Source organism: Serinus canaria, chromosome 21 (assembly GCF_022539315.1).
Source record: "Serinus canaria isolate serCan28SL12 chromosome 21, serCan2020, whole genome shotgun sequence".
NCBI classification, from domain to species: Eukaryota; Metazoa; Chordata; class Aves; order Passeriformes; family Fringillidae; genus Serinus; species Serinus canaria.
Genome location: NC_066334.1, coordinates 2,488,029 through 2,609,924, shown reverse-complemented (window position 1 = coordinate 2,609,924; position 121,896 = coordinate 2,488,029). Strand labels below are relative to the sequence as shown.

The window sequence follows — 121,896 nt, the reverse complement described above, 5'->3', positions numbered from 1 at the left end:
CCTTTTCTCTGAGGCTTCCCAGGAGAAAAACCCTGGGTGAAGGGATTATTTCAGAGAATGTGAATGCCACAGGGGTCAATGAGCAGCCACGTCAGAGTGGCTGATCAGGGTCAGGATCCCACTGCCCAGTGAGCTCTTTACAGAGCACTGGCCACTCTTGTCCCCTGAGCCCTGTTTTTGTCCTTTGTTCCTCTCCAAATTCCATCAATCCCTGCATTTCCCCACCTTTGGTTCTCCCCCTGAGCTTCCTACAGTAAATCAAATGGGATCCTGGACTTCCCTTCCCCTGCACTCCTAGTGTTTCCTAAATACCTGTGCAGGGAGAAGAGAGAGGTTGGCTGGAGGGACCTCAAACCTCATCCATTCCCTGGATCCATCACCTCCCACTGTCCCAGGCTGCTCCCAGCCCTCTCCAACCTGGCCTTGGGCACTGCCAGGGATCCAGGGGCAGCCCCAGCTGCTCTGGGCACCCTGTGCCAGGGCCTGCCCACCCTCCCAGGGAGGAATTCCCAATCTCCCACCCAGCCCTGCCCTCTGGCAGTGGAGCCATTCCCTGTTTCCTGGCACTCCATCTGTTGTCCCCTCCAGCTCTCCTGGAGCCCTTTTAGGCCCTGCCAGGGGCTCTGAGGTCTCCCTGGAACCTTCTCCTCTCCAGGTGAGCCTCCCCAGCTCTCCCAGCCTGGCTCCAGAGCAGAGGGAGCATCTCCATGTTCCTCAGGGACTTCTGACTGGCAGTGACAAGGTTTTGGTCACATCTCCAATGTGCATGAGGTGCCCAGAGTTACCACAGCACAGTGCCTTGGCACAATCTGTGTTGCTCCTGCAATGCAGCAGGAAGAGAACTCTCTGTGTGATGTTCTGTGCACTCACCTCTCTCTGGTGAGCAGTTATCTCTGCTGTTGGCTTAGCAGGGTTCAGAGCTTCCACTGTGCCCAGACACCATCTGCTCAGCAGCTGCAGTGCTGGAGTGGCACCTCTGTTATCCCTGCAGGTTCCGTGTTGCTCCCTGTGCCTTTGTGTGCTCCCTCAGCCACGTCTGCTCCTGCCAGCCTCACTCACAGCTCTGTGAGGGCCCTGGAGCTCTGAGTGTACAAGAGACCAAAGGTGCAGCCTTGGAGCACAAAAAGCCCAATGATATCATGTGATATTCACATTCTCTGATAAAATTCCTTCACCCAGGATCTTTCCCCTGGGAAGCTGAGAAGCCTCAGAGAAAAGGAAAACAATTCTGATCTCATTTGCTTCTCCTGTGCTGTGCTCATGTGGAATGTGTTTGGAGATTGTTCACCCACAGGTGATTGTTCCATTGCATTCTGCTGGGAGTTGTTTTCATTCTTTGGCCAACCAGGGCCAAGCTCTGTCAGGGCTCTGGAGAGAGTCAGGAGTTTTCATTATCATATTTTTAGCTTTCTGTAAGTATCCTTTGTATATTCTTTAATATAATATAGTATCATAAAATAATAAATCAGCCTTCAGAGAGCATGGAGTCAGATCCATCATTCCTGCCTCTGTCTGGGGGAACCCAAATACAATAATATCAGACAAGGGGAACTTAACAAAACGATCAGGCAGTGGGTTCAGAACAATCATAAATATTTCTTTTTCACCAACAAATATGCACCACACTTTGTGCAAGCTTCCAAAATAATAACAAAAGAGGCCTTCCAGAGGTGTTAACAGTCAAAGTGGCCCATGAGCAAACTGAGACATTAATCCTTGGAAGTGGCACAGCAGTGTCCCTGGATGTGCCTTTCTGAAGGCTCTGGAAATTAGAGCCCCTTCCATGATTTACCTGTCCCTCACAATTTCCCCCTGCCCCCTTTCCCTCTCCTTGTTCCCAGATTAAATTCATCTCCCCCACCTGATGTGCCACAGGCCCCTCACCACCTTGGTCACCTTGCACAGGATTTTCCAGGTTTTTTCCACAGCTATGTCCCAGGAGAGAGGTTGGACACCTACCAGGAGACCTCAAAAAGCCAAAGATGTCTGGGACAACTGACAATTCCCAGCTGGGAGACACCAAACTGTGGGGGATGTGCTGTTTAGAGCAGATGAATGTGACAGGGATACTGGGATTCACTGTGCCACCTCATCCTCCTGAGCAGCAAAGCAGAATATTTACTGATCTGCTCAAAAGGTGTCTCACCATGACAGGAGTGAAAACAACAATCAAATACTTTTATAAAATGAAAATTAAATAAATAAATGAAATTAAATTAAATGAGTAAAATTAAAATAAATAAATATAAATAATAAATAAATAAATAAATAAAGTAAATAAATCAGGCACTGGAATCAGAATTGCTTATTGTTCTCAGTTTATTTAATTTTTTTATTATTTTAATAATGAAATAAAAAATAACAATTAGGAATAAATAATCAAATAATAAATAAAAATTAGAAATAAATAATAAAATAACAAATTAAAATTAGAGGTAAATAATAAAATAATAAATAAAATTAAATAAACTGAGAACAATAAGCAATTCTGATTCCAGTGCCTGATGGTGCAAATATCCCAGACAGAGGAGAACATGGAATTTGTCTTTCAGATTCTTGGGAAAAAAAAAAAAAAAAAAAGAAAAGAACAAGTTAAGCTCCTGGAAAGACTTAGGAGTGTTTCTATCTCCACCTTGATATTTTTTATCAGAACATGCAAAATGTTTGATGCAAATTCTCCTTGGGTGTGCCATTGCTTTTATGGCCTTTTTATGGCTTATAAAGCAAATCACGTCATCTGTGGCGCTTTCTGTGACCCTTTAGTTAAAATGTTACCCCAAGGACAATCTCCTCTTTGTGTGCTCAGTGTTTGCTGAGCCCTCCAGGATCCCTGGGTTTGAGAGGGGTGGGAGCAGGGCCCCACCCAGGGGTGACACCACCCCCATCAGCACCTCCTGCCACCATTCTGCGTTTCTGCCAGGAAAAGGATTGACATTTTCCCAAAAGAAGCTTCGTTTGAAATTAGCAAAAGCTTCTGTTCTTCTGTTTGCTAGGTGGGGGCAGGTAAGAATTTCACTGAGTGAGAACTGGAACGGGCTGCTCAGAGAGGTGGTGGAGTCTCCATCCCTGGAGACATCCAAAATTCATCTGGAAACAGCCCTGGGCACCCTGGTCCCAGGGAGGTGGGACTGGATCACCCCAGGGTCCCTTCCACCCTCAACCACTCAGGATTCTGTGGAGAAATGGGTTTGAGCCTCCATATTTTTGTACATTTGAAAGGTTTGGGTTTTTTTGCTGTTAAAACAACTTCTTGCCTCAAATGCTGTCTGGATTTATCTCTTTATGGAAAATTAAAATAAATAAATAGATAAAGGAGGGGGGAGGAAAGGAGAGAGGGTTAACAAACATTCTGACACACAGGAGGAATATGGCAAACTAGGACATGAGAATTCCAGGGGTTGGGAAGCCAGTGGGTAATGGGAATGGCAGCAGATAAAAACAACATTTCTGCCTAGAAGGGAGACAGGGTAGGAATTGAAAGAGGAGATGGGATTAGGATTTTAATGGGATCTAAAGCTGGTTGTCTGAGAACACTGGTGGCTAGAACTAGAGAAGAGAGAAAAACTATGAGAATTACATAGAAATTATATATTTTAAGCTAAGAAAAAAATGATCAGTCCAGGGAATTTTGAGCTTCAGCAGAATAGAGGGAGAAATGGGCAAGGAAATCCCATAAGGACCAAGAGAGTGATGGGGGAGGAGTGGAAGGGGAGGAATAATGAAAGCTGGATAAAGAGCCACATTGTAGAATCAAGGAGAAAAAAATCCCAAAATTAGAGATGGGAGACTAGGGATGGTGACAGTGGGAAGGACCAGAACAGGCAGCCAATAAATAGAATAAATGGATGTACCAGCCAGGACCTGGATAATGTGGAAATGTGGAAGAGCCAAGCAAAGGGAGGAGAAAGGAAAGAGAAACTTGGGGGGAAATGTGAGGCAAATTTAAGGGAGAGCAGGCACAAAAGTCTGTGCATGCAATAATGGTGAGAAAGGGGAAAATCCCACGTTGCTGATGACTGTGGACATCAAACACAGAATTACAGAAAGGGATGAGGGGAATCAGGGGCTGGGAGTGGCAGGGGCTGGACACAGGGAAAGCTGCCAGGCTCTGGACTGACCAGTGCTTCAAGGAGCTCTGGGAATGATGGAATTACTGATGGAATTTGCCATCTCAGTGCAAAGAAGCTCCACTGTTGGGAGCTGGCAGTAAAGGAGTGTTGAGGTGAGTGAAATCTCCTGTGAGGAGAGGAGGAAGATATCAGCACCAGGCTGACGTCTGTGCCCTCATCAGTGATTAAACATTAATAGCAACTCAGAGAATCAGTCATAGCAGAGAATCCCAGGCTGCTCTGGCTTGGGAGGGATCTTGAAGCCCATCCCTGTGTGGGCAGGGACATTTCCACTCCAGCAGGGTGCTCCAAGCCCTGTCCAAGCTGATCTTGGCTCCCACCCCCATGGGGATGCAGGCCTCACTTACAGAACACAAGTGGAGAAAAGGAATGAACTTTTTAAGAAGTGGAATGGGGAAAAGAGTGGATTGGGAAAGGAGAAGGGTGTGTGAGGTGACACAAGGCTGATGGTTTGGTGAGAAGTGAGGGAATCAAGGTGACCTTTTCTTATACCACAAGTTACCCAATGGAATTGTCAGTGAGACAATCAATCCCCTGCAGCTCATTTTCCAGGAACTGAGGGGTTGAAGAACCACAGAACCACAGAATTTGGGTTGGAAGGGACCCCAAAGATCATTTAGTCCCAGCCCCTGGCAGGGACAGGACATGCAGTTCTGTGTCCCTGATTGCCACCAGCACTTTGTCCTGCTCCTGGAGCCCGCAGGGGAGGCTGCTGCTGGCCTGGCAGTGCCTCGTTGATGGTTGCACTCCATGATCCCAGAGGGCTTTTCCAGCCTCAGCCATTCCCTGATTCTGGGATTGCCACGGGCTGTGCAGGTGGCTGAGCTGGAAACCAGCCCTGCTGAAATCCCTGCTGTGCTCTGAGCCCCAGCTCCCAGGGAGAGCTGCAAGCACAGCCCTCAGTGTTGGCTTCTGGGCAGCAAAATCACATCTCCACTCCTGGCTCCTGGCTGCCTTTGTTTGCCATCCTGCCCACATTACCCTGATCCAGCCCAGGCCAGTCTGCTGGTTCATTTTCAGGTGTGCCCCCCACCCCTTCTTCCCCAGGGACACAACCTCCTGCTGCCAAACCATCCCCCAGAAACCACAAATCTCAGCCAGCAGGGACTAAAGGAATGTCTTGTGCCCTCATTTGTCCCCCTTTTTCCCTCTGCAGTGCTCTACACACCAGGCTAAACAAGTCTGGGGTGTCCCTGGGGGCAGAAGGTTTTTGGGAAGGTCTCCAGAGCATCCTCCTGCCCCACCTGAGCCCTGGCAGTCTCAGCAAGATCTTGGCTCTTATCCTGTTTCCAAACAAAATCCAAAGAAAATAACCTCCCTCTCTACAGGAGCTGCTCCAAGCTGCTCTGCTGGGACCTGAGGATTTGTCACATCAGTTTTAAAGGAAAATAGGAAGTCCTTTCTCTGTCTGGAGAAATAACTGCAGGTTTAAAAGAAGCCCCTGCAGGGTTTGAGGCAGGAAATCCCAATTTCCTGACTTCAAGGCAGCAGGAAGAGCCTTAGTGAGGGACTCTCTCTTTGGAATTTGCTCTGGATGCATTTTGTCCTGAGGTATAAAATAGTGGGTGTAAGGAATCCTCTCCTACACCCTCACAGTTTTCCTGTCAAGTGAAGTAGGAATTTATGCACCTCATGATGATTTTCTAAAATCAATTCTGGATTTAGGCTCCAGATTCCAGGGCTGAGGATACAGATTTGGTGCACTGAGAGTCTTGGTGGAACTTGCTGAGTTGAGGGCTCCATGTATAAAAATGGAGAAAAGAGTTACAAATAGGAGGGGAAATGTGAAATCTCTGATATGGACTTGCATTACCCTGACAGACCTGGGGGTGCTCAGCCTGGAGAAAAGGAGGCTCAGGGGGCCCTTGTGGCTCTGCACAGCTCCTGACAGGAGGGGACAGCCGGGGGGTCGGGCTGTGCTCCAGGGAACAGGGACAGGAGGAGAGGGAACGGCCTCAGGCTGGGCCAGGGCAGGCTCAGGGTGGATGTGGGGGTCCCAGCTGTGGGGGTCCCAGCTGTGGGTGTCTCTGGCTCTGGACTGAAGGCACTCAGACAGCAGTTCATGCTCACACTCAGGTGTTTATTATTCCTTATCAGTCAAACAGTCTCACTGCTGGGAGTTCAGCAGCTTTTCATTACAAGGCACAAAATGCCCAACAATCTCTTGGTCCAAGGGCTTGTGAGACTGAACTGTCCAATAAAGAGCTGACACCTGGATTATTTTCCCTTTTAACCCCAGAACTGATCCCACAGAGCTGCAGTGCAGACTTTTCTGCCCAATTCCAAAATGCCACCCAAACCCATGGAGAAGGAGGAAGAAGCAGCATGAAGAAGAAACCCAGGACAGCACCCTGTGCCCTCCACCTTGCTGCCATCCACAACATCCTAAAAATCCCAAACCCTCAATTTCTCACCCAGTGACACACCTGCACTGCTCTCTAGAATCTATTTCACACTTTTGTGGGTTCCAGTCTCTCCTGAAGTCTGGGAAACTTTCTCCATGGATGAGGGTCAGAGTCAGTGCTGCCCTGGGGGTCAGGGCACCCCAGAGCAGACACAGAAATATTCCTGGGCCCTGGGCTTGCACAGCTGGACATCAAGAGAAATCTCTTCATGGAAAGTGTGGTCAGGAAGAGGAAGGGGCTGCCCAGGGCAGTGGTGGAGTCCCCATCCCTGGAGGTGTCCAAGGAAGGGCTGGGAATGGCCTCAGTGCTCTGGGCTGGGTGACCAGAGAGGGATCAGGCACAGGTTGGACTCAGTGATCCTGGAGGGATTTTGAAACCCAAAGAGTTCTGTGGTTCTGTGACTACAAATTGGTTTCCTGTGGTATTTTCTGGGTCCCCAGGACGAAGGAGGAATTGAGACTCTGACTCCATGTTCTTAGAAGGTGAATTTATTATTTTATGATCTTATATTCTATTAAAGAATGCTATACTAAAGAATAGAGAAAGGAGACTTACAGAAGGTGTAACAAGGTACTAATTAAAAACTCATGACTGCTTCCAGAGTCCTGACACAGCTGGACTGGGGTTGGTCATTAAGTAAAAACAATTCACATGGTGGATAAACAATCTCCAACCACATTCCAAAGCAGCCAAACACAGGAGCAGCAATCAGATAATTATTGTTTTCATTCTTCCCTTCTCAGCTTCCCAGGAGAAGAAATCCTGGCCAAGGGATTTTTCAGAAATCATGACAGTGACAGTTTTAAATTCAGGACATTGTTAAAAGATATATTTTATTGTTAAAATAAAATTGTTAAAAGATATATTTTATTCAGGAAAGCCACAGACATGAAATGCCTTATGGGGAAAAAGCAAGGAGGCAGAAAGAGTCTTGTAAAACAAAATCCACCCCAAAACCCAGCAATAACAAACAAAACAAACAAATAAACAAAAAAAAATTCCAAATTATTACTAGTTTTTTATTGCCTGTACAGCATATAAACATGGACAGATGATTTCCTCACAATCTTGCCGCCAATAAATAAACAACAATGCTTTCATTTCCGTGTGATTCAGGCACTGCACTTTGGAATTCCTTTCTCTCCAAGAGAGTTTAAAGAACCTTGATACCCAGCCAGAGAAGAAGTGTTCCTGTGCTCCTCGACACCCATTCCCCAAATCAACAGCAATCAGGACAAGCAGCAGCTGATTTCTGGCAGCCAGAACACACCTGGCACTCCTGGAGCCAGGAGCTCAGCTCCAGTTACCTCTTGCAGTTCTGCTGCAAACCCAGAGGTGTCACCTGCAGACAGGTGGGAGGGAAAGGGATCCCACCCACTGGGAAGGAGGGCTGAGAAAGGGGGTAACCCAGTGATGCTGTGTGTAGGGGAGGCCAAATCACAGCCATTGTGACATTAATGACATTAATGATTAGATACTACTTATTGGACACTAAATATTAGCCATTAGAAAGGCTGCAGGGGATGCTGAGTTCCACCCAGTGTGTTCAAACCCAGGCAAAACAGTGGGAAATGACACCCAGGGCATTTCCATTCCAGGGTCACCCAACTCCTGCAGCACTGGGACCTCTCAGAGGAGTCCCAGCCTCCTTGCTGGCAGATCTGCAATCCAGATTCTGCTGAATCCAGGTGCTGCAGGACTGCAGGAATGTCCCCAAGAGCTGGCAGCTGCAGTGGGAGATGAAGCCCAGGAATCTGATTGGTGAAAGCACATGATCTTGCCACAGGAATGCACAAACTTCCCAGCTGGACATGTCTTTTGTGGGTTTTCCCACCTCCTCAGAAGCAGCCAGCACAGGCAGCATTGGCACAGATCTCACACAGGTCGTCCTCAGCAGCCAGGCCTGCCCAGGAGAAAGGGGGTTCAGTGGGGTGCCAGGAGGGCAGAGCCACCTGCCAAAGCACCTGGGGACTCCTTTGCCTGCCTGCTTTATCATTGGAAAGGTCCTTGCAGGTAGAACTGCTCTAAGTAAAATTAGCTGTGCTAAAATCTGACTGAAGGGATGAAATCAAACCTGAATTCCTTGGGAAGCCAGGGGAACATGTGGAAGCAAGGGGACAAGAGGACATGGCAGCATTTTATCCCAAAGTGTCCCCCTGTACTGGACATAGATAACTGCAATGGAATAACTGAACAAAGCAAGGACTGCAGCAGCAGCCCAGGGCAGAGGGACCTTGGGCAAGGAGGAATGGCTTAAGCTGGAGAAGGGTAGATTTAGATGGGATATTGGGAGGAAAATCCTCCCTGGGAGGGTGGGCAGGCCCTGGCACAGGGTGCCCAGAGCAGCTGGGGCTGCCCCTGGATCCCTGGCAGTGCCCAAGGCCAGGCTGGATGGGGCTGGGGGCAGCCTGGGATGGTGGAAGGTGTCCCTGCCATGGCAGGGGTGGAATGGGATGGGATTTAAGGTCCTCCCAAACAAACTATTCAGTGATTGCATTGTTCTGCTTGGGATGAACTTTTCCCTGGCCACAGCAGTGGGATGTGCCCAGGGAACAGCTCAGCTCAGGAATTTCCCTTAGGTGGTTCATGGAGCCCAACCTTGGCAGGAGAAAGGGCAGCACAAGGCAGCACAAACCCTCCCAGCTGCCCTAGCAGTGACACAGAAGCAATTCCGTGGCTTTGCCTCCTGCTGCTGGAATGTTTAAGGTTGAAAATCGTGGTAAAAATGAACACTGTGAAATATGAATGACATACTCAGCCTCCTGAAAATCATGGGTGCATCTTCCCTCTTGCACACAGGCCTGAACTCCTCGGGGAGGTGTTTTTCCTGGCAGGGGGAATAGCTGGCCATGGGCACCATCATGCGAGGGTTGAGGTGTCTGTTGCCATCCATGAGCTCCTTCAGCTTCTTCACGGACTCCAGGGGGAATTTCAAGTCTCCATCCTGTGAAGAGCCAGGACAAAGAAGTGTCAGGAAGCCAGGCCTTTTGCAAATCCATTCCATTTCAACCAAGAGCTCTCCCAAAAAGAATAGCAGAGGGAAAAGATGGTGTTGAAAGAAAGCCAAGATAAAACCTGTGCTGAATGGAGGCAGTGGACAGAGGGAGAATTCAGTCCTGGCTCATCCCCATGAGACAGACCCATAGAATCTGGGATAGGAAGATCCAGGCTGGGAACCTTCAGCCTAAAAAGAGAGAACTGGGAAATGTCACATCATCCTGGAATGGGTTGGGTTGGAAGGGACCTTAAAGCTCTTCTCATTCCCCCCTGCCCCAGGCAGGGACACCTCCCACTAGAGCTGGCTGCTGCCAGCTCCATCCAGCACCTCCAGGGATGTGTGGTAGAGATCCATAAACCATGGCTGGAATGGGGATAAATGGGGCTTTATTTGGTTCACTGGGTTTATTTGGGTTTATTTTGCTTCTCCCAACACAGCGGTGGGAATGTCAGGTGTTGGCTGTGACCTGCCGGGGTGTGAGCACACAAAAGCAGCTCTTCTTTCACCCCACACATTGCTGGGGGATAAACCCTTCACCCCAAGGCATTGTGGAAAGTTTCCATTAATTTAGAGTCACAGAACCTCTTGTGTTGGAAGGGACCCACAGGGATCACTGACTCCAGCTCCTGGCCCTGCACAGGTGCCCAACAATCCCACCCCATGCCCATTTAAAACTTGCTCACACAATCTGTGAAAAACAAGAGTTTGGAAGCATAAATATAACACTTCTGACTCAAAGTTCACACCAGAAACTTGAGGAAGCTGGGGCAAGACTCTGAGAAATATTACTCTGTGTTTTAGTTGCTTCTCCCTGTTCATCAGTTAAGGGTCATGCCCTCAGTTTCGAGAGATTTCCCCTTTTTGAGGTCATAGATTTAAGTTGCAGCTGTTTCACCAAGTGCACAAAGTCTGTACTCATCTGCAGATATTCAGAGTTTGGCCTAGAAAGCAAATAAGCATTTTCAAACTGATTTATATCTGCTGTTTTAACATGGTTTCATGGCCAATGTGCAGTCAGTAAGGGGATGTGGGAGGTCCCAACCCCAGGGCAGGGTTTGGATGAGATGAACTTGAATGTCCCCTCCAACCCAAACCATCCTGGGATTCTGGAGTCAGGTAAAAGCTTCTTATCCAAAGAAATAAAGTGCAGTGACTCTGATACAGCACAAGACCAAATATTAGCATTTGTTTCACCATGAGTCCATGGGGAGTGGTGTGAGAGCAGTGGGGAGGGGATTTGGTTCTGGCTGGGATTTTGGAGGGTTTTTGGTTCTGGCTGGGGTTTTGGAGGGGATTTGGTTGGTTGGGCGTTTGTTGGTTTTTGGAGGGTTTTGGTTTCTGGCTGGGGTTTTTGGAGGGTGTTTGGTATGATGCGGGTGTTTAGGAGGGTTTTGGGTTCTGGCTGGGGTTTTGGATGGTTTTTGGTTCTGGCTGGGGTTTAGGAGGGGATTTGGTTCTGGCTGGGGTTTAGGAGGGGATTTGGTTCTGGCTGGGGTTTTGGAGGGTTTTTGGTTCTGGCTGGGGCATAGGAGGGTTTTTACAGTATCTCATTGTTTTGGTGTTCAAGGTTTAAAACCCCAATCAGACCTTGGATACGTATTTACTACGTCAAAATCTCTCCTCTTGCAATCAGTTTATGATCTTGCTCAGGTTCATTTATCAGTTGACCTCAAGGATCTTAGAGATCTTTTCTGACCTTGATGGTCTATAAAAGTTAATCAGGTGCTGGCATCAGCAGCCCAAGGGAGTGGTGGAGTCACCATCCCTGGAAGTGTTCCAGGGATGTGACACCAGGGACAAGGTGGGTCTCTCTGTGCTGGAGGAACAGTTGGATTCAATAAATCTTAAAGGGATTTTCCAACCTAAACAACTTTCTGATTCTGTGATCAGCCCTGGCTGCCTGTGAAAAATTCACTTCTCCTGTAAAGGCAGCTGTGCTCACACAGCTGAGAAGAAAAACCTACAGAACTAAAAAAAAGTGTGGATTTCTACAGGCACAATTTCAGAGAAACCAGGAACTGGGAAGAAACCCTGACATCTGCAGGTCCTGGGGACAAAAACAACAAAGGAACAGCAAAACAGAGACAAAACCACCTCGAGTAAGAAAGATGTATTAGAGAGAGGTAAATTTGACAAACTCTGGGACAAGGAAGGGAAGTCTCAGGACCAATTTCAGGGGGGAAGAGTGCAAGCCAACTTTGTGAAGAATCAAAGAATCAGTCAGAGCTCAAAGACTTCAGTGAAAGGAGTGCAGTGCACGCAGAGTTCACTGCAAGTACAGTGGGTAAAACACAGATTTAATGATTAATGAGAGGAGAATTCCAGCTCAGACTCCAGAGATGCACTTCCTACTCTTTTACATAACCTAGCAGCAGCCATTCTCATTTATTAATATTTTTTTATGGCTACAAGTGGAAAAGGGGGGTGTTTTCCACTGGGCAGGCAGCTGTCTGCTCCTCTGGAGACTGTAAATGTCGAAGAATGGTTTGAGAGAAAGGAATAGCTTAAACCTGCTACCCCTGGCTGTCTCTGTCATCCAAAGGAGAAAAAAGAGGACACAAAGATCCCTGGACACCTGCTGCACACACAGAGAGAGTCAATAATTGTTTAACAAGTTGTCCTGGTCCCCAGAGGAAGGTGTTTACATTGCAATCAGACTGAACTCTCCCACAGCCTCTCAGGAGGAGCGCACAGAGATCCAAAGCTTTCCCAATAACAGAGCTGGGCCCTGAAGGACCTTCCCACCCCTTCCACATCCTATGGTGTGTCATGGTTTGGCACTCCAAAATCTCCCAAAAAACTCACTTCCTTTTCAAACCAGGACCTGGAGTATCAGCCATGGGTGCTGTGTACTTGGAAAATTTCACAGAGGCTCCCTTAATCACTTCTCTGCCTATTAATATTTAATTGGATCCAGCTAAGCTCTTTGCCCTTCCATTGCAGGCTCCATCCCATAAATCACAGATCATTTCCACAAAGAGCTTCCTGCCTAGAACCAAGGAACACAAGACAATTTCTCCTTTGTTCACACCTTGTTTGCATCACTCTCCAAAGTCAGCACCTTCACTGCACGTGGCTTTAGGTCTGGGAGAAAATTCTGGGCATGAAACACCTCAGGGATTTCAGGGCAGAGATGTGGCTGGAGAAGGTAAATAAACAGCAGCAGCACTGAGTGATACCTGAAGGGTTTTACAGAAGGAAAACCCAGAGCATGGGGAGATACAGGTGGAAATCAAGGCAGAGCAAAGCAAAAATTCAGATCTGTTAATTCAGTTCAAGATTCCTGTTGCAAGCAGAGGTTTTAAAAACATCATCACTTTGTTGAATTTGTAATAACGACAAATGAAAGAGAAAAAAACTCACCTGAACATAGACTGCCTGGGAGAGGTGCACCAGGACAAGGACTGCCAGGACTGCCCAGGAAAGAAAGCTTTTCATGGTGCCTGCAAAGCCAAGCCTCCCCTGAACTGGACAGATTTTATTTCCTCTGCCTTTCTTTGGCCTTTTTTGTGTCTCTCAGACTTTCCCTCTTCCCCTGAGCTCTCAGAGTGCCCAGCAGTCAGAGCTTTATAAAGACTTCCTCCAGCACGATGCTGGTAATCCATTAATCCAGACTTTCTATTGGCATGTCATAAACCCTGAGGGGACTCTCAGTTATCTGCTCAGGGGTGCAGCTGGCCAGGCACACCCTGGCACATCCTGGCGTTTACGAGTCGCTCCCTCTTTGAGGCACTGCCCGTGACACAGGCAGGCAAAACATTGCAAACCACAGCAAACACACCAGAGGTGGGGACTGAGCTCAGGCAACAGCTGGAAGTCCCCAGAATTCTGGCCACTTCCTGCAGAAATGGGAGTGAAAAAAGAAGATTGGAAGAAGATAGAATAAAACCTGTTCCAGTCAGTTGTCTGTTCTGGGGGTCCCAGGAACCAGGAGTGTAATCACATAGTCAGGGAATGGTTAAAGGTGGAGAAGGCCTCTGAAAGATTGTTGATGTGGATGTGACACCAGGGACAAGGTGGATCTCTCTGTGCTGGAGGAACAGTTGGATTTAATAAAGGGATTTTCCAACCTAAACAACTTTCTGGTTCTGTGAAGCCCTCTAAGACTGAGGAGTCCAACCATCAACCCAGGATCTGGTGGTTGGTTGTTCACCATTAACCTTGTCCCCAAATGCCACGTCAAAAAATGCCTTTTTTGAACATTTCCAGTGCTTTTTTGAACATTACAATGTTCAAAAATGCCTTTTTGGACCATTGACTTCACCACTGGCCTGGGCAGCCCCTGTCAGTGCCTGCCCACCCTTTCCACAGAGAGATTTCCCCAACATCCAACCCAAAGCTCCCCTGGCACAATATGTGGCATTCACATTTTCTGGAAAAATCCCTTTGCTCAGGATTTTTCTCCTGGGAAGCTGAGAAGCCTCAGAGAAAAAGGAAATCAATAATTGTCTGATTGCTTCTCCTGAGTTTTGCTCCCTTGGAATGTGTTTGGAGATTGTTCACCCACAGGTGATTGTTCCATTGCATTCTGCTGGGAGCTGTTTTCACTCTTTGGCCAATTAGAGCCAAGCTCTGTCAGGGCTCTGAAAAGAGTCACACGTTTTCATTATTATCTTTTCAGCCTTCTGTCTGTATCCTTTCTGTATCCTTTAGTAAAGTTCAGTATTCTTTTATGTAACATAGTATCATGAAATAATAAATTAGATTTCTGAGAACACGAAGTCAAATTCATCACTCCTGCCTTATCTGGGGGAACCCAAACACAATGAGGCCATTTCCCCTGGTCCTGTCCTTGGTGATCCCTCTCCTGTCAGGGCTTTGGAGAGCGCTGAGGACCAAGGCAGAGAAGCCCAGGCTGTGCCTGCAGATGCCCAGCTGTAAAATGTCCTCTCTGCTCTTTGCAGCCCCCAATTAAAGGGCATGAAAGAGTTAAAAGGTGCAGGGGGTGTCATGGGGCAAAGGCTGCCAGGAATGAATGCATTTCTCTGTGACTCCCCTGCTGATGTGGAACACACACAGATGTCACACGGATGGAGGAGGGCCAGCGTGCCCCAGCTCCCTTCTGACAGCAAGCTCAGGTCCTCAGTTCTGGAAAAGATTTCTGGGACTGTGTGGATTTGGATTAACAGGGACACCAGGAGAACAGTGTTCCTGATCCCAGCAGAACAGGAGAGGGCAACAGTCACCCCCTGAGCACCTTCCTCAGCCTCAGCAGTGTTTCATGCCCCAAAGGCTCCAGGGCTTGCTGCAACCCAAATTATTGCTCCCATTGCAGTGGAAATCATCTTTCTGCTTTGTGTAAAATTCCAGAATCCAAAGCAGCCAGGTCCCCAGCCAGGGGCTTGGAGGCAGGGAGGGAGTGGGACTTTTCTGATTCAGTACAACCCAAATTGCTGTGGAGTTGAAGCTGAGCTGACAATGCAGAATGTCAGCTGGAAGACTTTGCTGCTCTCCTTTCCACCTGCCTGCACACACAAAATTTGTACTGGAATGATCTTTATTCCAACAAAACAGTGATCTTTATTCCAACAAAACAATGATCTTTATTCCAACAAAACAAGCCTGTTTCCTTTCCTTTAATGATTTCTCTGCTTTCTGCTGCCCTGGCCAGCAGCCAACAGCATTTGCAAGCCCACAGCAGCTCAGGCCTCTGCCCTTAATCGCTTTAACGTGGGTCAAGGGTGGAACAGCAAAAATCTCCTCTGAGAACATTTCATTTCCCACATGCTTGGGAATTTTTACAACCATTTTCTTCTCCAAAACCTGGTTTATCCTCAACCTGTCAAGTCCTGAGTGCAGCTTGGTGGAAACTTAATTAAGTTTAAGACCAAGGAGGCACGGAGGGAAGCAGAAGATTGTTAAGATTGAAAACAAACAAGGTTACCAAACCCAGCCTTGGGGAGAGCCCAAGGAGGCAGTTTTGGAGAGGTGTCCCTGGGCCAGCAGAGGCAGAGAGAGCTGAGGTCAGTGGTTCTGTGTCCAGTGGGGCCCCAGGGCCCTGCCCTGGACAGCAGGGACACCTCAGGGCAGGTGGGCACACCCTTGTCCTGCTGGCAGGTGGCACAGCCAAAGGATGGGGCCATCCTGGAGGACCTGGCCATGCTGGGAATGGCTCCTTGGGAATGTCACGAGGTCCCACACGTGAGCTGGGGCGGGAGCAGGACGGTCAGGACAGACGGACACCAGAGATCTCTGGAGCCAGGGCTTGGAACTGGGGGTTTATTGCAAAGGGCCTGGGGGCAGGGCCCTGCTGGGAGCTGCCAGGCACAGCTGGAGCAGGGCTGAGAGAAGGGAGTGGGAAAGAGGGAAAGGCAAGAGCGTGGTAAAGAGGATGAGAGGGCGAGGAAGAGTCAGGAGGGTAAGAGAGTGAAAGAGAGTGAGGTTCCCGTTCCAGTACCAGTGAACCTTTATGTTATTTGTACATTTTAGCACACAAAGGCCCCAAAATTCATTGGCTGCATGTTACATTGATCTCTAATTAATATTCTATCTTCTACTGACTAAATGACTGTCTCCCATCTCACACTAATTATTCCACCAGTCTTGTCCATCTTTGGAGTCAGTGGGTCTGGACTCAGTGGCCATGAGTTGGTTCTCATGATCCCCTCCTGCCAAAATCACTTTTCACAGAGTGAACACCTGGGACTGATGACCTGGCCCAGCCCCAACAGCCCTGAGGGCTGTGCAGCCCCAGAGGGACCTGAACAGAGGAGATGGGCAGGAAGAACCTTCTGGAGCTCAGCAAGGGAAATGCAGGCTCTGCACCCGTGGAGGCACCAGCACAGGGTGAGGGTGAGCTGCTGGAGGAGCTCTGCAGAGAAGCACCTGAGGGTCCAGGAGGCAGTGAGGTGTCCCTGAGCCAGCAGAGTGCCAGAGGAGCCCAGGAGACTAATGGGATCCAGGGGGCATCAGGAAGAGCATTGCCAGCAGGTCAGGAGTGCTCCTGCCACTCTGGCCAGCCTGGGAGGCACATCTGGAGTGCTGTGTCCAGTTCTGGACTCCTCGGGACAGGAGGGAGTGGAGCTCCTGGGCCAGTGGAGGTGATGGAGGGCCTGGAGCATCTCCCTGCCGAGGAAAGGCTGGGGGGCCTGGGGCTGTGCAGCCTCCAGAGCAGACCCAGCTGAGAGGGGCCCCCATCCCTGTTTGTCCCTGTGAGAGCTCCAGGAGGCCCAGGGATGGCACGAAGGGAAGGGGCAGGAACTGCTGCCCAGGAAGTTCCAGCAGAGGCAGAATTTTCACTGGAGGCAGAGGAGTTTCTTTGCTGTGCAGGGATGGAGCCCAGAACAGGGGGTGGAGTTCCCCTCACTGGGGATATTCCAGACCCATCCAGGCACAGTCCTGTGCCATGTGCTCTGGGATGGCCCTGCTAGAGCAGCAAGGCAGGACCAGTGGGTCCCTTCCAACCTCACCTGTCCTGGGATTCTGTGACTGGAGTTGTCCACCAGTCCCAGCTGGATCACCAAACACTCTTGTCCCAGCCAGGGGCTGTCTCTGGTGTGGAGCAGCAATTCACACACCAAGGTGATGGCTTCCTAGGTCTTTATTCCTTTTTCCATGGTGCCATGTGGCTGCCCCATGTCACAGTTCTGGTCTTGTCCCTTCATGGACGTTCAGCTTCTTCACCAAGCTCAGGTCAGATCCAGAAGCTGCTCAGGATTCAGGAGGTGCAGGGAGGAGGACAGAGACCAGGTCTGCTCCTGGAGGTTCTGTGGTCTCCCAGACACCCCTGCCCTGCAAACCCAGCCCCACCAGCCCAAGACCTGGGAGAGGCCAGGCCAGAGAGCAGAGGAAACCCCCTGTGTCCCCTGTGCTGCCTGGGGCTGTCCCCTGGGGCTGTCACCTGAGGATGTGCCCTGGGGCTGTCCCTGGGGCTGTCCCCTGGGGCTGTCACCTGGGGCTGTGCCCTGGGGCTGTCCCTGAGGCCTATCCCTGGGGCTGTCCCTGGGCTGTCCCTGGGGCTGTCCCTGGGGCTGTCCCCTGGGGCTATCCCTGGGGCTGTCCCCGGGGCCTATCCCCTGGGGCTGTCCCTGGGGCTGGCCTGGTTCAGGGACAGCTCCAGGACCCCCACACCCAGCTGGTAGCACAGACAGCGCTGCCCAGGGGCTGCTGCAGGCAGGGGAGGGCTGTGCTGCCCAGGAGGTGCCCCCAGTGCCTGCAGAGGGGAGGCACCCCCTGCTCACCGAGCGAGTCGTCCTTGGACCATTTCCGGAGCTGGTTCATCTGCAAGGCCTTCATGCACTGCTCCCTGGACACTTTGTAGGGCTGCAGATTGAGCAGCACCTGCTTTGCCCGTGGGGTCCTGCAAGACAGGCACAGATTCCCCTCTCAGTCCCTGGCTGGAGCCCTGCCTGGCCCAGCCCCTGCTGCTCCTGTGTCCCTTGGGCCCCACCACCCCTCAGCGTGGGACACCAGGGGCTAGCCCAGGGCATGCCCACGCCAGGGGGTGTCCAGGGACCAGATCCAGCCCAGAGCTCAGGGCTCCACTCCCCAGATCCTACAGGGGTCCCTCCTGCCTGCTCAACACCCCCAGCCCTGACTGCCACACTCAGACCTTGGCTGTGGTGTCCTCCTGCGAGGGGACGGTGCCTTCTCCTCCCGTGCCCCTTCTGGGGACAAAGCAGCAGCCACCCCTGCCACAGCAGCCACTCTCTCCTTCCTCAGCCTTTCAAACCTTCCAGGAGAGAATGCAGCAGCCTTCCTCAGGCTCCTCCGCTCCGCCAGGGCTGGGAGCTGTTTCATGAAGCAAAGGGAAGGCAGCTCAGACGTTTTGGCAACAATCAGAGTCCCATCCTGCAGCCCACGACCCAAGGGACACTTTGGATCCCTCCTCTCTCCCCCAGAGTTCCTGGCAGTGACCCTCTGCTTCCTGAAGGAGTCTGGACACCAGAGAGGTTCTGCTCAGAGGAAGATTCCTGGCAGCACAGCACAGAAGGGTGAAGTAATTCCCAGGACTGAATGGAGGGCCCAAAAGACATCCCAGAATGGACAGATCCAAAGGGATCCTCTCAACAGCCTCCCTGCAGTGAGGCAGGACATGATCCTCCATCCACATAACATACCTGGGCACCTTTTCCCTGCCTGGTGGGAGCTGCCAGCCCAGATTTGGGCTCTTCCATCTCCTTGGTGGCTCTGCCCTTCCTCACAGAGCTCTCAGCTGGAAGCAGCAAACTGCAAACACCCACACAAGTATTCTGTCTGAGAACAGAGACAGCCTCTTCTCCAAAACCTCTCCAAAACACTGCTGCCCACTTCCCATGCCCTGGGAAGGGCCAAGCCTTGGGCATGTGCCCAGGTCTGCTCTCCATAAGTACAGGCAGCATGGCCAAAGGTGACAGCTCCTCACACCTGTCCAGGAGTGTGGGAACCCAGGACACAGGAATATTTCTGTGTCTGCTCTGGGGTGCCCTGACCCCCAGGGCAGCACTGACTCTGACCCTCATCCATGGAGAAAGTTTCCCAGACTTCAGGAGAGACTGGAACCCACAGAAGTGTGCAATAGATTCTAGAGAGCAGTGCAGGTGTGTCACTGGGTGAGAAATTGAGGGTTTGGGGTTTTTAGGATGTTGTGGATGGCAGCAAGGTGGAGGGCACAGGGTGCTGTCCTGGGTTTCTTCTTCATGCTTCTTCTTCCTCCTTCTCCATGGGTTTGGGTGGCATTTTGGAATTGGGCAGAAAAGTCTGCACTGCAGCTCTGTGGGATCAGTTCTTGGGTTAAAAGGAAAAATAATCCAGGTGTCAGCTCTTCATTGGACAGTTCAGTCTCACAAGCCCTTGGACCAAGAGATTGTTGGGCATTTTTGAGGTGCTTTTCCAGCATGCTGAGCCTGATGTGGACAGCGTGCAAAACTTTAGATAAGATAACAATAAACCAGAACCTGAAGACCCAAAGAATCCAGTGGGTCTCTCTTTCCTGACACAAGACCCCTCCAGGAGGGTCTCTCCCAACAGGGGAGCCCCCTGGGAGGGCCCAGCCTGGGTCCCAGAAGTCAGGGAATCACCAACAGGAGCATGGAATTACCCAAAGCCTCTCCCAGGCTCTCACCTCCCTCTCTGCACTCCTCCATCAGCCTTCTTCTTTTCTCTTCCCATCTCCTTCAAATCATATATCCGCCTTGGAGGAAGGTGAGGACGAAGGAGGTGGCTGGGAAGGTTCCCTGAAGAAGAAAAAGAGGAAGCTCCTCTCAGCAGCCTCTCCAGAAAGCTTTGGGCACGAGGGATCTCCCAGCCCCCCTGTCCCAGCCCAGCCCCCTCCCTGAGGGCTGTCCTGCTCCATGCTCCTGTCCCACTGCTTCCTTGGGTCCCCAGTCAGAGAAGGAGGGACCTGCTGGACAATTTTCTGGCGGGAGGCAGGATTCCCTTTGGCATGGAGGATGCCAGTTCCCAGGAGGGAAGGTACCTGGCGTTGTTTGGGGCTTGGTCCTGGCTCTGCTTGCTGGGGCAGTGTCCAGGAGGAAAGCACTCACAGGGTGTGGCTGGGCTGTCCCATCTGCCTGCACAAAGCTGCAAAGAAAGGGGTGGCACCAGTTTGAGGAAGGCAGCAGAGTCCTTGGCAGCCTCTGGGAAGAAGCTGCTCCCAGGTCACCAGTTTTCCAAAGGAAATATGACATTGGAGCAGGGGCAGGAGAGTCTCCCTCCCTCCACAGGGCTCCTCTCAGCCAGGCCTGGGATCCCTCTTGTCAGAGAGGCTTTCCAGAGAAACAAACCCTCAGTGACAGAGAGCATCCCAGCACCTGGGGCCTGCTGGCTCTCAGAGGAAGGAGCTGGTGGAGCTCTCTGCTCCAGAGCCCCCAGCTGTGCCTCCAGGGCCTTTCCCACTGAGCTGGGAAGGTAAAGCAGTTCCTCTTCCCAAGGGAATCCACCTGAAGACGCTCCCCAGAGAAGCCAGAATGGCCCATGGACAATTTCAATTCCACCTCCAAAATTAAATACATCCAAGGGTTCCTCCCACATGGGAGAAGCCAGGACCCAAAGGTGTTGCTGTACAGAAACCCTTGCACTCACTGTGGCAGCACAAAGACACCTCCAGGAGGAATCTGGGAAATGTCCTTTTCCAGGTGGGCTATGGTTAACAGCTTCAGATTTGGTGACTGCAACAGGGACAGAGACAGGGCAGGATCCACAGGGGGTTCACCTGCTGTTCACAGGGCACAAACCCCTCTTCCACTCCCAGCCCCCAGCCCCAGCTCTCTCTCCACCCCCCTGTGCCTCTATGTCAGCGTTCAGGAACACATAATCACAAGAAATGGTTCCATGCAGGTGCTTTTATTGAAGAGCTCTGGGTGTCAGGGGTACAGACCCAAATCTGACTCTGACATAGGTTCAGGATGGATATGCTTTTATATTCTATCGTTATATAACTTTATATAATGTTAATTATTAAACTTACATTGTTCTATAGTATACATAGATTTCAGCCAAGCATGGCCACCTTAGACTAGGAACGTACAGTTTCTCATTGTTCTTCTTATGATTATACAACAATTATTTTAATTGCTAAACAATCATTTCAGCTAGCAATTATACTACTTATGCAGGCAGAACACAAGGCTTGACATTTCAGAGTTTATCTTAGCATTTTCCAGGGTGCCACTATCACCTACACTGTCCCAAATCCATGAGCATCTCCACCACCTCAGCACTTTGGGACAGCAAGGCCACGCCAGCAGCACCTCCACAGCAGCCAAACCCAGGGCTGATCCCCTGGCAGCAGGACAGCAGGCTCAGCTCCCAGGAGCATGGAGAGCTGCCCACGGCCGTGTCCCCAGGAGTTTGAGGCACATGAAGCTCACACCAGACTCACCTGGAGCAGACCTTCTGCCAGGCACTGGGAGCGAGCCACCTCTCGGACCAAGCCCTCAAAGAACCTCATGGCCACGTGCTTGCCACGGCACGCCAGCACGCCGAGGTCCTTGAACACAAAGTCCAGGTTCTGCCCACTTGCCAGTGCCCACTCACAGATCTTCAGGGTGGCCTGGATGCACGTGACAATGGTGGCTTTGGGCTTGTGCAGGCGCAAGGCCACCTCAGCACAGACCAGCTCGTCGGCCTTGGAGAGCCCTGTGGGGAAACCAGCCAGCACAAAGTCACTCACTCAGCCCTTCTGAGGCCCCCTGAGAGCCCACCAGCCCCCTCCCACCACCGTGGCTCTTCAGCCAGCAGCAAATGTCCTGATGTTGTGCCATGAGCCCCAGCCCAGCCACCGTGCCCCAGCCCCACAGAACCTGCAGGAGCCAGCAGCAGTGCTGCTTCCTGCCTTCCCAAGGGGGAAGTTCATCAAGGTGGTGGGGACCATCAGTCCCTTGGGTGCCAGGAGATCCTCAGAAACACCTCCAGGAGCTCTCCAGCAGCAGCCAGCACGCCGTGGGCACCCAGAGAGCCCTGCAGGGACCCATCCATGTCCCAAGGGAGCACAGGGCTGGAGGGCTCATCTCACCAGTCACAGGGCTTTGCCCATGGAGGAGATTCTTCCCCATCAGAAGAGGCTTGTTCAGCTCAAACTCCGGGGTGTCTGCCATGAAACCTTCCCCTTCTCCATGCCAGATGGGCTTTTTCATAATGTGGATGGTACCCAGGCCCATCAGCCCAACTCTCTGGAAGCAAAAGCAGGCAATCAGAGGGCAAACAGGAGGGAAGGCCAAGGGTGATCTGTGGCCTTTCCACCCCTGCAGCTCCAAGGGCTGAGATGGAGCCCCAGGAGAGCTTTGGAGGAGAGCCTTTCACTCCAAATGCTCCTCACTCCCTCCTCTCCAGGATCTGCAGGGTGCAAGAGACACCCCCAGAGCCTGGGACGGCCCAAGGAGTGCAGGAAGGCCCAGGATGGCTGGAAAAGAGGGTGTCCCTCCTTCCCAGCCATCCTGGGGAAGGCTCCAAAGAGGAAATCCACTGTTCTTCTACTCAAGCACCGCCTGACCTCTTGCTCACAATGGGTCTCTGACTAAAATGCAGGGTCTGTCTGGGACACCTTCTGTCCCCCGGGCTGGTGAGGGCCAGACAGGACGGGGAAGGATCAGGAAACCCCCACGGTCGGAGGGAGCACCATGAGGAAGCCAGCCCCACCTTCTTCAGCAGCAGGTCCTGGCGGTAGATCTCAGACACACAATCCCAAACTTTGATGATTTCTGTCACAAGAGGAGAAAGAGCCGTGCTGAAGTTGTGAAGTTCAGTTCATCATCCTCCCTTCACTTTCCCAATGTCAGATCCCCCTCTCCAAAGGGACCCTCGCCCTGGGCAAAGCCACCAACACATTCCCAGCCCCGGGCAGGAGGACGCCAGGCTTTACCATCCTTGTGGAAGTACACCAGATCTGGAGACAGCGCGAGGAAGAAGCCAGAGAAAAGCTGTGTGGTGGCTGCAGCTCCTCCTGCCCGGCCTTTTTCTTTCTTCTTGTCCATCCCACCATGGCCTCAGGAGGGGAGGCCTGGTGGGACAGCAGGGCACCACAGCTGGGCTGCTCTCTGAGTCTCGGGGCAGAGGGTGCTGTGGTTCCATGGAGGCAGAATGTCCCACTGTGACCTCACGTGTGTCATCAAGGGGCTGCAGAGCCCCACACAGACACCCCCCTACCCAGGCCTCACCCTGCAGGGGAAGGAGCTGCACCCCTCATTTTGAGGGGCTGCCCCCACCCAGGCACTGCCCTTTCCGAGGAGTCTCCCACAGCCACTGCTGAGGGCTGGGAAATCGGATGGAAATTGATTTAGAATGATTTACACAGATCCTGTTACACTGATAACTGCTGTGAGTTAGGAATTTGGCAGAAAACAAACAGAATCCCAGAATCCCAGAATCCCAGAATCCCAGAATGATGAGGTTGGAAGAGACCTCCCAGACCATCGAGTCCAACCTGTGCCCTAACACCTCACCTAGACTGTAGCACCAAGGGCCATGGCCAGGCTTTTTGTAAACACATCCAGAGGTGGTGATTCTACCACCTCCCTGGGAAGAGCATTCCAGTACTTTATTATTCTTTAATAATAAAAAATTTCTTCCCAATATCCAACCTATCCCTTCCCTGCCACAGCTTGAGTCTGTGTCCTCTGGTTCTGTCAGTGCTGCCTGGTGGAACAGACCTACCCCACCTGTGCACAACCTCCTTCAGGGAGCTGTACAGAGCAATAAGGTCATCCTGAGGGATCAGAGGGGCTGGGAGCAGCAGGGCTGAATTCCTGGTAGGAGCCAGTTCCACTTGGCAGGTCTGGTCACATCCAGTGGGAATGTCACAAGCAGAAATTCAGCAGCAGTGCAGTTTATTGGAGCAGCAGGTTGCAGGCTCTCCTTAGACTGAGGGTGATAAATGCACTGGACCCACAAAAGCTGCACAGGATGAATGTTCCCAGGAATTCTCTGATGCATCTGGAGGCACCTCTCAAGTACCTCAGAAATGGGGAAAGAGAGAAGGGAAATGTGGCTGGAAATTGGGATAAAAAGGAGGCTGTGTCCTCCAAAACTGGAGAGACCCCAGGGGATGCCCCATGGCCTCTGCCTTGATTGGAATGAAGCCAAAGGACTCCTCTGTCTCCTGTTTGGACACAAACCTCTGGTGCTTGTGGGTTAATTTTCCTAACAGCCACGACTGTGCAAAGTGCTGTGGGCAGGATCACGGTGAATCCTCCTGCTCCCTGTGCTCCCAGTGTGCAGAACATTCCTCGCTGGGAGTGGTTGGGCATCAGGCAGAAGAACGAGGCCCTGCCCTGTGCTCCTCTCAGTGCCCACCAACACAAACCCCAGCACTTCCCTCACTTCTGGATCTGCACCATGGCCCCTGTCACCACTGGAGCTCTGCATTTTCTGCCCTGGCTGATGCTTCCAGCACTGGGGAGGTCCCACCTCAAGTGCTGTGGTGGTTTTGGGCCCTGGAGGGTTGTGGAAAATTGCCCATTTTGCTGTGAGGTGAGGGAGAACTGAGGGAGCTGTGCCAAGGCACCTCTGAGGTGGGATAACCCAATTTTCCCTAAAATTGGACTTCTCCATCCCATCAGGCTGACTGGCTTCAATGGGTTAGGGATGGAGGACAGGACACTGAATGATTGCTGTTTGCACACACACACACATCCATATATATTTTTTTATATGTCACATTTATTATGTCACACTTTGGTTGCAATGGAAGTCACCTATGTAGCCATTTTAGTTATTTCCTTTAGAAATAGACCAATATAAAAGTATAAAAATAACACTTTAGAAAATACAGGAGGAAAAGAAAGAAAAAAAAAAAGAAAGGGTCAGAGTAGAGAGAGGAGAGGAAAGGTCTCACCACCCATGGATGACAAGACTTGGTTACTGCAATTTCAGTGTCCAAGTGATGGTCACAGTCTGGATCCATCAGGGGTGGAAGCCCCAAAAATACAAAGTTCAGTGGGAACAGCCAGGCACCTTCCCTGGGCTCAGCAGTTTTACACTGTCCCCTGTAACATGGGGTCGTGCCCAGCCCTCAGAAATGACTCTGTGCTCCCTCCTGGGGCTCTGATGGTTTGTGCCCTTCTGAGACCTGAGTGTGGCTGAGCCAGTTCTGCCCCCTCAGCCCCTCCAAGGGAGTGCTCCTGGTGCCTCCCCTGGGGGCTCCACAGCCAGAGGGAGGAGGATGCACAACTGCCCCAGGCTCTGCTCACACACTGCAGAGTGCACAGCCCAGGGCTCTGGGACACACCAAATCCCAGGGAAAGGTTCTGTGCACCCCAAAAGGCTCCTGGAGGGATCTGGGGGGCCCAGACAGGCACAGCCAGGGGTTGGGGGCACCCAAAGGCAGCACTGGGGCCTGGGCATGGCACAGAACAAACCCAGGGGTGGGGATACCCCCAGAATGGACACCAGGGCTTGGGCTGCCCTCTGAGGGACAGCCAGGGTGCAGAGGGGGCACCCTGAGGGTCCAGAGCTCCCCAAACCCACAGGGAGAGCCCAGAAGGGCCCATGGAGATGCCCAGCCAGGCTCTGTTCCCACCTGGGCTGCAGCTCTGAGCCTGCTGCTTCCCTCTTGGCAGCCTCAGCCTCCCTCCACCCCCTGTTTTGCATGGCCTGGTCCCTCCCACTCTCACCCAACATCCTCAGAGACCATTCCAAATGTATCTCCTTTCCTTCCCTGCATGCTCCCCTCCCTCCTCTCTTCTGCCCCCACTCCATTTCCCTTTGCCCTCCCACCTCCCTCTCTGTCACTTCTGACCCCTCTGCCCATCCCATCCTGCCCCCAGAGCTCCTCTCTGCTCCCATCTCCCTTCCCTACCCATTCCCACCCTCTCCCCAGTGCTCAGAGATCCTGTTCACCTCTGCACAGAGCAAAGGGGTGCTGAGAGTGTGGGAAAAGGGGAATTACAGGGTAAAAGGGAACTTCTGACAGTTTTATTTACAAAATTTATAGATTTGGACTGGACAGGGGATTAGGGTTGAGGGAAGACTCCCTTCACCCCACCCCCCCTCTACCACTGTACAGTTTATTTACAAATTCCAGCCTGCAGTGGATCTGGGATCACACACACATTTACAGGTGGGCAAGTTAAATAAAAAACAAAACCAAAAAGCAGTGGAATCCTTTAGTGGGAACATACCCCAGCAATCACAGGCTCAGTCCATTTGGCATTTCTCTGTGCAGGCTCTGCTGGAGCCCAAAGCCTGCAGTTCAGCTCAGGCTGCAGCAGCATTCCCAGCTCAGGAGCTCTGGGAGCCAAGGCTGTGGCTCTGCTCGGGCAGAGGGGAGGCCGTGGGGGCCCTGCTGTCCCCAGGAGAGGCCACGTTCAGGTACCCAATCTCTGAAGGCTGCGAGGGGGACAGGCAGAAGGAGGAATCCTGGCTCTCAGCCTCTCCCTCAGGCTTGGTGCTCTGCAGGCCCTTCAGGACACCCAGGGGCTCTGGGAGATCTCGGGGTGGGAAGCTGGGAACAAATTTCCATTTTCTGTCATTCTGTGCAGTCTGAGTGACCCTCACCCAACAGCCCTGAGCAGCACAGAACGATGCTGGTGCTCTTCTCCTGGAGCAAGGCTCCTGCTCCCTCAGCCAGCCCAGAACCTGCCTGGACCATCCTCCACCCCAGCACTGCCTGGGCTGTGACCAAACCCCCAGAGCTGCAGGGTCCCTCTGCCTTTGGCACGGATTGGAATGGAGGAACACATCCCAGAGTGATGTGGGACACAGCTCTGGCCACACTAGGACTCCAGGTCTCATCACCTCTTGTATAAAGGCTCCTCCAAAGCCCCTGAGCACCAAGATTCCTAAATCCCACAGTGTTCCCCAAAATATTCTGAAAACTAGGCTTCTCCATCCCACCAGCTGACTGGCTTCTATACCATTTTAATGCCATTTTAATACTGTTTTCCCCAAAATTGGACTTCTCCACCCCATCAGGCTGACTGGCTTCAATGCCATTTTAAGGCCATTTTAATACTGTTTTCCCCAAAATTTGACCCAAAACCAACAAAAAAGGCCTCTGGGAGGTGACAGCCCAGGGTGGAGCAGCCCAAATTCAGCAGTGGCTCCTCCCTCCCTCCCCCCACGGTACCTGGCACGAGCAGGGGGCAGCACCTTGCTCTGGGGGTGGCGTTCAGAGCCAGCAGCAAGCTTCAGGTCCTGCAAGGAGGAACAGAGACTTTGAAAGGAGAGGGTACAGGTCAGACCCTGAATTCCAGCAATTCCTGCTCTTCCAGGCTCTCCCCCAGCTTCACTGAGAGTCCTCTCCACCAAGTGCAGCCCCACAGAGGTGCTAATTGGGGTTTGGTTGTCCTTTGGGGGTAAATTTATTCCAAATAATACAAACCAAGCCCCACCAAGGCCAGTGAGCCCCAAACAGCCCTTTCCCCCTCAACAGCTTGTTTCCAACCTACCTGGGCTCTCTCCAAGTTAAAAGTCCCAAGAAACTCCTAAATCCACCTGGTTGGTTGGAAAACTCTTTCATTCCCTGGATTTTCTCCATTTCTCCTGCCAAATTTCTTCATTAACAACTTTCACTCAGCTCAGGAATTATTGCTCAGCTTGGCCCGAGGAGGGAGCACTCCTCCTGGCAGGAGGAACATTCCCAGTCTTCTCCTTTCCTAGAGCCAGCTTACAGCTGAGGCCTTTGAACAGCTCTAAATGTGCCAGGTGACACTCCTGTCCCTGGGGAGGGGCACCCCAGGGGCAGCAGCTCAGGGGTGGGCAGGGGCTGAGTGCATGGAGCCCTCAGCTCCTCACAGAGCCTCTCCTCACATCTGGATGGAGCCTTCAGCTCCTCTCCACATCTGGATGGAGCCCTCAGATCCTCACAGAGCCTTTCCTCACATCTGGATGGAGCCTTCAGCTCCTCACCACATCTGGATGGGAGCCTTCAGCTCCTCATAGAGCCTCTCCTCACCACATCTGTATGGAGCTTCAGCTCCTCACCACATCTGGACGGAGCCTTCAGCTCCTCACCACATCTGGATGGAGTCCTCAGCTCCTCACCACATCTGGATGGGAGCCCTCAGCTCCTCACCACATCTGGATGGAGCCTTCAGCTCCTCACCACATCTGGATGGAGCCCTCAGCTCCTCACCACATCTGGATGGAGCCCTCAGCTCTTCACCACATCTGGATGGAGCCTTCAGCTCCTCAGAGAGCCTCTCCTCACCACATCTGTATGGAGCCTTCAGCTCCTCACCACATCTGTATGGAGCCTTCAGCTCCTCACCACATCTGGATGGAGCCCTCAGCTCCTCACAGAGCCTCTCCTCACCACATCTGGATGGAGCCTTCAGCTCCTCACCACATCTGGACGGAGCCCTCAGCTCCTCACAGAGCCTCTCCTCACCACATCTGGATGGAGCCTTCAGCTCCTCACCACATCTGGACGGAGCCCTCAGCTCCTCACCACATCTGGATGGAGCCCTCAGCTCCTCACCACATCTGGATGGAGCCCTCAGCTCCTCACAGAGCCTCTCCTCACATCTGTCACCACCTACCACACGGGAGCCCTTTCCATCTCAAGGGATGGATCCAGCTCTTCCCCAGCCCCTGAGGTTCAGTGATTCCTGCTGATCCCAGCCCTCCTGGGCTCTCACCTCTGTGCTGGGAGCAGGGCTGCCCCTGGCCAGGCGCTGGGAGAAGCCCCCATGGCTGGAGAGCTGGAGCTTGTCCTGCAGCCGGGCGTTCTCCTCCTCCAGGCTCTTCCCTCTGGGCATGGCACAAAGCACAGGTTATTTTCCTTCCAGCCATGCTCCACTTTCACAGGGGACTCTTCTTTTCCAACCTCAGAGCTGTTGCTCTCCACAGCCTCCAGCTCAATGGCCAGGTCTTGGATGGGAAAAGGGGCTAATTACCCCCCTAATTAGAGCCATGATTACAGCCACTGCGCCCATGGCTGGGGCACAGTCCAGGCTTTCCTCTGGAATTCTTAAGAGAAAGAGGCACAAAACCAGGAAAAGGGAGAACGGGGGGATGGACATCAGCAGGGGCCTACCTGCTCTGCAGGGAGGGAATCCCAGACCGGAGGCTCCAAGGGGACTCCTCCTGGTCTGATATTTTTTGCAGGAGCCGTCGCCTCTCCTGGAGTAATTTTTCATTCTCAGCAGTGATCTGGGCAATCAGCACCTTCCCCTTTGGGTGGTGGAGAAGGAAAGAACAACCACCAGTTACTCTTGGCTCTTCTCTGTCCTCTGCACACCTCAGGGCTCTCCAAGAGACCACCATCAAGGGTGCCAGCCCCTAAAAGCTTGGAGTCACCAGCCCTGCAAGTGCTCAAGAACCACATGGATGTGGCACCTGGGGACATGGTTTAGTGGATGGTTGCACTTGATGAAGATCCTCACCTTAAAGGTCTTCCCCAGCCTCAATGACTCTGCAATACCCTGTTTGATGTAAAATACCCCAAAAAGAGCTCTGGGGTCACTTCCCAGCAGGAATTGCTGAGGGCAAAGGAACACGGAGCCCAGCCAGTGTCAGACTGGGATTTGAGGATGTGGCTTCCCCCAAGGGCAATCCTGAGCCAGGAATTTCCTTTTGGCTTTTTGGTACTATGGGCTGGTGCCCCTGGTCCCCTCCTGCAAGGAGGGACTTTGGACAAGGGCCTGGAGTGCCAGGACAAGGGGAATGGCCTCCCACTGCCAGGGGGCAGGGTTAGATGGGATATTGGAAGGAAATCCTTCCCTGTGCAGGGTGGGCAGGGCCTGGCACAGGGTGCCCAGAGCAGCTGTGGCTGCCCCTGGATCCCTGGCAGTGCCCAAGGCCAGGCTGGACACTGGGGCTGGGAGCAGCCTGGGACAGGGGAGGTGTCCCTGGCCATGGCAGGGGTGGGACAAGATGAGCTTTAATGTCCCTTCCAACTCACACCATTCCCTGAATCCATGATCACTTTCACAGAATCACCAAATCACAGAATCACTGGGTTGGAAGAGACCTTAAAACCATCGAGTCCAACCCAGCCCCAACACCTCAACTCAACCCTGGCAGCCAGTGCCACATCCAGGCTTTTTTAAAGCACACCCAGGGCTGGTGACTCCACCACCTCCCCAGGCAGACCATTCCAGTACTTTGTCACTCTTTCTGTAAAAAAACTTTTCCTAATATCCAACCTATATTTCCCTTGATGCAGCTTGAAACTGTGTCCTCTGGTTCTGTCAGTGCTGCCTGGAGAAAGAGACCAACCCCAGCTGGCTACAAACACCTTTCAGGGAGTTGCAGAGAGTGATAAGGTCACCCTTGATTCTCCTTTTCTCCAGGTTAAACAGCCCCAGCTCCCTCAGTGGTTCCTCACAGGGTTTGTGTTCCCAGCCCCTCTCCAGCCTCATTGCCTCATCTGGATGTGCTCAAGTATCTCACTGTCCTTCCCAACCTGAGGGGCCACAACTGGACACAGCTCTCAGGCCAGTGCCAGGTACAGGGGCAGAATGACCCCCCTGCTCCTGCTGGCCACACCATTCCTGACCCAGGCCAGGAGCCACTGGCCTTGCTGGCCACCAGGGAATAGTTCTGGAAGCAGCGATGCCCCTGCAGCCTCCCCTTGCAGGAGAAGCCCTGGATGTGTCCTCTCACCTTTTCCACCTGGAGTTTCGACTCGCTGAGCTCATTTTCCAGCTGTTTGATCCTGCTGTCCCTCTGTTTCACCTCGTGGATGAAAGTCTCCTTGGCCCTGCGGATCTTGTCCTTGTGCCTGAGCTGCATCTCGTTGTATTTCCTGGGCAAACAGGGACAACCATCGGGCTGGGAAAGGCACCTGGGCTCAGGTCACTGCTGTAGTACAGTATATATTCCTCAGGCCAGGTCTAGTAAGTTCTCAGAGGCCTAGGACATACCCAAGGAGAGCAGGAAAGCTGGGAGAGTTCACCTGGAGAGGAGAAGGCTCCAGGGAGAGCTCAGAGCCCTTTCCAGGGCCTAAAGGGACTCCAAGAGAGCTGGAGAGGGACTGGGGACAAGGGGCTGGAGGGACAGGGCACAGGGAATGGCTCCCACTGCCAGAGGGCAGGGATGGATGGGAGATTGGGAAGGAATTGTTCCCTGGCAGGGTGGTGAGACCCTGGCACAGGGTGCCCAGAGCAGCTGTGGCTGCCCCTGGATCCCTGTCAGTGCCCAAGGCCAGGCTGGATGGGGCTTGGAGCAGCCTGGGACAGTGGGAGGTGTCCCTGCCATGGCAGGGGTGGAATGGGATGAGCTTTAAGGTCCCTTCCCAGTCAAACCTGTCTGGAACCCCTGACAGCAGACATGGGGGTGAGCTCACTGCACACAGGGCCCATGGATTTGGTGCTAAAAGCCTGAATATTGGACAGGAAAGTCCACAGCACAGCCAAACCCAGCAGCAGGCCCAGGCAGCTCTTTGGGCATTACCTGACATAGAGATCCTTCTGGTTCAGGAGTCTGACACCTTCCTCATACAGGGCTTTGTTCTCCTCCTTCAGCAGCACCAGCTGCTCCGAGAGCTTCTGATTCTCCCTCTGGCACTGCACATGCTGGGAAAGGGCTGGCTTTAACCTGTGTGTGTGTGTGTGGCCCCAGCTGGAGGGGCCCCTCTGCCTCCCCTCTGCCTCCTGGCCAAAGCTTCTCCCCCATCAATCCCAGGGGCTCCCACTACAGCCCATACCCAGCCAGCCCCCCAGAGTCTGAGTGCTTGTCCAGTTAAGTCTTATAAGCTCTTAGAGGTCTATTATTCACTCAAGATAGCTTAGTTACTTTTGGAGGCATAAAATCAGCAGGATGGCTTCTGTTGCAGTGCTGGAAACAAAAAGGTTTAATAAAAGGCAAAATAACAAACAGAGAAAAACTGGGCCAGGTGTAAGGAGTTCTTGCTCTTGGTAAAACACCTCACAAAAGTGATTAGCTTCTTTGTTCACTTCTTTTTCTAGTCAATTGCCCAGGCAAGACTTTTTAGCTCTTGTCCAATTAACTATCTTAAAGTTTGAGGTGAAGTCCTCAAGGTCTTAGGAGGTGTCTTTAATGGCCAATCACAGCCAGCTGTGTTGGACCCTCTGAGTCTGTCACAGGTTTTTATCATTCATTCTTGTCTAGGCTTCTGATGTCTCCTTTCTCTTTCTTTTGTATAGTTTTATCATATCATATCAATCATACCATATACAGTATAATGTAATATAATGGAATATATTGAAATATAATATAATATAATGTAATGTAATATAATATATAATATATATAATATATTATATATTAATAATATAAATTGTATATAATATATTAATATATTATAATATATAATTATATTATACATTATATATATATTACATATTAAAATATAATTATATTATATATTATGTATTCTATATTATTATATTATATTATAATTTATATTATATTATATTTTATTCTATATTGAAATGTAATGCAATGCAATATAATGCAATATAATATGATAATATAATATGATAATATAATGATATGATATGAATGATATGATATGATATAATGATATGATATAATGATAGATATAATATAATATAATGATATAATATATATATAAGATAATAGATATAATATAATATAATATAATATAATATAATATAATATCATATAATATAATATAATATAATATAATATAATATAATATATATATAATATAATATAATATAATATAATATAATATATAAATATATCAGCCTTCTGAGACCTTGAAGTCAAGTTCTCATCTCTCACCTCATCCTGGGGACCCAACATCACCACAACGCCCTGGAGCAGATTCCAGCTCCTGGTGGTCCTGCTGTCCCTTGTAGGATGAAGAACCCCTCCCTGTCACTCACCTCCCCAGCATCCAGCTTCTTCTCATCCTCCAGGACATGCAGGGTCTTGGCCTGCAGCTCCACGTGCATCTTGGCCAGCGACGCCTCGGTCTCCCGGGAGTGCCGGAGCTGCTGCCTCAGCTCCTCCACCTGCTGCTCCAGGAGCCTCCTGGGAACACCACGGGGCACAGTGAGAGCTGCAAGGCTGCTCCAGATTGCAAGGCAAGGTGTGTTCTATCACCATCTGTGTGGCTTTTGTCAGGTGGGCAGTTCACCTTATCTGAGTGATCACAATCACTCCTCCCTGGGGAGGGGACACCTGCTGATAAGAGGCCATGGACTGTCCCTGCATGGCTGATAAGAACTGCAGCATCCCAGTGGGAGATGGGAGCCCAGAGGGAGGAGCCAGGCATTCCTACCCAGATAGAATCTGAGATTCTGGAACACCAGCACAGCTTCTCCACTGGATTTCCCAGAGGAGCAGCAGCTGCCTCTTCCCCTGGCCCTTCAGAGGCAGAGTGCTCCCTTCTCCAGGATCCCTGCTCCAGCAGAACCAGCCCTGGCACTGCAGGAGGGCTGAGCCACAATTCCAGTGGCACTGCTGCCAGCCCCCTGACCCACAGGGTGTCAGGCTGTGCTCTGCCTCTGCCAGGGTTGGTTTGGTTCACTGCACTGTCTATTTTATCCTTTTGTTTTCTTCCCTAGTAAAGAACTGTTATTCCTGCTCACATAACTTTTGTTGCCTGAGAGCCCCTTAATGTAAAATTTACAGCAATTCAGAGGGTGGGGAGGGTTTGCATTCTCCACTTCAGGGAAGGCTCCTGCCTTCCTTAGCAGGCACCTTTCTTTTCAGACCAAGACAGGGGGATGTGCCTCCTGCCCCCAAGGCGTCTGTCACCCACAACACCCCCTTGCTCCTCTTGCCCCGGCTGGCATGGAGGGGACAAAGGAACCAGCACATCCCAGGTGTGCCATGTCCCTGTGGCACAGAAAGGGGGATGATACACTGGGATCATTCCCAGCTGCATAGGGAAGGGGGCTGTTGGCATCACTGCACTGACAGGAGTGGCCATGGCCCTTCCAAGGCAGATGAAACCTCCAAAAATCTTTTAAACCTCAGGAAGGGGGAATCCTTGGAGAACTCCAGGGATAAGGCAGGTCCAAAGGGAAGACAGGAGGTCAAAGCAGTGGTTTGGGTCTCCCTGAGCCCTCCCAGGGCAGACAGGAGCTGCTGGAGGGCTGGCACAGCCCCTGCACAGCACAGAGACCTTTTCAGCTGCTCCTCATGAAGTTCCTGCTGCACTCGAGCTTCACTCTCCCGAGCTTCCTTCAGCTGCTCTTCCAGAAGCTTCTTGTCAGAAGCACGGGCCTCTGCCAGCAGCAGCTGGTGCTGGGAGTCCTTCAGCTTTTGCTGCAGTTTTGAGACCTTGGATTAAAAGGGACATAGATGAAACTTTCTGAATCTACAGGCCAGTGTCTGAATCAGATCCCTCTGATTCCCCAGTGGCTGAGGCATGGCAAGGAAAGATTTCCTTGTTTTGGCTCTAAGTCAAAACAAAAGCTTTGCACTGGCTACCAGATTTTGGGCCAAACACTATGTCACGAATTCCCCACAATCTTTTCCCAACCCAGTCTGATCCTGCTCACATCAAAAGAGAATCCAATGATTTCTGCAGGAGCATGGCAGAATTGGTGCCGTGGAAAACACAAGGTTTGGAATTTTCCAGCCAGCAAACAGTAGGAAATCTCCTCAGCAAGAACAAGATCAGGGTTCCCTGTGCCTGTCAGCCCCACTATCAGTATTTCAGAAATATTGTGTTATCAGACATGGCTTCTATTGCCTTGATTATGCTCCCACTAATTACAGGCTTTTTTCCTACAATATTAAGCCAAGGGATCACAAAAAGGAATTTGGGGAAGCAAACCTGCCTGCTTTCTGCACTAGAGCTGCACAAACTGTCAAACTTGCACTCACCTTCTTTTGTGCTTCTCCTGCTCTGGATTTCTCCTGGGCCAGCCTCTCCTGGAGGCTGCTCCTAAGCTTATCAGCCTGGGAGCACTTGGAGAGCTCCAGCTCCAGCTCCTTGACCTTCTGCTGGCTCCTGTCCCACTGTGCTGAGAGGGAGGAACATGTTTCTGTGGTCTCTGAGAGTTTGGCCCGGGCCTGCTTCAGCTCAGCTTTGACCTGAGATCCCAGAGAAGAAATCAGATTTATACTTCAGCCCAAATCAGCTGGAATGGCTTGGCTAGGGAAGGGGAACAGGATTCCAGAAAGAGGAATCAAAGAGGAAGTAAAGCATGTTTTATTTGGATGCAATGAAATTTGTCACAGAATCCCAGAGCACTTTTGGTGGGAAGGGCCCTTCAGTATCACCTGGTTCCTGTGGGAATCTATAAAATTAGAGGGTTTGGGGAAAGTTGCAAAAGGCTTTAGAGACAGCAGAACTTTAGAGACAGTTCCAACCCCCCATCATGGGCAGGGACACCTTCCACTATCCCACATTGCTCCAAGCCCCATCCAACCTGGCCAGGAACATTTCTGAGGAGGAGGCAGCCACAGCTTCTCTGGGCACCCTGTGCCAGGGCCTCACCACCCTCAAAGGAAGAATTTCCTCCTAACAGCCTGTGTAACACTGCCCTCTGGCAGTGGGAAGCCATTTCCCCTGGTCCTGTCTCTCCAGCCCTTGTCCCAGCCCCTCTCCAGCTCTCCTGGAGCCCCTTCAGGCCCTGCAAGGGGCTCTGAGCTCTCCCTGGAGCCTTCTCCTCCCCAGGTGAGCACCCCCAGCTCTCCCAGCCTGGGGGAAATGGGCTCCAGCCCTGATGGCCATAATTCCCATGGAGCTGAGGCAGAGCACCCTGGGGAGCCTGGCTCTGTCCCTACCTTGGTGCATTCCTGCTGGAGCAGCAGATTTTGCCTCTGGAGGTCAGCATTCTTCTCCCTCTCATACCTGAGCTCCCTCTCGGCGGAGCTGCACAGGTTCTGCACCCGCCGCAGGTCCTGGCGCAGCTGCTGCAGCTTCTCCTCCTGCTGCTGGAACCTCTCCTCAGACAGACCCTGCAGGACAGCAGCAGGGACACACATTGACTCTGAGGCAGGATCAAGGTGATTAAGGCAGGAGAAGCCAGCAGGGTTTCAGGGCATTGGGCAGGAGATGTGCAAAGCCTGGCATTTCTCTGTCCCCACACCGTGTCCTGCTCCCCTCCCTGTCCCTGCAGGGCTCTTAGAGCCTCGTGGATGTGGCACTTGGGGACATGGCTTGTGGTGAGCATGCTCTGCTGGGTTAATAGTTGGACTTGATGATCTCAGAGGCCTTTTCCAAGCTCAATGATTCTCTCCATCACCTCAGAGAAGCCAATACAGCTCCTGAGGCTGAAGGGGGGAGGTGATAACCTGGATGAGGGAACAAATCCATTCAATCAAAGCAAAGCCACCAGGTCACTTTGGATTCTTGTACCAGAGTCTCACTCAGGCATCCAAGCAGGAGTGACACAGCCAGCTCAGCCCCCAGAGGGATCAGGAGCAGCAGAGAGTGAGTCCTGGCAGCAGGACAGGGACACAACAGGACAAAGCCTGGGCACTGGGAGGTGTCACTGATGGTCTGGGATGGCTCTTGGGAGGTAACTGATCTCTTCAGCTCACTCACCCTCCTGGCACACACACCAAAACCTGGGCTGGACCAAAGCCTTTCTTTCTAGCATCACTTCCAGCCATCCCTTGATCTGCATTCCTGCTCTGCATCTTCACCTTTCGCTCTTGGAATTCACTGAAGACCAAATCTGCCTTCTCAGATAATCCCCAGGTAACTTTCCCAAGCTGGGAAGTTTGGGATTGTCTTGATGCAGCACTGTGGGATCTGGCAGTGTCATTCATCCTGGAGGTCCATTGTCCCCATTGGTTTTGGGGGGTTTTCCCCAGCTGCTTCTATCAGGATCCCTTCCCACATCCACTGCACTCCTTGTGTCCTGCTCTGCTCCTCCCAGATAATTTGCTGCTTCTTGGATACAACTGGACTCCAGTTCTCTACTTCTCATTCCCACCCTGGCCACACAGACCACCCTGTCCTCTTTTTTCTCCCAAATCTTTGCAGAGAAGCTGAGCTCCTCCTCAGTCTCCCCATCCTGAGTTCTTCCAGCATTTCCTCCGTGTTTGGCAGGGACACCTGCATCTCCCTTTCTCTTTCAGCTCACAAGGTGAGAAAGGTGAACAAAATTCCATTTAAATAACTTATTTCTGCCACGTGTAATCAGTTCAGTTTATCCAAGTCCCCACCCCATCCCAAAACACAGCACAAGGAAATTAACACATCCCTAATTTCCAGCCATCACTCACACCACAGGGCTGACTTCCAGCCCACTTTAATTACATTTTGCCACTCAATTAATGACAAAAAGCAGGATGCAGATGGCAAAGCTGCCCATACCTGTTTAAGGCTCCCCTCTAAACTGCCTGCAGAGCTCTGCCATGGGAGAAACCTGCTCTCCCTCTGCTCCAAGCCTGGGGTCATCCTCCTGATGTCTCCACTGGGGCCCTGCTCCCAGGCACTCTGCATGTCACGTCTGAGCTGGGCAATTTCTTCAAGCAACAGCCTCTTCTCTTCACTGCTCTCCTTGAGCTGCTTCTCCAGCTCCTCCTTCTTCTTGTTGCTCTCTAGTAATTCAGAGCTTGAAGGAGAAATAGTAAAGGAGAGAGGTAACTACACAAATCCAGGGAAAACACCCTTAGAGGGGAAAAACTTGGGAGATGAAAGTCCAGTGAAACACTCGAGCACTTTGGGAGGCTCCAGAGGGGGTTCAGTCCTGTGTGCAGCAGTTCTGGGCAAGGGTCAGTCTCCCTGGGACACTTCCCACAAAACCACATGGGTCCAAAGGCTCAGCTCACCCCTGGAGGAGGTTACAGGCTGGCCAAGGAATCCTCTCCCCTGGAAGAGGTTACAGGCTGGCCAGGGAATCCTCACTCCCCTGGAAGAGGTTACAGGCTGGCCAAGGAATCCTCACTCCTGGAGGAGGTTACAGGCTGGCTAAGGAACCCTCACCCCTGGAGGAGGTTACAGGCTGGCCAAGGAATCCTCTCCCCTGGAGAGGTTACAGGCTGGCCAAGGAATCCTCACTCCTGGAGGAGGTTACAGGCTGGCCAAGGAATCCTCACTCCTGGAGGAGGTTACAGGCTGGCCAAGGAATCCTCACTCCTGGAGGAGGTTACAGGCTGGCCAAGGAATCCTCTCACCAGGAAGGAGGTTACAGGCTGGCCAAGGAATCCTCACTCCTGGATACGTTACAGGCTGGCCAAGGAATCCTCACAAAGGCACAGGAGCTGCTTTGGTCTCAAAGTCACAGGGAAGCACTGGAATAGGGGCTCAGGTGTCCCAGCCCAGCTGCCTGACTGATCTTCACCCAAACTCCATTTTCTCCATCCAAGATCAAAGTTGGGGCTCTCCCACCCCTGGCAGTGTCCAAGGCCAGGTTGGATGGGGCTTGGAACAACCTGGGATAGTGGAAGCTGTCCCTGCCCATGGCAGGGGGTAGAATGGGATGAGCTTGAAGATCTCTTCCTCCCCAGAACAGTCTGGAATCCTGTGATTCTTTGTCATGGATGTCCAGGCATTGGCACAGGTTGTCCAGGCTGGAACCACCATCCCTGGAAGTGTTCAAAACACCTGTGGATGTGGCACTTGGGGACACATTTAAAGAGTGAACATGGCAGTGCTGGGAAACAGTTGGACTCAATGATCTTGGAGGGCTTTTCCAGCCTGAATGATTCCCTGGTTCCTTACTGCCTTCTCTGGTTGTGCTTTATCCCAGTACCAGAAATGCAGGACACTCACTGCAACCATACTGGATTTAATCCCAGCTTTTATTGACTAAGGACAGATGAGCACTTGAGCCCAGATTCTCCAGCTCCAAATTTGTCCTGCTCTACTCAAAAGGGGGAGTGGGACCAACACCTGCTGAGCCCTCCCCTCCAGAGACACCCAAATTCCAAGGACTACTCCTATCTCCAGTAGGACTAGGACTACCAGCTGCTGCCAGCAGTGAGCCCTGAGGAGCCCAAACCCACCACAGGAGATTCTTGAGACTCCTTTAGTCCAACTTCAAGGGAAGAATCCTCCTCCCTAAGGACAGCTCTCATTTAGGCTGCTCAGAATCTGGAAGAGCTGCAGAAAAAAATCTTTAATCCTGGCTGATCCTGACTAAGGAAAATCACCAAAATCAGAGATGCTGACCCAAGGACAACATGAAGATGCCAAGCACATTTTTGCCAGGAGCAGCCCCATGGGGAGTTGGAAAAGGCTCAAAACTTAATTCAGCAAAGACAAGGAGCAGAAAATACCATGGGCTTTGTTAAGGTTTACCAGAGCACTTCTTGTTCTTCCCTCAGGTTTTTGATCTGCTCTTCCAAAAACACTACTTTAGCCATCTGTTCCTCGTAGGACTTTGCATCTGCACAGGGATCTTCCTGTTTCTGCTCCACTTTGGGACTCTGCTCTCTGTCCTGCAGGACTTCAGAGGCCTGTAAGGTCAGAAAACACCAGGACTTGCATTTCCTTTGCTCTGATGGAAATCATTGGGGCCATACAGGGCAATCTGGAGACTCCAGCACGACATGGCTTGTGATTCTATGGCTAAATAATTGCACTTCTTCCTCCTCAAACACATGGCTGAGTCCTTTTTCCTGCATGGAAAGTAGCTGTGTCTCAACTACCACCAAGCCATCGTTCTTTATTTGATTTCACCCCACTGTGGCACAGCTGCAGCCCCAGAGATTTACAGCATATGGCAAAGCTCTGTACAAAAGCAGCAGCTCTTGGCCAACCAGGAGGGGCACAAAGTGTTGGTTCAGGTGGCCCTCACAGAGGTGCTCCCACTCTGCCCCAAACACCTCCCTGGGGGTGGCTTCTCCACTGCCAGGGTCACCTAACCCTGTAACACCAGGTAACAGCACACCCTCAATACCAGACTTGGGGAGAAGATGCCAAGAAAGTCAAAGGGGCAGGAAAGGAGGAATGCATCAGGACAGAACTCACAGCTGAATCACAACTGGAGTCTGCCCAGAGTCAGATCTGCTGCTCACCTGGGAGGGACCCAAATCCTTCAGACCCCAGCACCATTATCCTCACTAAACACCAACTTTGATTGCTGAAGCTTTTTAATCAACAGCTCCTCCTGAGCTTTCAATCCCAGGTATTTCAATTCCAAGGCATCTTATCTACCCCAGGACAAATTTGCTCATATTTGAGCAACACACCCCAGCAGCTCCTGCCTGCGTCAGGTACCACAAGAGCTGGGAATTCTTTCCATGTCTCACCTCTGGATCTAGCAAAGCACTGTCTTTGTGGGGCTTCTCGTGGGATACATCCACAAGATCCCTGCTGGCTGATGCTCTCTGGAGACCTGGGAAGGTGTTTATGTGGCCTGTGAGCTCTGAGTGGGAGTCAGGCAAACCCTGCAGAGGTAACAACAGAGTCAGTGATGGAACACACCCCAAAGGACAAGCTCAGGAAAACATTTCTCCTCTTAATTGTCCAAAAATCTCTTAAAAACAAGGAGAGATTTCCAGGTAACAGAACCCAATGATTTCATGCAAATCTTGTTTCCAGCATCATTGGGAAATGGTTCATTGCAGAGCAGCTGTTCCATCCAAAGGCAATGAGCCCATGTGGGAGGCCAGGAATTCACCAAATCCATGCAAAGGTCTCTATGCTAAAGGCTGTTCAGTCTAACACAGGGCTCTGGATTCCACCTCCTCCTGATCCCTTTGAGCAGAAAACAGCCCCTCCTTCAGGGAGACCCCTGGCCAGTGGCTGGCTGAATTCCAGCCAGACCTTCAGGGATGGATGATTTGGATTCAAAGATCCCTGGATCACGAGCAGGCTGAACTACTGGGAGGCAAAGGTTCCAAAAGGAGCCTTCCCATTTTGCCCACCATTCCCCAGGTCAGACAATTCCTTCCCATGCCTGTACTGATGCACTGACCAGCCTCTTCCTCCCAGCCAGGCTGTTTTCATCCCAAGCTTTGATCCCGAGTTTCTGTGTGGATTTGTTGCAGCAGGACTAAGCCCTGGCCTCTAGATGCCACTGTTCCTCCAGCAGTGCCTGAGTCTGGGCAGTTCTGCCAACAGCTCAGGACTTCCAGGGATTTGCACTTGGATTCTAGGAAGTGTCAGGACTCACAAACTGGATCTAAGGCCTCTCAGAGTGATAAAAAAAGGGATTTGTCATGGCTGTGCCACCCCATTGCCAGTCTCCATTGCCAGGTCCCTTTGTCAGGCCACAGATCTGTCAAGCTCCTGAATTTTTACCCTAATTTTCAGTGCTTGTCCTGGCAGCCCTTGGACAATTTTGCTGGCACCACTCACTGTCTCTCCTCTGGCCCAGCTGGAATACAAGAGTTCCAGCGACATTCCCAGCAGGGACACCTGCAGGAGTTGATTTAGCACCTAAATTGGTTCAAGCCAAGTGTGCCAAGGCCCTTGGGGAAATCCCAGCAGGATGTTCATTTTTCAATTCGTGAAATAATTGCCTGAGTCTAAAAACTCCCACTCTGGCCTGCAGAGAATCAGGGTTTGGCTACAAAGCTGGAATTACTGATTTGGTATTAGATTCACTGAAAGGAAAGCAAGTTCTGGAGTTAGAGATGATGCCATGAGAGCAGCTGGATTGAAAACCCTCCACCAAAGGTTTGAAAGTGGCTGGGCTGGAGAAATCCATCAAGAGATGCCAGGCAATGAGTCTGGGGAGCCCCTGGGGATGTTCCATGGGGCATCCAAAGGCAGCTGGCTCCTGCAGGGAGCCCCACCACAGGGGCTGGACATACCTGGCTGCCCAGAACCTTCTCAGCTTTCAAATCCTCCCTCAGCAGCTCCAGCTCAGATGCCAGCTGCTTTCTCCGTTCTCTCCTCTCTCCCAGCTGACTTCCCAACTTGTCTATTGTTTCCTGACAGCTTTCCAACATCTGGAACGAGAAAAGTTCAGAGTCACTCCCAAAATATCAGAGAGAAGCAGATTGCAGGATTTGTGTCTTCTAGAAAACCAGGAGAGGAGAAGAACAGTCCTCAAATGTTTCCAGTGGAATTCCTACACCTCTTATCCAGGGCTCACAGGGCCTCCACTGACCCCAAACACCCTGGGAAGCTCCTCTCCCATCTCTGTCTGGCTGACACACCAGGCAGATCCAACTGTTGGGCTGGCAAGGAACAAATGGACAGGAAAGTCAACCCAGAAGGTGATGGGAATCACCTTTAAATGTACCTACACATCCCCTGGTTTCACTAAACAGGAATTGAGCACCTTCACACAGGTGAAAACTTCACACTCGTGGGGAGACAACAAACTCCTCAGCTGGCAGAGCTGAAGGCAAGACAACTTCCTAAGGGGAGAAATCTCATGGAGATCACGTTGGGGGCTTTCCTCCAGTGATCCATGGGGAGCTACAAATCCTCAGGAGAGGGTGACAAAGAGCATCCCCAGGAAAGAGACACTTCAGATGCTCATTTAAAACATTTCTAAACAGAACAGTGAATGTCCCAAGGAAAAGCTCTCACCTCCTGCATCTCCTGAGCTCCAGATGGCACCTGCTCGCTCCCATTCGTCTCACTTTTGTTCTTCTGCACCTCAAACAACTCTGTTTCCAAAGTGGTGATCTGAACATGGACAAATCCCAAGTTAAAACCAAACCAGGACTCACAACTAAATGCACAGCTACTCCTGTAGTGCTCCTTGTGCTGCTGTTCTGGGATAAGGCCCATGCTGGAAGCAAGGATCAGGAGGGGATGTGCATGGCCTGCTCCAGCTCATCCTGCTGCTTCCAAGGAGGAAGGAGCCACCTGGTTTCAAGCCAGAAAAAGATGGAATTCTGCTCCACAAAAGGAGTGGAACAAGCCAGGCACATGGTGAAAACTCAAAGCTTCCCCAGCATGGAGGAGCCCAAGACACCCCAGTTTAGGTGCTGGGTCATCCTTAGTCCCTGAGTGCTGATCTTACCCAAGCAGATGTTCAGCCTGGTCCATCAGGACCCACCCTGGTCCCTTCACTGCTCACAGGAAGTTTTCAGTCACTTCTGAAGGGCTCCAGTTGGGATTTGGGAGAGCAAAGCACTGATCTCTGTAACCACTGGCCTTTGCTCCTCCTGGCACCTCTGGGGGTGGGAGTTTGGGCAAGGTCTCACTCTGCACTTGGATCACCCCACAAGGGCTCCTGGGGGAAAATTATTGGTCCTGGAGTTATCAAGGGCTCAAAGGAGCTCTGAGCAGCCCAGAGAAGGATCATCCCAGAGGAGCAGCTCAGCTTCCCTTCCCCATTAGGGCTCCACAGGCCCCTTTCCAAATCCAAGTCTTGGCACTGGCAGCCCCCCTGCTCTGCTGCCAGCTTCCCTTTCCTTAGGCTTGAGAGCCAGTCTGGGCTTATTTCTAAAACCCCTGGCTGGACTGCCTAACTGCCTGAGCCTGGCTCTCCTGAAATGAGCTGGGACACTAGAGGGAGGTGAAATCCAGCTCCACAGAACCCCAGACTGGATCTGGAGATCCCAGAATCCCAGGATGGGTTGGGTTGGAAGGGACCTTAAAGCCCATCCCATCCCACCCCTGCCATGGCAGGGACACCTTCCTCTATCCCAGGCTGCTCCAAGTTCAACCTGGCCCAGGACACTTCCAGGGGTGGGGCAGCCACAGATTCTCTGGACAGCCTGTCCAGGGCCTCCCCACCCTCACAGACAAGAAATTCTTCCTCACATGTAATCCCAAAGCCAAAGAAGCACCAAGTCCCTGCCAGCCCCAGTCCATTCCCACAGCAGCTCCTCAAAGCTTTGCTCTCCCTGATGAGCTCCTGGCACCAGCTGGCTCTGCTGGATCATTCCAGAAGGGAATGGTCTCCAACACACAGGAAAGCTGCTGCAACACTGCTTTTCAAACCAAAGATATGAGCTCACCAATGTGTGAAGAGATATTAAAAGTGGGGTGAAACACCCAGACCTCTCCCAGAAGAGCTAAAGGACAACAAACCCCTCTCCTTCTGCATGGCTGGATGATAATCTGGGGTTCAGCAAGACTTTGGAGCTCCAAAAGGGATCTCAAATGCAAAACACACCTTCCCTCCTCACCCCCAGTCAGCCTTTGGTCAGAAGCTGATATCCACCAATGCATTTCTTTAGTCTCCATCCAAGCCATTAACTTTTAAGCAGTTAATTTGTGCTCCCAAATCCCATGCCAGCAGCAGAACAATCCTCACTCTGTATCCCACTGTCCTGATCCTGAGTCACAGTCTGACCAGCCAAGGCTTCTGCAGCTGTGCCAGGACCAAAAACCCTCCCAAGTCCTTCCCAGCCAGGGCAGGGCTGGAACACACCCAGCAGCCCTGCCTTGCCCAGGCTCCAGCCCCTCCCTCCCCATCTCCAGGGCTCTTTAAGCCCCCTGGCAATGCAGGACACAGCAACCTCCAGCTAAGCAGGTGGATCTATCTAAAACCCCCTCCTCACCCACCCCTGCTCTGCTCCCTGGCCCTGCATCCCTCAGAATGGCTCTTTGCTGTGGTGGCCCCAGCTGTGGGGGTCCCAGCTGTGGGTGTCTCTGGCTCTGGACTGAAGGCACTCAGACAGCAGTTCATGCTCACACTCAGGTGTTTATTATTCCTTATCAGTCAAACAGTCTCACTGCTGGGAGTTCAGCAGCTTTTCATTACAAGGCACAAAATGCCCAACAATCCCTTGGTCCAAGGGCTTGTGAGACTGAACTGTCCCATTAAGAGCTGACACCTGGATTATTTTCCCTTTTAACCCCAGAACTGATCCCACAGAGCTGCAGTGCAGACTTTTCTGCCCAATTACAAAATGCCACCCAAACCCATGGAGAAGGAGGAAGAAGAGGCATGAAGAAGAAACCCAGGACAGCACCCTGTGCCCTCCACCTTGCTGCCATCCACAACATCCTAAAAACCCCAAACCCTCAATTTCTCACCCAGTGACACACCTGCACTGCTCTCTAGAATCTATTGCACACTTTTGTGGGTTCCAGTCTCTCCTGAAGTCTGGGAAACTTTCTCCATGGATGAGGGTCAGAGTCAGTGCTGCCCTGGGGGTCAGGGCACCCCAGAGCAGACACAGAAATATTCCTGTGCCCTGGGTTCCCACACTTTTCCAGCTGCTGCAGCTGCCAAGCCTCTGCAGACAAAATGCCTCACATTTCCTTGGCTCTCTGGCATGGCAGTCCCAGGGAGCTGTGTGAGAACCCACAGAGCAGAGCAGGGGTTTGTCCAAACTGAAAACACATCGAGTTTGATTTGTGGAGGGCTGTTTGATTTGTGCTCACTCTGGTCCAAGGGGGAAGAGCTGAACAAGGCCAGGTTAACCCAAAGCTCTGCCATGGGGACAGACAGACCCTTTTCCATCCCACCCCAGAGCTGGCCTGTGGCTCCTCCAAGACAGGAGACAAACATGGGGCCACTGGCACCCTCATTAAGGTATTTAAACTTGCCTTTGGCCAGTTTTTAGAGGCTTTTCCAGAGAATACTGACTACATCTGTTCCTCTAACAATCCAGCTTGGAGCTGTGTATACATGTGGGATACCTGGCACCATCTCCAACACCATGTTTTAACCCAACACCAGGGTTAGGACACATCATTCCTCACTGAAAACTCAGGGGGGCTAAAACCTCCCCTCAGAAATCCCCTAGGGACACTCTGGACTGGGGCAGCTGCCAGTCAGGAAAGATGGATCAACCCAGGTCTACTGCAGAGAGAATTTCCAGCACAGACAGAGGGCAAGACCCCCAGCCAGGGAGAGCTGCTGGCCAGGCAGTAGAGCCTCAGTCCATGGGAAGGACCTGCTCAGCCAGCCTTTGTGGGCAGAATCCCACCAACCCACCTGGCCAGACCAAACTCTGTTCTCCTCTGCTCTCTCTGGCTGTGAATTCTCCAGCTGCTCCCTCTGTGAGGGATCAGGTGTCCTGGCAGTGATGCTCCACACAGGATTTCCCCTGGGGAAGCTGTGCCAACCCAGCCTGTAGTGCCAGGGCTCCTCACATCTGAGCAGGAGCAGATCCAGGTAACCCTGGGGTGAGGGTACCCAAAATCAAGTAGGAGCCAGGTTAGGAAGATGCTGCTGAGGTCACATCTTGATCAAGATTGAGCAGAGCTTCTCCAGGTGGATCTCAGAGCTCTCCCAAGAGAGGTGACCAGCAGCACCACGAGAATGGAAAAATTCCCTGTGCCTCAGTTGTGTGTCCAGAGGGATGTTCCCAGGCACTGTGGATCCTGGGCCTTCACACCCAGCACCATCTGACACAACTCCAAGATCCTGTCCCTGGGGAAAAGCCAAAGTGCAATCTTCTGCCACCAGGACACTTAACTGGTGATATTTCCTGGGATCAAGGAGCATCAGTGTCCCAGACAGCAGGGTCAGATGGGATTTGGGCAGGAATTGTTCCCTGGGAGGGTGGGCAGGCCCTGGCACAGGTGCCCACAGCAGCTGGGGCTGCCCCTGGATCCCTGAGGTGTCCAAGGCCAGGCTGGATGGGGCTTGGAGCAGTCTGGGATAGAGCAAAGTGTCCCTGCCCATGGCAGGGGCTTTAAGGTCCCTTCCCAATCAAACCAGGATTCTGTGAGGGGGAACAGGAGATGGAAAACACAACACTGCCATAATGGGAATCTGCACTTCCAACCAAGGGTACTTTTTCCTCCCCCCTCTCTCCCAAACTAGCAGATTCTTCTGGCTGTTTTCCTTGTCAAACCAAACACAGCAGAGTTCAGGCCAGCTCAAACATCATTCTGTTTTTCCAATCAAGACAGAAAATTAGATGGAATGAAAGAAACCCAAACCTTGTCTCTCCTCTTCCTTACTCACTTTCTGGTGCAGTCCCTCCACCTTGCTCTCCAGCTGCTGCTTCTCTTGCTTGCTTTGGATCTGTGTCTCTCCCAGGATTGATTCCAGCTTCTCACTGGAACCCTCTTGTTCCTGCTCCAGTTTTTGCAGCTTGTGGAGGAGCTGGGAATTCCTGCCCTCCACACTCTCCATGGCTTCCCGGCACCTGCACAGCAAAACCCAGCATCACCAAGGCTGCAACTGCATCCCAGCTGCTCCACTGAGGAAAAGCCAAGGTTCTTCTCACACTCTCCTGCTGATTTGCAGCCTCCCACCCAGCATGGCCTTATTTGGATGGGAATTAGGGGTGATAAAGGGATGATGAAGGTGTGGGATGAAACAGGTCAGGCACGAGGCTGCCAACAGCAGAGAGACCACAGCAAATTCAGCTGCTTGAGGTGGAACCTGAAGGGAAAAGGGTCAGAGGGCTTTTTGAAGAGGATCAGCTCCCCTTTCCTCCCTGAACCTGCCAGATGAGGTGCAGCACCTCCTGAGCAGGTACTGGGAGAACAAAGCTTTGAATTTCCTTAGAAATCCCTGGTTCCATATTTCTGGTTGAAAGGCAGGTGTTCTGGTGCACTCCTGGAGAGCAACCAAATCCAAAGAAAACTTCCCAGCACTAAAACAGGTTTAAAAACAAGGTTTTTAAACAACAAGATTTTTAAACAACAGGGGGTTTTTTGTCTGTGGAGAGCCCCAGAAGCCCAACTTTTCTTTTTTTTTTAGGAAAGCAACAAACTGGACTGGAAGAAGTGACTCCTCAGAACTGCATTTCCTCCAAATTTTCCCATTTGGGAGCAGAAGAACAAAGTCCTAAAAGTATTTAAAACAATTCAATAATCAAATAATCCTGCAAGAGACAGCACCAGAGACAGCACCAGGAACCAGTGGAAGTCCAAGGGGTGAAGGATTTCTTCACTTCTCACCTTTTGTGCAGGGTTTCCACACCCTGATCTCCATGTTCCTGATGTGGGGCAGCTCTGCTGGCACCAGGGTCTCCATCAGCTCCTGCTTCTTCCTGTGTGCCCTGTGCCTGAGAGAAAATCAACATTAGCACAGAACTAGGACTGAGATCCTGGAATCCCAGGATGGATTGGGTTGGAGGGACCTTAAAGCTCATCCAGTTCCATGGGCAGGGACACCTTCCTCTATCCCAGGCTGCTCCAAGCCCCATCCAGCCTGGCCTTGGACACTTCCAGGGATCCAGGGGCAGCCACAGCTTCTCTGGGCACCCTGTGCCAGGGCCTCCCCACCCCCAGAGCCAGGAATTCCTTCCCCATTCCCCATCTGACCCTGCCCTCTGGCAGTGGAAGCCATTCCCTGTGTCCTGTCCCTCCATCCCTTGTCCCCAGTCCCTCTCCAGCTCTCCTGGAGCCCCTTCAGGCCCTTCAAGGGGCTCTGAGCTCTCCCTGCAGCCTTCTCCAGGTGAAACCCCCAGCTTTCCCAGTTTGGCTCCAGAGCAGAGGGGCTCCATCCCTCAGAGCACCTCCCTGGCCTCCCCACCCAGCTCCAAGAGCTCCACATCGTTCCCGTGCGAGCACAGAGTGACCCCAAAGCCCAGAAATAAAACACACCAGCCACACCAGCTCCACCTCCTGGCCCTAGGAGCCCCCAGGACACCCAGGTTCCTACAGACAGCTAGGTCTGGGAGGCAGAGGGGACACCATGTTTTTCTGGAATGACAAAGAGGGGACACCTGCAGTGAGGCCACTCCAAGTCCCTCTGCCGCTGGCGGCTCCGGCCTCTCGCTCCGCTGGTACTCACAGATCTCCTCCTTGAGCTGCTCCACCTGCAACACACAGCACTGCTCTCAGCTCTGCTGGACACTCCACTCTCATTTGTGACATTCATGTGTTACTGTTCCCTGTCCTGAGGGACTGGCTGGGATCCTGTGCATGCTCCAGCTGCTGAGGGGCCTCAGACAAGGAGCAGTGAAAGTGGGAATGCTGCTGCTCCAATCCATTCAAGGATGAATCTCCTGAATTTATTTCACTTCCTGACCTGCCAGATTCCAACTGCTATTTCTGAGGACACTTTCCAGTGTCTTCCACCCATGGGATCAATGGAATTCCATTACCAGCAGCAGCTCTTCACCCCACAGCCACAGCTCATCCCAGGTCCCCTGCCCAGCCTGTTCCCCCTCACCCTTTGTAACCCACAGGCAAGGAAACACCTTGCAGGACACCAAGCTGCTGTAGCTGGCAATAAAGCACATTTTCTACTTCTGTAAATTAAAAACTGGGGGGTTCCCAACTCCTGTGCCAACAGTTAAACCCCAATCCTAAGGAATAAAGGGAATTTCCTTTCAGCTTAACACGTGGTTGGAACTGATCTCAATCTGGCTACACTTGGCCTCTTCAGTGATCAAAATATATTACATGGACCTGTATGGTTTTTGTCTATATAGACATATATATATATATATATATATATATATATATATATATATATATATATACATATATATACATATATATATATATATATATATATATAAATGTTTTATTTCTACTTTTTTATAAGCATGCACTCATAAAACATACACTACATACACTTGTGTATCCAGAATGACTGAAAGGAGCAATGTCCTACAACAAGGAAAACATTATTTGGAATAAAAAAATAAGTAAACAGAGGGATTTGAATCAAGTTATAGTTTTTTGCAGCTCCAGAAAGAGACTGTGCTGTAAATACAAGGGTTCAGGTGACAGACATGGAAAAACCAGCAACTTCTTTAAATGCAAGGAACAAAACTATAAAAAAATCTGTGCTATAAAAAATTCTGAACACCTCAAATGGGAACAAACTCCATTCAAGATATTATCTGATAAATGTTATTTGAAAAGTATCTTCTCAGAGATACTTGTATTAATTTAGCAATACTCATGGACACGAGAGAAATGCAGGACAGCCAAGAGCTCTCAGTGCTGGGATGGCAGAGGCAGGCTCTCAAAGGCTGATATCAGGAAATCAGGAGATAAGAACAGCAGCAGATTTTGTGCCCAATTATACATTTTATTAGGAAGCAGACTCTTCTATCCCTTCCCTGTTGGCAACCTCATTAAGGAATTATCTGGTTGATAGTTCCTTAATTGCTCCTTAATTCTAGGTGGCATTTAGAGAATCCTGGCTGTGTAACACCGAGCATTTAGCTAATAGAAATGTAATAGTAGTGTAAGTCATTCCATTAAGAGAACCCACAGAAAACAAACAAACCAATCAATGTGGCTGAGTTAAAAACCAAAGGGGCTGAGAGGAATCAAAAATGAGCATAAATTTCACATGGATTTCTGACTGGTGGGGGTTTTAGGCTGAACTTAGGTAAACTGAACTCTTTAATCCAGTCCAGGCACATGTGTTCCTTACTGCATTTACCCACCTGAGTGGGGTAAACACTGATCAGCAGGGAGCTGATCCCTCTCCATGGGCACAGGAAAATATGGCCCAAAGTCTTAAAGTTGGAGTCCCTCAGACTCCTCCTGCACTGAAGGAAGTTCCCAGAGCTGCATTCTGCCTAATTCCCAAATTTTACTGCTCCACGAGCCCTGCCACAGCCAAACTGCAGCTCTGGAAAGACTGGGCACAGAACAGCGAGGGGAAAGGGGAAGGCAGGGCAAGTCTGGGAGCAGGGATGACTTTCAGGAGCCAGCCCAGGACTGTTGGCTTGGCTTGGTGGATCCTCACCAGCTCCAGGAAGGCTTTCCTCTCCAGGTCGAGCGTCTGGACGCGCGCCCGCAGTGCCAGGATCTCCTTGTCCAGCCGGCTGTTGTGCTCCATGGCCCTCTGGAGCTCAGCCCTGTCTGGAGACAGCAGCACCAGGAAATGAGCTGGGCACTGGCTTGGCCCTGCCAGGCCCTGCCTGGCCCACACTCCAAGCATGGATTCCAGGCTGATCCCACACGTGGCAAAGGTGGGAGGCAGCATGGACATGTCCCACATCCACTGGGAACACATCTTATATCCCCTGAAAACACATCCTGCATCCACTGGGAATACATGGGAACACATCTTACATCCACATGGGAACACATGCCACATCCACTGGGAATACATCCCATATCCACTGGGAGCACATCCTATATCCACATGGGAACACATCCCACATCCATGTGGGAACACACCCCCCATCCATGTGAGAACACATCCATCCCACACCCATGTGGGAACACATCCATCCCACATCCATGTGGGAACACATCCCCCATCCATGTGGGAACACATCCATCCCACACCCATGTGGGAACACATCCATCCCACATCCATGTGGGAACACATCCCACATCCATGTGGGAACACACCCCACACCCATGTGGGAACACATCCATCCCACATCCATGTGGGAACACATCCATCCCACATCCATGTGGGAACACATCCATCCCACATCCATGTGGGAACACACTCCCCATCCATGTGGGAACACATCCCACACCCATGTGGGAACACATCCCCATCCCACATCCATGTGGGAACACATCCATCCCACACCCATGTGGGAACACATCCATCCCACATCCATGTGGGAACACATCCATCCCACATCCATGTGGGAACACATCCATCCCACATCCATGCCCTCTCCCTCCCACAGCAAAGGTTGATGTCCCTGCAGATCCAGGTTCAACAGCAGTCTCTCCATCATCATTCCAGGGATTCAGTTTAACTCTGGATCACAGAGGTAAACCTCATTTAAATCACTCATCAATGTGGGTTTCACTTTCTCTTTAGAGAACCTCAACATTTTCACCATAAAATCCATCCCTGCCACAAGCAGGAACACAATCCCAGCCAATGTATCCCTGCTGTCTGCACATTAAAATTTAATGGAATGGCTACAAGTTTTTCTATGGATCAATGGATCAATGAACAAATTAATCCCAACATCAATTAATGCATATTCCCAATACTTCCAGGGCAGAAATAGAAAGAGGAGTTTGCATTAGGAACACATGTTGAGGACACACTGGTGTTCCCCTGCCTTGGGGAGACAATTTTCCTTAGGGAAAAGGGAAGAAATATCATTCCCTTTTCAGCTGAACACTGAGCACAGGAAATTTAAGTTTAAATTTGACTTCAATTCAGGCAAAAAAAAAAAATCTACTTTTTTGGTTCCACCTTGGAAAAAGGAACAAATTCCTTATTCAAACAAGGATTTTCAGTTGTGTCACTTCAAATAAAAAGCAAAGAACATCTCCACAGAATGACAGAATGGGTTGGGTTGGAAGGGGACCTTGAAGATTATCTCATTCCAACCCCCATATTCCACCAGAACGGAAATTTTACTCAAAAGCCTGTTGACCTCTACACAAATTTATTATAAAATTATAATAAAATGATGATTAAAAGGTTGATAAAAAAATTCCAGCTCTTTTCCTCTTGCAAAAATCCTGACTACCCCCCATTTTCCCATTCCTTCTCCTGTTTTTCCCCCTCAGGATCAGCCTTCAGGGCTGATTCCACAAGGACAACACTGTTTGGATGTGGCAGCCAAGTTCTGCTTTGGAAAAACCCCTCAACATTCCTTATGCACTTTGTTAAACACCATTTAAAGCCTTTCCTCACCAAAATCCCACTAACTGGGCTCAAACTGGTCAGGAATTCTTCCCTCCAATGCACACACAAGGTAACACTGAACCAAAAAAATGCTGTTTAAGGGGGGTTTTACTAAAGATGAGTGACCCCAGTCAGGTTTTTAGTATCAAATTAATTAATTCCCAGAGCAGTTGGCTCAGAGCTCAGGAGGAGAAGCTGTGCAGGGATACAGAACCAGGGAAGCCACTGGGAGGCTGTCACCCTCGTTCTGCACACACACAGACAAACCCCAGAGACAAAATAAGCATTAAACCCCTACTCACATTTTGTGAAGCCTTGTGCTCCTCTAGCACCTCATCAAGCACAGATTTCCCTGCAGAGCAGGCTGCAATCCGTGGCTGGAGCCTGCCCCTGCTCCAGAGTCAGCACTGGAGCTGCCACATCACTGATCCCATCCCTGGGGAATGTCATCGATCCCAGCCAGCACAGGCATGGGAGGGCTGGGAATGGTGGGACTGGAGCTGGAGAGAGGCTGCTGGGGCTGGAAATGAGCTCCTGGGGCTGGAGAGGAGCTGATGGGGCTGGAGTAGAGTTGGCAGGGCTGGAAATGAGGTGCTGGGGCTGGAGAGGAGCCCATGGGGGTGGAGAGGGGCTGATGGGGCTGGAAATGAACTGCTAGGGCTGGAGAAGAGCTGATGGGGCTGGAGAGGAACTGATGGTGCTTAAGAGGAGCTGATGGGGCTGGAGAAGAGTTGGCAGGGCTGGAAATGAACTGCTAGGGCTGGAGAGGAGCTGATGGGGCTGGAGAGGAGCTGATGGGGCTGGAGAGGAGCTGATGGGGCTGGAGAGGAGCTGATGGGGCTGGAGAGGAGCTGATGGGGCTGGAGAGGAACTCTGAGGTCCTTGTGCTGTGTGTGAGCACCAAGGGGAGCCCCAGGACCTGCAGTTCTGCTCTAAACCTGCCCCAGATAGTGCCAGTCTCCTCGAGGCAGTTGGTCCCTGCAAAGGCACATGGGGCTGGGAGGAGTCACCTCATCCAATGAAATTCTGCAGCTCAGATTTGGGGACAATGCAAGGAATCCCCAAAAAAAGCATCCAGACACCTGTGTGTCATTAAGGACATTTTCCATGGACATTTCACTCCAAGAGCAGCTTTACCACATCTCCCTCCAGAAAACTGTTTATTTCTACAGTCAGAATTTATTTTAAAAATCCTACTAATAAATAGCTCTTCAGGGCTGGTCAACAGTTATTTCAAAAAGGAGGTAAAGGGAATATTCAGCAAGGACAATGGACCCAGTCCCTTCCCCACTGCTGCACTTGCTAAGGATGCTTTGGAGGAAACATCCCAAACTGTTCCTGGAGAACCCTGGGATAAGAGGTCAGCTCTGCTCACTGACCCTGTGCCCATGGTAATTCAGCTACTCCGCTTCCAGGCCAAGGCATCATTCCCTCTCCATCCCCTCCCAGGGCAGAAAGCTCTCCCAGGAGAGGAGATGGGAAATTCCCAGGGATAGGAAATTCCTCCAGACTGTGTGGCTGCATCACAGATCAGAGAAGCCCAGTCTCAGAATTAACGGATTTGTGGCTGTTAACTATGGTGGTGTTGGGTCCCCAGGACAAGGTGAGAGATAAGAATCTGACTCCATGTTCTTAGAAGGCTGATTGATATGATATGATATTATATGATATTTACATTACTTATATTATAATTACATTATATTATATTATATTATATTATATTATATTATATTATAGTATATTATATTATATTATATTATATTATATTATATTATATTATATTATATTATATTATATTATATTATATTATATTATATTATATTATATTATGTTACGTTATGTTACGTTATGTTATATCTATACTAAAGAAAGAGAAAGGATACATCAGAAGGCTCAACAAGAATGAATAATAAAAACCCATGACTGACTCAGAGAGCCCAACACAGCTGGACAGGGATTTGCCATTAATTAAAAACAATTCACATGCTGGATAAGCAATGTCCAAATCACATTCCAAAGCAGCCAAACAGGGAGAAGCTGAAGCTTCTCATCTTCCCAGGAGAAGAAATCCTGGCGAAGGGATTTTTCAGAAAATATGATGGTGACTGTTAAGGACTGCATTCCCACCTCCTCAGGAGCAGGCTGACTCCTGGCACTGATTTTCCCACATTCCAAGCAGACAGGACAGAGGACAGAGGACAGACTGCCCCCACCCCCCCAGGGCCAAGAGCAGGCCAGGAGTGGCCACCAGAGCAGCACTTACCTGCTCCACTCTGCTCTTTGCTTTGTGCCTCCAGCCCTTCTGCCACCCCCTGGATCTCCTCCTGGGACACCACCAGCCTCTGTGGGGCCTCATCCAGATCTCCCACATCTCCTGCAGGCAATGCTTGCTCCCCCTCCAGCTCCTCCCTGCAGAACTGAAGCACAAGGGTTAATGTGCCAATGGAAATGAGGAACCCTGGGCTGATGTGACAAGGCAGAGCTGTTTGTCACCCCCTCCACTCTGGTCCCTTTGGAAAATGTGTATTTCCTCATCTGCAGTGCCAGTCCTGGGACAAACCAAAGGCTGGAGGTGCCCACCGGGCAGCCCTGCCATGAAATGTGAGGTGTTGCCCTCATGAAGGGATTATTTCCCACCCAGGCTGGGCACAGGGTGAGGATGGGGCTGTGACACTGTTTGGGCTCTGGGTTTTTTACTCTAAACCCAGTAAAAACCCTCCCAATCTGCTCAAGGACAAACCTGAAATGAGGGAGAGCAGAAGTGTGATGAGGAACAGCTGAGGGGGCTGGGGGGCTCAGCCTGGAGAAAAGGAGGCTCAGGGGGGACCTTGTGGCTCTGCACAACTCCTGACAGGAGGGGACAGCCAGCTGGAGGTCAGGTTCTGCTCCCAGGGAACAAGGACAGGACAAGAGGGAATGGGGTCAAGCCATGCCAGGGGAAGTTTAGATTGGATATTAGGGAGAATTTCTTCATGGAAAGGGTGGTCAGACATTGGAATGGGCTGCCCAGGGCAGTGGTGGAGACACCATCCCTTGGAAGTGTTCTAAAACCCTGTGGATGTGGCACTTGGGGACATGGGTTAGTGGTGGCCCTAGCAGGGCTGGGAGAGTGGCTGAACTCAGTGATCTTGGAGGGCAGTGACAATCACCTTGGTGATTCCATGACATCTCAACTGTGAGCCAGCAGAAAAATGTGTATTTCCTTCTTTCTGTCTCCCCAGGAAGCTGTGTGCATTCCTGCTGCTGTGGGAATCCAGCTCCCAATGCCTGACAGGTGTGAGCAGAGCCAGCCCTGCACACAGAGGGGTTCCTGAACAACAGCACCACCAGCACAGGGCCATCTGTCCCTGGGCACTGCCATGTGTCCCTTGGCACTTCCATGGGTCCCTCAGTACTGCCATGTGTCCCTTGGCACTTCCACAAGTCCCTTGGCACTGCCATGGGTCCCTGGGCACTGCCATGTGTCCCTCAGGATCATGATGGGGATTTTCAGCCCCAACATATCTTGACTTAGAATGGCCAGGGTTCCCATGCCTTATACTTGACAGGAATGTTTCCACCAGAGTTATTCCAAACCCTTGTGAAAATCCCTGTTTTCCCAGCTCCTCCTGGCAGCTCTGTGGGTTCAGTATGTTTTAAAGACCTCTGATTTCCTGGGCCTGCCCACGAGAGCTGGAGGGCCCAGTTTTGCCCCCAGTGCTGTCACTGAGTGGGACTGGCTCACTCTGTCAGAGTAACACTGGGAAACCACAACCATGGGGTTATAGAAAGGCTTGGAATGGAAGGGACCTTAAATCCCATCCTGTCCCACCATGGGCAGGGACACCTCCCCTGTCCCAGGGTGCTCCAATCCCTGTCCCACCTGGCCTTGGGCACTGCCAGGGATCCAGGGGCAGCCCCAGCTGCTCTGGGCACCCTGTGCCAGGGCCTGCCCACCCTCCAGCCAAGAATTCCTCCCCCATGCCCCCTTGTCCTGGCACTCCATATCCTTGTCCAAAGTCCCTCTCCAGCTCTCCTGGAGCCCCTTCAAGCACTGGAAGGGGCTTTAAGGTCTCTCCAGAGCCTTCTCCAGGTGGACACCTCCAGCTCTCCTAGCCTGGCTCCCAAGGGGCTCAGAGCATCTCCATGGCTTTGCTCCAACAGCTCCTTCCTGTGCTGGGGATGCTGGAGCAGCAGTGCTGGGAGAGCCTTTCCAGAGAGGAGCAGTCATGGTGCTGTTTGGCCTTCTGGGTGCAAACACACACTCCTGGCCTGCCTCCACCTTCCAATCCACAAGAACTCCCAAATCCATCCTGCAGGGCTGCTCTCCATGAATGCCCCCCCAGCCTGTGCTCATTCCCAGACTGCCCCAAGCCAGGCACAGGGACTTGAACTCCAGGAGCTTCCCTGGACCACTGCTCCATGTCCCTCTTTTTATGGAGTTACACATCCCTGCTCCACTGCATCTGCACTGAGGGGGTCCCAAGGCTCAGCACCTTGGGTGCCATTGAGATTTGGCACTTCAGAGGGTGGGTGAGCCAGCACATGCCATGAACCCAGAAGGCACTTCCATATAGGTATCAGAAGGTATTTCCATATGGATTTCAGAAGGCATTTCCATATGGATTTCAGAAGGCATTTCCATATGGATTTCAGAAGGCATTTCCATATGGATTTCAGAAGGCATTTCCATATGGATTTCAGAAGGCATTTCCATATGGATTTCAGAAGGCATTTCCATATGGATTTCTCAGAGCTGACCACACAGAGAGGCAGGTTTGTGTCCTGCCTTTCTGCTTTCCTGGGGATGCAATAAAACAATCAATTCTGCTTGAGCAGTCTGGTTAAAAGCTGAATTCATCCCTGCACCAGACAGGAACGTGTCCAGCCCTTGATTCCCAGAGTGGAACAGGCCAGCTGGGAACAAGCAAGGCCACACATTCCAGTAAACAGAGCAAGAGGAGCAATTAACACCTTAACCTGTAACACTAATGGTTCTGCAAAACAAGTGGGATGCTCCCGGGAACAATGGAGTGTTTGTTTATTCAACAGTTTCTGCTCCGGAGGCACAGACAGGAATGACATCACTGGGGACAGAAATCAGCCCTGTCAGGGAGACTGTCACTTTTCCGGGAAAACTCCAATGTGTCCTTCACCTGATTAAACAGAAAGGAACAAGAGAAGGGGCCCTGACCCCTATCTGAGGTCTTGCTCCCTCCTTACAGCTTGGGACCTCAGGGACAAACAGCAGCTCCTGGAATCCCAGAGCATTCCTGGACTCCAGATCCACAGAGACATGGCATAAGTCAGGAGTAGGTGGAAAGTGATGGCCTTGGAACCATAGAGTCAGAATATCCTGAGCTGGAAGGGACCCACAAGGATCATCCAGTCCAACCCCTGGCCCTGCACAGCCACCCCAACAATCCCAGCCTGTCCAAACCCTCTGGAGCTCTGGCAGCCTCGGGGCTGGGACCATTCCCTGGGGAGCCTGGGCAGTGCCCAGCACCCTCTGGGGGAAGAACCTGATATCCAACCTAAACCCCCTGGCACAGGTCCAGCTGCTGCCTCAGATCCTCACAAAGAGCAGAGATCCCCAGTGAGATCTGCCCTCAGCCTCCCCTGCTCCAGCTGAACCCAGAGAAAGGCATTCTTACCCAGTGAAGATCCTTACACCAAACACATCACAAACTCCTCCACACAGGATCACAAATAACCCATTTCACTGTCCCTGTGCAGATGTGGGAATAAATCAAGTGCAAAGGGTGAGAATTAAGGAAGGCACTGACTTAGAATCCTGGAATCCCAGACTGGTTTGGGGCTGGAAGTGATCTTAAAGCTCATCCCATTCCACACCCTACCACGGGCAGGGACACCTTCCTCTATCCCAAGCTGCTCCAAGCCCAACCTGGCCTCAGGCTTGAGAAGGGGCAGCCACAGCTTCTCTGGGCACCCTGTGCCAGGGCCTCACCACCCTCACAGCCAGGAATTCCTTCCCAATATCCCATCTAGACATATTCTGCCAGTTTGAAACCATTCCCCCTCATCCTGGCATTCCAGACTCTCACAAATACTCTCACTCCATCTTTCTTGTAATCCTTTCAAGTATTTCAGACCCAAGACCCCAAAGGAGAAACCATTTCCATTACAGAAATATCCCAAAACTATTCCTTTCCCACACCTGGCAGGCAGCCAGAGCCAGGGAGTAGGAGGTACCTGGAGCCCATCAATCCTGCTGTGGGATCCCAGCTGCTGGGCTGCCACTTCCAGCCTTCCCAGCAGCGCCGCCCGCTCCACCAGGAGATACGCGACCTGTTCACTGGCAGCACTGCAGGAGATCTGGGACAACCCTTCCTGCTCCAGCATCTCCTCCACCTCCTTCAGCTGGCTTTCTGCAAGGCAAGGCAAGACAAGGCTTGTGTAAGGCTGTGTCCCAAGTTTCCCTCATCCACCTCACGATTGTCATGAAAAGGACAGAGATTGGGGACCACTGGAGAAAAAGGACCCTGTCTGAAATTCTGGTCTTGTTGGAATCAGCTGCTTGCCAAGGCCCTGAGGCCTGAGCACATTGCTAAGCTATTGTTCAGGTGTGTTTGCTGTATGCTACACTGAGGCCAGTGAAAGGAAAAGAGGGGCACTCTGCCCTTTTTGCAACAATAGCCCTGGAATTTCCCCACCTCTTGGCTTGGCTGAACTTCTCCTGAGGTTTTTGGTGGTCCCCACAGAAGACCCCCTCACCTGTTTTACAACCACTGTGACAGACAGACTGAGATGGAAGAAGCCTCTCCATCAAGGACTGAGACATGAAACCCCTTTTAAAAGGCCCCCCCTCCTCCTCTCAAGGACTGGGACTGAAACCCCCAACCCAGGGGAGGTGTGTGGGGCAGGCAAAGCAAGATGGATGTTGCAGGTGCAAGCAGTGGACCAAGAAGACAATGTTATCTGCTGAGAACATGGACTGTGTGCACCCTTCTTCTAATACCAATTTTCCCCAGAAAATACAATAGACTGCTTTTGATTCGGTTCCAAGATTTACCCCTTCCCCCATCAAAAAAGAGTTTAATAAGAGTTCAGATGAACTGCATCCCTGAGATCTCCCTGGACGTGACCTGCTGAACTCCATCAGCTGGACACGGAAGGACTTCGCCATTCCATGTCTGGTAGCTATTTCCCTTCCTTGCTCTTCCTCCCTCTTCTTCCCTACTCTTCCCTTTTCCCCCAATTCCTCCCCAACACATTCTGCTGTGGCCATTCAGTAAAGGTGCATTGGTTTTGATTATCACAACCCCCTGTGCTGTGCTGGTTTTTGCACTCTGAGATCAATTCAAGAACCATCACAAACCCATTCCTAAGGACAGCTCGTGACAGCTTGGTGTCAGCAGAGGAGAAACAAAGGGCAGGGTTTCCTGGAGATCTGTCCCAGTCCCTCTAAACATTTCTCACTGCAACAGCTCCATTTCTCCTGGAGCCCAACAGCTCCTCAAGTCTCTCCTGCTTCCCACTTCCCTCACTGCCTCCCATTCCCTGCTACCCATTATCCCAGCCCTATTCCCTCTCTCCAAGGTTTCTCTTCACTTACCCTTCCCTGCCTGCCAAGGCTGTGACAGGACCTGCTCCCCCCAGGCAGAGCTCTCCCAGGCTGGTTTATCCTCAGCCCCTTCAACCCCAAACACAGCTTGGTAAAACCAAACACCAGATTAAACAGATACTGAGAGAACCAGAGAATCATTAAGATTGAAAAGACTTCCAAGATCATCTGTTCCAACCCTCAGATCATCAAGTCCAACCTTGGAGAGAAACAAACAGATGGACATGGGGTCACAGATGTTTTCTTTGGCAGGAGACACACAAAATACCAGATGACTCCTAGAGAGCATCACTATTTTCCCAATGAATGTCTAGGAAGAAGGCAGATCTGAACCCCTTTAAGAATTAAACTGCCAGTGCTTCAATGTTTATCCAAAAATTATAGCCAGGAAGACTTTGTACTGGGAAAAACTTCCAGACTCAAGAGTCCCTAAGGCAGAAAGGTGTCAACAAGACTTGCAGGAGTCAGTTCATAGCTGGGCACTGTTGTGTTTGTGCAACCAGCAGTTGTTTAAAAGACCCCCTGGTTGGAGTGGTTGGGATTTACCTGCCAGGAGAAAATGAGGAACCTTTGGTGTCTGGCATGATGAGGGCAGCAACTCCAGCATTGGATCCAGCAGCTTGTGGAGCTGGGGGAGGGCTTTTCAAACACTCTCTGTGTAATTCATATTAAAACCAACACCAACAGACCAAACCTCTAGCCCAAAGCAGATTATAAAGGCTTCCAAGTGCTGTAAGATGGGAAGTGCAGGGAGCTGTAGAGAGGTAGGAGGGATATTCAGACAGATAACATTTTTGATAGCTGTCATTCTATGAGATGGGTTCCACAGCAAGGGTTTCCAAGCTGAAGAGAAGGCTGGAACAGTGAAAATAGTGGGGAAAAATACCAAGCCAAAATTTAAAAAAAACCCTGCCATAGAGGTAAGCCCTCAGAAAAATTACAAGATTAATTACAAGAAAAAAAAATCCTATTCAGTTAAGTTCTCCTAGAAGGGATTTTTAAAGTTGGAAAAGACCTCTGAGATCAAGTCCAAGGTTAAAATGTTTTCTGAGCCGTCCAACAGAAATTAACACAAACAGTAACATTCTCAAATCCTTTCAAATCACCCTTTCCCTGCTCAGGGAGCTAGAGTTGGAGAGCAGAGGTTCAGCAGAGCAAATATTCCTCAGACACAGGACATGGAGAGCCTTGGCCAAGCCTGTCCCTCACTCTCCTGGGTGGATGCCATGGGACAGAGAGAGAGAAATGACCACGTTTCTCACAGCAGCTTGTGAGAATTTTCAGGGAGTTGTAAGGATGTGATAACTTGTTAAGTATAAACAATCTGCAGGTGGTGATTTCCTGCTTCATCTTTCTGTTCTTCTCAAGAACAGGGTGTGAGGAAAGTGCTTTTGTTAATGAGCCAATCAAACAGAATGTATGGTATCACTCTATAAAAACTGTGTGGCTCTCTTGAATAAAACCTTCTTTGCTCTTCCTACAGTCCTGCCTCTCACCTGTTCCTGTGTCACTATAAAAACTGTGTGGTTCTCTTGAATAAAACCTTCTTTGCTCTTCCTACAGTCCTGCCCCTCACCTGTTCCTGTGTCATTATAAAAACTGTGTGGTTCTCTTGAATAAAACCTTCTTTGCTCTTTCTACAATCCTGTCTCTCACCTGTTCCTGTGTCATTATAAAAACTGTGTGGTTCTCTTGAATAAAACCTTCTTTACTCTTTCTACAATCCTGCCTCCTGCCTTTTTCCTGGCCATTCTCAGCACCCAGTGACACCAGGCAGTGATTTGGCACAGGCCCAGCACCAGCACATCCCGAGGCTCCGATCGATCCCATGTTTCCACTCCGTGCTTGCAGCCAGCTCCATCCAGCCCTGGATGGAAAACACCCTGAGGTTCCCCAGGCTCTTCCCCAGGGAGACAGAGCACAGGCTGCTCAATGCAGGGTCAAACAGGGCTCCCCAGCAGCTTCCTGCTGCAGCAGAGCAAACCAGGCAGTTTGCAGGATCAGAACTGCTCCCTGTGCCTCGGGAAGAGCCCATGGATGACACTAAACTGAAGCCCTGTAGGAGCAGTGGGGGCAGGACGGTGGGGATGGATGGAGAGCAGAGATCTCTCAAGCCAGGGCTTGGAACCTGCAGTTTATTACAAAGGGCCTGGGTGCAGAGCCCTGCTGGGAGCTGCCAGCTGCAGCTCAGAGCAGGCCCAAAAAGAGAGAGAGAGGTAAGGAGAGTGGGAAAGAGAGAGAAGGCAAGAGCCGGGTAAAAAGGATGAGAGAGAGTGAGAGAGAGAAGAATAAAAGCAAGAGGGTAAGAGAGTGAGGTTCCCGTTACAATACCATAAATCTTCTTCTGTCTAATTCTCACTAGCCAATCTAGTACAAGATACAAACCTTACAGCATTTACATACAGCCTATAGGAATCATTACATTACCACCCTGTGTTACATTTTTAACCCTAAAAACTCCTCTTTGGGCCCTTCTGCCAAGCCAGCAGGGTCTGCTCTGACCCTTGGAGCTGTCTGCAAGCAGAGGGTGTTTTTCCATCCAAAGGGGATTACCTTCAGCTGGCCATGCCATTGTTTTCCAGTTGTTCAGTAACTGAGGGATCTCAAAGCTGCTTTCATTTCAATATCACTTATAGTTCCCATATTCCCAAAATCTTTTGCCAGGCAATCATATTTATAAGGCTTTCCTGATTCATCTTCCCCAACTAACCCCAAGCTGCCTGGCAGCCTCCTCCCATGGTTTTGCCACATGCCAGCTAAAATGAACAGAAAGTGCTCTGGTTTATGCCCAGATTGGGACTCCCTGTACCCTGAACCACCTTCACCTGCCAGTGGCTGCTATAGTAACTTTTGAGCCAGGCCTAATGAGCAATCAGGGGCCTCTAACACACCCAAGATAGCTCAGCTACCTTTGGAGGTATAAAAATTAACAAGATGGCTTCTGTTGCAGTATTGGAAACAAAAAGGTTTAATGAAAAGCAAAATAACAAACAGAGAAAACTGAGCTAAGTGCCAGACATGCTCCTAGTAAAACACCTTACAAAAGCAGTTGGGTTTTTTGTTCATTCCTTTTTCTAGTTAATTGCTTAAACAAAACTTTTTAACTTCTGTCCAATTAGCTATCCTTAAGTTTAAAGTGAAGTCCCCTAAGCCTATGAAGTAGTTTTTTTCACCTAATTGAAAAAAAAAAAAATTCTAAGCTTCTTTCCTTTTTAAGGAGACAAAAAATAGTTTTGTCACTCCGTCAACAAGACACACTCCTCTAAGTGCCCCCCTTGTCCTCAGCCTGCAATGCCGGATGGAGTAGCATCATTTTAGATCCCAGACATATTCCAGAGGCTGGAAAGGAAAAAGGATTTGTGAGGATGAGGGGGTCTGCCCACACAGCACAGGTAACATATGAGTAAACCCCACTGATCCTTGCAAACCCCTTCCCTCCCCCATCCAGTGTTTGGGAAAAGCCAACCCCTGCCCCAGCACTGTCACACAACAGCTCCCCTGGCATTTCCCACCTCTGTCCACGCTTTTTTGGAAGCAAATTTTATATTAATATTTGTATTTTCCTACCCCAGGAATACTCAGAGAAACAGCAGCCACCTCACCCCACACAGCCCTACATCCTCCAGCCCTGCTGGGTGTGTTTAACCAGCCCAGCTGTTACAACAAACAAGCTCAGACCATGACTGTGTCTTCTTTTTATTCCACTTTTTAAATGCACCCAGGCAGCTCCCCCAGCACTGTGTTTCAGTGCACTGCAGTTGTTTTTCAGGAAGGCTTTTGGGAGCACCATCGACCTGCCCTCCAACAACACCCGGCGCGTTCAGCGAGAGCATCAGAAACAGATCAGGAGCTGCCTGCAGGGAAGGAAAAATGTCACTCTGGGCAGAGGTATCAGATGAGGTGACAGCTCAGCTCAGCTCAGTTCGATGGCCCAGCACCAACCAGCCTTGGCTGCTCCCTGTAGGAACCTGTGAGCCCGGGATGGGCAGGAGGCAAATGTGGGAGTGAATATTTCCTTTTTATCTTCAGAAACTGCTCAGTGTCAGTCAGCAGCACCAGCTGTCCTCAGGGGCTAAAGCAGGGCTGGAGAGAGACTTTGGCCAATGGCCTGGAGCACCAGGAAAAGGGGGAATGGCTTCCCATGACATAGAGTAGGGTTAGATGGGATATGGGAAGAATTTTTTGGCTGTGAGGGTGGTGAGGCCCTGGCACAGTGTGTCCAGAGCAGCTGGGGCTGCCCCTGGATCTCTGGCAGTGCCCAAGGCCAGGTTGGATGGGGCTTGGAGCAGCCTGGGACAGTGGGAGGTGTCCCTGCCCATGGTAGGGTGTGGAATGAGATGAGCTAAAGATCCCTTCCAACCCAACCCATTCCATAATTCCATGATTTTATGAAACAGCTTTTAGCAGATCAAGTTGCTCTAAGTGATCCCAGACCATGCAGAGTTCCTGATTTGTTTGCCTGCTCTTGGAAGAGGGAGTGTGCTCAGACCTGAGAGCCCACTCAGGGGCCCTGGGCTCCCTTCCCCAGCTCTCAGCTCAGGTGTGTCAGCACAGATCCTGTCCTTCCCCCTGCATCACTCACAGCTCAGGCTCCTCCTTTGTATCACCAGCCTGAACCAGCCACTGGCCCCAGCTGCCCCTTCCCATTCTCCTTTCAGTGCTTCCCAAAGCTACCAAAAACCATCCTGTCCTCTTGCCTTGCCCACATTTTTAACAATCCCTGCAGACTGTCTGTCTGTCCACAAGCCCCTTCTCCAGCCCAAGCCACTGGATCACCCTGTGCCTGCTGAGACATTTGGGTGTCCTGCAAAAATAACAGGGGCAGCAAGACCTAGAGCACAAACCCCATGGGGAGCAGCTGAGGGAGCTGGGAAGGGGCTCAGCCTGGAGAAAAGGGGGATCAGGGGGACCTTGTGGCTCTGCACAGCTCCTGACAGGAGGGGACAGCTCGGGGGTTGGGCTGTGCTCCAGGGAACAGGGACAGGAGCAGAGGGAACGGCCTCAGGCTGGGCCAGGGGAAATTGAGGCTGGACACTCACTGCAAGGCTGGTCAGGCACTGGCACAGCTGCCCAGAGAAGCAGCAGAGTTACCATTCCTGGCATTGTTCAAGAAATGTGTGTGTTGGGAAGGATGAAAGTTTGACAAGGAAGTCTCACAGATAGATATGTGTGCTTGGCAGAAAGATTTTTAAATGTAGAATTGGAAAAAGGAATAGAGATGGAAGCAAGTTTTGAGATAGAAGAAAAGAATTGCTGAGCCAGTCTCACTGGATAACTAAGGAAGCAAAAGACATGCTAATTAGAAGAAGTTTTTATGACTTAGAACAAAAAATAAACTTACCTCAAACAAGATGTTTTTACCAAGCAGAAAAATAGCACAGGCAAACAAGTCAGCAAATGTTGCAAAAAGAAAAAAAGACTCAGAATTTTCTACTGCAAGAGAACTGAAAAACATCTTCTAGCTTAAACTGTAATGTACTGACTTTTAGTGATTAGAAAATAGTATCATGAATATATAATTATAATGTTATGATAAGCTATAGATAAAAGTTAAAGTATAAATTAGTTCTACTCTATTAAGATGCTCAGCAAAAAAAATATATATAATGCACTGTAACCAAAACCAAAAAGTCTCCAGGCCTGCCTGCAGCTGGAGCTGAGAGCTGTAGGCACAGCTCTGTCACCCACCACCCTGGGCTGCTGTAACATCTCAGATAAAACAAACTGCATTTGAAAAAACCACCTAGAATCCCACATCTCTCATTGAAGCCCTTACAGGTGTGGATGTGGCACTTGGGCTGGACCTGACAGTGCTGGGGAATGGCTGGAGCTGATGACCCTAAAGGGCTTTTCCAACCTAAACATCCCCATGGTTCCAAGATCTCTGATGAAAAGCAGAGGCCTGGGGGTCAGACACAGGGATGCAGCACAGAACTCTGCAGCAGGGACACATGAGAGAGCTGGAGCAGCCCAACAGAGACCTTTGGGATTGTGCAGCATCTCCAGCACAAGAACATCCAGCCACCCCACACTAGAGATGGCCAGGGGGATTTTGTTTATGAAGAGGCTGACCTAGAACCATGGAACCACAGAATATCCAGAGCTGGAAGAGACCCACAAGGATCATCCAATCCAATCCTGGCCCTGCACAGACAACAAAACAATCCCAGCCTGTCCAAACCCCTCTGGAGCTCTGGCAGTGCTAGGGCCAGGACCATTCCCTGGGGAGGCTGGGCAGTGCCCAGCACCCTCTGGGGAAGAGCCTTTCCTGACACCCAACCTAACCCTCCCCTGGCCCAGCTCCAGCCCTTCCCTCATGTCCTTTCCCGGGTCCCAGAGAGCAGAAATAAAATCCTGCTCCAGAGGAGCTGCAGCCTGGGATGAGCTCTGCCCTCTGCCCTCAGCCTCCTCTGCTCCAGCTGAACAAACCTGGATAAAAGCACCAGTCACTCAACCAAGTGCTCTACAAGGACCCCAAAACATCTCCCTGCAGGTGACAGCCCAGAGTGAGCAGGGCTTCCAGATTCTTAAATGATCCACACACATCCCAGGATAGCAGCCAATGCCAGCAGTGAGTCAACAGCAAGTCCTGAACCTCAAAATCTGAGTGACATCCCAAAAAAATCCCTCCAGAAACACTCTACAGCACCAAAGCCACACACACTGGACAGCAACCAGCAATCCCTCCTGGACACATGACAAGGACAGAGCCATGGACAGGGATCTCAGCCCCACCCCAGGGGTACTCACTGCTCAACAGCCTCAGGAGCTCCTGAGGAAGGGAGGAAGCCCAGAGGAGCAGAGCCAGCAGCAGGAAATGACCAGGTGCAGCTCTGGGGACATTCTGTCTCTCTCCTGACACCTCGTGGAAAGGGAGAACCAGGAACAGAGTTTTCTGCCACAGCCAGGCTCCCAAGGGCTCGCTATCCACTTCAGCCTTTGTAAGCAGCCTTTTCACCACAAGTGCCCACAGACATCACATTTTTAGGTAGATCCATCTTTGGAAAGTCACAACACCAGATGTGCTCCCTGAAAACCCAACTGATGCTCAGAATTTCCCCCAAACTCCTGTATTTGCTGCTCCAAAGCCTGAATCATGAAGAAACTCTTAAAGTTGTGCCATCACCCCAAATTTTATCTTAGGACCAGGACAATACAGAGAGTTAATGGTGCCATGGGCTATGAGCACCACTGAAAGTGCAACAGAAGACTGAAGAAAATCAAGAATTAAACCTAGCAGAAGTGACCCTAGAGTTTGAAAATAAATTATTTGAAGTTAAATAAGTGAAATAATTTGTTTAAACAAAATAACTGAAGCTCTGAGGGGCCCTGAGCAACTTGGTCTAATGAAAGGTCTCCCTGCCCATGGCTGGGGGTGAAACTGGATGAGCTTCAAGGTCTCTTCCAACCAAAGCCATCCTGGAATTCTGTGACAATGAACACCCAAGTTTTGAATCATCAGAACAAACAATTCCTGTCCCCCCCATTGTTTTAAAAAATGTGGGGTTTGTGTAAACCAAAGCCAAGAGCAAATTCACTGACCTGAGGGGAGCAACAGATAATTTAGAGCAGCATCAATTCTGGTCTTCAAACAGCCTCAGGACAAGAGAGCTACATGGAGAACCTGCCAAACTCCCTGAATAAAGGCAGTAAAAGCAGGCTCTAAATTAATTACCAATCTGTCTGAACAGCTCATTAACACTTTAGGAAACTTCTCAAGCAACCACTGAGACCTCCCTGAGAACTCCCCAAAAAATGCTGCTGGGCTCTCCAAGAAGCTTTCCAGAGCCAAACACCTGCCAGTGCATTCCCAGGGAAGGGATTACCCTGCTGCAGCTGTAGCTGGGCCAGCTCCAACCTGAGCTGCTCGTTCTCCTTCTCATACTCAGAGGCAATGGCATCCCTCTCTTCTGTCAGGGCACGGACGTGGCCCACGTAGCTTTCCACCTGGAACAAAGAAAACCCTGCTGTTCCCATGTCTGCTGGTGCTCCCAGTGAGCCAGCAGCACAAAATGCTCTCCACTGTGGCATTCACATCCTCTGGAAAAATCTCTTCGCCCAGGATTTTTCTCCTGGTGTGAAAAATGGGTATTTAATTATTGGATTTCCACAAATATTAAAATGAATATTATATGTGTTGTGTTAGAAAGTTGTGCTGTGTTAATTTTCTTAAGGAGTGTGTTAAATATAGTTTTAGGTTATAACATAATGTTAAAACAGAAACTGTGCTATGTAGGATACTTTTTAAAGAAAGGACTCACACCAGACAGCAGCCACAGGACACTGAAATCTCAGAGAAAGAGAATTTATTGCCCCATTCTCAGAAGAAATGAACTTCTTCCTGCCTCACTCAGCCCTGGAGACGCCGTCAGGATTCAGAGGCAGAAGCTGGCACTGCCCAGACAGAATCCTGTGTGTGAATGGAATTGATGCACCATGGATGAGGTGTGTGAATATGCAACAGGCTGTTGCTTTGAAGGGTTAATCCTCTGTTAACGTGGGGCCTTTTTTGGGCTTATTTTGCCCAGAAAGAGGTACCTGGATTGTCCATAAATTTTTGCTTCTATTGTCTCGTATCATCTTAATCCCATCTTATCCATCTTAATAATTGTCCAAATTATTATTACTCTAATTATATTATTATTTTCATAACAATTTCATTACTATTAAACTTTTAAAATTTTAAAAACAAGTGACTGGGGATTTTCACAACTGAGAAGCTGAAAAGGCACAGAGAAAAGGAAAACAATTCTTATCTCATTTGCTTCTCCTGTGCTGTGCTCATGTGGAATGTGTTTGGAGATTGTTCACCCACAGGTGATTGTTCCATTGCATTCTGCTGGGAGTTGTTTTCCTCACTGGCCAATCAGTGCCAAGCTCTGTTAGGACTCTGAAAAGAGTCACAAGTTTTCATTATTATCTTTTTAGCCTTCTGTAAGTATCCTTTCTGTATCCTTTAGTTAGTTAGTTTAGTATTCTTTAATATAATATAGTATCATAAAGTAATAAATGAGCATTCCGAGAACATGGAGTCAGATTTATCATTCCTCCCTGCCACGGGGGTCCCTGCAAATACAATACCCAATGCCATCATGTTTACAAGATAACCTCAAATATTTGCAGGACAGTATGTGCCCTGAAAATGCCTTTGGAACACCTGGGAATGGTAAAACCTTGACTGGGAGCTCAGGAGGTCATGCAGCTGTGGGGGTGCTGGGATGTGGGGAGCTCTGAGGGAGATGCTGGGCTCACCAGGTGCTTTTTGATGCCCAGGATGAGGAATGGGAATAGAAACCCCGAGTTCCTAAGGGCAGCAGTGTGATAATGACACACCTGAATGTGCTGCTGCACAGAGGGGGGATCGGGGGATACAGGTCTGGGTGGGTTAACCTGCGGGTACTCCAGAACCACTGAGGTTGGAAAAGGCTCCCAAGTGTCCAAGCTGGGACAAAACTCTATCTTAGTCACCAGACCAGAGAACTGAGTGCCACATTCAGTGGGTCTTTGGACACCTCCAGGGATGGGGACACCCTAGTCAGCCCCTACCAATGTCTGACAACTTTTTCAGTGAAGAAATTTCTCCTCACATCCAACCTGAATCTCCCTGGGCACAGCCTGAGGCTGTTCCCTCTGCTCCTGTCCCTGTTCCCTGGAGCACAGCCCGACCCTCCTGGCTGTCCCCTCCTGTCAGGAATTGTGCAAAGCCACAAGGCCCCCCTGAGCCTCCTTTTCTCCAGGCTGAGCCCCTTCCCAGCTCCCTCACCCCATCCTGGGGCTCCAGCCCGATGCCTCCCCTGCACAGGCCGCAGCCGGGCCCGCTCTCCGGCCCTTACGTCTCTCATGTCCTGGGCCCGCCGCCGCTCCAGCTCGCCCAGCCGGGTCTCCGCTCGCCGCAGAAGCCTCCAGGCCAGATCCAGCTGCTCCTCGGCCGGGGCGGCGGGGTCGGCGCCCTCGGCGCGCAGCCAGCGCCGGATGGTGTCCGCCGGTACCGGGGGCTCCGCCTGCGGGGCGGCCAGAGGAGCCGTGAGACACGGGGGGCCGCGGGTACCCCGATCCCCGCGGCCACCCTGAGGGTACCACCGACCCGACCCCCCGAAACCCAACACGCCGAGCCCCCCTGGGCGGTCCCGGGGGTGCAGCCGGCCCCGCCGCCCCCCGGCCGCTCCCGGACACCCACCGGGGCCGCGGCGGCCGCGTCCATGCGGCGGGACGGGCCCGCGGCGCCATGGCAACAGGCCACGCCCCCAGCAGCACTGTCCTGAATGGGCCGTGCGAGGTCACGCCTCCATTACATCACGTGTGATATGAGGCCACGCCCACATCACGCCCCCTCCCCGCTCAGTGGCGCTCCCTGGCGGCCGGCAGCGGGCACAGCAAGGGCAGCTTCAACTTGAACAAGTTTTTACATTCCAACCCCTGCTGGGCCATCCATGCTTTCCACAGAGGCTCCAAACCAACACCAGAAATCCCAGACTCGACATCCCCACCAATTACCTACAGGGAGACGAAGACAGGCAATTCTTGGAGCTTATTCACCTTCTTTATCAGTCTGAGCCACAGGTAAGTTGTGCCTTCCTTTTCCTGACTCAGTTTCCAGCTGGATCTCTCCCCTCCTGACCAACCTGGACTTCTCCAGTCACTGATGGCATCCACTGATCCCATCCTCGTGCTCTTTCCTTGCTCTTCTGGCTAAATTTTCCTTGTTTCCTGAGCACCTCTCACTTTCAGAGCACTGGTGCTATTACAAAATCACTGCTGCCTCCTGAACACTCCATGGTTTTACCCAGAGCACAGCCTCACCTCAGGAAATATTTCCAGCATTCCCATGTGCTGATGTCCTTTCCAGGATCCCAGTGAATTTATTTGGAGGACAGAGGACAAATTTTATTTGTCTCTGCCTGTGAGCAGACACACAGTGGACACAGTAGCTGCTATTAAGTTTCTTGCAGGAATGAGGAACACACACTTTGATATTGGTAACTTGAGCCTTGGTCGGTTCAAAGAAGGTTCAGATAAAACCAGGAACATTCCAGTTCTAAAGCCACACAGCCAAGAGGAAACTTCCTCTTCCAGGGGCAACCCCTGCCAGCCCTTCTGCTGTCAGAGAATCACAGAATCACTGAGCCTGGAAAGGCCCTCCAAGACCAGAGTCCAACCATTCCCCCAGCAGTGCCATGTTTGCCCTACAGGTGCCACTCCCACAGGTGTTTTTGAACACTTCCAGGGATGGGGACTCCACCACCATCCTGCACAGCCTGTGCCAACACCTGAACACCTTTCCATGAACAATGTTCCCAATATCCAACCCTGAGCCTCCCCTGGCCCAGCCTGAGGCCGTTCCCTCTCCTCCTGTCCCTGTTCCCTGGGAGCAGAGCCTGACTCCCCCGGCTGTCCCCTCCTGTCAGGAGCTGTGCAGAGCCACAAGGACTCCCCTGAGCCCCTTTTCTCCAGGCTGAGCCCCTTCCCAGCTCCCTCAGCTGCTCCTGGTGCTCCAGCCCCTTCCTTCCCCAGCTCCATTCCCTTCCCAGGACACCAGGCCCCTCCATGCCCACTCCCCCTCTCCAACCTTGGCCATCCCCTGTGGTCTGTGCCAAATGAGGCCTTGCCTTTGTTTACAGAGCTCTGCAGTGACACCTGAGACTTGTTTGGTGAGAGCTGCCCAAACACTGCCTTGGAAAACTTCCTGGTGTCAATGGAATATGAAGCAAAGCAACCTTCAAATACCTGGGATGGAGGGAAAACCTTTGAAGCAGATGCTTTAGGGACACTGCTGTAGCACCTGAAATGCAGGAATGTGGGATCTCTCCCAGGATCTCTCCTGGCACAAGAGCTGCTGTCCCCTCATTTTCCTTTTTGCTACCCTGGTTTCACCATCCCCTCTCAACACCAGAGATTCCCCACTCCAGTCACAAAACCAGCACATCTTTCCTGAGAAGCCCCATTCCTTCCTCCTGCCATTCTGAAAGAAAATTCAAAGAGGGACATTCAAGAAATTCTTTATATACAGAGACTTCGCCATTTCTCATCCTCCCAGCTCTCCCAGCCCACGGGACAGAAACAAGCTTCTTTCCTCCTTGGAATGGTTCCACTTCCATGTATTTCTCTTTTACAGAGCCATAACAGCTGTGGCCAAGCTGTATGAAAGTGACAGAGTGTTGGACGTCCCTCCTTGTGCTCCGTGGGGATTGCTTTATTCACCTGCACAGGCTCCAGCCCCACTCCCTCTGCAGCACCACTCCCTCCTTTCCTCCCAGATTTTCCTCCTCAGCCTTTCCTCTCTATAAAGGCCGTGTGCTGGCCCTGCAGGTAACTCACAATCTTCTCCTCTATTTCCATGCCTTGGGCTATCTCCTCGTCAGACAGGGATAAGGGAGTCTGTGAGTCCCTGGTGACAATGATGACAGAGGTTCTCCGGGACTCCAGGACGTTGGCCACCACCACCTGGTGCCGGTATTTCTCCAGAGCCTGCCGAGATTTATCCAGCAGGATCTGGGCATCTGTCTCCAGTTTGAAGGAAATCACAAAGGCCTCCGGGGCCCAGTCTCTGACCAGGGGTGACAGCATTTTTGGCACCATCTTCATTGTGATCTGCAGTGGGGAAAGATAAAAAGAAAAAAAAAATCAGTAAAAACATTACAAGGAGTTTAATAATGGACAGGATGGGAAAGGAGGAAATTCCAGCTTTGTTTCCTATTCCATTTGTACCAGGAAGTTTTTCAAGGCAGCTCTCGCCAAACAAGGTTCAAATGACACTAAATTGAAATTAAATGATCCATGTGGTGCTCACAGTCAGGGGGTTCTGAGGCCAGGCCACAGGAACCCTGCATTCCCAGAGCTACCCACACTGGGGGAATGTAAACATGAGGAGAGAAGATTTAAAAAAGCATTGCAACTGCACAAATCTGAGTTTTCACCTCTCCAGAATTCAGGTAGTTTATCCTATCTTCACCTCATAAAAGTGCTAAAGCATGGAGAAAAACAGTAGGAGACTGTTCTCCAGCTTTCCAACCTCTGGATCCATCACTGGGAATCAGGCCAGGTCTCATCTTTCCAATGCTAACGTTAAAGAATGAAGCCCAGCAACTTCTTAGAAAGTAATTCATGAAATCAATTTGATATTTGTTATATTAAGAATTCCAGAGACACCTGCTCTGAGAGGGACCTGAGCACTGCAGTGTTGTTCTGTCATTCATACAAGCAAGATGGATCCCAGTCATGGAATGGGTTGGGGTTGGGAGGGACCTTAAATCCCATCCCATTCCACCCCTGCCATGGCAGGAACAACTTCCACTGTCCCAGGCTGCTCCAAGCCCTCTCCAGCCTGGCCTTGGGCACTGCCAGGGATCCAGGGGCAGCCACAGCTGCTCTGGGCACTCTGTGCCAGGGCCTGCCCACCCTCACAGGGAACAATTCCTTCCCAATATCCCATCTAAATTCATTCTGTCAGTTTGAAACCTTTCCCCCCTAGTCCTAGCACTCCAGGCCCTTCTCCAAAGCCTCTCTCCAGACAAAAGGCAGCAACTCAAATACTCCAGGAGCTATTCCTGGAGCACTTCAGCTCTCTGAGACCCACCCTCTCCTCATCTCCATGGAAGCAGGGGCAGCTTTAAAGGACAAAGCCAGAAAGGCAGGAGGCACCTCAGGGGGCCCTCTTCATGTGCCACACCACCACTGCAGACGTGCTGAAGCACTGACCTCCCTGCAGATAACCCATGGGACCCCACGCCCCTTCATCCCAGCCTAAAAATAAACCTGGATCAAAGGAGAGCAGGGCTGATCCTGCCCTGCCCTCTTATCTGGGCCCCTCAGTGCAAGATAAAACAATGCAACTTCAGGATTTCCAGAGGGTTCTGTCCCTGTGGGATCTCACCCTCTCACAACACAGCTTCCCCAGGTTTTATCCACAGCCAGCTCTCAGGAGAAGGACTCTGGAAGCAAGGAGGGGATGGCTGAGGGGGGTGGCCCAGGGGGCCATGCCCAGGGGGGCCTCACCTGCAGGGCCCCCTCTGAGGACTGGATCTTGTGCTCCGGCATCTCGGAGACGGGGATGTAGAAATCCGACACGGCGGCTGCCAGGTAGAACATGGCACTGGAGCCTGTGGGAACACGGCTGCTGTCCCCTGCTGCACGGCCTGGCCCTGCCACCCCAGAGCCAGCTGAGCTGCCACCACTCACACCAGGTGGGGGGATCCCCCAGCACAATCCCGAGCAGGGCAGCACTGACAGGCCCTGTCCTGTCCCCTCCTGCCAAGCCCCAACAGCCTCCAGGGACAGCCCAGCCCCTCATGGCGGGGTGCAGGAGCCCTCCAAGCAAGGGGATCTCCTCATCCCCTCACATCAGAGCCCCACAGGTGCCGGGATCACCTCATAGCTGGGCCCACCATGAGGGAGTTCTGTCATCTACCCCATGCTGGGGACCCCTCCACCCTCCTCCCATCACATCCCATTGTTCCTGCTCCGTCTGTCCCCTCATGCTGGAGACCCCCCTTCATCCTTCCTCACCCCAAACCTTAGCACAGGACCACCCTGTTCCATCACACTGAGACCCCCATGAGAGCCTCATCCCTTCTCATCCCAAACCCTGGCACAGGATCACCCCGTCCCCTCACACCCCCGGGGGACTCCATCCTCTCTCACCCCAAACCCTGGCACAGGACCACCCTGTCCCCTCACACTGAGACCCCCACGAGAGCCTCATCCTTCCTCACCCCGACCCATGACCCAGAACCACGCTGTCCCCTCACACCCCGGGGTCTCCATCCTCTCCTGCCGTGTGCCCCACGAGCCGGTGGCCGCCCCGTCCCTCACTCCCTGTCCCTCCGCTCCCCCCGTGCCCTCACGGCCGTACCGAGCGGCGCCAGAGCTCGGGCGGCGGCGCGCAGCAGCGCCAGGTACTCCGAGAGCCCGGTGAACTCGATGGCGAGCAGCGCTCCCGTCTCGGTGGCGTGCTGGTACTCGCGGAGCGCGGGGAGCAGCGCGGGCAGCGCGGCGGGGGCGGCGGCCACGCCGGGCGGCGGCCCCGGGGTGAGGCGGAGCGCGTCGAGCAGCGCGGGCCCGTGCGGCGGCAGGGCGCGGGCCCAGGGGAAGGCGGAGCGGGCGCGGTGCAGGAAGCACACGCCGTAGCCCGCCCGCACCAGCCGCTCGGCCGAGGCCGCCCCGCGCCGGCCGCTGCTGAAGTTCTCCAGGAAGCGCACGGCGCGCGCCTCCAGCGGCACCTGCGTCCCGCCCGACGTCACCAGCGCCACGCGCCGCCCGCGCGCCGCCTGCGCCGCCGCCCAAGCCCGCACCCGGCCCTCGGCCGCCGCCGCGTTCGCGTCGTTGTCGTCGTCATCGTCCTTGTCCTTGTCCTTCTCCTCCTCCTTCGCCGCCGCCGACGCCATGACCGGGACCGGCCCGCACGGCCCGCCGGAAATCACGTGTGTCGCCTTCCTCGCACCGGAAGTGTTGTCTCGGCAACAGAACGCCCGTTAGCGTCAGCCGGAAGTGATGTCTCCCGTCTCACGGGAAGTGTCGCCCCGGCAACCGAGGACGCGTCGAGGGTTCAGGGCCGGGCATGGCGGGGCCGCCGCGCTGCGAGCTGTGCGGGGCCCGAGCGGCGCCGCTGCGCTGCCCCGGCTGCCGCCTCACCTACTACTGGTGAGAGAGCCCGGGGGGAGGCCCGGGGACAGGGACAGGGCAGCAGGAGGCAGGGATTGGCTCCAGGGTGGGGCTGAGGCACAGGCAGAAAGCTTGGGATGAGGATTCAGGATGAACCCAGGAAGGAGGAGGCAGGAACAGACTCGGGGCGGGACGAGAGCCACAAAAGGCTCAGGACATAAGGCCTAGGGTGAGGCCCAGGAAGCAGAAACCAGCCTCAGGATGAGGCTTGGGACACGTGGAGAAGGCCCAGGATGAAACGTAGGAGGCAGGAACAGGCCCAGAACAAGGACAGAGAGAAGGGGACAAAGCCTGGGGTGTGGTCTGGGACACAAGCAGGAAGCAGGGATCATCCCTGGGATGAGGCTCAGTGCACACAGACACAGGGATGAGATGTGGGACAAAGCCCAGCAGGCAGGAATGGGCTCAGAAGCAGGGAGCAGAGCCAGGAGGGAGCCCAGGCTGGAATTCGGGCAGCAGGAGCTGGAGCAGGCACACTCACCTGGAGTGCTCCTGCTGCCTCCCAGCAGCTCCTGCACCAGGCAGGGAGCAGAGCTCAGGGAGCTCTGGAGAGTCACACAAACATCTCTCACACACCCTCAGAGCAGTGACCGAGTTCTAGAACATTCCCGTTTCCCAGAGTGACCTGGGCTGGGTTGGTTTGTGGTTTTTGTTTTTCCAGTGTTGGATTTGCTCAAACTCAGCTGTATCAGGAGTTCAGGCAGTGATGGAAATAAGGATTTTAGCACAGAGAGCTGTGGGGATGGGGCAGGAGAGTGCTGTGAAATGCAGACATTTGGGAATATCATTGTTGGGTACCCTGTAGGCAGCCCAGGGGCTCTGGGTAATTGTTGTGGAGAAATCCTGAAAGACAGCAGGGAATAATCTTCCCTTACACAAAATCCCAGCAAATGCCAGTATCCTTCTCCCCTCTTTTGCCAGTGATGTCTCCCACCAGAAAACTGACTGGAACAGCATCCACAGCCGTATCTGCCACCTGCTCCTCCCAGTCCTTCGGCCCCAGTCCTGCTTCCATTCTGAAAAGGACAGAAAACAGGGCAAGGAGCAGCTGCTGAGGAAGCAGGTGGGTGCAGGAGGAACAAGCACAACTCCAAAGTGCTTCCAGGGAAGGAACCCCAGCTCCTCTCCCTACCCTGGCTGTACTTGGTGGGACACACCAGGGGCAGACTGGGCTCACCTGGAATTTTCAGCTACCCTGGAGTCTCCAAAGCAGCCTTGGCTGTCACTGCCCAATCCCTATAAAACAGAAAGGAGTTTCTTGCCTAAAACCAAGCAAGGCTTTTGCCTTCACAGGATCCACCCCTTTAGAATTCCTCCCTCTGGATGAGGATGGCACCTCCTTGGTTGATTTGGGACTTGGTTGCAGAGGTTTGAGGGTTGTTTTCTTGAACAAAACCTCAAAAATAAGAGTGGGAGCATCCTCTCTGTCATTTCCTGTGGCATTCACATGCTCTGGAAAAATCCCTTCACCCAGGATTTTTCTCCTGGGAAGCTGAGAAACCTCAGAGAAAAGGAAAACAATTCTTATCTCATTTGCTTCTCCTGTGCTGTGCTCATGTGGAATGTGTTTGGAGATTGTTCACCCACAGGTTCCATTGCATTTTGCTGTGAATTGTTTTCACTCTTTGGCCAATTGGTGCCAAACTGTGTCAGGACTCTGGAAAGAGTCACAAGTTTTCATTATTATCTTTTTTAACATTCTGTAAGTATCCTCTCTGTATTCTTTAATATAGTTTACTATTCTTTAATATAAAATAGTATCATCAAATAATAAATCAGCCTTCTGAGAACATGGAGCCAGATTCATTATTCCTCCCTGACATGAGGGTCTCTGCAAATACAACAATTCCTGAGCCTCCAGCCTTTTCCACAGTGTTTACTTCATGTCCTGAGCTTCCTGGGGCAGCAGCAATCCTGGATTTCCCACCTTGCCAGGGGGTTGGTCCATCACCCAGGATAGTCTGGGATCCAGCTGAGATTTGCTTTTTCCAGGCTGTTTGATGGGAGCAGAGGGGCAAAGAAGCCAAGTCCCCTCCCTTTGTTTTCCTAGCCAGCTTGGAACACCTTTCCCACTAAGTGCAGCCTTTTTTCTCTACCAGGCCTCAGGGACATGCAGATGTGCAGCTCCTCTCCAGCCCCAGTGGTTTGCAGCTCCTTCTGTTTCTGTTTATGGAGTGCAGGAGCCGCTGTTCTCCACTGTTGCCTAAATAACCCACCCAGGTGCTTCTGCTCCTGAAAACTCCTCCCTGTGGAAATAAATTTTCTCTCTAAAAGAACTCCCAGACACAGAACAGGGCAGCGCACAGTGGGTTTGGAACAATTCAGTGGTGCCACTGAGGAGAACATCCCTAATCTTTTGAATTTTACATGAATTATTATTTTTAAGGTGTTTCTGGCCCAGCTCATTGCTGTCACCTTTCCTGGGAGCTTCCAGAAAGATGAAGTCCGAAGGCACAAGTCCTGCTTGGTGAGAGCTTGTGACAGGCTTCAGGCAGCAGATTCCTTTTGGTTTTACAGGAACTGGGCAATGACATCACAGGCTGGTTTGGAAACTCCTGTCTGGCTGAAAATTCCAGGGGAGACTGTTGAGCAAAGTCCACAGAAGGTGTGTCAGGCCAGTGTGTCCCAGAGGGAAAATGCAAAGCTTCCTTAACTCCAGGTCCTGTTTAAGTTGATCTTTATAAAACCTGCAAGGAAGGTTAAAATGGGTGCCATGGAGGTGTGGCAGGATTCTGCATCAGAAGTGCTTGAAGCTGTTCCAAGCAACTCCCCTGCTATTGAACACTGATGTTGACACTGATTACATCACTGACTTTATTGCAACTAAAATTATCCCCATACATTCCAGCAGGCCACGTGGCTGCCAGCTGAGGGAAGTGCTCCTTCATTAGCTGGAAGTTAATCTGCTGGTTTAATTAGGTGAAGGGAAAGACAGCAGGAAGGTTGGTGGAGAGAAAGTCACTCTTGATTGGGGTTCACACTGGGTTAGCAAACAGCAGTGTGGAGTTGGGAATGGCTCCATGGGCAAGGCAGGGAGAGAAGACTCTGGGGTTTTCTTGAAGTGGAGATTTTTATAAGCTCCTAAACAACCCTCAGCATCATCTGTTCTTTGACCTTTGTCTCCAGCCTATTTAAATAAAATAGATTTTGGGAATGGGCTGTGCTGGGACACTTGGCTTTCCTTCTCTCCAAAGAAAGGAGGGAGACAATGGAAATCCCTCAGTTACCTGCTGGCTTTCCCAGCAAGAGGAAAAAGTCCTTTGTGTCCAGCAGGATTTGGAGCAGCCAAGTTGGGCCTGGGCTGGCTCAGAGGTGTTGGGAGAAGGAGGGAGGTTATTTAGTGTATCACATTCCTATTCCAGATCCAACAAAAGTGCTTAAAAAGTTCTTCCCTGGGAGGGTGGGCAGGCCCTGGCACAGGGTACCCAGAGCAGCTGTGGCTGCCCCTGGATGCCTGGAAGTACTCGAGGCCAGGCTGGACAGGGCTTGGAGCAGGCTAGGACAGTGGAAGGTGTCCCTGCCATGGCAGGAGGCAGAATGAGCTGAGTCTTAGGCTTCCTTCAACCAAACCAGTCTGGGATTCTGTGCAAAAAAGGCCTTTGGAGTCAAAGGAAAAGCTCTGCAGACTCATGATAACTAGAGAAAAAAACCTTCTGCCCAAAGCCTGCCTTGGGTTTGCTGCTTTTTGAACATTTCTGCTGTACTTCACCCACTCCTGCCCCGTGTTTGTTTAGCAAACACAGAGCTCCAGCCTCAGTCAGGACACAGGGAAACCTGGGCACATCCAAATGCCCTGTGGTTCAAGGAGCAGGGAGCTGGGAGCCAGGAGGTTTTATGAGTTTCATTCCTTGTCTGTGCTCCAAAGCTTTGTTGATAGAAATCTGCTTCTGTCAACATAGCCAGGGGGGTGCCTGCAGACAGCACCTCCAAACCAACAGAACTCCAAGTTTCTGTTTGGAGAAGAGCCTCACCTGCCTGCGTGATGTCAGCTCCCCACAGCTCCTGGGCATGGGAAAAGATCCAGCACTGCTCTGCTGCAGGTTCAGCTCCAGCTCACTGGAGCCTTCCCTCTTCCTGAAATTCTCATTTCTTCAGCCACACCATAGATTTTGGTGCCTGAGAGTGAATAAAGGACGTGGCACTGAGCCCTGAGTGTGTTCCCAACCCCCTGCTCCCACCTGGAGCAGAGCTGGGGTCCTCAGCCCCCTCAAACCCCAAAAACCGTGTGGGGGCATCTTCAGAGAAACCTCTAATTGCAACACACATGGAGAGAGCCCAAAGTGGCAGGGCCAGGGGCGAGGGGGAAACCAGGGCAGGGCCAAAGGGAACCATCCCCCCAGGGCTCTTCAGGGCCAAAGGGAGCCTTGCTCCGAGGCTTGGAACTGTGGGTGGAAATATTCACTGCTCCAGGGCTCCTCTTGCCTCCTGCTCTTCCTTCTCCTCCTGGAAGCTGTGCCAGAGTCCAACCCCCAGCTTTGTCCTCGCTGCAGATGTTTCAGGCCATGGGAAGCAAGCAGCGATGATAGCATTGACAAGGAGTAAAAAAAGAAAGATCCCAATCTCCAGCACCTCCCAGATGCCAATCTGGGCCATGCCCACGCACTGGGGCCTGCACTGGTTGCACCAGACTGGCACAGACAGAAAAAGCAGCCTGAGAAATACCAGCTTTTCCTGCTGCTGCCCCAAGCATGTGCTGGTTTTCTCCTGGGCACCACCTGCTCCCTGGACACAGTTTGTGTTTCACAGAATCCCAAACTGGTTTGGCATGGAAGAGACCCTAAAGTCCATTTCATTCCAGCCCTTGCCAAGGGCAGGGACACCTTCCACTATCCCAGGATGCTCCAAACCCTGTCCTACCTGACCTTGGACACTTCCAGGGATGCCACAGCTTTTCTGGAGAACCAGCCTTTCCCCTGTCCATGTTCTGGTAGCTCAGGAATGGGCGCTGTGTTTTCTAGCTCTTGGCTCTCCTCACTGGAGCTGGGGCTGTTGCTCTGGGCTGTGTTCTTTGGTGATCTCATTTATCCCCAAAGGTGCCTCTTTACCTCAGCCAGGATCTCCAGGAAACACTCCCAGGCTGTCCTGGAGCTCTCTTTCCTGGAGCTGCTCCTTCACCCACGGCACAACTCTGCCTCACTCCAAGCAGCTCAAGCTCAGCAGAATGCCCAAGCCTGGCCTCCAGGAGCTCTGAGATTGGTGCCTCTGCCCAGCTCAGCCCCAGCTGGAGGCAGAGGGTGATAAAGGGGTGAACTGGTGTTTCCTCAGTGTCTCACTGAGAAAACCAGGGTAGAACCAGCAGTTCTGTGCTCTCCAGCAGCACCACTGATTCCCAGGCAGCTTTCCTGCTGCACCACTGCGAGGAAAAGCTGATGGAGAAGTGTTAGTAGTGGCTGAATGGGGCTCTGAGCAACCTGGTCCAGTGGAATGTGTCCTTTCCCATGACAGGGGGTGGGAAAGATGAGCTTTAAGGCCCCTCCCAACCCAAACCTTTCTGGAATTCTGTCACCCTACAAGGACCCTGGTGCTTTTTCCTTGGCATCCCTGTAAGGGCACAGTATGCACAGCTCCTGGCAGGGAGCAGGAATTGCGATAGAGATCTGTTCATGGAGCTGGGGATTGCATCAGCTGCTGCTAAGGTTGGAGAGGCCAAATGGTGTGGACTGGTAGGAGCAGCATAAGGCAGGGAGCAGCTATATATGGATAAGTACAGGATAAGTTTTGGATTCTGACAAACCCAAACACTGCAGGAGCTGCTGCACCACCAACCCCAGCTGGGGATAGATTTGCTGAGTGTAATACCTTCTGATTCTGATCAGTTTTCAGACTCTATACACCAAATCCCAGTCCAGGAGAGCCAGGAAGAACAATACATTCTGATTCTGACCAGTTTTCAGACCCTGCACACCAAATCCCAGTCCAGGAGCAGCCAGGAGAGGGTGGGATGAAGCTGCAGTTCCCTGAGAGGAGCTCTCCCTCGCTCCCTGGCCGTGTCTCCAGCAGCTGGAGCTGTGCCATGCTGGCACCACTGGGCTTGGCTGGCTCTGAGTCACACCAGAGCCCCTGGCTCTAATCTCCTTTCTGGTCTTGTGATGATCATTTTCTGTGCTTCACAGCTTTTATTGCTGCAGCCTTATGAGACATTGTCAGGAGGTGTAAAGGATTCTTCATCCAGGGAGACACCACATGACCAAAGCTGTTCCTGCTCAGAGCAGGAATGGAGCCAGACTCTAATACGTTCTAATATGACAGCTTTAATGTCTGCCTATTAATTACAGCCACAAACTACATTACGATTGCTGCTTTATAGTTTGAAAACCTAATTTTAAAAAGAGCCTGTGTATCTGTAACCACCTGTGTGGTGGTGCTTGCAGGGGTCCCAGGATGAGGGAAGAGATGAGAATCTTGACTCCATGTTTCAGAAGGCTGATTTATTATTTTATGATATATATTATATTAAAATGCTACATTAAAACTTTATTAAAAGAATAGAAGAAAGGATTTCATCAGAAGGCTTGAAAGGAAAAGAAAGGAATGATAAAATCTTGTGCCTGCTCACAGCCTCGACACAGGTGGCTGTCATTGGTCATCAAGTAAAAACAATTCACAAGCTGGGTGAACAATTATCCAAATCACATTCCAAAGCAGCAAAATATGGAGAAGCTGAAGATTCTTCTCAGGAGAGAAGATCCTAGCAAAAGGATTTTTCATAAAATACGTCAGTGACACACTGGCCTAGTGAAAAGCGTCCCACGGCAGGGGATGCAGTGAGATGGGCTTTAGGTCTCTCCCACCCGAACCGTGGTGGGGTTCTGAGATTCCTCTCTCCCCGTTGTCCCTCACGGTGCCCTGCTGTGTGTCCCCGCAGGAGTCGCTGATCGCCGTGGCGCTGAGCACGGCCCAGGGGTTCCTGTGGGCAGGGAAGCCCATGGAGGCCATTCCCGCCGCCCTGCAGGCGCTGCGCTTCAGCTCCCGCCTCTCCGGCCCGGCCTCCCTGCAGCTCCTGCCCATCTATCTGCTCCTGGCCGAGGCCTCCACGGGTGAGCATTGTCGGCACGGGAATGCTGGCAAGGGCAAGGCCTCCCGGCTCAGGTTTCTGGTTTCCTTTGCCGTGTATCTGGAGAGGAGCAGTGAGGGCCCGGCCGTGCCTCAAGGGCACTGCGGAGCTGCGAGCCGCCCCACACACACGCCCCCCTCACGCCCCTCTCCTGCGGCGCGGGGAAAAGAATCTCTCAGCACTCAGGAGATCAATGAAATCAAATGAAATGTTTTCTCCGCCAATTCCCACAGGAGAAGCTGTATGAAAGTCTATTCTTTACCTCCATGGCCTCGGATGACTCTAGAAAGCATTAAATTCCAGAGGGTGCTTAGCTGTGCTCTTATCTCAGCAAACATTGCAGAGGCCATTGCACCCAAAGAACTCCTGGTTCATTCACAAATCTTGCTGTGCCCGAGCAGAGTTTTTTCTCATTGTTTGCTTTGGAAAACACGGCAAATAAGGGCATGGGAGCTGCTCTGCCTGTAAATCACTGCCATTCCAGGAGCTCACACAATGCTCTGCTGGCACAGCGGGGCTGCCTGGGGTTGTGGTGAGAGCAGGGAAAAAAAGGCCTGTGAGTAATTCCAGCGTGATAAGGTGAGAGAGACATCAGTGCCTGCCTGCAGTGAACCTGCTTAGGCCACTTGTTCCAGGGAGGCTGTGTGCAGGGTACCCTCTGCCATGGAGCCAGGCTGGGAGAGCTGGGGCTGCAGCAGAGGAGGCTCCAGGGAGAGCTCAGAGCCCCTTCCAGGGCCTAAAGGAGCTCCAGGAGAGCTGGAGAGGGAATTGGGACTAGGGGCTGGAGTGCCAGGACAAGAATGGCTTCCCACTCACTGCCAGAGGGCAGATATTGGGATGGGATTTTGGGAAGAAATCCTTCCCTGGGAGGGTGGACAGGCTCTGGCTCAGGTTCCCCAGAGAAGCTGTGGCTGCCCCTGGATCCCTGGAAGTGTCCAAGGCCAGGTTGGATGGGGCTTGGAGCAACCTGGGATTGAGGGTGTCCCTGTCCATGGCAGGGACTGGAACTAGATGAGCTTGAAGGTCCCCTTCAGTCCAAATCAGACTGGAATTCTGTGGTTTCTGGCTCCTTTTGGAGCTCTCTACACATTCACCTGTCTGTAAATGAGCCTTTAGACACCTGGGTAACTCAGAAGCACTTGGGAAAGAAGTGGGGAATCCCCAAAATGCATCTCCATATCAAGCTACCCTAGGATAGCCAGTAGTATTCTCTGACTTTCCAGATTAAAAAAATGCTCCTTTTCTTCCTTATTTCCCTGATTATCCCTCCATGCCATCCCAGGTGCTGGCCGTCCCCGACAGGCAGCCAAATATCTCTCCCAAGCCCAGTGGATTGTCCTCCAAAGCCCAGACTGCAGTGCTGCTCTTCAGTCCAAGTTACACCGTGGGCTGGGGCTTTTCTCTATTGCTGAAGGAAACCTGGACCAGGCTTTGTATCACCTGGCCAATGATGTAAGTCCCTTGGAACAGGAACAAGGAACGCTTCCATTTTAATTCCTTCTCTCCTCCCAGGTCAATATGGAAATGCCAACAGGCAGATTTGGGATCTTGAGAGGGTTCACATCACAGACACCCAAACTGGATAGATCTGAGACACCTGTGGATCCATGTGTGAGCTAAAGATGTGCTTTGCCAGCTATCCCTATTGCTGTGAAGTGACAGAGAATCATGGAGTCACCAAGGCTGGAAAATCCCTCCATGATCATCAAGTCCAACTGTTCCCCCAGCCCTGCCAGCTCCATCACTAACCCATGCCCCCAGGTGCCACATCCACATGTTTTTTGAACACCTCCAGGGATGGTGATTCCACCACTGCCCTGTGCAGTCTGCTCCAATACTTGAGCACCCTTCTCATGAAGGATTTTTCCCAGTATCCAACCTAAACCTTCCCTGGCCCAGCCTGAGGCCGTTCCCTCTCCTCCTGTCCCTGTTCCATGGGAACAGAGCCCGACCCCCCCAGCTGTCCCCTCCTGTCAGGAGTTGTGCAGAGCCACAAGGGCCCCCCTGAGCCTCCTTTGCTCCAGGCTGAGCCTCCCTCAGACACTTCTCCTATGTTCCTCACATTCCTTGTCTTTATGGCTTCTCCCTATAAATTTCTCCATCAGCTTCATTTCAGTGCAGAGATGCCCAGACATTCCTGCCCCAAGCTGATGGAGTTGCCTTTATTCCACAGATAATTTAAATTTTGGCTGCTATTTCCCTCAATACTTTCCCAGCTCTGTCACCCATTATTTAATTAATGCCTTATTTCCCTATTTCAGTATCTGGTTCAATGAAGTTTTCTCCAATTCCACCTCTTCAGCCTTGAAAACTCTTTGGAATTGGTCATTGCCACCTGTGTTCCTGTGGATGCTTTGCCTGTCATTTGATCCTCCAAAGCCAGATGAACTTCTCCACCTCCTATTTCTGTCCCATGTAGACTAAATTTATCCAGTGATCCAGTGCTGAGTGATGTATTCCCACTCCTGTGGAATTTGATAGTGGCTTTGTGTGGGTGTAAATGATGACATAAAGGGAGAAGAGTTAGACCCTTTCTATTATAACACACAACAGTGTCTCTGCTTGGTCTAGAAGCCCTTGGGGCATTTGAGAATCCCACAAAGGAATCTCCCAAAACTCTTTGGAGACTTCCAAAATCCTCCCCCCCTCCTTTTTTTTTTTTTTTAATTGCCTAAATGTGGTGCCTGCAAGGGCACCAGGTAAGAAGTTTTTAGCTCTTAGCAAGTTCAGGACCTGCCTGGACCTTGGCTGCGTGTCTGGGATCTGCTGAGAGTCACACAGCAGCTCAGAATAGCTGGAATGCTGCACTGCCTTCCCACTGCTCCTCTGGGGGCTGGGAAAGCAGCAGGATGGGCTCTGGGAGAGGTGGGACAGAGGGACAGGGGGCACAGGGACAGGGGGACAGGTGGGAAACCTGCCCTGCACTTTAGAGAATGAACCAAGAGGTGCCTCTGCCCCAGCCAGGGGGATTTGGGGTGTTGCATTCCCGTGGATCAAGCCCAAAATACAGCTCTTTGGTAGGTTCCTATGGATAGACTCAGTGAACTGGGTATATTCCTATGGATCCTATGGATAATCCCCAAAATACAATTCTTTAGTACCTCATTCCCATGGATAACCACAAAATATAGAGGTTTTATACTTTATTCCTATGGATAACCCCCAAAATACAGCTTGTTAGTGCCTCATTCCTATGGATAACCCCCAAATGGAGATTTTTAGCACATCATTCCTTTACATAACCCCCCCAAAAACAGCTTTTAAGTACCACATTTTCCAGTCACTGTCAGGCATAATTTACACATTAAAAACCCCCCAGCATTTGCAATATTAATCCACAATGAAAAACTTCCCAGGTTTGACAGGAACATGAAACTTCTGGGGCTTATTTTTTATTTAATATTGATTTCAGGTTTACCTGGCAACTGCTGAGTTTGGACTAAATTCTGTTGAGGTCTCTGGAGGGTATTTCCACATGGCAAATATTTTCTTCCACCAGAATAAAATGGATGCAGCAAACTCACTCTATACTGAGGTTTGTAGAACCAAAACTCTTCCTCTGAGTTTTCCTCAGCTTTTTTGATGCTCTTTCCAATGTTTTTTCCATTTCCTTTCAATGGGATGATGACCATATCAAGTGTCAGTGTTGCCTTTTAGGATCAGTCCCAGAAACCCTTTTTGTACATAAATAATTATCTCAGTTAAAACCATGAGATATTATTCCTGTAATCAGTTCAAAATTCTTAATTATTCCTGTAATAAGTTCAAAATTCTTCAATTTGGGCAGCTGTTAAAAAACATCTACCAAATCTCCTGTGCCAGGGGTTAGAGTCCCACCAGTACAGAGGGTCTCTGAGGAGCTCCTGAATCCAGGGAAGAGTGGGACACAAACAAGTCACCTAAAATTTACACTGGGAATCAGTAAAAAGTCACACTGATAAAAGATTTTCATTGGATTGATCAAGCAAGGAAAGTAATAATTATCTAATTGATTTCATGACTGAAAAAAATGAACTTTTATTTGTTTAAGTCAATTTTTGTGGAAATAAGGTGCTAGGAGCTGCAAATTCCTATCCCAAACTTCAACTCAGCTAGCTTTTGGTGAAGATTTTGGTTAGATTTGTTGGAGTTGGGTGAAAATCAGCTGGAGAAGGGAGGGATCCCAGCTGGGGCTGTGTGGGAGAGGAGCGCTGCGATCCCTCTGGGAACATCCAGCCCAGCTCAATGACCCGCAGGGGACGGGCCGTGCAGGGACATTGTTTGGAGAACAAGTGAATAGCAGGGATTCACAGGAGTGAAATAATTCCCATGCTTCCTGCCAGGTGAGCAGCCTGTGGCACGCCTGGCTGCTGAGCTGCCTCCGCGAGCACGAGCGAGCGCTCCAGGCGCGGGCAGAGGCGTCGCCGTTCTCCGAGGAGGAGGAAAGCTTCGAGGAGGGGATGAGTAAGAGCTGCTATTGCTCCAAAACCTTTGGGAACTGGGGGTTAGAGAGTCCCTGCACCCTAAAGATAACGTTGGCATGGTGTTTCCAGAGACTGGATTTAATGGCAATGCCAGTTCCTCAGGAATGAGGGTGTTCCATGGAATCCCAGCTCTGCCTTCTCCTTTTCACAGCTCCCTTGGCACTGACTGGAGCAAAGCAAAATTTGATTCATGGCCTCGTGGAATCGTTTGAGTTAGAAAGGACCTTTAAAATCAAGTCCAGCCATTCCTCCAGCACTGTCCTGTTCACCACTAACCCACATCCCAATGCCACATCCACATGCTTCCTGAACACTTCCAGGCATGGGGATTCCACCATCTCCCCAGGCAGCCTGCTCCAATGCTTTACCTGCCTTTCATGGAAAAATGTCTTCCTAATATTGCAAGTAAACCTCCCCTGGTGCAATTTGATAGTTGAACATTCTCATTTCTCTGCAGCTCCTTGGTCTCTCTTTAATAATGGATGTGACATCTCAGCTCACTTAGGTGGGGGTACAGCTCCCTCCTGGAGCAGCAGGACATGATGGAATAGCCTGTAATAATTGGATGTATTAATCAGGAGAGCACTCTTGGGAGAAAGGCTGGGGAGTCTCTCACTGGCACATAAAGGTGCAGAAAGCATCAGTGTGCCCCTGAAACCAGACCAGACTCTGGAGCTTGGCTCCTTTCTACCATCTGTGCTAATAAGGACATTGTCAGGAAAGGGAATAAAAATTTCTCTCCCTGAAATGTTCAAGGTCAGGTTGGACAGGGTTTGGAGCAACCTGGTCTAGTGGAAGGTGTCCCTGCTCATGGCCAGGGATTGGAATGAGATGGTCTTTAAGATCCCTTCCAAACCAAAGCAGTCTGGGATTCTGTGGTTTTAAGAGAAACATTTCTCAAAATCCCATTTCCTGGCACTACCTCCATCAGGAGTTCCCAGAGTAGGACGAATGCTAAAGCAGAGCTACGGGACACCATCTTTGGTGTGACAGGAGTAGAAAAACAGTTCTTTTCCTGCAGCTGTTGTGACTACACATCCTGCCTGAAGGCTGATCAACACAAGCACTGACTGGATGAAAGGAGTCTTGTTCATGGGCATGGAATTTGCATGAAGCTGGGATCGTAGACACCCAGACTGGTTTGGATGGGAAGAACCTTGAAGTTCACCTAATCCCACCCCCTGCCATGGGCAGGGACACCTTCCACCATCCCAAGTTTCTCCAAGCCCTGTCCAGCCTGGCCTTGGACACTTCCAGAGATCCAGGGGCAGACACAGCTGCTCTGGGCACCCTGTGCCAGGGCCTGCCCACCCTCAGACCACGCTGATGTTTGTACTAGAAACACTTTTCTGTCTAGAAGAGCCACTTGGGCAGTTTTGAATCTGTTCCCTTTCCACAAAAGCCCCCATCAGGACCATTTGTGTCTCCGTGCAGCCGAAGCGCAGCGCGAGAGGGGAGCGCGGATGCTGAGCGCGGTGCTGGAGCTGCGGGAGCAGGGACCCCTGCAGCACCCTGGGGAAACAGCCCGAGTCCTGCACTCCCTGGCCATGATCCACTACCTGGGCCTGGATCTAGCCAAGGTAGGTTGTGTCTGAAAGGGTTCAGGAGTACTGGCCAGCTGCTCTGGGGATCATGCTGTCTCCTGGTCCTCTTGCTCCCCAACACCTGTCCTGAGCGCACAGCGCTGGTGACCAAGAGCAAAGTGCCTCACAGTGCTCAAACCAAGGGCTTAGGTGGGATATTGGGAGGAAATCCTTCCCTGGGAAGGTGGGCAGACCCTGGCATAGGGTGCCCAGAGAAGCTGTGGCTGCCCCTGGATCCCTGGAAGTGTCCAAGGCCAGGTTGGACAGGGCTTGGAGCAGCCTGGTCTTGTAGAATATGTCCCTGTCCATGGGATCTGAGATCAGCTTTAAAGTCCCCTGCTAGCCAAACTATTCTGTGATTCTGTGACCTGCACTCTGTAAAGGCTGACAGTCCTGGGGGATGTGTTTTGGTCTCTGCCAGGCCAGTGGATCCTACAGTTATTCATATTTTCTGGGTTCTTCCTTTATCTGGACTATCTTGGCAGTGTAGCTGCCTTTAGACCTGAGCTCAAGGGTTACACAGAGCAAGACCTGGGGGTCACAGACCTATCCTTGAGCCAGACCCCCCTGAGTTCAAGGTTCAGTCTATTGGGGTCTGTAATTCCAGTTTGGGATCTGCTTTCCTGTGTCTTTATGGATTAAAAATTCAGGTGACTAGTAATTTCTGTGCTTTACCAAGGATTGATTTTGAGGAAGTACTGAGCAGATACCATCTGGAAATCATGCCCTTGTGTTTGGGATCAGAGCTCAAAACCCTGAGTTTCTTCAGCCTGGACTTTGAGGAGTGAAAATACAGGTGTTGAAAAATACTGTATTGAAATATTAATGGTCTCTTCATTGTATTATAGAAAGCCACAACTTGGGAATGTTTGGGAGACACAAGCAAATTTGAATTTGTTTGAAAAAGAAAAAAGACAAAGCTTTATAATTGTGAGAGTGTCTAATCCCTTGGAGAGCTACCAAGGAAAATTATTTTGTTCCTTATCAAGAGAAATGAAGGATTTAGTTCAGAGTCAGTACAGCTGTTTTTTTTTCATGGCTTTGGGATTGTTCAGAGGAGCTGTGTTAGACAGGAGATGATGTCCAGCACAGGGGGCTGGGGTCAGTAATCTTCTCTCTGCACCACTGGATCCTAAATATGGGATCTGCTGGCAGCTTTAGGCTCTCCTGTAAAGCAGCTTGTACAGGTCACCTCGGAAAGAGAGCCTGGATCTGCTCCAGGCTGAGCCTCAGCAGGTATTTAACTATCCCATGAGAAAATCCAGATTCCTGACCATTCCTGGGCGTTTCTTCTGTCCCATTCCAGGCCCGGGAGGTGGGGATGAAAGCCTTCGACCTGGCCAAGCAGCTGCCCCAGCAAGACTCTCTAGAAACCATTGGTCACCTGCTGGAGCTGATTAATGCCCAGTTTTCCCACACCACATGAGAACTGGCTCTGCCAGACCCAGTTTGTTTGGCCAGGTTCTCTCTTATCCAGGTTCCTGGACACCACCAGCGTCACAAGCCCTTGCTCCTTCCTCTTGCTGCCTCTCTCCAGCTGCGTCCGTGGCTGTCCCAAACTGTTTGGAAAATAAACATTTTGGTCTGAGTTAGTCTTCATGTGCTGCTCCACTTCTGTAACTTCTCAGAGAGTAACAGCACCAGGGTGAGAAACAAAAGCACCACGAACACTGTGAATAAATCATTTATTGGCCAGGTTGGGAATGAGCAAACAGCCTCTCAGCCTCATAGTGGTTGTCCAGGAGCCAAGAGGAGCTCAGGTGTGTTTCTTACTGCCTTCCTGGCTTTGCTTGCCAGTTTGGTGAGGGAGATCCCAGGGAGGGATAGGAGAGGGACACAGGGAAGGGCTAGGGTGGTGGGCCCCTGCTCCTGGGAGCCTGGTTGGGCTTGACCAGGTGTTGCAGCTCCCGGCAGAGCCTCTCCCATCTCCAAACCAATTTCCAGAAAATCCCAGCCTGGTTTGGAAAACCAGCCTGGTTTAGAGCTCATCCCACTTCACCCCCTGCCCTGTGAGCAAGGACACCTTCCACTATGGCAGGTGCTCAGAGTTTTCTCTTTCTGCAGAGCTTCTCATAGCTCTGGGCACTGAGACACTCTTTTGTTCCCCTTCCAGGGGTAGAAGTTCCACAGGAAGAACTTCCATCCAGGAGGGACCACGGGAGGCATGAGGGACTCTAAGCAGTCTTGAGGGGAGGAATAAAAAGGATCCAAGTGGGGACTCTGAGCTAAAGGAGATGCAGTTCCCTCCTGGCAGAGAGCTGGCATCCCCTTGGATCTGCCACCAGCTTGGGGAGGAGCTGCCACCCCAAGGCCCATTCCCAGCTGGCTCCTGCCCCAGGGGACAGAGTGACCCTGCTGGGGGGAGGGACAGGGACACCAGAGCAGGGCCAGAAGGTTCCAGAGGCCGTGGGGAGTGCAGGAAGCACGGGGCAGCCACCATGGTCGTGATCCCTCTCGGCTGGGAAAGGGGAGAAGGGAATCTTGGGCTGAGCCCTGAGCTCCCATTAAGGCTCATTTACTGCAGGAGGATTTATGAGGGTGTTTAATTGCCTTGCCGAGTTGGGCTGGAGTCAAGTGAGCTTTGTAAATGCTTCATCAAGCTGGGGCCTGAGCAATTAGCAGGGATTGCTGCTGCTGGGGAAGGGAAAACCGCAGGTTCAGCCACGTTCCATTCCAGGGGGTGGGATAGGGCTGCTCAGGGTGCACAGCACAGGCCTGGGGAAGGGCCAGGAGACCTCCCAACACTCCTGTGGGAGATGCTGGAGGTCTCTCCACCCCATCAGGTGGGGAATAAGCACCTCCATGGGGTGGGAGGTGCTGGAAGGATCATCTCCGAGGGGCTGGAATGATCACTGCCATGGGGTGGGGGATGCTGGGGAGCTGTGCCTGCTGGCACAGTGCCCCAGGGCACAAGGATTTGGGTCACCAGGGATTTGGAGCTTGGTGATGGCTGTAATCCTTCCAGTGCTCCCAGGCTGAGCCTGCAGGGCCGTGTGGCTGCTCTGAATGTTCAACAGAACAAACCCAGCCTGGAAATTAAGGTTGTGCAGGGCTGAGCATCTCCTGGAGCCAGGAACAAACAGCAGAGTGAGGAGAGGAGCCCTGGGCACAGAAAGAACATTCTGGGGAGCTCTTAAAGACACTACAAGAGCAATTCCTACAACAGCCATGCCCTGCAGGGCAAAGAGCAGCTTCAATAAATAGAAAAAAGCCTGAAGTGACCAAGATCAGCATTTCTTTGCCTGAAAGTGTTCAGGCTTGCAGCTCTTGGCACCTTCTCAGCTGGAGAGGAAAAAACCAAATCCACGGAGCAGCAGCAACCTCCTCCCTCCCTTCCTGTGCTCAGGTGCTCATGGCATGACCAAAAGTCTGTCCTGGGCAAGGGGAGCAGCTTTGGGATCCATGGGGCAGGACAGCTCCAGCCAGGTCCCCCCGTGATCCCAGCCCAGGCTGCTCCAGGCAATTAAAATCTGGTTGTGTACCCAGAGCAGGTATTTTGCAACCAGGTGAGTCGCTCCCGTGGTGGAAAAGCTTTGCAGGGACACGCACTCCCAGACACCCCCCCCAGCCCTGCCAGGGCAGGGAAAGTTTGGCTGCAAGAAATAAAGGCACAGGACACCAGGGCTGGGTGGCTGCTCACATTCTCCTTTATTGTTCACACCACACACCTTCCCCTTGGCACTTCACTGCAGGGATTTGCTTAAAAAACCACACACACACCCCCACAGCCTGGTGAGGCTGTGCCACAACCAGCTGAGAACAGGCATTTTAAAGAGATTTATTTTATTCCCCCCCCACCCTTTATTTTCTTTCACGTGTGGTCAAGTGTCTTCACTTCCAAACCAAACAAATGCATTTTAAAAAAAGATACTATTAAAAAAAAAACAAAATAAAAAAAAAAAAAAAACCAAAAAAAAACAACACAAACAAAAAAAAAACCCAACCCTCCCTGTGGCTTTGGGAATGTGCCAGGAGCTCCCACACCAGCTGCACTCAGGGAAATGCTTTTTTTTTTGTGTGTGTTTTCAGTTTTGTTTGAAAAGGACAGTATTTCTCATGTGTATTTTTTTTTAATATACTACAGCCTGAAATTCAGTGCAATAGATACAACTACAGTGCAGAACTATACAAAAGTCATCCTAACCATGTACAAGCTTTTTTTTTCCTTAGTTGCTATAGAAACTATAACCTTTTTCTGTACCTTTTGTATGCATTATACAGTGTGAATATACTCCAAGAATATTTACAGTACTTGGCTTGTCAAATCAGAAACGCTATAACTTAAATGTCTACTATTAACAACCATTGAACAAAAATATATATAATATAAATATCTTCCAGTCTATACACAGAGCAGGAAACAGCTGTGTCCATGCGTTGCTGGATTTTGGTGAGTCCTGGGATGGGGGTGGTGATGGAGGGGGATGCTGTCGTGTGCGGCTGCCGCTGGTGCTTCACTGTCGGGCAAATATTGCCAAGATTAATCCCAAAATTCAACAAGAACACATCCCCCCTCTCCCATTTTCCCCTCCCAGCTGGAATTCAGGTGAAAGGAGAGGAGCCTGTGACAATGGATTGACCTTTCCAACCGATCCATCCGGACGGCTCCGTCCTCCGCGCTGCCCCGGGCGGGAGGTCCCCGTCCACGAACCCATCGCAGGGCTTGAAATCAAGGAGACTTTAAAAAAATGACTCATTTCCTTGGTAGGTTTTTTTTTTTAAAAAAATATTAGATTTAGTCAATTTATGTGATTTTTTTTTCCTCTATGATTAGAATGTTAAAAAATAAGTTTCCAGCTTTTTAAAAACTTCCTCTATGTGATTTTCCGTTAAATAACTATCGCGTCGTCAATAAAAAACAGGGAGTTGCCCTCCTGTGGTGGGGGCTGCGTGGCTGGGTTTTAAAACACCTATTGGCTTTGAAATCTTGGACGCGAAACCAACTAAAAAAATTAAATAAAATAAAATTCATTCCTAGCAGGAAAAAAAAAATAAAATAAAATAGCTCAGTCTGTCCCCAGTAATCCACTGGGGGAGGCTGGAGAGGGGGCATCAGAGCCAGATCCCCCCCCCACTCCACTCCCTCCTGCCTGGGGTCTGTACAAAGTGTTTTAAAAAGTCCCCCCGGGTTGGGGGGCGGTGGCGCCGGGGGTCCAGGTTACACCTGCGAGTCAGCGCCCAGGCTGTGGAACTCGTCCGGGGTCTTGTCGCTCTGGCCGCCCCCGCTCTGCCGGAAGCCCGAGGCGATCTCGTCAAAGGTCCGGCCTTTGGTCTCCGGCACCTTGAAGTAGGTGAAGATGAAGAAGAGCACGAGCAGCACCGTGAAGATGATGAAGACGTAGGAGCCACAGAGTTGCTGGGATTGAAGGGAAAGGGGGAAGTGAGCGCATGGATGGAGGTCACGGAATCGTGGAGTTGTTGAGGTTGGAAAAGCCCACTGAGATTGAGTCTGACCACAACCCAGCACTGCCAGGTCCACCCCTAACCCATGCCCCCAAGTGCCACATCCACGTGTTTTTGAGCACTTCCAGGGATGGTGATTTCACCACCTCCCTGACCACCCTTTCCATGAAGAAATGTTCTCAATATCCAATCTAAACTTTTCCTGGCACAGCTTGGGGCTGGGTCCTCTCCTCCTGTCCCTGTTCCCTGGGAGCAGAGCCTGACTCCCCTGCCTCATCTGCCTCCTCCTGTCAGAGTTGTGCAGAGCCAGAAGGTCCCCCCTGAGCCTCCTCTTCTCCAGGCTGAGCCCCCCCCAGCAGCTCCTGGTGGCTCCAGATCTTCCCCAACTCCATTCCCATCTCTGGACACAGAGTGATGGGCCGTGGTTGAAGGACCAGCTGGTACCACCCTGCCCAAACTTTGCCATGGGCCATCCAAAACCCAGGTCCTCCTTTCAAGGAACACCTCGAGTTCCATAAGAAACACTGAGTCAAGTTCCTGCTCCAGCCCCAATTCCTTCTTCCCAAGGGATCTTAACCCAACCAAACCACCTCAGCCTAGGTTTTAGGGCTCAAGCATGTGGCCCTGGAATTCAACACTGGATCCAGCAGCAGGATTTGGCACCAAGATCTGATATCAGGACTCCACACCAAAATCTGGCAATGAGATCCAGCACCAGGAACCAGCAACCAGACCCGGGATTTGGATTTGGCAGGAGGATCCAGCAGTGGGATCCTGCCCTGGAGTCTGGCACAGGGATCCAGCTGGACACTGTTTCCATCCCTGATCCAGAACTGGGATCTGGATCCACCCTGAGCCAACACCATCTGCCAGGCTGGGACTGCTGGGATTCTCTGGGACCCCCCAGCAGCTCCCCAGTCCCAGTCCCCACTCCCCCAGCACTGCAGCCATCATTACCGCAATGTACTGGAAGCCCATTCCCACGATGAAGTTGGAGGTCCAGTTGGAGAGCCCGGCCACGGCGAAAGCAGCGGGACGGGGGCCTTGGCTGAACAGCTCGGCCACGATGAACCACGGGATGGGGCCTGGGCCAATCTCAAAGAAGGCCACAAACCCAAAGATGGCCACAATGCTGAGGTAGGACATCCAGGGCATTTGGTCCTAGGTCAAGGGAGAGGGAGAAGGTTGGTGCCTTGAAGGGGACATGGCACCTGGACACCTCAGCTGGTGGTGACACAGAAGCCATGAGCTGGACGATGGAATTCTAGGAGCTCAGGAGAGATGCGACAATGGGGACTGAAGGCTCAGCCATCACTTCAAGCAGGAATAAGTCCTTCCTCCTCCCCAGCCATCCCTCCTCCTCCCAGCCTCCCCAGCACTCACCAGCAGCGTGAGGGCAATGGTCATGAGAATGGCACATCCAGCCATCCCTGCCAGCCCAATGAGGTGCAGGGTCCTGCGTCCGGCTCGCTCCACCACGAAGAGCTGTGGGATGGACAAGATCCATCAGCACCTCCCCAGCCTGAAGGAAAGGCCCCTCCTCCCACCTTCCCTGGAGAGACCAAAACTCACCGAGACCACCGTGAAGGCTGTGTTCACCACGCCAGAGCCAATGGTGGCATAGACAGGCTGCTCCACCCCCGACTTTTCGAAGATGCTGGTGGAGTAGTAGAAGACCTACAAAGAGCAGGGAGGTGCCACAAGTCAGGTCCTGGAGCTCTGGGTGAAGCAAGCTGACCCCTGTCATTCAGACCCCACCCAGCCTCACCGCGTTGATCCCTGAGAGCTGCTGGGAGAGCTGCAGGACAATGGCGATGAGGATGGGCTGGCGGTACATGGGCGAGCGGAACAGCTCCATGATGGTCACCTTCTTCTCCCTCATCATCTGCCGGCTCTCCTCCTTCATCTCCTGCAGGTCACTGCTCACGTCAGTTGTGCCTCGCAGCTTCTTGAGGACTGAGAAGGAGAGGTGGGCTCAGGAGATGTCGAAGACCCTCCAGAGTGCCAGGATGGGCCCTGCAGAGGGGTCACTCACCACTCTTGGCTTTGTTCTCCTCGTTGCGGTTGATGAGCAGGAACCGGGGGCTCTCAGGGGCGAAGGGCAGGATGATGCACTGCAGCAGGGCAGGAACGAAGATGAAGCCCAGCAGCAGTGGCCAGAGAGAGTCGTTTCCCATGATCAAGTCCAAACCAAACACCTGAGGAGGAGGAGGAGAAGTGTTGAGCCACCCATTCCAGCTGGAAAAGTCCTGGTTGGACACAACTCTGCAACTCATGGTGTGCTCCAAGCTGGAACAGCCATTGGAGGGACTCATGTGCTGCTTCCATGTGGCCAAGAGATGTTACTATCCTGATGCTATCCATCCCAAACCTTCAGATTCCACAGCATCCCTGCTCCTGCTGAGCTCCAGCTTCACCCCTCCCACCCAGCTCCACCTGAAAGGTTTTCAGATCCACAGCACCTCATCCTTGCAGGCCCTGAGGAGTGTCAGGGCCAAACAAAGGGAGAACCCCCCCAAAACATTCTGCAGTGCTCACCTGTGCAATGAGGATGCCCAGGACAATGCCAAGCTGGTGGAAGGTGCCCAGGGCCCCCCGCAGGGCAGTAGGGGACACCTCGCCCACATACATGGGCACGAAACCCGTGGTGAGGCCAGAGTAGAGGCCGATGATGAAGCGGCCCAGGATGAGCATCTCAAAGGAGAAAGCCATCTTGGAGAAGCCCATGAGGACAGCTGAGACGAAGGCAAGGATGTTGGACATCAGCATGGAATTGCGTCTGGAGAGGGATGGAGGAGAGAGGTGAGTGAAGAACACCAGGAGAAGCCGAAGGTCAGCCCTTGGAAGGCCAGGGTGGGGTGAGGCAGCAGAGGATCCACCAGGCTCAGAGCTCACCTTCCAAAGCGATTGACAAAGAGCCCCACGGAGAAGGAGCCGATCATGCCACCGACAGAGAAGATGGCAACGGAGAGGGACCAGAGCGTGGTGAGGGTGGCGGGGCTGATGGGCTCCTCGTATCGGTACAGCCACGTGCGGTTGTAGAAGTCCTCAATCACCTGGACAACAAGGAGGGAAACCAAACCACGCGTCAAGCCCGCCCCCGCCTCAGCCGCGCCACCGGAGGGACGAGTCTCTCACAAGACAATGCGTCACCGGAGCCGCTGGCCAAGGGAGGGAACTGCTGGATACGTGGGGGAAATGCAGCCCGACGGGTTCTGGGCTCGCCCTGCCCGGAGAGACACGGCGGGAGGGACGCCAAACTGGCCGGGCAGGCACGGGGAGGTCACGCTGCTCCCCAGGGCAGGGCAGGAGCCAGGGATGCGCCGGCCCCGCGGAGCAAGGGGAGGAACATAGGGCAGCTCCCATCCCCTTGGATACTCCTGGAGTTGGATTTCCAGGTTTTTCCCCCCCAAGAATTCCGTAACACACGATCTCTGCCGTGGTTCTGCAGGACTATGATGCCAACACCCAACGCAGGCCTTGGCTTGAAACACCAACAACAGCCTGGTTTGTGAATTTAGGTGGTTTTATAGAAATTTTGAATCGTTTTATACACAAAGCATACACACTTATATACAAAATATAAACATTTTGTATACTTTTGATGTATTTTTAAAGCTAGCCCATCACTGGTAGCTTCACCAAGCTCCTGTCCCTGCCCATGGCTGGGAAAATGGCCTAAATGACCTCTAAAGGTTCCTCCCAATCCAAATCCTTTATAACACCTTGATTTAAGAGTCACCCATCCCCAAACCACCACAGCAAAGGGCTCCATAACACCCCACCAAGCCCAGGTGGAAGGAGCAGAAATTCCAGAGATTCCCTGCTTTGCTGGGCCTCAGGTGGCTCCAAGATTTTGCTGCTCTGAACGGGTTCACTCCCAATTCACCATATTTTACACCACTGTGCTCCACCTTCCACTTTTCCTATCAATCCAAGCCCAAACAGGAGCCCTGGCAGAGACAGCACAAGGAATATGCACTGGGCTGGGTACAGGTCCCAACATCATCATTATTTTACCAAGTTGTTCCTCTTCCAAAGCAGGGAAATTGTCAGAATTTCCATATTAAAGTGATTTTGTTCCCTCCTGTTTCACCCAGGGTTTGGATGCTTTTCCCCCTTTTACCAATATTCCCAAAATAAATAATTGATTGGATTATTAGAGAATGATTGGGCTGGCTCAGGCTCTCAGTAGGCCCAGCCCCTCCCTCCTGGAAAAAAGGGAAGATGCTTTGAAGAACCCAATGGCTTTTTGGGAGAAAAAGAGGTGAAAATGGGTTTGAAGGGTGAAGGGAAAAAAATTGTTTTCCCCAAAACTGGGGCTTTCCCCCTCTTTTCAGCTGAGTGTTGTGATGCATCCCCACCCTGCAGCTCCATGAATCCCAGTACCAGTGCATCCCAAACCTGTGCCCTGATGCATCTCAGTGCATCCTCATCCCAACCCTTCACTCCAGTTTATCCCACTGCATCTCCATCCTGTGCCTCAGTGCATCCCAAGGCATTCCTGTCCCAATCCTACACTCCATGAATCCCCATCCTGCATCCCAACTGTGCCCCAGTTTATCCCAGTGCACCCCCATTTCAAGTCCTGCACAGTAACATATCCCTATCCCAATTCCACACTTTCTGTCCCCATCCTTCAGGCTGGGATGACCCCCTGTGCCCAGCACATCCTGCTGCCCAGGAAAACCCCCATCCCACCTCCCCTCGTGCTCCCACACGGAGCACCCCAAATCCTTCCCCTCAACACTGGTGACTTGTCCTGCACTGTGTGACTGCTCCTGGCCTGAGCCCAAGGGATTCATAGTCATAGGTGCTTCCTGGAGCCAGGTCTCATGAGCTCTTGGAGGTCTATTTCACACCCAAGATAGCTCAGCTACCTTTGGAGGCATAAAATCAGCAGGGTGGCTTCTGTGGTAGTGTTGGAAACAAAAAGGTTTTAATAAAAGGCAAAATAACAAAACTCTTTGCTGAGAAAAACCAAATCAGGGCAAGAGGTTCTTGCTTCTGGTAAAACACCTCACAAGAGTGATTTGTTTCTTTGTTCTCTTCTTTTTCTAGTAAATTGCCCAGGTAGGACTTTTTGGATCCTGTCCAATTGGCCATCCTTAAGTTTGAGGTGAAGTCCCCCAGGTCCTATGAGATGTCTTTTTCACCTAATCGAGGAGAGAAACTTCTGGGCCTATTTCCTTTTTAAGGGGACAAAGAATAGTTCTGTCACTCTGTCAACAGAGGCCACATTCCTATAATTCATCCCCAAAATCATGAGGAAACTGTGGCAACACCCACCAGGAGTGTTTGGATTTGCTGGGGCAGGCAGAGGAGCTGAGTCCCAGGGGAAGCTCAGAGCTGGTCCCTGACCACCCGTGTCAGCCAGAGCAGCTGGGAGAGCACGGAGAGCCCCTTCAGAACAGGGAACAGAGCTCCTCCTGGGCTGTGGCTCTGACCAGGCTGCTGATCACAGCACTCCCCCTTCCCACAGTGCCAGAGCTGGGGAGCAGCCCCTCAGAGCCATCCCAGGCATTTCCCAGCTCCGGCAGCTCCAAAGCCCATCTCCCAGGCAGTGTGTGCTCAGAGCCACCCCCAGTCTCAGAGCAGTGCACGGGAAGCGAGGAGGCTTTGGGATAATTCAGGAGGCCTTCAGCAGCACCCTGCAGCTTCTGGCGGGGAGCTGCAGCCTGCAGCCCCAGGAACTGAACCTGGATTCAATCCTGTGTAATGCAACACCTTGAACAAACCCCTGGCTTTTTTCCTCTTCCCATACTGATGGGGCCTGGGGAGTTTTTCCATAGGGTCTTCTATCCCACAAGGAGTTTTCCCAATGCTTGTGGTGACATTCCAGAAGCACTCACTGGGATGGGATTAAAACCCTGGCAGCTGGATCCTGCCCCAGTGGGTTGCATTCTTTGGGGTGATGACATTTGGGGACAGCTTTGCTCCTACCAGAGCTCAAGCTGTCCCTCCACACCTTATCCCAGCACAAGAGCTGTGCCCAGGGAACATTGCAAGCACCACATTGGAATCCTGAGCTTATTTTCCAAGCGTTTAACACCTCAAACAGCCACCAAATCTGGGGAAAGTGATGTTTTCCATGGACCACTGGTATCTACCAGCAGCAGGAGGGTCCTGGCTGTACATGAGGGAAGAGCCAACACTTCCTGCACTCCATCCTGCTCACAGCCCTTCCCAGCCAGCTCTCTCCCCTCCCAAGACCTTGTGCTAGGATGCAAAACCCCGAGCTCTGGTCAGAGCAGCCACTCAGGATGACTCAAACCTTAATTAACTCCCAGACCTTCACTAAGAGCCGAGGTGAAAAGTTCCACCAGCCACACCCAGAGAGCATCCTGCAGGCACTGCTGGGATTTTTCCCAACAAAAAATGCCAAGCAAGGAGGAGGAGACAAATTCTCCAGGGAAGGCTGGAGCTAAATAACTCCCTCTTAAATCCCATTAGAGCCCTAAGCTGCCTAGTGGGATGTACTATTTTAGCCAGACTGGCAGCAGAGGCTGGTTTGTTTTGAGACACGGGCTGGGGGGGCTGGAATTTCCCTGTGGAGGGTTCTGGGAGCACTCACCTTCTGCGGGGCGTTGATGACGCCGGTGTTGTATCCGAACTGGAGGGAGCCCAGCACTGCTCCTCCCACAGCCAGCATCAGGCGAGCCGTCATCTGCCAGAAAACAGGGAAAAAGGGGTTAAATCTGGGATCCCCACAGCCCTGTGTCCCCAGCAGAGCCATACCAGGGAAAAGGGTTAAATCTGGGATCCCCACAGCCCTGTCTCCCCAGCAGAGTGGTACCAGGGCACTGCAAGGGACAAAAACAGGGAAAAGGGTTAAATCTGGGATCCCCACAGCCCTCTCTCCAGCAGAGCCATTCCAGGGCACTGCACTGGACAAAAACAGGGAAAAGGGTTAAATTTGGGATTCCCGCAGCTCTGTCTCCCCAAGCAGAGTGATAGCAGGGCACTGCACAGGATAAAAACAGGGAAAGGGGTTAAATCTGGGATCCCCACAGCCCTGCCTCCCCAGCACAGCAATATCAGGGCACTGCACAGGATAAAAACAGGGAAAAGGGTTAAATCTGGGATTCTCACAGCCCTCTCTCCAGCAGAGCAGAGCACTGCACAGGACAAAAACAGGGAAAAGGGTTAAATCTGGGATTCCCAGAGCCATACCAGGGCACTGAACAGGACAAAAACAGGGAAAGGGGTTAAAGCTGGGATTCCCACAGCCCTGTCTCCCCAAGCAGAGCAGGGCACTTCACAGGACACTGGGAAGGCGGCGAGTACAAATATTCAGACTCAAAGAGAAAACAAGCTATTTTTTGTACTAAGGGGGGAAAAATAATTACAAAAATGTCATTTTGCAGGGGGGGGGGGGATTTTAAAAAAACCCATGGTTTGGGGGATTCCAGGAACTTCAGCCCTGGAGGTGCTCTGGGGGCTCCAAGGAGGCTCTAGGTGACCATGGGGCTCCGGGCCAGCAGGATGCTCCGGGAAGCCGCGCTAAGGACAGCTTCCCATCGCCGTCTAATTAAGAGTCACTGAGCAAAACCCGGGTTAGCTGGCAAAGCCTTCCTTCCCCAGCCTCCTCTTCCTCCCGCCTGAGCCAGAGCAACAATCACAGCCTTGTTTGGGAGCGGGGTCAGGGCAGGCCAGCGCTTGGGCCACCTTCGTTAGCGGCCCAATTATCGCAGGCAGGAGATTTTCCCGGCACTAGAACCAGGATCCGACATTCCCGCTTAATCAGCTTTGGGACGAGCCACGTGAAATTTATAAACCCCTTAATTTGAGGGGGGGGGGGGGGTTCTCCCCAAGTACCAACACGTCACCCCAAGGATGCTCCCAGTGTGTCTTGGATTAATATTCCCAAGAGATTGATGCCTCAGATCCCATCTAAATGAGGGGGGGTGACGCCAACTCCCTCCCCAAAAAGGATATTTTTTATATTTAAGAACCATTCTCCTCTTTCTTTTAGTAAATAATGGATTTGATGCTGCTCCCTGACCCTGCCACTCTGGCCACCGCCTCCCTCCGCGTGAAAGTTCCCAAGGGAAAAACAGAGGGAATGAAGCCAGGCCCGTTAATGAAGCTCATTAATTAGGCTTGGCCCCAACACAACTAATCAGGGAGGTTTTGGCACTTGGGTTTGGTTGGTGCTTCGGAGTAAATCCACCCCAAGGAGAAAACACCTCCTCCGAGTTTGGGAGGGCACGACCAGGCTGGGAAAAAAAAAAGCACAGAAAATGCCCCAAAACCTCCCAATTCCAACAGTGACCTTATCATCCCAGGATGGGAATGTTCAAAGCACCTGTTGCTGGGGAAACCTTATTAACAAAAATGGGGGATTTGAGTGGGTTTGGGGGAATTGGGAGGTTTGGGGTGATTTCCCTTTGTTTTTGGGGGTATGTTTGGGTGCTGGTTTGGATTTCTCCTGGCTAAAGGGCACCCTGGAGCTGGCAGGCGCTCCCCTAGGTAGGGCAGGCACAGGTGAGTCATGGCTCCAGGGATGGGGATGCGGCAGTCAGGTGAACTTTGCTCCAGGAAGGTGAGAGGTAACAACAGCTTGATGCACCCACACCAGCCACTACCCCAAAAAAAAAAAAAAAAATTCAGTAAAAAAAATTTAAAATTGATTTTTCAATTTTAGCATTTAGAAAAAAGGAACTTTTCATGGTTACAAAAAAAAAAAAAAAGATTAAATTCCAGAAAAAAAAAAAAACCAACCAACTTGTATTTCCAATAAATTCCAGCAGTTTGGAGATAGGAAACGGAAAAGCTGGCAGGAAAGATTTGCTTTTTGGAGGCTCGTCCCGAGGAGGGTCAGGGTGAGTCAGCTCCTGCTGCTCCCTTCCCAGCCCAAACACTGTGCTGATCTGGGAGCCATTCGCCTTGGACTGAACTTCGCCATTAAAGGCAAGTTTGGGGCGGGGAGGGGGAAATAATTAAATAAAGGGAAAAGTCGATTTTTAAGGGCAGCTTTGCCCAGGCAGCTCCTGCCAATTCCCACGTGGGGCTGTGGGGAGATTTTTTTTAACTCCTTGCAGAAAAAAGCATCTTTATCAGGAATTTGGGGACAAATTCCTTCTTATTTCCATAAAATAAACTTATTTAAGTCTGGCTAGACCCCAAACTCCTGGTTTTATCCCTAAGAATTCCTCTCCGTTACAGGAAAGACAGGTTTTTAATAAATTTATACTGTTTGTTTTCTTTTTAGCTGCTTCCTGCTTCCTCTCCAGCTCCAACACGGAAGCCAGGACGCTCTGAGGAGGATCTGGGGGGGCAACAGGGGCCCCCCCAAACCTGCTGCCTTTGGCTTTACAGCTCTATATTTAACCCTTTTTTTTTTTATCCTCCAGCCTGGAAGGACTTTGGGTTACAGCCCACCTCATGGATCAAAGGAATGAATAATCCCTTTAAAAGCAAAATAATAATATCAAAATATTAATATAAAGATATTGAAAAAGTGGCCCAGCAGGGAATTCCAACATTTTCACTCCAGCATGGAGGATTTTGGGATGCTGCTGCCTCACAAAAAAAAAAAAAAAAAAAAAAAAAGAATTCATAATTCCTTCTAAATAATACTAAAAAAAGTGTCCCGGAAGGGAATTTCAACTTCTTTTACTCCAGTGCAGGAGGATTTGGGCACTTCTGGAATGCTGATAGTTTCATGGGCCAAGTGAATTAATAATTTCTCTTAAAGCAAATTAGCAATAACATGAAAAAAAACAAAGGTCCCAAGATAACATCCCGCTGGTTTTTGGGGTTTTTTTACTCCAGCGTGGAAGATTTTGGGATGCTGTGGAGCAAGAAAAATTAGTAATTCCTTTAAAATCCAAATAATAGTTAAAAAGGGGGTCCCAGAAGGGAATTTTCAACAAACCCACATGACAAAGACAGCATTGAAACGATCCACGAGGATTTAAGGAGCAGCCACTGCTCCTGACTGGATGCGGAGGGGACGTGGGCACTCGGTGCAGCCCCTTGCACACCCATTTGCACACTCATTTGCACACTCCCGGGAGCCAGGGCACACGGATAACACGTGTGCAGCTGCCTCCCGACCCGGGAAAAGCTCACACCCCACCGAAAGCCAGGAAAAATCCACTCCAAACCCACGGGAGAGGATCTAAACCCAGAGCACTGGGGGGGTCACACCGGCACGGCGGGGAGCAGGTGGGATCTGGGCTGGGGACACAACCGGGGGAATGGGAAGGAGCGGCGGAATTTGGGTTTTTTTATTTATTTTGCTTCCCTACTTAAAGGTCATCCAGGGACGGCGACACAATCGCGGCGAGTTTTGCAACCGCGACCAGCACGGGAGACGTTTTTGCATGGAATGAGCTGGAAAAAACACACGGAATGTGCGACGTCCCCCCGCACACAGATACACGGCCCGGGTTAATAATATTAATAATATTAATTATTAAGTATAAAGGGGGTGCGGGAGGGGAGTTTGGCCCCCGTCTCCCCACCGCCAGCTGCTTCCATGAAAAATACCTTCTTTTATTCCATGCAAAACACACTCTGGATGGAAATGTCACCCATCAGCGCTCGGCAAATCATCCTTGAGATTAATTACCTTTACAAAAATTAATCATTTCTAACCCAAATCCATCCTAGGCGGGGGGGTTGCGGAGCTGGAAAAGCAGCAGGAACGCGGCTGCGGCTCCATTCGGGAAGCCGGGAGTTAAATGCGTCGGATTTCTTGGGTATGAGACCAAATTTGCGTTTAATTCCTGCCCCCATCACCGCGCTGCCGGCCGGCACGTTCCCGGCTCCCACCCCCAATCCCACCGCCCAGCCTGGAAAACAGGCGCTGGAACCGCCAAAAAATAGAAGAGACATATAAAGGGAGAGATATAGATCCTTAAATGTAAGAAAATTGTGAATTTCATGGTCAAAAAGGGGAGGAGGAGGGGGGAGAGGGAGTTGTTTTCCGGGGGGAAAATACCAAGAGGGATCGCTCCCGTCGCATCTTTAATTAGGATAAAATCGCGATTTTGGGGTTAATTACACTTCGTGCCGCCACGCAGCCAATTTCCTAACACATAACCCCCCCAAAATAAAACCAAAAGTAGTTGGATTTATTCCAGCTATTCCCAGTCGGGAGTACGGCTGAGGACGGAAATACTTTGGTGGCTGGAATGAAGCAAAGGAGGTTGAGGTCAGTGACCTGTTAGAATCAACCACCGGGATCGTTCTGGGCTTTTACCCCTCCAAATTAAATCTAAATTAATTAATTTGGCGTGGGGAGGGTGTCGGTGGATCCCGGCGGCTGCCGAGCGGCCGGGAGAGCTCCGAGCATTTAATAACTCGCAGTCTGGGATAAATTAATGGGAATTGGGTCAGAAGCTCCGGGCGGGATGTGCCCGGCCGAGCCCCGGCGCTGCGGGGCTCCGGGGGGTCCCGGCGGGGTCACCCCAACCCCGCAGCCCCCAAAAGCCGCCTCGGCCCTCGCTGGGCTCCGGGGCCGCCCCCCTCCCGAAACGGGGTCAGAAGGGACAGGATTGGGTCGGTCCGCCGCGTTTCCGCCTTTCGGGGGGAGCGGGGAGCCCGAAAGCGGCGGCCGGGCGCGCTGCGAGGCGCGGAGCCGGCACCGGCCGCTCTGCGCGGAGGGCTCCGCTGGGGCTCAGGGGACAAAATAAAGCAAACGGCGATCGCGGCGGCCGCGCGTGTGCGGGGGCGGCCGGGGTTGCGTAACGCAGGGCCGGGGGCGCGGGCTCACCTTGCTGCTGGTGTCCATGGCGGGGCCGGGGCCGGGACCGGAGCCGGGGCCGGGGCCGTGCGGGCGGGCGGTTGGCGGGGCCGGGGCGCTGAGGCGCGGGGCGCGCGGTGCGCTGAGGAGCGGGGCGGAGGCGCGGCCGCCGCCCGGGCATTGGAGGCGCTTAAGAGCGCGGGCGGGGGCGGTGCGAGGCCGCGGCGCCCATTGGGCAGCGTGCGGTAAGGGGAGGGGCCAGGCCGGGGGCGGTGCGAGGCAGCGGCGCCCATTGGGCGGTGTGAGGCAGGGGGCGTGGCCAAGACGGGGTGGGCGGGGCCGAGGGGCCGCGAATGGGGGGCGTGGGAGGGGGCGCGCGGGGGGCGGTGGCGCGTGCGGGGCTGCACGTGGGCGGCGGGGGAGGGGACGGGACCGGAGGGGCCGGGGGAGACAGAGCGGGGGGGGGGGGGGGTCTGTCCGTCTGTCCGTGTGTCTGTGAGAGAGACAGAGTGTGTGTGTGTCTGTGTGTCCGTCTGTCCGTGTGTGTGTGTCTGTGAGAGAGACTCTGTGTGTGTGTGTGTGTGTGTGTGTCCGTCTGTCTGTGTGTCCGTGTGTGTGTGTGTGTGTGTGTCTGTGAGAGAGACTCTGTGTGTGTGTGTGTGTGTGTGTGTGTCTGTGTGTCCGTCTGTGTGTGTGTGTGTGTGTCTGTGAGAGAGACTCTGTGTGTGTGTGTGTGTGTGTGTGTGTCTGTGTGTCCGTCTGTCTGTGTGTCCGTCTGTGTGTGAGAGAGAGAGAGAGAGAGACAGAGTGGGTATGTGTGTGAGAGAGAGACAGTGCGTGTGTGTGTGTGTGTCCGTCTGTCGGTATGTGTGTGTGTCCGTCTGTGTGTGTGTGAGAGAGAGAGAGACAGAGTGGGGGTGTGTGTCCGTCTGTCCGTCTGTCTGTGTATGTGTGAGAGAGAGACAGAGAGAATGTGTGTGTGTGTGAGTGAGAGAGAGACAGAGTTGGGGTGTGTGTCCGTCTGTCCGTGTGTATGTGTGAGAGAGAGAGAGACAGAGTGGGTATGTGTGTGAGAGACAGTGCGTGTGTGTGTCCGTCTGTCGGTATGTGTGTGTGTCTCTGTGTGTGTGTGTGAGTGAGAGAGTGTCTGTCTGTGTGTGTGTGTCTGTGAGAGAGACAGTTGTGTGTGTGTGTGTGTGTGTGTGTCCCCGTCTGTCTGTGTGTGTGAGAGAGTGACAGTGTCCACGTGTGAGTGAGAGGGTGTCCACGTGTCTGTCCGTCTGTCCGTGTGTCCATATGTCTATGAGAGTGTCCATGTGAGAGTGTGAGAGGAGTGTCCGTGTGTCTGTGTGTGACACAGTGTGAGCGTGTCCGTGTGTGAGAGTGAGAGTGTGTCTGTGTGTCCATGTGTGTGTGTGTCCGTGTGCGAGTGTCCGTGTGTCTGTGTGAGACAGGGTGGGAGAATGTCTGTGTGTCCATGAGAGTGTCCATGTGTCCGTGTGTGTGTCCATGTGTCTGTGAGAGTGTGAGTGTGTGTGTCCATGTGAGACAGCGTGTGTGCCCATGTGTGTGTCTGTGTGTCCCTGTGTCTGTGTGTCTGTGTCACCATGCACACACATGTGTCAGTGTGTGTGCAAACACAGCCTCACATGCCTGTGGACATGTGGCGGGGTGTGACACTCACAGTGTCACTGTGAGAGTGTGAGTGTGAGCACAGGGGGTGTGTGCACAGCTCTGTGAGTGTCACTGTGTGTCACTGTGAGTGACTGTGTGTGCACAGCTCTGTGTGTGTCACTGTGTGTCGCTGTGTGTGCAGGTGGGTGTGAGTGTGAGCACAGGGGGTGTGTGCACAGCTCTGTGTGTCACTGTGAGTGTGTGTGTGTGTGCACAGCCCTGTGTGTCACTGTGAGTGTGTGTGTGTGTGCACAGCTCTGTGTGTCACTGTGAGCGTGTGTGTGTGTGCACAGCTCTGTGTGTCACTGTGAGCGTGTGTGTGTGTGCACAGCTCTGTGTGTCACTGTGAGTGTCACTGTGTGTGTAGGTAGGTGTGAGTGTGAGTGCAGGTGTGTGTGTGTGCACAGTTCTGTGAGTGTCACTGTGAGTGTGTGTGTGTGCACAGCTCTGTGTGCGTGACTGTGTCACTGTGAGTGTGAGTGCAGTTGAGTGTGAGCGTATGAGCACAGCGGGTGTGTACACAGCTCTGTGTGTGTCACTGTGAGTGTGAGTGCAGGTGTGTGTGAGTGTGCACAGCTCCTTGTGTGTCACTGTGAGTGTCACTGTGAGTGCAGGTGTGTGTACACAGCTCTGTGTGTCACTGTGAGTGTCACTGTGTGTGTCACTGTGTGTGCAGGTAGGTGTGAGTGTGAGTGCAGCTCTGTGAGTGTCACTGTGTGTCACTGTGAGTGTGTGTGTGTGTGCACAGCTCTGTGTGTGTGTGTGTGCACAGCTCTGTGTGTCACTGTGTCACTGTGAGTGTGTGTGTGTGCACAGTGTGTGTCACTGTGTCACTGTGAGTGTGTGTGTGTGTGCACAGCTCTGTGTGTCACTGTGTGTGTGTGTGCACAGCCCTGTGTCACTGTGAGTGTGTGTGTGTGCACAGCTCTGTGTGTCACTGTGTCACTGTGAGTGTGCACAGCTCTGTGTGTCACTGTGTCACTGTGTCAGTGTGTCACGGTGTCACTGTGAGTGTGCACAGCTCTGTGTGTCACTGTGTCACTGTGAGTGTGTGTGTGTGCACAGCTCTGTGTGTGTGCACAGCTCTGTGTGTCACTGTGTCACTGTGAGTGTGTGTGTGTGTGCACAGCCCTGTGTGTCACTGTGAGTGTGTGTGTGTGCACAGCTCTGTGTGTCACTGTGTCACTGTGTCACTGTGAGTGTGTGCACAGCTCTGTGTGTCACTGTGTGTCACTGTGAGTGTGTGTGTGTGCACAGCTCTGTGTGTCACTGTGTCACTGTGAGTGTCACTGCGTGTGCACAGCACGTCAGTGCCGTGTTTGTGCACCTGTGAGTGTGCAAGACCGTGCACTCCTGCCCGTGTGTGAGTGTGCAAGGCGCTCTGTGCTTCTGGATGTGCTGCAAGGCTTTGCACACCTGCTGGGTGTGTCTGTGTGCACACCTGGGTGTGAGGGTGCACGGCTGTACATCAGTGCACACCTGCATGTGCCCTCCCAAAACTCCCATTCCCCCCCAAATTTGTATTTAAAAATCCTTAAAAATCACTAAAATCCTAACAAGTGGATGGGAAATGCCATTCCCCTTGTTGTTCCTGGAAAAAGAAAAAAAAGTATTGGGAAAATGTTGGGAAAAGTGACCAAAAAATGGGGAAAAAAGTCCCCAAAATGAAAAAAGTACACAAAAATTGAAGAAAATGGAAAAAAAAAATAAAAGGAAAACTAAAGCACAGAAATGTACAAAAAATTTAAAAGCCTGGGGGAAAAAAGCAAAGAAAAGCCACCAAAAGAGTAAATCCTAAAAGCACCAGAAAGCCAAAACCAGAAATCTCACTAAAGGAACAGAAAAACCAACATAAATATTAATTTCTTTCCTATAGCTGTTGGATTTTGCCCCAAATTTGGCCATTCCGGGCAATTCCTCACCTGTGAATTCCCCTAAATACCCATGGGATCCCCCCCAGCCCCTTTTTCCCCGTTTTTTGCCCACCCCAAGGGATCCGGGGGGGTTTTGCCGACTCGGCGGGACCCTCCCGGCGCCGCGGGAATGCTGATGGAGGGAAACGGGATAATCCCGGCGGGGCCGAGGGGCTGGAGGGGATTTAGGGGGATTTGCTCCCGGGAAAAGGGTTAAAATAACACCGGGGCAGGGCGGGGGGGCGGCCGGATGCCACCGGGATGGGCTGAGCCACTCCGAGGGTCGGGGATCCGCTGGGACCGGGGGCACGGGGGGGCTCAGGGGTCACCTGTGCCCAGGTGGGATCAGTATCTCCGTGGGGTGGAGTCTGGGGGAAACCCACGGGGGTGGGCTCAGCCATTCCAAGGGTCCGGGTGTGGCTGGGGGTCACACGGAATCCCAGAATCACAGGATTACAAAAGCCCAGAATCACAGAAACACAGAATTACAAAATCACAAAATCCCTGAATCCCAGAATTACAAAATCACAGAATCACAGAATCCCAGAATCCCAAAATCCCAGAATCCCAGAATCATGGGATCCCAGAATTACCAAATCACAGAATCCCAGAGTGATGAGGTTGGAAGAGACCTCCCAGACCATCGAGTCCAACCTGTGCCCTAACACCTCACCTAGACTGTAGCACCAAGGGCCATGGCCAGGCTTTTTTTAAACACTTCCAGAGATGGTGATTCCACCATCTCCCTGGGAAGAGCATTCCAGGACTTTCTTATTCTTTGGGTGAAAAATTCCTTCCCAATATCCAACCTATCCCTTCCCTGCCACAAGGGATGGGCTCTGGAGGTCCACCTGTGCCCAGGACAGGTGATGAGGGTGGGATCAGCCTCTCCATGGGCTGGAGACCCACAGGGATGGGCTCAGGGGGTCTCCACCTGTGCCCAGGTGGGATCAGCCTCTCCCTGGGCTGCAGTTCTGGTGGACACCCACAGGGATGGGCTCAGCCATTCCAAGGGTCCAGGTTCCTCTGGGGATTGAGGCCACCAGGTTGGGCTCAGGGGTTCCACCTGTGCCCAGGGCAGGTGCCCAGGTGGGATCAGCCTCTCCAGGGGCTGCAGTTCTGGAGCAGACCCACGGGATGGGCTCAGGGGGTCTCCACCTGTGCCCAGGTGGGATCAGCTGCTCCATGGGCTGGAGACCCACAGGGATGGACTCAGGGGTCTCCACCTGTGCCCAGGTGAGATCAGCCTCTCCATGGGCTGGAGACCCACAGGGATGGACTCAGGGGGTCTCTACCTGTGCCCAGGTGAGATCAGCCTCTCCATGGGCTACAGTTCTGCTGGAAACCCACAGGGATGGGCGCAGCTTCTGTTGAAGACACAGGATGGCAGAGGATGGGATCAGCTTTTCCATGGATCCAGGCTGTGTGGGGAATGAACCAAGGGCTGGGCTCAGCTCTCCGCCCTCGCCCCCTTCCCCAGCAGGGATTTGGGCTCTGACCCCCCAGCAGAGCCCAGGGCTGTGTCCATGGACTCCACTCCCAGCAGAGGAGGAAATCCGGGCTCCCCCTCCCCTCCTCACACCCATCCTCACTCCTGGAGCTCTTATCTCCCGCCTCTCCCAGTGCCACCGTCAGGAGCACCGGGGACACGCAGTCCGGGTGACACACGGGATTTAGGGAGGGGTTTGGGCTCCACTCCCGTTTTTTCAGGCCAAGTTCAGGCTGGAATTGCCTTTCCAGGGATGGTTTTTTGGGAAATAAAGCTGGCTTCGCTGGGTGGATCATGGGAGAGGATTTGGCTTTGCTGGGACTTGATGGTGTAACCCAAAAGTCCTGGGTTATCCCTTGGAATACAGGGAAACCAAAGAATTTGTCCCCCAGCACTGAGCATCCTTGGGATGGAGTTAATCCACTCCAGGGGGGAATTTATTTCAATATTCCCAATTCCTCCCAACATGTTTGAGGCTCGAGGAGCTTTAAAATATTTCCTTGAGCCAAAAAGTTGGGGTTTATCCTTTTAAAGTCCAGCTAAAAATCCCCCCAAAATGAGGATTTCTGAACTTCCACCATCCCAATTCCTCCAAATCCCAAAAAAATTACAGAAAAAAAATTACAGAGTGAGTAATTCTGGCCCACCAGCCCAGCCCCCAACAGCTGGACCAGCTGCCAACATCTGCCCAGCCATCCCAGCACCAATTCCATGGATTGGGAGTTCTCCATGAGGCTCTTTGAAGGGGAGGGTTGAGCAGGGCTTGGGTCACCTGGGAAGCCTCAGCCCAGGTGATGACAGCGAGGGTGAAGTCCATCAGGAAATGGGATTTGTCATAAAATTGGGTTGGGTGACACGGACACAGCTCCCACGGGGATTTCAGCCCCACTCAGGACACCCTGGCTGGGCTTTTCTTTGGGATTTTCAGCTGCTCCCATCAGATTTTTGGGTATCTGGGGGTGCTCCTGGAGCCCCCTGCTCCAGCTCTAGGGATGCCACAGAGCTCCTGAATATCCTTAATATTCAGATTTAACAGCTGGAGCTCCTTGGATTTCACTTTTTATTCTCAAACCTGGATTGGTTAAACCCCAGGATTAGTAAAACTGGGATTAAAGTCTGTTAAACCCTCCAGTCCTTGGGTTAGAGTGGAATGGAGAAAAGCTCACGTCTGAAAAAGCAGGAACACTGATCCAAATAAAACCAATTATTACAATTTAATGCATCCCAATCAATAAATAAAAAGTTTTCCAGCCCCAGCAGAGACTTCCTTGTCCTAAACTGACCCGGTTTTGTTGGCTTTTCACTCAATAAACAAAATAAAGATGGGAAAACAAAGGGAATTTCTCATTTATCCACAAAAAGGGGAAGGTTACCCCCCAGTTCTGCCTCTTCCAAGGGTGGGTTTTCCACTTCATCCCTTATTTTGCATTTTTAGGGCACCACAACGTGGATGAAAACATGGGGAGAAAAGAGGTCAGGGCTAAAAATAACCTTGTGAGTCACGGGCAGCACCAGGAATGTTGTGCCAGAGCCCAAACCCGTGAGAGGAGAAAAGGGAAAAATCCATTTTCCCTTCAGCATCGCACGCCCATGCACGAGCATTCCCCAAGAAGAAAGAAAAAAGGGGATTTGTGGTTATTTTTATAAATACTTCTGTTTAATCCCACTTTTCTCATCCCATAAAAGTGCCTTGGATTTCCCAAAGAACCCCTAAAACAGCCGAAACAGCAGAAAAAAGGGGGATTTCCTCCCCTCTTGCATGGTATTATGGTGAATTAATTCTGATTTGCTCCCCTTGGGGAGCTGTTTCTGAAGTCATAGGCTCTTAAAGACAATAATTAATAATTAATGTTAATAAGAAGATAATGGCCACTCCCGTGGCTTCATTTACAGCGATGTTCCCTTTTTCTTTTTAATTTTGGATTAATTATTTGAATTTATTTCATCCCATTGCCGTGATGTACAGGATTCCAAGGGGGAATTTTTTGGGGAGAGTCGCTGAGGTTTTGGGATTTTGTCCACCTGGGGAGGAAAAGGGTGGAACAGGGGAGGAAAAATGGATGGATTAGAAAAAAAGGCTGGAATAGGGAGAAAATTGGTGGCGTTGGGAGAAAACACAAAAGAACAGGGAGAAAAAAGGTGGAAAAGGGAGGGGGGGAAAAAAGCGGGACAGGGACAAAAAAAGGTGGAATAGGGAAAAGAGGTGGAACACCAACTTTATAAAAGGTGGGATGGAAGGAAAATAGGGGTGGAATGAAGCAAATAAGTGGAAAAGGGAGGAAATGGGTGGAACGGAGTGAAAAAAGGGTGGAATGGGGAGAAAAATGGGGGCATCAGAGACAAAAAAGGGTGGAACAGAGAGTAAGGAAAAGGGTGGGACTGAGAAAAAACGTTGGATCAGAGAGAATGAAGGTGGAATAAGGAGGAAAAAAAAGGTGTAATGGGGAGAAAATGGGTGTAAATAGGTGAAAATAGGTTGGGAGAGAAAGAAAAAAGGTGGAACCGGCAGATTTTGGTCTTCCCGTCCCATATTCCCTGCCAGGTTTGGAAAAACCCTAAATCCCGATAGAAAATAGAACAATTTTCCAAATGTGAGGCATTCTGAGAACCCAGTGAAAAACCCCTAAATCCCGATTTTTTTTTCACACAAAAGAGCTCAATTTGCCAAATTTAAGACATTCTGACAAAATTTGCTCCCAAAACTTTACAGGCAGATTTTGGTCTTCCCTTCCCATATTCCCTGCCAGTGAAAAACCCCTAAATCCCAATTTTTCACACAAAATAGCCCAATTTGCCAAATGTAAGACATTTTAACAACCCAGTGAAAAACCCCTAAATCCTGATCTATTTTTTTTAAGTCAAAATAGCTAAATTTGCCAAATGTGAGGCATCATGGCAACCCAGTGAAAAACCCCTAAATCCCGATTTTTTTTTCACGCAAAAGAGCCCAATTTGCCAAATTTGAGGCATTCTGACAAAATTTGCTCCCAAAACCATGAATTACTTTACTGACAGATTTTGGTCTTCCTTTCCCATATTCCCTGCCAGGTTTGGAAAACCCCTAAATCCCGATATTTCACTCAAAATAGCCAAATTTGCCAAATGTAAGACATTTTAACAACCCAGTGAAAAACCCCTAAATCCCGATTTTTCACACAAAATAGCCCAATTTTCCAGAAGTGAGGCATTCTGGAGCCCTGGGGCTGCCGGGTCGGAGTTTTTCCTCCTTCCACCCCCCCCACCCCCGGCATCCCTGGAATGCCCGATCCCCTCCAGGAGCCTGGCAAAGGGCTGCAGGCGGATTTTGGGATGAATTCGGGGGGATTTGGAGTCAGGGGGTCCATAAATGTTGGGTTAGAGGGCGGGAGGGCTGTCGGGCTGTGAGCCTGAGCCGTTCCACCATCCCACGGGAGAAGGAGATGCCGCTTTTTGGGATGCTCCATTCCCAATTAATCCGTTTAATTTCCATTTTCCTCTCTCCGCACGGGGATCATTTCACCCCCAGCCTGTGGCTGCAGGTGGCTTCGGCTCCCCGAGCTGGAAAACATCAGGAAGGGAAAGAAAAGCCCCAAAATCCCAATTTCTTCCATTCCAAGTGCCTGGGGCTCCAGCCAGGACTGGGAAGTGCCCGGTGCGCGATGGGAATGGGTCGGAGCAGGCTCCTGGGCAATTCCCGCCCCGCAGGAAGGAGGATTAATCCCCATTACCTAATTAACTGAATAATAATGAGTCAGGGATCTGTGTGTCATCAGCCTCGGCTGCAGGGACATGTCGGAGGCAGAGAGGCGGCTCAGCAAATCCAGGAGCTGCGAATTCCTGGGATCCCGAAATTCCCGGGGCCGGGCGCTCCGAACTCCCTGGAGGCTGCTGCTCAAATTTGGGGGTCATTTTCCATCCAGGATGGTGCGGTTTTTTCTGGGGGATATCGGATTGCCAGGAAAATGAAATCCAAATTTTTTTAGGATTGTTGATCTCCCAGGATGACACAATTTGATTTTTGGGGTTTATCGCCCACCCGGGATGAGAAGATTTGAATTTTGTGGGGGCTCCCATCCTCCCAGAAGGATCCAGCTTGGGTTTTTTGAGGAATATTGCCCTCCCCCTGTGCTGTAATTCAAATCTGTGGGGGCAGCAGGAATTTTTGGGGAGTGTCACTCTCCCACCATCAGGTAATTTGAACTCTGAGTGGGTCAGAACCCAGCCAGGACAACACAGTTTGGCAATTTGGGATAACACCCAGCCAGGGTTATGGGGTTTGATTTTGGGGGGGTCATTATCCTCCCAGGATAATTCAATTCCGTTTTGGGGGGCACCGCCCATCCGGGATGACGGAATTCGAATTTTGGGGGATTCTCATCATCCCGGGCCCGTGCAAATTGATTTGGGGATGGGGGCAGCATTGACCCCCCAGGGGGGTGAACTTCAATATTTGCAGGGGTAGAGCCCAGCCAGGACAATCCAGTGGGATTTCACAGGGGTGAAAACTGATTTTGGGGGGCTCTGGTGGATTTCCAGGACAGTGGGATTCGCTTTTGTGGGGACCATCACCCTCCCAGGACGATGCAAACGGACTCTTTGGAGGGTGCCCCCCTCCCAGGGGGATGCAATGGGATTTTTTGGGAACAGCCCCCACCCAGGACAATGCAATGGGATTTTTGTGAGGTTCTCCCAACTCCCCCCACCTTGCACAGCCTCACCCGCCCTCTCCTCAACCCCATCCCCAAACTCCTGATTCAGCAACTCCCAAAAAGCCCAGGAGGCAGATGGCAAACTCCTCTCCAAGTGGGAGAAGAAGAAAAGCCACGCCGCCGACAGCTCGCGTCCAAAAAATCTCCAAACCTCCCCAAAAATATTTCTTATTATAAATTTAGAAAATCTCCAAACCTCCTTTTATTATAAATTAAAAAAAAATATCCAAACTTCCCCAAAATGTCTTCAAACCTCCCCAAAAATATGTTTATTATAAATAAAACCATCGCCAAACCGCCTGGTATTATAAATGTTAAAAAAAATCTCCAAACCTCCCAAAAATATGTTTATGATAAAGAAAAAAATCTCCAAACCTCCTGTTTTTATAAATTTTTTAAAAATCTCCAAATCTCCCAAAATATTTTTTATTATAAAAAAAAATCTCCAAACCTCCTGTTTTTATAAATTTTTTTAAAAATCTCCAAACCTTCCCAAATATTTTTTATTATAAATAAAAAAATCTCCAAACCTCCTCTTATTATAAATTTTTTAAAAATCTCCAAACCTTCCCAAAATATTTTTTATTATAAATAAAAAAATCTCCAAACCTCCTGTTTTTATAAATTTTTTTAAAATCTCCAAACCTTCCCAAAATTATCTTTTAATATAAATAATCTGCAATGAAAGGTTCGATTATTATTATTATTATTATTATTATTATTATTATTATTATTATTATTATTATTATTATTATTATTATTATTATTATTATTATTATTCCTGCTGGTCGCTGTCGCTGCTGCCAGCATCCCTGGGAGTGACAGCCCAGCTCGTGCAGCCCTTTCCTTGTGGGTTTGGGGGTGCTCTCCCCGTTTTTGGGGCTGATCCGGGGCTGCTCGGTGGGAAATGCTCCCAGAGCTCTGCCCCGGGTGGATTTTCCGGCGGTGCCGGGTCACCATCCCCCTGCTTCTCCCAATTAAAAGAATTAAGGGAAGGAAATTGGAAATGCAGCTCCCGGTCGGGAGCAATTAAATCCCGGGGGTTAATGAGCAGGATTTAATGAGGAGGAGGGAAAGGCTCCACTCATTAGATGGGAGTGGAGGGATCGGAGTGGGGGGCTCAGACCCCCCAGAAATGGGGGTGGTGGGGGGGTCTGGCTGAGGAAAAGGGGGATCAGCGCTGTTTGCCATGGAATTCCCATTTTTGGGGTTTTCCAGGAGGTTTTTGTGCCATTCCCTGGTCCTGCAGGTTTGAGGATTTGAAGCCCAAATTGGATTCAGGGATGGCCAAAGCGGCTCCGGTCTCTCCCCAGGTGCGTTTTCCCTCCCCGGTCTCTCCCCAGGTGCGTTTTCCCTCCCCGCTCCCAGGGATGTGAATGGGATGGGGGCAGGTAAAAGCCCCCAGGACGTGCCCAAGGGCGGCCAGCTCCATCCCAAACATCCCCAGCTGGAATCTGAAATGCAAGGAACTCTCAGGACTTTAAACCCATAAACAAAGACTTAGAATTAAACACCAGGGGTAATCTGAAACCTTGGAAAATACTCCCAAGCTGAAGAGCTAAAAGGGAGGTTTATGCTTTAAAGCAGAGACACGTTGAGCTAAATAAAAGAAAGTTTAAGGTTTTAGAGTTTAAAATATAGAAAAAATAAAGTTGGCACAAAAGCAAACAAAGAGGTTAAAATACAGCGCTGTAAGTTTATATGTCATAATCAACTAAGAAAACTTACACTACAACATGAGTCCATAAAAAAATATTTAAAGATTAAGTTAAAAATGTAAATCTCCTTATTAACAGTTTTTGTTAGTCAATAACTCCTTAAAAAGTCTTGTAACTAAAATCTGGTAACCTTCTAAACCAGGCTGAGGCAGTGAAAACCAAACTGACCCTTCCTCACCTCCGCAATAAATGAGAAATAAACCCCACCTCTAACTCCTTCAGCACTCCTTCCAAAATCCCCCAGTCCCCTGCACCTGCTCCCACCTCCTCCACCCACCTGCGTGAGCCTCTCCCGCCCCGCTCCCAGGCTTCCCTGCCCACGCCATCCTGCGCAATCCCATGGAATCCCATGCAATCCCAGGGCAATCCCGTGCAACCCCATGGCATCCAATGCAATCCCATGGAATCCCATGCAATCCCAGTGTAATCCCATGCAATCCCAGTGTAATCCCATGCAATCCCAGTGGCATCCAATGCAACCCCAGTGGCATCCAATGCAATCCCATGGAATCCCATGCAATCCCAGTGCCATCCAATGCAATCCCCACGCAGTCCTATGGATTCACCTGATGAAATGCTGTGCAATCCCATCAACAATCCCATTCAGTCATCCCAAGGAATCCCATGGAATCCTATGGAATCACCACAAGGAATCCCATTAAACAACTTGCAGCCATCCCATGCAATTCCCATGTCATCCACGCAGTCCCATGCAAGATGATGGAATTGCATGCAGCCATCCCATGCGACCCCATCTCGCTCCCGTGCAATTCCCATGCCATTCCCATGCAATCCCCAAGCCCAGCCCCCACGGGCAGCAGCTCTGCAGCATCCTGGGATGGAGCTGGGGCAAAGCCCCCAGCACTTTTTAGCTGCTTTTCAGCATGGAATTCCTTGCATAAGAAGGAGATAGGGAAATGCTGGAAAAGTGCTTCCCAGCACGTCCCGGCACGCTGGGGAACCGGCCCAGCTGCCAGCAGCCCAGTGGGACTGGGGGATGCCCAGGACATCCCTTAAAGTCTGAAACATCCCCCGTGGGGGCTCCCTGGGGGCCTCAAGCCACAGTTTGGGAGTGTCTTGAGCAGTGACAGCAGGATGGAGCCGAATTTTTGGGAATGTCAAAGCGAGGTCACCCCGGATCGTGTCAGGGCTCGCCCATTCCCACGCAGCCACTTTGATCCCTTCTGCCCTTCTCAGCCTCTGAAATTCCTGTGGTTTCTGAATTTCACTCCATGTTCCCCAGCCTGGGATTTCAGGTGGATGTTTCCCTTCTTTTCCACATTTCCTGGTGCATTGAGGGGGGATCAGCATCTTAGGGCTTCACCCCCATTTCCCATGGTCCTCCCAAAAATGTGGGTCAGCCAAAAAATCTCTCCCTTCCCACATCCAAGGTCAGATCCTGGCAGCACCCTCCCACAGCTGCTCCAGCCCAGAGCTGCTGGGACCTGCCCTGCTTGGCCACCAGAGCCCCAAAATCTGTGGGGTGGGGTCAGGTCAGGGCTTGCTGCCGCGCGTTGCAGGAGTCGAGGCTGGCTCGGGAAGTGTTGCTCTGGATCCAGCTGGAGGCTGAGTCCAGGGAAGATCGTGACATGGATCTGGAATATCATGACATGGATCTGGAATATGGCATGGATATGGAATATCATGGCATGGATATGGAATATCATGGCATGGATATGGAATATCACGACATTTCCCAGTGGGAATGGGGTGGGGCCATGGGGGATAAAGGAAATTGCAGTGTGCAGGACATCCATGGGGTGAAGGATGTCTCTGGGGTGGAGAACATCCATGGGGGGATGAAGGACAGACATTCATGGGAGAATGAAGGACATCTATGGGGTGAAGGACATCCATGGGGTGAAGGGTGTCTCTGGGGTGGAGAACATCCATGGGGGGATGAAGGACACACATGGAATGAAGAACACCCATGGGGTGAAGGAGATCTGTGGGATCAAGGAGATCTGCAGAGTGAAGGACATCCATGGTATCAAAGACATCCACGGGCTGAACAACACCTGTGGAGAGAAGGAAGTTCAGGGAATGGAGAACATTTGCAGGGTAAAGGACCTGCACGGGGTGAAGGACACGTGTGGGGAATGAAGGACATTCCATGGAGCAATGGAAAAGATGTTCCACGGGGTGACAATGGGCAGATGTCCTGGAGCAGGGTCCCACTGAGAGGTCCTGCACTGGGGACACCTGGGGACAGGTCAGTGCGGGATGGGGTTGGATTTTGGGTGAGGATTTTGGGTGAGGCACCAGGCAGTGCCCAGCAGTGCTTCCAGGCTGTGGGAGCAGCAGGAGCAGCAGCAGGAGCAGCAGCAGGAGCAGCAGCAGGAGCAGCTTGGTCCTCACTGATGACCTGGATGAGGGGACTGAGTCCACCATTAACAAATTTGCAGATGACACCAAGCTGGGTGTGAGTGTGGATCTGCTGGAGGGTTGAGGGCTCTGCAGAGGGACCTGGACAGGCTGGATCCAAGGATGAACCCATTGATGTCAGGTTTAACAAGGCCAAGTGCCAGGTCCTGCACTTTGGCCAAAACAACCCCTGCAGGGCTACAGGCTGGGGACAGAGTGGCTGGACAGTGGCCAGGCAGAAAGGGACCTGGGGGCACTGATGGACAGCAGGCTGGACATGAGCCAGCAGCAGCAGCAGGAGCAGGAACAGCAGCAGGAGCAGCAGCAAGAGAAGCAGCAGCAGGAGCAGGAGCAGCAGGAGAAGCAACAGGAGAAGCAACAGGAGCAGCAGCAGGAACAGGAGCAGCAGGAGCAGCAGGAGAAGAAGCAGGAGCACGAACAGCAGCAGGAGCAGGAGCAGGAGCAGCAGGAGCAGCAGCAGGAGCAGGAGCAGGAGCAGCAGGAGCAGCAGCAGTAGGAGCAGCAGCAGGAGAAGCAGGAGCAGCAGGAGCAGCAGGAGCAGCAGCAGGAGCAGGAGCAGCAGGAGCAGCAGCAGCAGCAGCAGCAGCAGGAGCAGGAACAGCAGGAGAAGCAGCAGGAGCAGGAGCAGCAGGAGCAGCAGCAGGAGCAGGAGCAGCAGGAGCAGCAGGAGCAGCAGCAGCAGCAGCAGGAGCACGAACAGCAGCAGCAGCAGCAGCAGGAGAAGCAGCAGGAGCCAGAGCAGTTCCTTCCTCATTCCAAGCCCTTGCCCAAGGGCGGGGTGGGCGTGTGCCAGCCTGACCCGGGCGATGGGCACTGTCTTGCCCAGGAGCTGCCTCCTCCCTGCCTCCTCCTCATCCCCTCTTTGCCCATTTTTTGGGATGCTCCAGAGCTGGATGATAGAAAAAAATCCCCCAAGACCTTTTCCCAGGGTCACAGTCGCTGGCACAGCCAGGCCGAGGCGTCTCCCAGCTCCTGCACCCCCCACATCCCACCTGCTTGCTCAGGAGCCAGACTTGGGGAATTTGCTCCCAAAAACCTCCCGAATGTTGTTGCCAGCCCCCAAGCCGTGGGTGGCAGTGCTGGGAGCTCATCCAGCTCCAGGCCCTTCTTTTACGGCCATGTTTTGAAGTTTCCCTTTTCCACAAGACAGCCAGAGGAGGGTGGGAATGCTGGGGCTCCCCTGGGAGCTGGGCACGGGGGCTGCCATTACACGGCTTGGCTGCCCCCAGCCCCTCTCACACGCCCTTGGCACAGTCCCTGCTCACACTCAGCCCTTTGCACGCTCACCCCAGTCTGCTCTCGCTCCCCTGGCACGCTCACTGCCACCCCACACCTCTGCCCTTGCACACTCGTTCCCCTGCTCCCCATGCACGCTGCACACCCCTGCTCCCCTCCCACGCCTGCTCCTTTTGGAAGTTTGCTCCCCCGGAGTGCTCCCTTTGCACACTTGTCCCTTTGCACACTCGTTTCCATGTGTTTGTTCCATCCTGCCCTTGCACACTCGGTCCCTTTTCCCACTCGCCCTCCCTCTGTGCTCACTCTCCTTGCACACTCGTTCCCCTCCCACCCTCACTCCCTTTGCTTGTGCTCTCCCCTTGCACACTCAGGCCTTCTGCAGCTCCGTGCCCTTCTAGGGTTGTCCTCCTTGCACACTCACTCCCTTCCACACTTGCTCCTTGTACACGCTCATTTCCCTGTCTCATTTCTTTCCTTTGCACATGTTCTCCTCTTGCACACTCCCATTCCCTTGCACACTCCCATTCCCTTCTGCATTCCCCATTCCCTTGCACACTCCCATTCCCTAGCACACTCCCATTCCCTTGCACACTCCCATTCCCTTGCACACTCCCATTCCCTTCTGCATTCCCCATTCCCTTGCACACTCCCATTCCCTAGCACACTCCCATTCCCTTGTACACTCCCATTCCCTTGCACACTCCCTGCCTTGCACACCTGCCCCTCACAAAGAGCCACGAGGCCAAACAAACTCAGGGGAAGATTTATTCCCTTTGCCCCCAAAATTCCCAACCCTCCCTTCCCCAAAGGCAGAATCGGGGGGGGGCCCTGACCCCCGGGGCCCAGAGCTGGGTTTGGAATCCCCGATTTGGGGTCCCCCTGACAAACCCCAGATCTGAGTCCCTTTGAGGTTCCTCTGACAAATCCCACATTTGGGGTTCCTCTGACAAATCCCACATTTGGGGTCCCTTTGGGGTCTATCTGACAAACCCCAGGTTTAGGTTCCCTCTGACAAACCCCAGATTTAGGGTACCCCTGCCAAACCCCACTTTTGGGGTCCCTTTGAGGTCCCTCTGCCAAATCCCAGGTTTAGGATCCCTCTGACAAATCCCCAATTTGGGGTCCCTTACCAAACCTCAGATTTGGAGTCCCTCTGACAAATCTCTGATTTGGGGTCCCTCTGACACATCCCCAATTTAGGATCTCTCTGAGAAACCCCAGATTTGGGGTCCCTTTGGGGTCCCTCTAGACAAACCCAGGTTTAGGTTCCCTCTAACAAACCCCAGA

The 121,896-nt window shown here is 51.5% G+C and overlaps 5 protein-coding genes across 14 annotated transcripts; 1 reads left to right on the top strand and 4 right to left on the bottom strand.

Annotated features, from left to right (window-relative positions):
• Positions 1-7,349: 7,349 nt before the first annotated feature.
• LOC103820858 (guanylin-like) lies at positions 7,350-13,074 on the bottom strand. Its single transcript, XM_009095635.4, has 3 exons — positions 12,897-13,074; positions 9,290-9,479; positions 7,350-8,438 (listed from the first exon to the last, which is right to left on the bottom strand). Exons 1-3 carry the CDS (start codon positions 12,969-12,971, stop codon positions 8,374-8,376), a joined length of 330 nt encoding a protein of 109 aa, XP_009093883.1. The 5' UTR covers positions 12,972-13,074; the 3' UTR covers positions 7,350-8,373.
• Positions 13,075-25,840: 12,766 nt separating this feature from the next.
• On the bottom strand, positions 25,841-71,490 carry CCDC30 (coiled-coil domain containing 30). Of its 3 annotated transcripts, none has more exons than XM_050982576.1 (24): positions 70,146-71,490; positions 69,415-69,652; positions 67,478-67,598; positions 58,280-58,455; positions 54,351-54,504; positions 50,219-50,334; positions 48,231-48,323; positions 47,461-47,567; positions 46,517-46,700; positions 42,226-42,324; positions 41,499-41,636; positions 39,990-40,127; positions 39,037-39,194; positions 37,108-37,348; positions 35,568-35,741; positions 34,662-34,871; positions 33,955-34,112; positions 32,708-32,855; positions 31,287-31,408; positions 30,498-30,639; positions 28,927-29,063; positions 28,529-28,640; positions 27,016-27,083; positions 25,841-26,391 (listed from the first exon to the last, which is right to left on the bottom strand). In XM_050982576.1, exons 4-24 carry the CDS (start codon positions 58,427-58,429, stop codon positions 26,169-26,171), a joined length of 3,072 nt encoding a protein of 1,023 aa, XP_050838533.1. In that variant the 5' UTR covers positions 58,430-58,455; positions 67,478-67,598; positions 69,415-69,652; positions 70,146-71,490; the 3' UTR covers positions 25,841-26,168. The 3 variants fall into 3 exon arrangements, with proteins under 3 accessions (XP_050838533.1, XP_050838532.1, XP_050838534.1); XM_050982575.1 differs by having other exon boundaries at positions 69,485-69,652; XM_050982577.1 differs by lacking the exons at positions 67,478-67,598; positions 69,415-69,652; positions 70,146-71,490 and adding an exon at positions 57,721-57,794 and having other exon boundaries at positions 58,280-58,424.
• Positions 71,491-71,631: 141 nt separating this feature from the next.
• On the bottom strand, positions 71,632-75,115 carry PPCS (phosphopantothenoylcysteine synthetase). 7 transcript variants are annotated; one of them, XM_030233160.2, is made up of 4 exons: positions 74,943-75,113; positions 74,500-74,519; positions 73,644-73,747; positions 71,632-72,239 (listed from the first exon to the last, which is right to left on the bottom strand). In XM_030233160.2, the coding sequence occupies exons 1-4, from the start codon at positions 75,029-75,031 to the stop codon at positions 71,916-71,918; spliced, it is 537 nt and encodes a 178-aa protein (XP_030089020.1). In that variant the 5' UTR covers positions 75,032-75,113; the 3' UTR covers positions 71,632-71,915. The 7 variants fall into 7 exon arrangements, with proteins under 7 accessions (XP_030089020.1, XP_050838538.1, XP_050838540.1 ...); XM_050982581.1 differs by having other exon boundaries at positions 74,500-74,524; positions 74,944-75,113; XM_050982583.1 differs by having other exon boundaries at positions 74,500-74,522; positions 74,953-75,074.
• Positions 75,116-75,182: 67 nt separating this feature from the next.
• On the top strand, positions 75,183-89,999 carry ZMYND12 (zinc finger MYND-type containing 12). The gene is made up of 8 exons (XM_050982579.1): positions 75,183-75,287; positions 76,230-76,371; positions 82,174-82,345; positions 83,645-83,814; positions 85,775-85,897; positions 86,685-86,805; positions 88,260-88,405; positions 89,715-89,999. The coding sequence occupies exons 1-8, from the start codon at positions 75,205-75,207 to the stop codon at positions 89,832-89,834; spliced, it is 1,077 nt and encodes a 358-aa protein (XP_050838536.1). The 5' UTR covers positions 75,183-75,204; the 3' UTR covers positions 89,835-89,999.
• A 2,034-nt stretch (positions 90,000-92,033) lies between these two features.
• Positions 92,034-105,615, bottom strand: SLC2A1 (solute carrier family 2 member 1). 2 transcript variants are annotated; one of them, XM_050982607.1, is made up of 11 exons: positions 105,537-105,615; positions 100,386-100,478; positions 96,707-96,867; positions 96,350-96,590; positions 95,847-96,009; positions 95,580-95,767; positions 95,384-95,488; positions 95,195-95,296; positions 94,769-94,972; positions 93,573-93,764; positions 92,034-92,865 (listed from the first exon to the last, which is right to left on the bottom strand). In XM_050982607.1, the coding sequence occupies exons 1-11, from the start codon at positions 105,552-105,554 to the stop codon at positions 92,863-92,865; spliced, it is 1,470 nt and encodes a 489-aa protein (XP_050838564.1). In that variant the 5' UTR covers positions 105,555-105,615; the 3' UTR covers positions 92,034-92,862. The 2 variants fall into 2 exon arrangements, with proteins under 2 accessions (XP_050838564.1, XP_050838563.1); XM_050982606.1 differs by having other exon boundaries at positions 92,034-93,764.
• Between the last annotated feature and the right edge of the window lie 16,281 nt (positions 105,616-121,896).

Bases quoted from the DNA above. Each gene is read 5' to 3' on its own strand.
- SLC2A1 (XM_050982606.1), bottom strand. The intron at 96,591-96,706 runs GTGAGCTCTGAG...ATCCCTCTCCAG, and splicing joins TTTGTCAATCGCTTTGGAAG to ACGCAATTCCATGCTGATGT. The intron at 96,010-96,349 runs GTGAGCACTGCA...CCTCCTCCTCAG, and splicing joins TGGGCATCCTCATTGCACAG to GTGTTTGGTTTGGACTTGAT.
- CCDC30 (XM_050982575.1), bottom strand. The intron at 50,335-54,350 runs GTAAGTGCTGCT...TGCTGTCTCCAG, and splicing joins CAAAGAGCAGAGTGGAGCAG to ACAGGGCTGAGCTCCAGAGG. The intron at 27,084-28,528 runs GTGAGAGCCCAG...TCCTCCTTGCAG, and splicing joins GCCCTGCTCCCAGCACAGAG to GACCTGAAGCTTGCTGCTGG.
- ZMYND12 (XM_050982579.1), top strand. From the start codon at position 75,205: ATGGCGGGGCCGCCGCGCTGCGAGCTGTGCGGGGCCCGAGCGGCGCCG. The intron at 76,372-82,173 runs GTGGGTGCAGGA...GTGTCCCCGCAG, and splicing joins AGCAGCTGCTGAGGAAGCAG to GAGTCGCTGATCGCCGTGGC. The intron at 88,406-89,714 runs GTAGGTTGTGTC...GTCCCATTCCAG, and splicing joins TGGGCCTGGATCTAGCCAAG to GCCCGGGAGGTGGGGATGAA.
- PPCS (XM_030233159.2), bottom strand. From the start codon at position 75,031: ATGGCGTCGGCGGCGGCGAAGGAGGAGGAGAAGGACAAGGACAAGGAC. The intron at 73,748-74,499 runs GTACGGCCGTGA...GTGTTCCCACAG, and splicing joins CCGAGCTCTGGCGCCGCTCG to GCTCCAGTGCCATGTTCTAC. The intron at 72,240-73,643 runs GTGAGGCCCCCC...TCCCCACTGCAG, and splicing joins CCTCAGAGGGGGCCCTGCAG to ATCACAATGAAGATGGTGCC.
- LOC103820858 (XM_009095635.4), bottom strand. From the start codon at position 12,971: ATGAAAAGCTTTCTTTCCTGGGCAGTCCTGGCAGTCCTTGTCCTGGTG. The intron at 9,480-12,896 runs GTGAGTTTTTTT...GGCTCTTCACAG, and splicing joins CCCAGGCAGTCTATGTTCAG to GATGGAGACTTGAAATTCCC. The intron at 8,439-9,289 runs GTATGTCATTCA...TCTCCTGGGCAG, and splicing joins CATGATTTTCAGGAGGCTGA to GCCTGGCTGCTGAGGACGAC.